At 35.2% G+C, this 127,677-nt stretch overlaps 10 protein-coding genes and 1 pseudogene across 14 annotated transcripts in view; 4 read left to right on the top strand and 7 right to left on the bottom strand.

The window, feature by feature from the left end:
- The window catches only part of LOC115973888 (metal transporter Nramp2-like), a 7,643-nt gene extending 5,012 nt beyond the window's left edge, over positions 1 to 2,631 (bottom strand). Inside the window, exon 1 of the mRNA XM_031094131.1 lies at positions 1,576 to 2,631. Within this exon, the coding sequence (XP_030949991.1) occupies positions 1,576 to 2,117 (542 nt within the window). The 5' untranslated portion in view covers positions 2,118 to 2,631. The remainder of the gene's footprint in view (positions 1 to 1,575) is intronic.
- Positions 2,632 to 14,465: 11,834 nt separating this feature from the next.
- LOC115973883 (serine--tRNA ligase, chloroplastic/mitochondrial) lies at positions 14,466 to 18,946 on the top strand. Of its 2 annotated transcripts, XM_031094124.1 has the most exons (10): positions 14,466 to 14,737; positions 14,841 to 14,989; positions 15,599 to 15,692; positions 15,779 to 15,927; positions 16,028 to 16,120; positions 16,442 to 16,621; positions 16,753 to 16,919; positions 17,867 to 18,001; positions 18,081 to 18,174; positions 18,372 to 18,946. In XM_031094124.1, the coding sequence occupies exons 1-10, from the start codon at positions 14,530 to 14,532 to the stop codon at positions 18,645 to 18,647; spliced, it is 1,545 nt and encodes a 514-aa protein (XP_030949984.1). In that variant the 5' UTR covers positions 14,466 to 14,529; the 3' UTR covers positions 18,648 to 18,946. The 2 variants fall into 2 exon arrangements, with proteins under 2 accessions (XP_030949984.1, XP_030949985.1); XM_031094125.1 differs by lacking the exon at positions 14,466 to 14,737 and having other exon boundaries at positions 15,592 to 15,692.
- A 7,156-nt stretch (positions 18,947 to 26,102) lies between these two features.
- On the bottom strand, positions 26,103 to 32,726 carry LOC115973880 (thylakoid lumenal 29 kDa protein, chloroplastic-like). 2 transcript variants are annotated; one of them, XM_031094121.1, is made up of 11 exons: positions 32,523 to 32,726; positions 32,188 to 32,301; positions 31,101 to 31,185; positions 30,994 to 31,028; positions 30,797 to 30,862; positions 30,657 to 30,697; positions 30,033 to 30,163; positions 29,713 to 29,819; positions 28,777 to 28,914; positions 26,611 to 26,745; positions 26,103 to 26,384 (listed from the first exon to the last, which is right to left on the bottom strand). In XM_031094121.1, the coding sequence occupies exons 1-11, from the start codon at positions 32,619 to 32,621 to the stop codon at positions 26,274 to 26,276; spliced, it is 1,062 nt and encodes a 353-aa protein (XP_030949981.1). In that variant the 5' UTR covers positions 32,622 to 32,726; the 3' UTR covers positions 26,103 to 26,273. The 2 variants fall into 2 exon arrangements, with proteins under 2 accessions (XP_030949981.1, XP_030949982.1); XM_031094122.1 differs by having other exon boundaries at positions 32,188 to 32,292.
- A 4,707-nt stretch (positions 32,727 to 37,433) lies between these two features.
- Positions 37,434 to 49,739, bottom strand: LOC115977916 (annotated as a pseudogene).
- Positions 49,740 to 59,836: 10,097 nt separating this feature from the next.
- LOC115977908 lies at positions 59,837 to 60,355 on the top strand. Its single transcript, XM_031099939.1, has one exon. It carries the CDS (start codon positions 59,837 to 59,839, stop codon positions 60,353 to 60,355), a length of 519 nt encoding a protein of 172 aa, XP_030955799.1.
- A 5,657-nt stretch (positions 60,356 to 66,012) lies between these two features.
- On the bottom strand, positions 66,013 to 71,294 carry LOC115973879 (thylakoid lumenal 29 kDa protein, chloroplastic-like). Of its 2 annotated transcripts, none has more exons than XM_031094119.1 (11): positions 71,011 to 71,294; positions 70,674 to 70,787; positions 69,561 to 69,645; positions 69,454 to 69,488; positions 69,255 to 69,320; positions 69,115 to 69,155; positions 68,497 to 68,627; positions 68,171 to 68,277; positions 67,236 to 67,373; positions 66,602 to 66,736; positions 66,013 to 66,376 (listed from the first exon to the last, which is right to left on the bottom strand). In XM_031094119.1, the coding sequence occupies exons 1-11, from the start codon at positions 71,107 to 71,109 to the stop codon at positions 66,266 to 66,268; spliced, it is 1,062 nt and encodes a 353-aa protein (XP_030949979.1). In that variant the 5' UTR covers positions 71,110 to 71,294; the 3' UTR covers positions 66,013 to 66,265. The 2 variants fall into 2 exon arrangements, with proteins under 2 accessions (XP_030949979.1, XP_030949980.1); XM_031094120.1 differs by having other exon boundaries at positions 70,674 to 70,778.
- Positions 71,295 to 72,782: 1,488 nt separating this feature from the next.
- Positions 72,783 to 80,371, bottom strand: LOC115973876 (O-fucosyltransferase 7). Of its 2 annotated transcripts, XM_031094114.1 has the most exons (12): positions 79,976 to 80,371; positions 79,575 to 79,667; positions 78,680 to 78,779; positions 78,507 to 78,574; positions 76,541 to 76,629; positions 76,260 to 76,440; positions 75,997 to 76,125; positions 75,757 to 75,890; positions 75,400 to 75,613; positions 74,269 to 74,453; positions 74,052 to 74,147; positions 72,783 to 73,363 (listed from the first exon to the last, which is right to left on the bottom strand). In XM_031094114.1, exons 1-12 carry the CDS (start codon positions 80,138 to 80,140, stop codon positions 73,210 to 73,212), a joined length of 1,608 nt encoding a protein of 535 aa, XP_030949974.1. In that variant the 5' UTR covers positions 80,141 to 80,371; the 3' UTR covers positions 72,783 to 73,209. The 2 variants fall into 2 exon arrangements, with proteins under 2 accessions (XP_030949974.1, XP_030949975.1); XM_031094115.1 differs by lacking the exon at positions 79,976 to 80,371 and having other exon boundaries at positions 78,680 to 78,788; positions 79,575 to 79,660.
- Positions 80,372 to 95,173: 14,802 nt separating this feature from the next.
- On the top strand, positions 95,174 to 99,056 carry LOC115973870 (exosome complex component RRP4 homolog). The gene is made up of 7 exons (XM_031094107.1): positions 95,174 to 95,366; positions 95,478 to 95,579; positions 95,706 to 95,751; positions 96,521 to 96,610; positions 97,627 to 97,692; positions 97,780 to 97,845; positions 98,318 to 99,056. Exons 1-7 carry the CDS (start codon positions 95,206 to 95,208, stop codon positions 98,768 to 98,770), a joined length of 984 nt encoding a protein of 327 aa, XP_030949967.1. The 5' UTR covers positions 95,174 to 95,205; the 3' UTR covers positions 98,771 to 99,056.
- A 2,759-nt stretch (positions 99,057 to 101,815) lies between these two features.
- On the bottom strand, positions 101,816 to 105,445 carry LOC115973865 (auxin-binding protein T85). The gene is made up of 5 exons (XM_031094103.1): positions 105,128 to 105,445; positions 104,559 to 104,665; positions 103,932 to 104,135; positions 103,365 to 103,432; positions 101,816 to 102,182 (listed from the first exon to the last, which is right to left on the bottom strand). Exons 1-5 carry the CDS (start codon positions 105,243 to 105,245, stop codon positions 102,077 to 102,079), a joined length of 603 nt encoding a protein of 200 aa, XP_030949963.1. The 5' UTR covers positions 105,246 to 105,445; the 3' UTR covers positions 101,816 to 102,076.
- Positions 105,446 to 109,736: 4,291 nt separating this feature from the next.
- LOC115977898 lies at positions 109,737 to 110,213 on the bottom strand. Its single transcript, XM_031099929.1, has one exon. The coding sequence runs from the start codon at positions 110,211 to 110,213 to the stop codon at positions 109,737 to 109,739; it is 477 nt and encodes a 158-aa protein (XP_030955789.1).
- A 5,368-nt stretch (positions 110,214 to 115,581) lies between these two features.
- Positions 115,582 to 118,070, top strand: LOC115977893. The gene is made up of 3 exons (XM_031099921.1): positions 115,582 to 116,760; positions 116,871 to 117,878; positions 117,969 to 118,070. Exons 1-3 carry the CDS (start codon positions 115,582 to 115,584, stop codon positions 118,068 to 118,070), a joined length of 2,289 nt encoding a protein of 762 aa, XP_030955781.1.
- Positions 118,071 to 127,677: the final 9,607 nt, after the last annotated feature.

Below are 127,677 nucleotides of genomic sequence, written 5' to 3'. Positions count from 1 at the left end.
ACTGCATAATAAGTGTTGTAACATTTTCTCAAAACATTTATTTTTAGTTGTAATTGGTCACAGTCTCATATTTTATTATTTTATTTCAACTAGTAAGAAATTGACACGTCAATAATTGTGAAAATATTGTGAAATTTGTTATGTCAGTATAACAATATATATATCAGCTTACATAAATATTTAAAAGAAAAAAAAAACCAATTACTAAAAAAAAATGTTGCTACTGTAGCTACAGTGCCACTTGGCACTATAGTTACTATTCGAAACTTGGAAAAAAAAGTGGCTAATGAAACCAAAGCACTGTAGCTATAGTGCTTTACCGCATTCACGCACGTCAATAATTGTGAAAGTATTATGAAATTTGTTGCGTCAGTATAACAAAATATATACCAGCTTACATAAATATTTAAAAGGAAAAAAAAAAAAAAACACAAACCGATTACTAAAAGGAAAAAAAAATGTAGCTATTGTAGCTACAATGCCACTTGGCACTGTAGTTACTATTCAAAATTTGGCGAAAAAAAGAAAAAGAAAAAAAAAAGTGGCTCACAAAATCACAAAACATTTATTTTCAGTTGTGCTTGGTCATAGTTTCATATTTTATTATTTTATTTTGACTTATAAAAAATTGACACGTCAATAATTGTGAAAATATTGTGAAATTCGTTATGTCAGTATAACAATATATATAAAAGAAAAAAAAGTACAGACATAAGACTAAAAAAAAAAAAAAAATGTAGCTACAGTGCCACTTGGTACTGTAGTTACTGTTCAAAACTTTAAAAAAAAAAAAAACAAAACAAAACAAAACAAAGTGCCTCACCAAAATGGCACTGCAGATAAACGGTGAAAAATCTGTATGAGCAGTGCAAAAACACTGTAGGGGCATTGGCGCTTTTAAATATAAGATAGTCAATAAATGCATGAAATTTCGTTTTTTAAATTGGTGATACATTAATCTACGATACTCCTAACATCACTAGATAATAAAGAACTCAAACTTACTTCACACTAATGTCTTGACACATGAAAAAACAAGTTGAATTAATTATCAATTAAGACACGAGATTCCAACTTGTCTACGAGAGAGAGTATACTTGTGGGGTCCATAAGTATACGATGGGATACATGTTTCTGTAACACAATGGATTTTCTCCTGGCCTAGGCCTTGAATGCATCTTGAGTAACACACAGCAAAAGCATCCTAGCTGAGACCTTTTAGTACAACCTAAGTGGCACACTTCAGCTCAAGTTATTTGTGCCTGCCGCTGCCTGACTAAAAAGCAAGGTGCAAAATATGGGCCAAAGCAACCAGTGCATTGGGCATCACAATTATCCATTTTTGGTCCTGTATCACTGTCCCGACAAGTCCAATGCATTGAAACACAGGATTAGGCCTTACCCAACTACACCCCTTTTACATTCCAAGAAACTTCATAGCTATTTCATTTTTTTTCTTAAAAAAATTAATTAATTAAACGTGGCAAACCCATATTCAGTATACCAATAACAACAACAACAGGAATTAAACCCAAAAAACAAAAACAAAAAAAAGAGAGAAAAAATAGTAAATACCAATCAGAGGCAGTAATAAGGACACCAGCCCAAATGGGCAAATACCCATTGCTTAAAATCTGAATAGCAATAGCACTCCCAATAACTTCTTGAATATCAGCTCCAATCAATGCCAGCTCAGCCATGACCCACAAAACATACCCGACCCAACCCGGATACTCTTCCCTACAAAGCACTGCCAGGTGTCGACCCGTGGCAACTCCAACTCGGGCCGACAAGAGCTGGATCATGAGGCCCATAATCGTGGCCCACAAAAGCAACCAAAGCAACGAGTACCCAGCAATAGCCCCAGCTTGCAAATCTCCCTCCAGATTTCCCGGATCCAAAAATGCTATGCTCATCAGAAACCCAGGCCCAGTAAACATCCACAGCTTCTTCCATGAGAATGGCGGCACCGTTAAATCCTCGCCGTCCGATTCTTCCGCCTCGGCGATCAGGATTTTCTCCTCGTATTCATCGGATTCATGAGACTCCGACAACAGCCGGTTTGTCTCTTCCTCGTTTTTAGAGTCTTCCTTGTCGTCTCGCATTTCGACGTTCATGTTTTGTCGTTATCGGAAGATTTTGTGTGTGTTTTTATTTATGTACAGAGGTTTTTGTTTGGGGGGAGCTAAGGCAAGGTACGAAGTTGTTTTTTTTTTTTTCAGAGGAAAGCTGTTTTGTTTGTTGATTTGAGGATGATGAGTCGTCGGATTCGGTGAGGTTTATGTTTTTTTTTGGCCTCTGAGAGGATGACACGTCAGGTTTGGGTGCGTGGCTTTACCGACATTTTCACGAGAAGGTATTACATGTTTCCGGTGCATGTTACTCCTCTCTCACAATTTCCGTGCATATTACTTCTTTCTCATAAGGGGTGGACCCACACTCATACAGGAGTTTTTCCATTTTCACGGTATAGAAATGGAGCACTTTTTTTTCTTTTTTGTTTTTGATAATAGAAATGGAACACTTCTATTTGCCGGAATTGGGCGATCTGAGATGGATTTGGTTAAAGTGGTATTCAACAGTCGACTTAGCAAAGACACATTAACAGCTGGAATTAGTGGGTCATTGGTTTGGTTTTTTCATTTTGATATTTGGGTCGGGTTTAGATTTAGGAATAAAACTGAATTGGTTGAGACGGTAACATATGTCTGTTTTTAGACATGTGTCATCATTTAATTGGGTATAGTGCACTATATCCACTCGACCTAAACCATTATTTTACTATTTCAGTCTCATACGTTTGTTTATCTTTTCATATTTGTTATGTCGTTGATTTCCATCAGTAATGTTTGCCCCTTCATTTTTTACTATTTCTTGAAATATTAGTTCTAAAAGGTTACGGAATGTAATAATTTCATATATATATATATATATATATATATAGTAAACAATCTTGTAAAAGCTTACAAACTGATTTGTCACTAATTATAAAAAGACAATTCAGATATTTAGTTATAATTTTTTTTTTTTTAACTCAGTTACAATGTGATTGAAATTTATTACTATATCATTAGGGCTGTCAATGCTCGACCCAACTCACGAACACGACACGAACCCAACATGAATTTTTTCAGGTTAGAGTTGGACCTTAATGGGTTTAGGACATAAACGGGTTGACCTGAAAGCGATACGATAAGAAATGTGTCATAAGCAGGTCAACCCGTGTAACCCGTAATAAACACGTTTGACACGCCAATTTATTTGTGTCAATCCAAAATGACCCACTTAACACAACCCGTTTAATTTGTATAACAAATAAATATTTATCTTATTTTAGATTTGTTAAATACCTTTTATATCCAACATGTATTTTAAATTTAAAAAGAAAAGTAAGTAATTACAAAAACTAACAAGGGATATTGTAGAGGCACAATTTGTAACAACTCCAGGATAAAATTGGACTCGTAAGTAAAAAGGCTCCCACAATATCATTTGTAGAGAGTGGGCTTGAAAGGTATGACCTGGGCATAAGTGAGTGGTTTTAGTCGTAGTTCCTACGGGAAACACTACATTGGCGGGCTTGGCCTTACTAGCCAAACCCTTGTTGTGGCCAGCCCCCTTTATCTTTGTTTGTTTCGCCTTTTATACTGGTGTTTCATTCCCCTTTTTTGTGTCCACGTGTTGATTTCTACTTTTGGGGTGCAGGCCTGTCCAGTCGACCTATACCTAGAGTGGTTGGGAGTTGCTGGAAAGGCGTATGGGCATGGGCATGGGTCTGTCAGACGCCGAATTCCGTATTACTGTGTTGGCTGTTTTTTTCCTGACCCTGCCCGCTACACTCAGCTTGCTCCTTTCTTTGGGCATTTAATGAAGTGCCAAGGAGGAGGTCGTCCTCGGCAATGGCTCTCCTCGGCTTGGGCTGCGGACCTTAAGATAAACTGGGTCTGGGCCGGGGCTACACTTTCTTTGGCCCCACAATAGCCCCTCAAAAGCTTGCTGCCCGACTTTTAGTTGGGGAGGAGGGTTTTGATAATGCTGGGCCTACATCATAGCCTGTTCTGATTCTACACTCCATTAATATTTGCATTTTTCCATTTACTCGGGAGTCGTGTCAAAACAAGGGACGCTCCTTTATTTTCCATTCGCGCGGAGTCTTTTGATATTTCGGTACTCGAGGCGCGCCTTCTCGAGGATCTTCAGATCCTACGGCTGAGGATGAGGTTGGAAATTGAGCCCAGTCCGCTTTGTCCGTAGCGTTCCTTGGAAATTTGCACAAGTTAAATGCCACCGGTCTGCTCCGTGTATAAATAGGGTAGGGGGTCGCTCCTCTTACACACGAACTCTCCTGTTCCCTTCAGAATCATACTTCTTCTTCCATATCCACGATCTCCAGTTCTAGTGCCCTTCTGCCTCAAAGTAAAATGTTTGAGGCTTGGATGGAGATGAAAGGTCTTCGCACGCTTCAGAAGCACCAAATCCTCAAGGTGATATGGTACGGACAAGGATGGCATAGATTCAAACTAGTCCCCCGTTTTGACAGGGGGAAGATGGTACTATTCCCTCTTTCAGTCAAAATCCGAAGCAGGTTCTGGTCATGCCAGATTTTTGGTATGTCAGAAGAAGGAATTTCCGCCATCAGCGCCGTCTGCCTTGTCGCAGGCAAATTTTTGCGGGGGCTCCTCAACTTCCGGCTTCCTGCACCTTTTCTTCAATGGTGTAAGCCCCAAGTTGGGTTCCCTGCACCTTTTCTTCAGCGGCGCTAGCCTGAAGCCAAGTGCTCTCTGCACCTTTTCTTCAAAGGTGCAGGCCCCTCGTCGGGTTCTTTTACTGCCTGAGTTATGGGCATGTAAAAGTATTGAGGAATGGTTCCCTTACACAACATCTCGGCACAGCAGCCAACCTCTCATCTGTGCTTCTCCTTCGGCTTTATCTTTACTCTCTTGTATTTTTTCTTTTTACTTACGTAGTTAACTTTAATGTAAGCTTATTTCAGCTTTTCATTGTACACTGTACTATTCCTTTGTCTTAATAAAAGATGAGTTTATTTCTTTCTAAATGCTTTCCTTTTCTACAACAACTACTTTGCGCATGAATATTAATTATAAGCTTGCCTTTAATGATACTCGGAGCAGAAAAATGCCTTAACACAGATTCCTACTAGTTCAAACTTACGGACATTATCAAGTATAATAATGGTAATCCTCAATAAATTAAACTCTTGGAACTAACCGGGGTAACGGCTGAGTGCTGCGCGATGCATGCTAGACCAATGTCCGAGAACGATAAACTCTAAATAATTCATCCGAGAGGATAGCCGAGCAGTGAGGGACCTCAATTGCGTTTTTTGGTAGCATATTGCTCTAAATTGCATCAATCCCTTTGGTACTGAGGGTCCGAGGGTAGACTGGGCAATCCATTCAGTGTAGGGATTAACCCAACCGTTAATGGGGGAATTCTCCTCGGATAAATCCTAAGGCCCATGTAACGTAGTTTTTCTTTTAAGTAGTTGGTTTCCCCATAGGCTTGAGTCCGAGGACCATACAAGGCCTTGGTTCTGTCAAAAACTTGTAATTTTTCTTCTAAGTAGTTGGTTTCCCCAGAGGCTTGGGTCCGAGGACCATACAAGGCCTTGGTTCTGTCCAAAACTTGTAATTTTTCTTCTAAGTAGTTGGTTTCCCCAGAGGCTTGGGTCCGAGGACCATACAAGGGCTTAGTTCTGTCCAAAACTTGTGTTTTTGCTTTTAAGTAGTTGGTTTCCCCAGAGGCTTGGGTCCGAGGACCATACAAGGCCTTGGTTCTGTCCAAAACTTGTGTTTTTGCTTTTAAGTAGTTGGTTTCCCCAGAGGCTTGGGTCCGAGGACCATACAAGGCTTTGGTTCTGTCCAAAACTTGTGTTTTTGCTTTTAAGTAGTTGGTTTCCCTAGAGGCTTGGGTCCGAGGACCATACAAGGCCTTGGTTCTGTCCAAAACTTGTAATTTTTCTTCTAAGTAGTTGGTTTCCCCAGAGGCTTGGGTCCGAGGACCATACAAGGCCTTGGTTCTGTCCAAAACTTGTAATTTTTCTTCTAAGTAGTTGGTTTCCCCAGAGGCTTGGGTCCGAGGACCATACAAGGCCTTGGTTCTGTCCAAAACTTGTAATTTTTCTTCTAAGTAGTTGGTTTCCCCAGAGGCTTGGGTCCAAGGACCATACAAGACCTTGGTTCTATCCAAAACTTGTGTTTTTGCTTTTAAGTAGTTGGTTTCCCCAGAGGCTTGGGTCCGAAGACCATACAAGGCCTTGGTTCTGTCCAAAACTTGTGTTTTTGCTTTTAAGTAGTTGGTTTCCCCAGAGGCTTGGGTCCGAGGACCATACAAGGCCTTGGTTCTATCTAAAACTTGTAATTTTTCTTCTAAGTAGTTGGTTTCCCCAGAGGCTTGGGTCCAAGGACCATACAAGGCCTTGGTTCTGTCCAAAACTTGTGTTTTTGCTTTTAAGTAGTTGGTTTCTCCAGAGGCTTAGGTCCGAGGACCATAGAAGGCCTTGGTTCTGTCCAAAACTTGTATTTTTGCTTTTAAGTAGTTGGTTTCCTCAGAGGCTTGGGTTCGAGGACCATACAAGGCCTTGGTTCTGTCCAAAACTTGTAATTTTTCTTCTAAGTAGTTGGTTTCCCCAGAGGCTTGGGTCCGAGGACCATACAAGGCCTTGGTTCTGTCCAAAACTTGTAATTTTTCTTCTAAGTAATTGGTTTCCCCAGAGGCTTGGGTCCGAGGACCATACAAGGCCTTGGTTCTGTCCAAAACTTGTGTTTTTGCTTTTAAGTAGTTGGTTTCCCCAGAGGCTTGGGTCCGAGGACCATACAAGGCCTTGGTTCTATCCAAAACTTGTGTTTTTGCTTTTAAGTAGTTGGTTTCCCCAGAGGCTTGGGTCCGAGGACCATATAAGGCCTTGATTCTGTCCAAAACTTGTAATTTTTCTTCTAAGTAGTTGGTTTCCCCAGAGGCTTGGGTCCGAGGACCATACAAGGCCTTGGTTCTGTCCAAAACTTGTAATTTTTCTTCTAAGTAATTGGTTTCCCCAGAGGCTTGGATCCGAGGACCATACAAGGCCTTGGTTCTGTCCAAAACTTGTAATTTTTCTTCTAAGTAGTTGGTTTCCCCAGAGGCTTGGGTCCGAGGACCATACAAGCCTTGGTTCTGTCCAAAACTTGTGTTTTTGCTTTTTAAGTTTAGGCTTGGGTTACAAGGGGTTCTGTCCAAAACTTGTGTTTTTGCTAAGTAGTTGGTTTCCCCAGAGGCTTGGGTCCGAGGACCATACAAGGCCTTGGTTCTGTCCAAAACTTGTGTTTTTGCTTTTAAGTAGTTGGTTTCCCCAGAGGCTTGGGTCCGAGGACATACAAGGCTTGGTTCTGTCCAAATTTTTGCTTTTAAGTAGTTGGTTTCCTAGAGGCTTGGGTAGGACCATACAAGGCCTTGGTTCTGTCCAAAACTTGTAATTTTTCTTTAAGTAGTTGGTTTCCCCAGAGGCTTGGGTCCGAGGACCATACAAGGCCTTGGTTCTGTCCAAAACTTGTAATTTTTCTTCTAAGTAGTTGGTTTCCCCAGAGGCTTGGGTCCGAGGACCATACAAGGCCTTGGTTCTGTCCAAAACTTGTAATTTTTCTTCTAAGTAGTTGGTTTCCCCAGAGGCTTGGGTCCAAGGACCATACAAGACCTTGGTTCTATCCAAAACTTGTGTTTTTGCTTTTAAGTAGTTGGTTTCCCCAGAGGCTTGGGTCCGAAGACCATACAAGGCCTTGGTTCTGTCCAAAACTTGTGTTTTTGCTTTTAAGTAGTTGGTTTCCCCAGAGGCTTGGGTCCGAGGACCATACAAGGCCTTGGTTCTATCTAAAACTTGTAATTTTTCTTCTAAGTAGTTGGTTTCCCCAGAGGCTTGGGTCCAAGGACCATACAAGGCCTTGGTTCTGTCCAAAACTTGTGTTTTTGCTTTTAAGTAGTTGGTTTCTCCAGAGGCTTAGGTCCGAGGACCATAGAAGGCCTTGGTTCTGTCCAAAACTTGTATTTTTGCTTTTAAGTAGTTGGTTTCCTCAGAGGCTTGGGTTCGAGGACCATACAAGGCCTTGGTTCTGTCCAAAACTTGTAATTTTTCTTCTAAGTAGTTGGTTTCCCCAGAGGCTTGGGTCCGAGGACCATACAAGGCCTTGGTTCTGTCCAAAACTTGTAATTTTTCTTCTAAGTAATTGGTTTCCCCAGAGGCTTGGGTCCGAGGACCATACAAGGCCTTGGTTCTGTCCAAAACTTGTGTTTTTGCTTTTAAGTAGTTGGTTTCCCCAGAGGCTTGGGTCCGAGGACCATACAAGGCCTTGGTTCTATCCAAAACTTGTGTTTTTGCTTTTAAGTAGTTGGTTTCCCCAGAGGCTTGGGTCCGAGGACCATATAAGGCCTTGATTCTGTCCAAAACTTGTAATTTTTCTTCTAAGTAGTTGGTTTCCCCAGAGGCTTGGGTCCGAGGACCATACAAGGCCTTGGTTCTGTCCAAAACTTGTAATTTTTCTTCTAAGTAATTGGTTTCCCCAGAGGCTTGGATCCGAGGACCATACAAGGCCTTGGTTCTGTCCAAAACTTGTAATTTTTCTTCTAAGTAGTTGGTTTCCCCAGAGGCTTGGGTCCGAGGACCATACAAGACCTTGGTTCTGTCCAAAACTTGTGTTTTTGCTTTTAAGTAATTGGTTTCCCCAGAGGCTTGGGTCCGAGGACCATACAAGGCCTTGGTTCTGTCCAAAACTTGTAATTTTTCTTCTATGGGGCTTTGGCTTTGGGGGAATTAGATCCTCGGCCGAGCCCCTTGACCCATCTGCGTGGCTGACGTTATAAAGTGTAGCCCCTAGTCAAGAATCATAGCCCCCAACGAAGCTCTACGTTAGCACGCTGTAACTGGCTGGTAGAAAATGACAAGGGTACTGTCCCACACCATCGCCTATGCCAAGATACAAACCTCCCCACAGACGGCGCCAATTGTAGAGGCACAATTTGTAACAACTCCAGGATAAAATTGGACTCGTAAGTAAAAATGTCTCCCACAATATCATTTGTAGAGAGTGGGCTTGAAAGGTATGACTTGGGCATAAGTGAGTGGTTTTAGTCGTAGTTCCTACGGGAAACACTACATTGGCGGGCTTGGCCTTACTAGCCAAACCCTTGTTGTGGCTAGCCCCCTTTATCTTTGTTTGTTTCGCCTTTTATACTGGTGTTCCATTCCCCTTTTTTGTGTCCACGTGTTGATTTCTACTTTTGGGGTGCAGGCCTGTCCAGTCGACCCATACCTAGAGTGGTTGGGAGTTGCTGGAAAGGCGTATGGACATAGGCATGGGTCTGTCAGACGCCGAATTCCGTATTACTGTGTTGGCTGTTTTTTTCCTGGCCCTGCCCGCTACACTCAGCTTGCTCCTTTCTTTGGGCATTTAATGAAATGCCGAGGAGGAGGTCGTCCTCGGCAATGGCTCTCCTCGGCTTGGGCTGCGGACCTTAAGATAAACTGGGCCTGGGCCGGGGCTACACTTTCTTTGGCCCCACAGATATAATTGAAAATTGAAACTTTACAAACCCTAGATCTCTAAACCCTAAAAACCTTAAATCTTTGAACCTTCTTATAAATATCTTTTTCTTTTTTTTAAATTTCAGCCATACTATTCACTTTACTATCTTATTGTTTCAGGCCGAATTCTTAAACTCAAAGTCTCAAACTAGTTATTCTCTCTCTCTCTCTCTCTCTCTCTCTCTCTCTCTCTCTCTCTCTCTCTCTCTCTCTCTCTCATATGTGTTTATTTTTTCTACATAATGCTTTTGTTCTATAAACTTTGAACCCATGTGTCGTTATTAATATATGAGATATATTAATTGTTGATTAAGGCCATGGTTGTAGCTTTTGTCTTGTGCCGTGTGTTTTTTTTCTTTTTCTTTTTTGTATTAGTGTTGGACACCATATGCATATCTTGCAAGTGGGTTTAATGAGATAGTTTATAAACTATATCTAATGGGTATTGCTTTTAAAAATTACAAGAATGTGGGTTGAAAACTTGAAGTGTATACATTGTTTTTGGGATGTAAAAAAAATTATTTCTAGATGAATGTTATATTTAATATTATACAGATTGAAATGGGTTGTGTTACATTCGTGTCAACCCAACACTACTCGTTTATTAAGTGTGTCAAATAGGTTGAGTCAGGTCAACTCGCCTTATTAACAGGTCGAGTTAGAGTTGAAGGATCATGACACGATTATTAAATGTGTTGGGTTAGGGTTAAGCCATTTAGTCGAATACCCCTACCACAACACGACACGACACAAACCCAACACGCTAATCCGAACTGACACCCCTATATATCATTTTATAAGTTTTATGTAGTAAAATTTGTAGTATTTTTAGCATTTTCTTATATATAATCACTAGTTTATATATGTAGGGTCATAATTTGGGATCCAAGTCCAAAATATATGGAGCCTTGGTCCAGTGAGTCCCATACAATTAATTTGTAGAGAATGGATTGGAAACTCGGGCCTTAGTGAATCAGACGAGCGACCAACATGTGTAAGTGATAAAGAGGGAAAAATAACATCAATTTACTAGGGAGAATTATTCTCAGATTTTGTCCGAGGAGGAGGTTGATTCTTCATCCTCTGTCCCCTCTCTCTTTGTTCCACTTCCTTCTATTTTATACTATCTTCCTCCCCATCTCTACCGTCCATGTGTAGATTTAGATTTATGGTGCTGATACTTGTCCCATCAACCCCTCCCCAAAGTCGTTGGGAGTGGTTGTAAAGGCTGGAAAATAGGGTTTAGTTAGTTGCAAAACACTTAATGCATTGGCAGTAACTTTCTCTTAGATATTTCCATGCCTCTCTTTGTCATTTTCCTTCTTAATACTTACCATCTTTTGCGGAGTGGTCTGATGCGTTCCCTTTCTCCTCGGCCTGACCTGTCCGAGGAGGAGTTCTTTCTTGAACTGGATCCCCTAGCCCAACATATACATCGGCATGGGCTTCTTGGTTTATCACCCCCACAATATATATATCAAATGGTAACTTTTTGTTAATTCCTCAATAATATAATGAATAAAGTTTGTCATTACATTTTTGTTCCATGTTTAAAAGTTTATGCATTGAATTTTAAATAAAATTTGCAATATTTTTAACATCACTAATACTGATTTGTCGAATTCTCATGAATTAAACTAACTTGAAGTTCACAAGACAAGAACTTTCATTATTGGTCTATATATATCTTTTTTAACTTACGGATTATATTTGTTAAAAGGTGAGGCAATCAATGGTTTTAAGAAAATAAATTGCCTTATTAAAAAAATTTATTGTTTATTTGTTAAAATGTGAGATAAAGCATGACTTTTTTTTTTTTAATAATTTTATGGCAGATAAAGCATGACTTTTAATTGGGAGCGATAAAGGGAATGATGTGGGATTTCCACTAGATAAAAAAGGTTTATTACTATAACACCATTTCCGCGGGAAAATAGTTAAATTTGAAAGAATTACAAACCTACTTCACAAATGAGTTTATCTAATAGAGAGAGAGAGAAAAAAAATTGCAAGTTTCAACAATATCTCAACTTCAATTAAAATGATTGTGGTACCCAGTGTCCACTATCTAGTATCAACTAATTCGATATATTAAAATTATAAAATAAAAAATAAAAAATTGCACAGTAATGAGAATAAGATCCACTAAAAAAGTAAAAATGCCAAACAAACTAATTTGGAATGGCTTTTGGCTTTGTATATTGACCATAAGAGAGCCCATGAGCACTTTATTTTTATTTTTATTTTATTTAAATAATGATGGGTGGCAATATGTGACACTTGCAAGCACAAACACTATTTTTTTTTTTAAGGAAAAAAAAAAAAAAAAAAACCTAGTAATAAAACAACAGCAAATTTTTGCATATGCCAAAAGGCAAAATGTACCAACATGGGCACATGGCTTTCAAATGAAAATTCGTTCCTATAACCTTTGTTTTTTTAAGTGCCATATGGCATTACATATTGATTTACAGTACAAACTTGCCTTATCTTGAACCATTGCCACTGTATTAAAAGGGAATTTGATGGAATACTACTTGTGGGGGCCATTTAATTAGGAGGTACTGTTAAAGTTGTACTAATTGGGCCTATGGCCCAATCCGAAGACATTGGATCATACAAGGATGTTCAGATGAAATTATAAAGAGAACAGAATAAAGAGAAGAGTAGAGATAATAAGAGATAAGTCTAACGAATGTCCGAGGAGAAAAGCCATCTCGGTATCTAGTGTTCGAGGTCAGTAAAAGTGTCATATCATCATGGACCTTCTTCAAAGTTACATCACAAATAAGGGTTGGACGTTGGACAAGGGGTAGGAAAAGGAAAATGGCAAACAAATATCTTCAAAGGCTACTACCTCCACATTAAATGCCTCTCAACCAACTTTCTGACCGCATTAATATGGAAGTGATGCCTGAACAGTGATCCAGTAGCCTTATAGCTACTGATTGATGGTTCTGGGGATTGCTGGATGGGACAGGAAGGAGATCCTCGAATCTAACCTACACGTGTGTGGTAGGGATGATACCAAGATTGTAATATATAACATGAGAAGATGTACTAAAAAGGGAGGATCGGAAAAAATCAAGGAATTTGAGAAGAAGACTGTGAACTCTTGTATAATATTTTTTTTTAACAAGTACAATATAATATAAACTCCTCGAGTCACTCCGAGGACAGATTTTCTCATCTTACGTGTGTCTAACAGTCTTAAATTACCAAATTTAATCTTTTTTCTTCTGGAGTAGATCTAGTTCTTTCATCCACGTTCTATAAATTTATTGTTTGGGCCGCTTGGGCTAGAACCCAATCCTATTTTGGGTCCAATCCTATTTCAGTCCTTACACTTATATTCTTTCTCGATTCTCTTTATGCCCTTAGCCTTTTAGAATTTGTCATTTCCAAATTTCAATTGAGTTTTAATACTCTGCAAATTGCAATTACTTATAAATTATTTTACAAATAAAGTTAAACGGTTTGGTTAACAAGTGTCCTGAGAGAATTTGTTAATGAATCAATATATGAAAGTTTTGATATTAATTTTATAAGAAATAAACATAAAAATTATCAAAAAAATTAATTACTTTTTTTGTTTTTCATAAAAATTTTCTATAAATATTTCACAAACTAATATTCTTAGAATATCCATTAACTTTTTACAAAACTAAAATGTTACCTGTGGATATGTTAACCCCTTTTTTTCAAGACAATTTATGTGATAAGCTCAAAACAAACCGGCCCAACAATACTATAGCATAATGTGCCTCAAGGCCTAAACAAAGAAAGTTGGACACCATGCCCTTTAAGATTGCGAACGGACCCAACCCATACGACAAATTCCGTTTGGAAAATTGGGGATTTGGTTTGGACTTTGGAGGACAAGGGGATTTTTCTTCATCTATTTTTTGGGATCAATGGTCATATCATAAGTGCAAGTGAGCTTGGGAGCGCTTGCAAAACCTATGAGCCCATGGATTGTGCTTTGTGCACCCCTTCATCAAAAGCTCAATGTGTCTCAAATGTCTGCTATTTCACCATTAATATCAACTCTCGTTATCTTACAAATTCAATAGTTTTGAAAAGGTGTTAATTCTTCCATTACAACAAACCAAACAGGATTAAGTTAACCAAATTACCGTGGCCATTATGAAAGCAAAGTATATTGTTTCCCCCAAATCCCATTGCTCAAAGCTTAAAATCCATTTATTAAAGCTAGCCCCCACTTCTTGTTAAAGGGTTCTTCCAAAAAAAAAAAAAAAAATTTGAAGCATTAATAAGTTTATCTCCTACCCTTCAAACAATAGTTAATCTCTCACAATATAATATATTTGCATGTCACATTTCATAAATGTTAGAATGAGTTTTCACTTTTTATTGTGTCTGGTAGCACGAAAGAATATTAATCTAAAACCTCTTGTTAGTCAAATACTGATAAATAAATTCAAGCTTGTTTAACAAGAAAGTGAACAAAATTTGAATATGTAATGAATTTTTTGAATTTCATTCATATTTGAAAATTAAATAAAATAAACTAATATTAAGCTTTTAATAATTGAGTTGTTACTATCATAAATTTGAAAGTAATTTTTAATAAAAGTATTTATTTAATATCACCAAAATTTAAAACTTAATAATATTTTTTTTATATAAATAAACAAAATCTAAAACTTAATATATTAGAGAATATATCAGAAGTTCATAAAATAACTAAAATTTTAAATTTCAACTAAAGAGTAATGTCAGTGTAAAAAAAAAAATTGCTAAACCAATAAAATTGACAATATATATACACATATATAGTGATTTTTTAACTTATAAATTATATCTTCTTCTCAAAAAAAAAAAAAAAAATAATAATAATACTACAAAATTTGTGAGGATAAATTGGCTGAAAATAGCTCTTTCTTTCTCTCCTCAAGACTCAAAGTCCAGTCCAACCCTGAACAGAGACAAAAACCATGGGTATGGGCGGGACGACCTTACAGACCCTGAAGCTCGCTTCAATCCCTTCGTTCTCTTCTTCGCGCTTCGTTTTCAAACCACTTCCCAAAACCCTAACCTTCTTAGCTCCTTCCCGCCATGGCCGTACACAGAGACCTCCATTTCCACTCCTCGCCAGAGCTCTCTCAGCCGCACCGGCAGTCCAAACCGCTCCAGATGAAACCGGTGATTCACATTTTGCGCTATTCTTTGAGTTCCAACTTTCTTTCTTTCTTTCTTTTTTTTAATTTAAATTTTTGGTTTTTGGTTTTGGTGATGATTGATGAAGCTGTGAAGCCTCAGTGGAAAGCAGCAATAGACTTCAAGTGGATAAGGGAGAACAAAGAAGCAGTAGCTTTAAACATAGAGAAGAGGAACTCCAATGCTAATTTGGAAACTGTGCTTCAACTGTATGACAAAATGACCCATCTTCAAAAGGTTGTAATTTTGTACTCTCTTATTTATGCTAATAACCACAATCAAACTTTGTGCATTGCTTTTCTGTTTGAGTTTCGGAAAATTCAATTTTATATTGACAATTCACTAGTTGTTAGTATGTGTGTCAATTTGTGTGTGTATGTATATGTAAGTCTTTTCATCGATTAAGTTACACGCGCACCCAATGGGTCTTGAATGAAGGCTATTGTATGAAGGCTGTTAGTAGAGAAAAAAAAAAACAAAAAAGCATGGGAGAGAATCTTATGATGAGAACTTTTTTGGGTAAAGTTTAGGTGTAGTTCATTTGGCATTGTATTGTGCATTCTAATCTAAGTATTTGAATCTAATTTGGGAACTTATGGTGAACCTATGGTACACATAAAGAACTGTACTTTAAGTTTTGCCTTATAAAAAAAAAAAATTCTCTGGCTTTAGAAGATGTCAGCTTGATGTGAAATATATTTTGAAGTACAAATGGGCGGTGCTTTGAGCAATAAAATGCAAAGGTTCTTTGTTTAGATTACATCTAAAAATAAAATATGGTATAAAAACAGAGAGCAAATTGTTTTCTTCTCAATTTTTGAGCTAATTGTCACTCACAGATAGCAGGAAGTTGAGCGGCTTCGTGGGGAAAGGAATGTGGTGGCAAACAAGATGAAAGGAAAATTGGAACCAGCTGAGCGTCAAAGACTCATAGAAGAAGGTATATGGTGGGAATATTATATTATGCATGTATAATCGCCCTGATTTTGAAATGTGTTTCTCATACTGCTTTATTTATATATTTAGGAAAGAATCTGAAGGAAGGGCTTGTCACCTTGGAAGAAGACCTTCTTAAACTTACTGATGAGCTTCAGCAGGAAGCTCAGTGTATACCGAATATGACTCATCCGGATGTTCCGATTGGCGGGGAGGAGTCTTCGGTGATAAGAAAGATGGTACCTTCTTTTTTTTGAGTCATTGTCTGTCTGACAAGGGATGCATGTTGTAGTCCAGGTTTATACAGCTTTCTTTTCAATTTTCTATCTGCTTTTGTAGATAGGTAGCCCGTGCAAATTCAGCTTCCCTGTCAAGGATCACCTTCAACTTGGAAAAGAACTTGATCTTTTAGATTTCGATGCTGCTGCAGAGGTACTCTTTCTGTTTAATCTAAGGTATTAAAAGCGTCCCTTAGTTTCTCCCTACAGGGTTTGTATCATAACTTTTAAGGGTTTTCTAGTAGTAGGGTAGAGGTCTACATATCTGGAAGTTGTGTTTGTTCTGTAATCTAACAGGTTGATAAATCTGCAATACTTGGATATTCAGAAGATTTTACTCATAATTTAGGTTTCTTCGGTCAAATCTAGAATTTTGAATTCCAAATAACTAGATTTGGTAACTTTTAACTTGAACTCAACAATTGACTGGTTTTCTTTCTAATGGGTATCCATTTTTTTCTGGTTGTGCATATAGGTCAGCGGATCAAAATTCTACTACCTGAAGAATGAAGCAGTTATGTTAGAGATGGGCCTCATTAACTGGACACTCTCGGAAGTCATGAAGAAAGGCTTCACACCTTTGACAACTCCAGAGATTGTAAGGTCATCTGTTGTTGAAAAATGCGGTTTTCAGCCTCGTGGAGCAAATACCCAGGTTTTTGAAATTCTTGCTTTTTATTTCTCTCCTCCAGATATGAAAATGCTGCCATAGTGTGTAGGAAAGGACATTATGTTCACTGTAATTGATGTATAGATTTGCTAATAATCTTGTTAAGCACGTATCAGGTTTATTCTATTGAGGGTAGTGACCAGTGCCTCATCGGCACTGCAGAGATTCCAGTGGGGGGAATTCATATGGATTCTATTGTTGCTGAGTCATTGTTACCATTGAAGTATGTGGCATTTTCCCATTGCTTCCGAACCGAAGCAGGTGCTGCAGGCACAGCAACAAGGTAAATTATTAGTGTCATCCTTTTTTCTTCTATGATTAGCTACCTTTCACCATTTCCAATACACTTAAATAATGGTTCTACCAAATCATATAACGCTAATTCCTCAATCAAATGCAACTTTCCTGGCAATGATATGATAATTTAGTTGTTTCATAAAATTTTGAGCACATGGCACTTGTACCATTTGAGATTGAAATATGATCTCATATTTTAGTTAATATTCCTTACTAATCGCATCACAGTGGTTTGTTCAACGTGCTGCTTCTATTATAGATCCTTGAGTATTCAAATATGCTGGCATGAAAAGTATGATTATGTTTTTACCTTTTCTTCCATCCAATGCTGAAGAGATAGGCTTTACATGAAACGTGAACATCAAATCATGTAAATAAGAATGCCTGGTTTTTCAACTGTATAATCGGGTGTCGTCTTGGTGTGGCAGCTACTGCCCTTCTGCATGACAAACATGCATTCTATGTCTGAATCTCTTGAGAAGGCATCAGGTTTGGGTGACCATGATAATTTCTTATGAAGGCATCAGGGTTTGTTTACTGTAGAACAAAATTTAACATTGGAAAACTTTGAATGACTAAACAAAAGATGTGTTCCACAATAAGTATATATGACATAGAGATTTGGCCTGTTAGTTTACTGTGTCATCAAATAAACTTGTAATTTTTAGTGAGTCTCGTGTAAGTCCAAAATCATTTATTATCCTGATTTGTGCTTGAAAATATACTACCTTGGCTCCTTACTGTGGTAAGTCATGTAACCATAAATGCATGCATGTGACCACTATAGTGCTTGGGAAACACTATTGGTGGTCTTTGCTCAGGTACAAGTTGTTCACGTTATGATTGCTATTAGTCTTGTTTGTCTAGTTTAAACCTGTGGCACTAAATAAACTTCATGCATATTATGATAAAATGGGTGGAAATACTGTGCAGGGGTCTTTATCGAGTCCACCAATTCAGCAAGGTGGAGATGTTTGTCTTATGCCAACCAGAACAAAGCGAATTCTACCATGAGGAGCTCATTAAAATTGAAGAAGACCTCTTCTCATCACTTGGATTGCATTATAAGTGAGGACTTTCCTCAGCCTTTTATTGAGTTGTGTGCTGGTTGTTGTTCTAGTAATGTTAATCTTGAGTTTCTTGGCAGAACCTTGGATATGGCTTCAGGGGATTTAGGTGCACCAGCGTATCGTAAATATGATGTGGAGGCGTGGATGCCTGGTTTAGAACGATTTGGCGAGGTATTTCTATGGGATTTACTCCCTCTCTCTCTCTCTCAAATGGGCTACTCTTGGTTATACATGGGCACAAATTTCGCTTTCAAAATGTCATTGCTTCTTGAGATATGCAAGAATGTAAAGTTGTCTATTCAAACAAGGGTACCATTATATTAGCCATTCATGAAATATTAAACCCCATTTGTAAATATTTTGAACAGATATCAAGTGCATCAAATTGTACAGACTATCAAAGTCGTCGACTGGGGATCCGATATCGTCCATCAGAACCATCATCAACTAATTCTAAAAAGGGTAAAGGAAGCCTTCCTCCACCAAAGTTTGTTCACACACTAAATGCGACTGCCTGTGCAATACCACGGATGATTGTTTGCTTGCTTGAGAATTACCAGCAAGAAGATGGCTCTGTTATTATTCCCGAGCCATTGAGGCCCTTCATGGGTGGGCTTCAGATTATAGCTCCTAAATCCAGATAGGCTGAGGGAACAGTTATTTTTTTATTATGATGTATTATAGTTGCGGCATCTCGCTTTACCGATAAATTTTATGAGTTAAACAAATGTAGGCAGTAAAAAAGGGGGAAAAAGAAAATGGTAAAGAAATGCTTCTTATCTGAGCTTGGCAACTTGGAGGCAACTAACTGCATTTGGTTTAGCTTTTTTAAGCATGTTTATTTTATTTGGTTATGTAGCCTCACTTTATTGGGCATAACTGTATGCCCCCCATTTTTTCATTTCCTCATTTTCGATTTTGGAAAGTTTGCTTCATACAAAAACTATTTGTTGCATAATGCATGTGTTTACTTGTAGTTGTAGTCATGAATTATTGGGAGACCTGCTTTATGAATGTATAGCTTATCATGACTAGTGCTTACAGAAATATCCATTATTATTGAAGGTGAGTTTTCAGGATATCTTGTTGGGCCCCAAATAGCAATCAAACCATGGGTGCTGGTTTGACGATGAGGCTATAGCAAACGAACTCGACCTGGCCTACGGCAGAAATATGTGTGATGGTTTAGTTTACTTGTCATGGTTGTTGTGAATCATTGGTAAATATGTTGTGCAAATTTTGAAATTTTAAGGGGTTGAAAAGTAATTTTGTGAAAGTTTTGGGATGTTGTGGGATTGACAATGTATTTTTGTGAAAGTTGGAGGGCATCTTGATAATTTTATGTAAATTTTGGAGTTAAAAAATGAAAATTTAGAAAGTTTAGGGTAAAAAGTAATTATGAAAAGTGGGCTGATGGGTTCTATAGGCCGAAAAAGAGGAATTGGGGGATTTGGAGTTGGGCTGCTGGGTTTAAAGGCATGGGGCTTTGGGTTTGGTTTAGTGTTAATTGGAGAAGTTGACTTGGGCCAAAATTTCATGCTTAAGTAAATTTCAGACTGGGCCTATTTTAAACACGCAAGAATTGGGCTTAGCTGGGGGAACCGTATTGGGCCCACGAGTTGACCGAATTTGGCATGGTGTACTCTAGACTCTCTAAAGACATCTCCCCCACCAATTAGAACTCAGGAAATCTCTAATAGAGCAATAAAATCCTGCCACCTCTCACGTTTTTTATTTTCTTGATTTTTTTTCAATCTTTTTAACTTCTATTCAAGTCTCTCTCTCTCTCTCTCTCTCTGTGACACGAGCCTCACCTAGCCTAGACCTCCATGGTCGAAAGCTTAAAGCCATGCCTCTTTTGCTCATTGCCACCAGCAACCACTGTTGGGGGTGGCTTCTCTATGTTCTCTCGTGTCTTCTCTTTCTCACTCTAGACTGTGCCTCCCCATTCCCATCTCAATTCTCTTTAGATCTCTTTGCTCAAAATATTTTTTCGTGTGACTAAAAAATAAACCTCTAAGATATACTGCTCCCATAATTATCTTTCTCCCTCGAAAAGAAATAAGGTAATTAGAATCATATGAACTCATCTAGAAATGATATAAATTACATTTTGCATGCAACTAACTGAAGGAAAGAAGTTAGAGAAAATTATAGGTAGAAAAAAAAAGTTAATAAAGATACAAATGAAATTTTTTTTATGGAAGTTCAGATAAATTATGATAAAACGGGAAAAAAGAAGAAGATAAATGTAGATCCCTATTTGTTAAAATTAAAACTTAGATTTGAATTGAATTATGATTCTACATTCAAACTTCAATCTATTATGGATGACAATTTTGTCCTACCTTGCTTGACCTGCCCTTCCCCGCTTCGCCCCGTGCGGATTTCTCCTGCTCCGCAAAGGTGGTGAGGAAGGGATAGAGCGAGATTTTAGCTTTTCACCACAAGGTGGGCAGGGATAAGTTTAGATTTTTTAGACCCACCCCGCATTGATAAGAGTTACAATTATAAATTTTTCATACCTTAAAACTCTACTATTTAAACAAACATATCAATATTAGTTTATTTTATCCTACCCAACGTGGATCTTTAGCTCTATTTTGTTATGTGTTATACTATGAGATTTTTGTTTTTGTTGTGATATTGTCTTATTAAACACTTGGATAATATTATTCAGTTTTTGCTAAAATTTAGTTTGATTTGATGAGATAAATTTAGTTGTAATTTCAAGAATATTTTTATTAATGAAGTAGGTTTTATTAAAAAAAATTGTTATAGTTGTGAGGCAAATTAATAAGAAGTAGAGTTTTACGGGGTAAGGCAGGGCTTTGCAGGGCCCCAAAGGGTGGGGATGGGGTAAGAAAATTTTCCTTGTTATGCTGGGCGGAGCAGGGATGGGGCAAGACAAAACCATGAGGGGCGGGGGTAAAGACCCATCTTTGGCTTCGCCCTGCCCCATTGCCATCCTTACAATCTATAGTTATTTAGCTGTATTTGGGAGATTATAAAATAAAAGCTATATACTTGTGAAGACCAAATAAGCCCCCACATGTGTAGAAATGCCAAACTTGCTCCAAACTCCAAAGGACCAAACCGTAGTTTGGAGCACAAATTAAAAAAAAAAAAAAAAAAATCCCAAAATGGTGAGTTTTGGCTAAAGAAATGACTTACTAGGGTTGAATTGAATCAAAGTTCCCTCATTTCCTAATTTTCCTTTTTAGTCTTCCCCAGAATCACCCCACTGGCAATCCTTATGAACTATCGAACACCCATCCAGCTAAGCAATCACAATATCGCATAAAATATTGATTCTAATTTCCCCATTTCCTTACTCCTCAAACCAATTTGGAGACCCATTCCATGGATCATTTGCAATTTATTCATAAAAATCTACGTTTGTTGTCGGACTTGCATATCATAGCTCATGCGCAGCCATTAGATGATTAGTCAATTAAAGCACAGTAGATGTATGTATACTTCTTAGATAAGTGAAGCAATAGTTTGTATGAGATCGACGTTCCGAATCTTCTATCTATTTGGTTTCCAACAAAAGAAACCCAAGAAACTAAAACTAGTGATTAAAGACTGCTCTCCCCTATCCTCCGACTTAAAATTGGACTAAATGGCGAGATATACCTTGAAGGTATGTCTTGTGTTCATTTGAGGTCCCATTTGTATTTAATTCAATCTTGATAACCCACCCTGAGAAGTCTATTCTTTTGATTTTCCCATGTTCAACAAATTTAGACTTTTAGATGAACAATTTGAGGAACTTTTGAGGCAGGCTAATCTGATGAAGTGCGGAAAACCTGAAACCCAGGCATTTGTGATTGATGACATGATTTATGTGCTTGGAAGCACTGTTAAGAATTTGGATGTCAAAAGCTCTGCATTATTTGAAGTTTACAATGTTATATGGGATATGCGGAGTGTCTTGCCAAATCCTTCTATTGGCAATGTGGAAACTAGATGAGTAGGGCATGTTGTTGTGGGAAGGAATGTTGTTTTTGTAGCTAGGAAGGAAACAACTCTATCATTTTGATCTTGACAAACTTTAATGGAATAACAGAGTTAGTATCCCTGACTATATTAATAGTTGCTACTCTAGCAATACTGATTGGTTCTTGAACAAGAGTAAGTTGGTAGATGATACCCCCTATGGATGTTGCCACCTTATAGTAAGGGCAATAACTCCACTGCCATTAGTGGAGGTAGAGGTAGAGGAAAAAGAAGGGGAAGAAGAGGAAGAGAAGGTTCAGTCGATAGAAAGATTGCTTGATAATCACAACTTTCATGAGATCTCAGGTAGAATGGAGGTGAGGGTGGAATAGAGTCTCTGTCTAAGGTTCCTATTCAGTTTCAATCCAATCAATGCTTACTTCACTTAGGGCACTAAACCCAGTCTTTGCCCTATCTCTTGAATGTGGGGATTGCTGACTTGATGTTTGGAATTTCGGTATTTTATTCCTATATAGCTATTGGGTTTCTTTATTTACCATTAAAGAATGATTGAATTGATTTGGATAGATACATGTAGGTAGCTATCTTAATCAAGATGTGGCAATCAAAGTTCTTAAGGATGAGCATATGAAGTTGGAATTTGCTTAAGAAGCCATTTTTTAATGGGGCTTGTTAATTATAGGTTTTTTATCTATTGGTTATTGTATGAATGCTATTAGTAGAGAAAAAAAAAAAAAAGCATGGGAGAGAATTTTATGACAATGTAAGAAAAAATGGTTATTGTAATAGAAGAAATTGTTGCAATGACATTAGAATCATTGCAATAGTTGATATAGGGTACTGCAATAAAATTTTAGGTAATAGATTTGTGCAATAAAAACTTTTGTTGCAATAAAGTCCAAATATTTTATTAATAATTTTGATGCAATGATACATATATTGTTGCAATAAACAATTTGCTATTTTGAATATGTTGTAAGTATAGGCTATTATTTCATAAATTTTATTACAATAAATTGTAAATAATGGACCAAAATAAGTCGGATTAAATTATTGCAATAATATTTTCATTGTAATAGATAATTATTTCATTTTGTCATTGCAATAGATTATGAAATAATTTATATCAAGTTATTGTAATGATATATTCATTGCAGTTTCATGTTTGTCATTGCAATAGATTGTAAAAGAATTAATATCAAATTTTTACAATGACAACTTCGTTGCAATAAGCTAAAACTAGTGATTAAAGAAACCCAAGAAGCTAAAACTAGTGCTACTAGTGATTAAAGACTACTCTTTCTTATCTTCCGACTTAAAACTGGACTAATTGGCGAGATATACCCCAAAGATATGTCTTGTGTTCATTTGAGGTCTCATTTGTATTTAATTCAATCTTGATAACCCACCCTGAGAAGTCTATTCTTTTGATTTTCTCATGTTCAAAAAATTTAGACTTTTAGATAAACAATTTGAGGAACTTCTAAGGCAGGCTAATTCGATGAAGTGCAGAAATTCCTAAAACCCAGGCATTTGTGATTGATGACATGATTTATGTGCTTGGAAGCACTGTTAAGAACTTGGATGTCAAAAGCTATGCATTATTTGAAGTTTACAATGTTATATGGGATATGTGGAGTGTCTTGCCAAATCCTTCTATTGGCAATGTGAAAACTAGATGAGTAGGACATGTTGTTGTGGGAAGGAAGGTTGTTTTTGTAGCTTTGTAGCTGGGAAAGGAAACGATTCTATCGTTTTGATCTTGACAAACTTTAATGGAATAACAGAGTTAGTATTCCTGACTATATTGATAGTCGCTACTCTAGCAACACTGATTGGTTCTTGAACAAGAGTGAGTTCGTAGATGATACTCCCTATGGATGTTGCCACCTTACAGTAGGGGCAATAACTCCACCGTCATTAGTAGAGGTAGAGGTAGAGGAAGAAGAAGGGGAAGAAGAGGAAGAGAAGGTTCAGCTGATAGAAAGATTGCTTGATAATCACAACTTTCATGAGATCTCAGGTAGAATGGAGGTGAGGGTGGAATAGAGTCTCTATCTATGGTTGCTATTCAGTTTCAATCCAACCAATGCTTACTTCACTTGGGGGCACTAAACCCAGTCTTTGCCCTATCTCTTGAATGTGGGGATTGGTGACTTGATTTTTGGAATTTCAATATTTTATTCCTATATAGCTACTGGTTTTCTTTATTTACCATAAAAGAATGATTGGATTGATGTGGATAGATACATGTATAAAGGTAGCTATCTTAATCAAGATGTGGCAATTAAAGTTCTTAAGGATGAGCATCAGGTTTTTTATCTATTGGTTATTGTATGAAGGCTATTAGTAGAGAAAAAAAGCATGAGAGATAATTTTAAGACAATACAAGAAAAAATGGTTATTGCAATGGAAAAAATCATTTCAATGACGTTAGAATCATTGCAATAGTTGATATAAGGTATTGCAATAAAATTTTAGGTAATAGGTTTGTGCAACAAAAAATTTTGTTGCAATAAATTCCAAATATTTTATTAATAATTTTGATGCAATGATACATATATTGTTACAATAAACAATTTGCTATTTTGAATATGTTGTAAGTATAGGCCATTATTTCATGAATTTTATTACAATAAATTGCAAATAATTGACCAAAATAAGTTGGATTAAATTATTGTAATAATATTTTCATTGTAATAGATAATTATTTCATTTTTTCATTACAATAGATTATGAAATAATTTATACCAAGTATTTGTAATGTTATATTCATTGCAGTTTCATGTTTGTCATTGCAATAGATTGTAAAAGAATTAATATCAAATTTTTACAATAACAACTTTGTTGCAATAAGCTAATAGTTTGAAATTTTCATTTCAATATATTGCAAAAATAATTGGTATCAATTTATTGCAACAATTTTTTTCATTTTAAGTTATTGCAATAATTTTTCCTAATATATTAAAGCTTCTATTGTAACTGAAAATTATAAATTTTTGCAACTTATTATTGTTGATGCAGTAATTTAAAAGTTACAGTTGCAACAATTTTTAACTTGTAGATGTGATATTTTGTCTAATACTACTATACATGTTTTGTTGAATTAACACTTAATATAATAGAATTTTTTTTGGTTTAGTTTGATGTGAACTTTTTTTTTTGTAAAGCTTAGGTGTCGTTCCTTTGGTATTGTATCTTATGTTCTCTGATAGATCCAAGCATGTGGTCTTGGATGATAATTATACATAAGGAAGTGCATTGGCTAATCCACATATTTGAATTCAAATAGGGAACCTATGGTCTGGGAAGCACAGGTTTGGCAATTTGGTCGGACATTAGGGACGCGGCGTGTAGCTTGGACGCGACTGTAGGTGCATCCCAAATGATTATTATTATTTTTTTAATCCTGTGACTCATCTCGTTCTTAGCCCACTTCTTCCTTTTTTTCTTCTTCTTTCTCTTTTTCCCTCTCTCTCTAAAATGGGCTACTGCTGGTTATAGACAACACATATTTCACTTTCAAATTGTCATTGCTTGTTGAGATATGCAAGAATATGTAATTGTTTGTTTAGACAAGGAATACCATTAAGAAGGAGGCTTGATTATGAACACCCACCTTTTAAACCGGTGATTCACATTTTGCATGGTGTAATAGCCTTAGAATTTTACCTTCCTAAGATAAAACTATTTTGATTATGAACTCCCCATCTTTTAAAAACTGTTCAATGTATTCTTTACCAAACAGAAATTAGCAAACCAATTGGAGCTCTAATTTTCTTTATGTCATATGTAAAACTTCAAATGGACAAAAGATGCTTATACTATCCATTCAATGATGATTACTATTTAGTATTTACCATCAGACAAATATACAAATGCGTTCCTTTTTTTGTGTAAGAGAAATTGATCCCAAGTCCCTTATTCAACGCAATTATGAATATATAGTGGCTGTTCTTGTCTATACTGTGTTTTTTGGTTTACACCAGCTTGTTTCAATAAAAAAGATCTCTTGATTATAAAAAATAATAAATAAAAAAGAAAAAAGAACTTTGTTATGCCATCCCTTTTCTTTGCTTTTGTTTATTTAAAAATGGAACATTTGGATTGAACAATTGATTCATTGATTTTTTTTATTTGTATAAAATACCTCATTATAAAGTGTCATTTATCTCAAAAACAACCATTCTGCAAAAGGGTCACCATAAAAACTGAAAGCTAGTAGTTGTTTTAGCATTAAATTGTTCCAAGAAATAAGCCCCCTCCCTGCAGTGCTACTGCTGCTTGGCAAAGGCTATTTACTTCCTCTATAATTTGAGTTTGCTCAAATCAACTCTTTGAACAGGATAAGTATATGCCTCGTAGTTGATTTGCTGACCCAAGCTACTTAATTTTGTGAGAGTGGTGATCAGATCAACCTGAAAGAGAAACAATTTGCATTCATGGGAAGTAAGAAGTTACATCAATCTTGCTCAATTTCAAACAAAAAGTTGATAGATCTATTTTGGCAATGGCACAATAAATATGGTATAAAATGTTTTGATTTTTCTTCCAAGTTATAATCAAGATAACTAAATTAACAGCATAAAGTTAAGTCCTTTATATTGCCCTTTTGGTAAGGGGTGTTAAGAAAATGTTACTAACCTCATAATCGGTCTCAGATACTGTTTCTTGACTACGTTGATATTTCTGAACCCATCGAGAAACATCTGGATCGGTGGCCAATAATGCCTCAGTGGCAGCCTGATCTGGACCCAGGAATGCCGACATCACAGCTAGCTGGATAGACAACAAAACAAACATTAGTGAATAATAATGACTATCAAATGGAACAGACTTACTCAAGGTTTCTTTAGCTTGAATAAAAAGATACCCCAAATTTTATTTTTGTTATATGTTTCATTTTCAGCCCTTGACTGCGCTTTGCCATTTGATTTGTTTATTGAAAGGAAAGGTTATATTAATGTCATCTATATCTATATATTACTAAAAGCTGAAACCTAACGTTTAATGCTGCTACTCTCACGTTGCGCCACATCAGCTGCCACGTCATTTAAAAAAAAAAAAAATTGTCCAACAATTTTAAAATGGTTTTTACAATTTTCAGCCTTATAAATGCAACCCACTACTTATTTATTTACTTCCACTATCACCCTATAATAAATCTATATAATTAATTTAGCCCACCTCTTAATTATTTAGTTCCAATATCAAGCTCAACCCGAAGCGTTTTCGTTCAGTTTTAGGGTTTTGTGTGAGCCTTTTCAGCTTAAAAAAAAAAAAAAAAAAAAAACGTCGTTGAAGCCTTTCAATCTTTAGGGTTTTTTTTCCTTTCCAATTTTCCTATAATTGTTTTAACATTTATTTTTTTTTAATATTTACACTTCTCCAACCTTTCTCTCTCCCTTACCATTTCATCTCCCCACTACTTCTACAATTTTTCTCGCTCCCTTACCTTTTCATCTCCCCCACTATCCTCTACATTAATATCATTCTTCCTCTTTCCCTTCATCTTCCTTTATTTTTGTCTCTTATTATTCACACCATTTTACTATAAATTTGTCATTATGCTTCTATTCTATGCATAGTTTTCTCTCTCTCTCTCTCTCTCTCTCTCTCTCTCTCTCTCTCTCTCTCTCTAAATTTTTTGGTGGATTTTTTTTTTTTAATTTTTCTCACATCTCTACTTTAGGTTGATAATTTTTTATATTCTTTAAAACTCTATTTTGGGTTAATGCGATTTAGTTTTGTTTTTTAAATTGTTGTTGTTGTTTTTTTTTTTTAATTATTTATTTATTCTCTTTGATTGTTAAATGTTATCCTATTGCATTCAAAAGAATTAAATATAGCATATAAAAATATAATATTATTCTATTATATAGCGTGATTTGGTATTTATTCTGTTACATATCATATTTTTTATAGTGCTCAATTTAGATGTTAGACTATGAGACTTTACTAATTTTTGTTTATTTTCTAATCCTTTGTGGTGGACAAAGTACTCTTAATAGTTGTATTAGAAGCACTCTATAATGCCATTCATTTAAAGAAAAGCAAAGGTTAGCCAAATGAAAATAATCGGATAGGTGACAAATTTTTAACTTTTGCAATTTTATTTTAATTATTATTATTTTATAACAATGCATGTATATAAATTTAATTCTTAGATTTTGCTAATAATTTTTTATTTTATAATATGTTTTGGGTGGCCGAAATTATAATTTCTACAAAGAAAATAACCTTAATAGATTATCAGAAACAAAATTTTATCCTAATATTGGTTCAATTAATCATTGTTAAGTTTTATTAATTTTTTTTAGTTTACGTTTTTTTGGTGTTTTGGATTGTTCCTATATTACATTTATGATTTTTCTTATAATAAATAAAAATATAATTACGAAATACATTACTCATTATTAGATTAGTTTAAATTGTAAAAAAAAATTTAATAAAACCACCATAAAAATAATTATCACGCGCAACGCGCGAGTTCACGGCTAGTTTGTATTAAAAAGAAAGTACAATGCATCCAAAATATGAGTCTTAACATGGAACGAGCAACAATTTGTTCCATAGAAGATAAAAATCCCTACAAGTAGTAGTAGTAGGTTTGGGTTCCAACATAGCTTACACCATGAAATCAGCAAAGCATCTTACTCTCAATTTGAATTTAACACATTTGGCTGTGGTTGCATTTTTGAGGTGCTATATTTTGGGTCACAAGTAATAAGTACAAATAATTATTTGGTAAAGAAATTAAAACCTGAAATACAATTGCAGCAACAAAAAGTAGTATAGTTGAAAAAATACCTGGCGAGGACCAAAGCCAATAGCTATGAACTTGTCTTTCATTTCCTTCACACTTGCGTTCACCCATAGGGGAACCCTACCTTCTGGATCTGGTTCTTGGGTGTCTGCCCTTCCAAATTGCTTGTCAAACAAGCCCCACTGTACCCAATAACATTTGTATAATTGCATCAAATACAGATCCAATATTTCTACTAAATGTCCGATTTGTCAATTATAATTGAGCCATGATGATTGCTTTTACCTAACCAATTAAAGCAATTACAACCAAGAACAAACATTTCAGAAAAAATATAAGATATTGAAAGAGTAGGAGAAAATTCCAACAAGCCCATTACCGACTTAGGGTTGAGAGAGAGAGAGAGAGAGAGAGTGTGGCAGTAAGTTAGCTTGATGTGTAATAATATGGCAAGTGAATCAGTGAACAAAGCCGTGGCTTGCATCCTAGCTGTGCAGACTTCTTAGTTATACTGAACAGACACTAAAAAATTGAACATTCTTTCATTCTAATTAATAAGTGCAAGTCAGATTGTGTCTTCCATCTTGAAAAAACAGAGTGATTGAAAAAGTACTGCTATTACACACTTACTGAAATAGAAACTTATAAGTCCATAAACCAAAAATAAAACACTTTCAAATTTACAAAAATTAAAAAGTAAACAGATTTTCATGAGTGTCACCACAGCTTTTTTTTTTTTTTGGCTGGAATATTAACCACTTCATAAGGCTGAAAATAGGCCATGAATGCATAGTATCTGGTTAAAGCTTAAAAAATGTCGTTAGTAATTGTTTGAGGACTTCAATCTGATGTTGAGGGTATCTGGAAAAAGCAACTGAATTTCAAGAGTGTCGCCACAGCTTTGAGCAATATGTAGTGCACAATGTTATGGATGACATTGAGTACACCAGCAATGACACAGCAAGAATTGAGAAACAGACCTGCCCACTTGAACCATATGCAGTGTATACCAATCTCCCTTTCTCCTCATTCCCACCACATTTACGAATGGCAGAAGCTAGAAATGTGGACTTGAGGACACCTTGTGCTACATCAAATGAAGGTATCTGAGTCAGGAGCATCCACACGCATGCAGACTGCATTCTTCATATTAGCTCATGCTAGACAGAAACAATGAATAAATGTTCAAAAACCTATTTTATTGTTCATTCTAGAGGACACTGTACAACTAATACATGGTACGTCGATCTTCACGACTATGGTTCATGGTTCAAACTTGTAGATAGTTAGAATGTAGAACCTGCATATTGGATGAGATCGGCATAGGAAATGGGTCCACCCTTGGAATATGAATCTATCTCTTTCTTTGCTTCATCTAACAAATTCAAAGCAGCAGAAATCCCCTTGTTTTCAGGCCTACTTAACTCTGAACTTCAGGCAAGAAAAAAGTGGAGAATAAAATTAATGCAATTTTTCAAGAAGCTAAACCAATAACACTTAAAGTGAATAAAAGGAAAATTTAGAATGGTAAAGTCATAAAATTAACAAAGAATCCAAAGTGTTTAAAATTTCCTTTAACAACTTACATCCACCTTTTAAAAATAAATAAATAAGACTTTCCATCCACATCACATCTCAACTCTAAAGGCCTTGAGACTTCAATAACTGGGTAAATCAGTGGATTGGCACTTAAGAGGCTCCAGAAATGACAAAGTGTAAGCAGTAAAAAACAGTGTATATTTTCAGCTAACAGGTAGGTTTCAAGAGACCATATATTTCCGACTCTTCAGTGGGAAATCATACTTATACTGGTTTAAGCTTGCATATAGGAAGTATCCACACCGCATTTTACTTTAAGATTACAGGAGGCCGAAGTCTAAAGGTTTGTACTTTGACATAAAATAGATAGTGCAGTAAGTTGTACCTGAAGCGTATGGATCCATTTGCACCCCCAGATTTTGTAGCCTACAAATTTATCAGAATTACATCAGTACTGTCCTTTCCTCTTTTATTTGTAAAGGACTTATCCAGCATCCATGTAAAGAACTAAGTATTTTTTCTGACCTTATCATAAGTCATTGCATCATTCAGTGCCAAAGTTAATAATGATGGAATAAGCTCAACATTTCCCTGATACAACAACAGATATAACAAGTGATAAAATTATAAAAAGGTATTATGAGAGTCATCTTCAATCTATAAATACATTCTAATTGTAAAGTATACCTAAATAAACATAACTACATCTTAGCAGGGCTTACATTTATAGCCGTAAAAAGTGTCCCCTTGAGATTTGCTGTAAAGAAGGAGATGTGAACATGGATCAGTAGCTCATTTCAGCATGAAAAGTAGTGTTTGATGAACTCACAAAGAAATTCAGAGCGCTGTCTCCGTTGTATCAAATCAGCGGCACTAGCTTTTTCAACAAACAATCCTGAGCTTGCCATTAGTTCCTAAAAGGAAATCACTTTTGTCAGAAACTCATCAAAACATCATTCTAGGTCAAAGTTTTGTATATCTACTTAAGTATGTGTTTTTGTGTTTGTGCAAATACATGATTCAACCAAGAGAAGAGTATTCAGACAGTTGAAAGCTATTAGAATCATCATTGTTTTGGGTAATGGCATTTTTTTTCAACTGCAATTCATTGAAGGGATAAGGCTTTATTGAATTGAGTGAAATTTCTAAAATATTATAGAGAAAGTTTCATTCTTCTTGTTAGAATTTAATAAATTAGCAGTGAAAGTAAGTGGCCTCAAGCCGGCTTTATGGAATAATTTACCAGAGTTTGCTGGCTTAGCACAACTAAACATCCTGTGAACTTGCCAAGAGCCTTGTGGTTTAGTGGCATTTTCCAGTCCCTCTATTTGGAGAACTTGGATTTGAATCCCCCCTCCCTCATGTGAAAAATAGAAGATCTTGTGAAGACACTAGTAACACCACGTCTTATAACATTTGAAAATGGTCAATTTAACCATTTTAGCAAGGTGGCATACTTCATGCAATCCACAATTTTTATTTTTTGTGATTAAAACCTCTTCAAATCAGGGGCACTTCGTATAACCACCCTTAAGTAAACTCCATATACACATATATTGGGTGATCCCGAGACTCAAACTGGAGACCTCATGGGGGTTTCCCCATGAGGCCAACTAATTGAACTAATCCGTGCAGGCTGCAATCCACAACCATGTAACTATGTAAGTATCATAGATAATTTTCATTCTCTTAATGCTCTCTTTTGTTAAGCTTTCATTCAATGAAAGATGAAAATTTTCACTCAACCAATAATTGGGTACATTAAATCAAAAAGCTTATATTTTTTGAGTGTTACTTGAAATGAGTAATCAAATAGACAAAGTTCATTCAATTACCACTATTTCAAAAACCAGAGCCAAAAAAGTGAAACTGGTAAAACAGAATTTATGATTTAAGTACAGAAGCAATGCTCTCACCATGCCAATGGTAACACCAGCACATTTAAGAATGTCCCTTCGACAAATCCGATCCTCATCCTCAGCAGTAGCATCAATTTCCATTTTATTACAACGAACTGTAACCTGATATTTCTTTACAATTAAGGTAAGCAAGCACAATTGTGGTATCGAACAATTTGACACACAAACACACACTTGACATAGCTATGTAACAACAATATATGATAAACTGTAACCCATTTCTCATATAAATGCAAATGATGGAATAATAAACTCAAACACACTGAAAAACAATGTGGTAATTACTTTCTGTTTTATAAACAATCACTTTCAGATAGGCATGGAAAACTCACTGCATAAGATGGGAATCTGTTGGTTGTAGTTGTGGTGAGAAATGGGACAGGAACAGGTGGAAGCAAAGGTGAGATAGTTGAGAGAAATGAGACCCCCATTTTGCCTTTATTTCTAATCTGATCTTCTGAGACAATTCTAGCTTCTAGGCACAGTTTTATAATATACGTGAATGGGTTTTTGGTTAGTTAAAGTTTGTTTGTGTGGATAGCGCAAGTGAGTTCATGATACGCGTTGTCCTATCTTTGTTGTCCAACTTAGCCGACAACATCTATGTAGGATCACGAAATTTTTTATCGTTTTCTCTTTATGACATTGCGGTAGAAACTAAAGAGCCGTTTGGTAGACTTGTTTAAACACATGTTTTCAGTTTTTAAACAACATTACACACATTTTTATACACTTTTTTACCCATACATATTTTCACACATGTTTTCAAATAACAAAACACATGTTTTCAAACACATGTACCAAATACCCCTTAAAACTTTACCTGTGAAATAGTGTTTTATAGCTATTAACTTATAAAATTCGGATTCTGAATTTTATAGAGCTTTTCTAAAAGTTTCAAATTTTAGTATTTCCTTGTAAAGCTCTTTTTAGCTTTAAAAACTCACAGGTTAAGTTCTGCTTTATGCAGAGTTTATATGTATTACTACTTCCGTCCCAGTTTGTTTGTCCTCTATTCCATTTTAGTAGGATGTCTCAAAATATTGTCCTGTTTCTAAAAATAAAAATTATTAGTATACTAATGTTCCTATTATACCTCTACTTTATTTTCAAAACTATTTGAAAAGAAAACTAACTAATATTTAAAAAAATCAATTTAATTGGGGCACCTTTTTAGTTGCCTCATTAAGAATAATTTTTTTTTAAAAAAGTAGATAAATTTAATTAAGGGTAGTTTTGTAAACTTATACATTTTTATAAAGCAGACAAGACAATAAATGATATTCCCTTAAAAAATTTGACTTTTCAAACATGACAAACAAATTGGGACGGAGGGAGTAATATTTTTTAAAACTTCAATTTGTCTAGGTATAATTGTATTTTTATCCACATTTATGACTGACCCGCTTTTCACCCAGAAATAATTTGGCTACAGACTCCAACGCCCTCCATGAATAACCGACAATGAACTATCTAAAATCTACATTTAATATATATATATATATGTATGTATAGAGAGAGAGAGAGAGAGAGAGAGAGAGAGAGAGAGAGAGAGAGAGATATGGGTTCAAGTTACACCTTTTTTAAACCATTGAATTTAAGTAGATCCAACAATTAAAAAAAAAACTCTCATTAATGCTAATATTCTAATTAATCTAATTTATTATCTTTTATTTAATACATTCCATACATATTTCTAAACCCAAAAAAATTTATACGGTTGATTTTCTCTCTCCACTGCATGTCTCTTTCTCTTTATCTTTGCATGTTTCTCTCTCTATCTCCTCCACGGCTTTTCCACCTCCACGGCCAAGTTGCCGACAGCAACCAAAAAAAAAGCACTTAACATGTTCTCCAGTTGAACTGAAGCAATGATTATTACTGAGATTTTATTTTTCTTTTCATTGTTTATTATGTTCTCTAGTTATGCTAGACTGACTTGAATCCCTAGTAATCGTCATAGAAAGAAGGCCCTTGAATTTTTTCAAAGAACTTAACATTAGCTTATATAAAATAAAATATATTAAAAAAAAAAAAAAAAACTATATAATCACATCAAAGTTATTACAGTCTCCAAATGAAAATTTTGTATTCTCTATTTCTTTAATTAGTACTAACCACAACACTTTTCTTCATCAATATCTTTTGTCTCCTGTGACATTTTCTTTTTATGATATCTTCGGCCAACCATGCCACTCTCTTATTGTCATCGGAGTTGTTGCCGACAATCCACTATTCGTCGTTGTTCATTGTTATTGTCAATGTTTGTCTTACATGCATATGCAATCCTTGAGCCACCCTTCTTTTGTTGGTATCCTCTAGTCACTGGTGCATTGTCCTCTAGCCACAATAGTCATCTTTTGGCCCCCATCCATCATTAATTAATAGTTGTCATTTACCATGAGCTTGACATGAATTGAAATGCCATGATCTTAGATTGGATATGCATGTAAGACAAACATTGACAATAACAATGGACAACGATGAATAGTGGATTGTCGACAGCAACTTTGATGACCATAAGAGAGTGGCATGGTTGGCCGAAGATATCATAAAAAGAAAATGTCACAGGAGACAAAAGATATTGATGAAGGAAAGTGTTGTGGTTAGTACTAATTAAAGAAATAGTGAATACAAAATTTTCATTTGGAGACTATATAGCAAAATTTTAATTTGAAGACTCTAATAACTTTGATGTGATTATATATATATATATATATATAATTTAGGCTAATGTTAAGTTCTTTGAAAAAATTCAAGGGCCATCTTTCTGTGAAGATTACTGGGGATTCAAGCTAGTCTAGCATAACTAGAGAACATATTAAACAATGAAAAGAAAAATAAAATCTCAGTAATAATCATTGTTTCAGTTCAACTGGAGAAAATGTTAAGTGTTTTTTTTTTTTGTTGCTACCGGCGACCTTGGAAAAGCCGTGGAGGAGATAGAGAGAGAAACGTGCAAAGATAAAGAGAAAGAGACATGTAGTAGAGAGAGAAAATCAACCATAATTTTTTTTTTTTTTTTTTTGGGTTTAGAAATATGTATGGAATGTATTAAATAAGGGATAATAAATGAGATTAATTAGAATATTAGCATTAATGAGGGTCTGTTTTTAACTGTTGAATCTACTTAAATCCAATGGTTTTAAAAATATGTAACTTAAACTCATCTCATATATATATCCAACCTAATCTTTCTGAGTCAATAAATTTCATAATTCAAAAATTTTTCCTCAACTAATTCAGAAAAACCTCTAACAGCACTGTCAAGACAATTCAAATATGTTCTAATCACATGATTTATTAAATCATCCATATATAATATTTAAAAGTTGAAGTCCTAACATTTATTGTTGCTAGGTTCCTTTTAAACTACATTAGCATAACATTTTGGTCAACTTAAGGTCCAATTCAATCTCATTCAGTCCACTGGGCTTGCCAAATTTTAAAAAAGAGATCATTCAATCCACTTAGGTGGTCCAATTTGGTCATTTCATCCATCTCGGCCCACTTCAGTCCATTTTGAACTAATTGGCCTTCAATCAATTTAAAAGATTACCGTAAAATTCAAGTTTCAATAATATAAACATTATACTTATATTTGGAAAGAAAAAAAAATACTACAAATCTAAACATATATAATGATTTAAACTTAATATTACATGTTAAATGTGTTCCTTAGAATGGAGGTGTACATTTAAAAAAAAAAATTATCCTTAAATAAGTTCAAATTAGTCAACCGATTATGATATATTAAAAAAAGTCTTTTTAATAACATATTTTCCATTTATATAAATAATATGTAATTTAAATTTTTTTATCAATTTTTTGAATCATCATATAAATGGTGAAAAAAAATGCAAAAACCTTTCAGGAGGCAGCGGCAGAGACCCACCCTAATCTAATCCTACATTTTCCCTTCAATTAGTCAAGTGATAAAACTTCTCACTTCTTTCTTTAATAAATATTGAGGAATCCTGTTGTGAATTCTGGTGAATATATGATAAAAATGTTTTAACAGTGAATCTATATAAAAATAATGTTATTTCAATCACAACTTTTCACTTTACCAAGTAGTGAAAAATAGCGTTATTAGCATTATTGTTTCCCTTTAGCCCCCGAAGTATTGCAGTAAAACTCAGGGATTTTTTAGAAAATAACAACAAAACCCAAACAATATCATTAGTTAGGAAACGTTTTAAACTATTTTGGTTTCTAGCAATTCGAGTGAAGAGGGGTTGATTTCTAGGTTTTGCTCTCAGTTAGTGGAGTGGCCACGTAGGCAGAAATCGAGTTCAAAACTGTCGGTTTGTAAGCTTAGAAAACGAGTTCAAAGGACTCGATTTCCAGGCTTGAAAAACGAGTTCAAACGACTCGGTTTACAGGCTTGAAAACCGAGTCCTTTGAACTTGTTTTTCAAGCCTGGAAACCGACAGCTGAACTCGGTTTCTTTGTGTGCAATGTCATTCCAACTCAATAAAAACAAGAAAAAATGAATGCAATTGGATCAGAAGGTGCAGGGAAAAGGACGGAGCTGCAGAGAGGCGACGGCGACGGAGAAGGACGGAGTTGTAGAGACGGAATGATTGAGAGAGACGGAACGACGACGGAGAAGGACGGAGCTGCAGAGACGGAACGGCGTCGGAGGTCCGCTCTTTGATCCGGTTCCTCTTTGCAACTCCGTCCTTCTCCGTCGCCGTCGCCCTCTCTGCAGCTCCGTCCTTCTCCGTCGCCGTTCCGTCTCTCTCACTCATTCCGTCTCTGCAACTCCGTCCTTCTCCGTCGCCGTCGCCTCTCTGCAGCTCCGTCCTTTTCCCTGCACCTTCTGATCCAATTGCATTCATTTTTTCTTGTTTTTATTGAGTTGGAACGACATTTGCACACAAAGAAACCGAGTTCAGCTGTCGGTTTCCAGGCTTGAAAAACGAGTTCAAAGGACTCGGTTTTCAAGCCTATAAATTGAGTCGTTTGAACTCGTTTTTCAAGCCTGGAAATCGAGTCCTTTGAACTCGTTTTCTAAGCTTACAAACCGACAGCTTTGAACTCGATTTCTGCCTACGTGGCCACTCCACTAATTGAGAGCAAAACCCAGAAATCGACCCCTCTTCACTCGAATTGCTAGAAATCAAAATAGTTTAAAACGTTTCCTAACTAATGATATTGTTTGGGTTTTGTTGTTATTTTCTAAAAAATCCCTAAAACTCAGGCTAAAATACAAACTATAATGAGTTGAGTGCCAGGAATGACTGCGAAGTAAAGAAAGGAAAAATCTAATTCTTTATTGTGTTCAATGCCTACGAATGAAATACTACATACATGAAAAGTGTACTTTATTCCTAACAAAGCAGAAACAAAGTATGGTATCTCAATGAATTCTCTATGCAACTCTTTTTTTTTTTTTTTAATAACCTGGCGAACTCCAAGCAAAAAAATGGTGCTTGGAAGGCCCTGTCTTTGGTGATCAGTCCCTGCTGTGCACCCTAATGCAATTGTTCTCTTCATCTGTATTTTACAATATCGCCCCCCAGCTTTCTTTACGCCCGAGATATACACGCCGGATCCCTATGCGTATAATGGAAGCACTACCACCAGCTTGTATTTCTCCAACAAATTATATGGATCGCAATGTGCCACCACTGCATCAGCATAGGAATCATTTTGAAGAAAAATTGTTCTGCACAATCTGATCTACCTGATAATGTGAGAGGTGTTCGCATTTGGTGTTTCCCTCTGACATAAACACTCTGGTTTAGGGTTTGTGTAAAAGGATTCTTCAGAACGGAATCTGTCCATGCCCCTTGTTCCATAAATGGGGTCTTTTCTCTTCCTCGGTGACCCTTGCTTGAGCAAGCAATGTAGAAAACAAAAAACACATCTATGTAAAGCCAGGTGCATATGATTTATCATGACATAAACTATCTAGAAAATGGAAAATATTTCTCCTCCATAGTGTCAAACATCAGAATAAAAGGGAAGAGGGGGCACCAAAGAAGAATTGCCCGGTTTCCTGTGGGCCAAAATATATTCTGGTAAACCGGGCAATTCTTCTTTGGTGCCCCCTCTTCCCTCTTATATTCTTCAAACAAATGAAAAAAAAAAATCCATCTAGTTCTCCACGTAAATCCAACGAATCTCCAAAATTATATTCTTCCATAATCACAGTAACAGCAGTTTAAAGAGGATGGGGGAAAAAGAATGGGAATGACTTGAATATGAGTGTCCCCAGGCTTCTGCTCTTAACCACTCCAGGTAATGACTTGCATATGCAAGTTCCACTTGAGAGAGGGGTAGGAAATTGCTAATGAAATATATGTAAGATGTATCAAAAGGGTTCTTAGACTGATCCCCAAAGGAGAACCATGGATTGGCAGTCAAGGATCAAGATATACTACCAAAAGAACAAATAGTAAATCCGTTGTCTAAAATGTAGCCACTGATAATTATAAAACCGAGTACATACCGCTTTTTATGTGCATCAATAATTTGACTTGAAATATTTTTCCTTTCTTACAGAGATGCATTCTCAAGTTTGTCAAACAGACGAACAATAGTTTTCCTGATGGACAAAGAGAAGAACAAGAACTACAATTAATTATATATAGAAATTGATGGAAGTATGCATAGTGGATAGAAAGTTATGTAATCCTAGAATAACTCCAAAAAAGAAACTGTCTTGCCAGAGAGGAACTATTGTTTTCCTATGTCCAAGAGAACGACGATGGCCTTCAACTGCTTTTGCCATGTTCCAAGAGTATGATGGAATAAATACATCGCTTTCAACAGATACAATGTAGTCAAGTGCAGCCAGCTGAGAGCCATGATTGATAAAAGGCTGAAGCTCCTCAACATAGCCATTCTTGAAAAATTAAGACACTGAAATGATGGAAATATGACAATTAATTAACTGATATAGATCTCTAGATATATTTTATTGATTTATAGGCATATTTTATGTTTATTTTTGTAGGTTCACAATTTGGAGCCCAGGCCCAACAGGTATGGGGTCCTGGACCAAAGAGCCCAGAAACAATGAATTTGTAGAGTGGGCTATAGAACTGGGTTTTAGCGAAGTGGACACTAGTTAAAGTCGGGCTACACAACAATTAAACATAAGCAAATCCTATTAATGTCCATAGATTCTCAGTTCGAGGAGATGGGATGAATGTATGCTGGTCCCTGTTCAAAGACGATGGTTACTTGTACTGTTCCTCTGTTCTACCTCCCTTTTCTCCCCCTTCCTCATGGGGACTCCCTTTCTTATATAGTCTTCTTGAAGCCATCGTGGCCTTACACTTGTTGATTATCTGGACCCTCACTTGAGTGTTTGTTCCATCGGACACCCCCTCCATCCTTCTGTGAGTTGTAGTAGCCAAAACAGTACTGTTCACAGGTCCTCTCCACATTAATGCGGCCAGAAAAGTAGCTGCAACGCATTTAATGTGGCAACTGCAGCCTCTCCTTGGACATCTTACGTTTCCTTCTTTGCCACGGGTCTGTGGGACTCATCTTTGTTACTAATGTCTGTTGGGATGGGTCTTTCTAGTAGGCAAAGTGCATGTTTAAGCCATACTCACCACGTCCGAGAAGACATTTCTCCTCGGACCGCCCTTTAAATGTCTTCATGCCCACGAGAACTGGGCTGGGAGCCCTTTTGGCACCCACGTCTTCTCCTCGGACGTGGTTGATCTTCCCATATGGGGCCCAAGGCCCATTGTATGATTTTGGGCCTTTGCCCCTACAATTTTCATTTTTAGAAATTAATAATGCCAATGAAAATCTTTAAAAAAAAAAAATCAAAGGATTTTTTATTTATTTATTTTATATATAGAATCAAAGAAATTTTTTTAATTGGATAAAAAAAAATCCTCCAACACAATGAGGACAAGCATGCAAGAGTGTCCTCGACTTGTCCAACACATACACGTGTTAGACTTGCCGGGGGTTTTGAAGTGTTCTTGCTTCTCACTTAGTGATTCAAGTAAGTTAGGCCAATAGTATTATAGCAGTATTCTATTTTCTATGTGTCCTCTGATATTTTGTGAGGGTTACTTCAGTCCCTCCAACAAATTTGAGATACCATTAACATAAGAAAGTGAACCATGGATCCAGCTAATATAGTGTATAAAACTAATCTGCGTGGTTTATTTAGTAACAGGACAATTGACATTATTCCTTAATATGAGAATATCAAGCAAAGAATCAAGTTTAACAATGCAGCTTCATACCTTGCTCATTATATAGGGATAGCGGGATAGCAGATAAGCCATATGAGAATCACCCCCATATGTCTCTCCAGCAGCAATGTATATAGGAGTGTTTGATGGGTACCCAAGAGCAGAGAAAAAATCCAACCTCTTTAGGAGTTAAGGGGCATTCGCCTTTGGATCTTTGTTCCTTAGAATCAATGTCCTTTACTTTCCAGTTATCATTGTTATTTCTACAAGGACAGAATAACATGAATATATATATTAGAAAATATATATGTTGGCATTGTAAAGGATGATGGTGACTCTGTCAACAGAGATATAAAACAGAGCACAAACGACTTGTAGTTTAGCAATACTATTGTAATACTGTATGTAGTTTAGCACCACAGGTTTAAGTATAAGATTAGTTGTAATACAGTCCACGTGTATGTATTCTGTTAGAATAGTTAGTTCCAAATCTGTTATGGTTAGTTCCAAATCTGTTATGGTTATTGACCCTATATATTGGGCATCTGATGTAATCTATTCAGATAATGAAATTCAGTTTCTCTACTCTTTCTTCTTCTAGAATTTCTCTCTAAAGAATCTCAGAACTCTTTCATGGTATCAGAGCCAACAATGGCGTCTTCTACAAATTCTTCATCGTCTTCATCCTCTGCAACAACAGGATCAACCACGAGTTCTTCAATCACTCATGGTGTCAATCCTTCGTTGCTGCTACTGTCAAATATGGCAAGTATGGCTACTGTGAAGCTTGATTACAACAACTACATGGTGTGGAGACATCAGATTGAAGTGATCTTGGTAGCATATTCAATGATCAATTTCATCAATGATGATGATCAAGCTCCGGATCCATTTCTCAAGGATAGCTCAGGTAATTTTACAACTGTGGCTAATCTAGAGTACTTCCAATGGAGGAGTCGTGAGCAAGCTTTGTTCACCTTTCTTAATTCAACTCTTTCTCCGTCAGTTTTGGCTCTTACTGTGGGTCAAAAGTCTGGAAGAGGTGTCTGGAAGGTGCTTGAGAAAAGGTTTGCATCAGTATCACGATCTCATGTGCTCAGTTTGAGGGATGAGCTAATGAGTATCAAGAAGGGTTCAGAGTCAATGGATTCTTTCTTTCAAAGAATCAAGGAGGTTAGAGATAAACTTGGAGCTGTAGCAGTCTGTGTTGATGAGGAAGAGTTAATTCATCTAGCTCTTGAAGCTCTGCCTCCAGAGTATGATGCATTTTGTTCTGCAATCAGAACCAGAAATGATGTTCTCACTATTGAAGAGTTGAATACACTCTTAAATGCTGAAGAGAGGTCAATTAAGAAAAGGTCTAATCATTCGGTTTTTAGAGATTCTGCATCATTTGCTATGGCAGTCAATCAATTCAATCAAAACTTTGCAAGAGGAAGAGGCAAGGTTGGGAATAACAGAGGCCGTGGAAATGGAAGAGGTGGTGGAAATCACTTTTCTGGTGGTGGTCAATTCTATCACAATCAGTTTCAGTTTCCTGGTAGTGGTAGTGGTCAATTTCAGAACACTAATAATCCGGTGGAACCTCAATTATTTACACAGAACAAGCCTTCTTTTCAAGGTCAGAAAGTTGCTTGTCAGATTTGTGGCAAGAATGGCCATTCTGCTTTGGACTGTTATCACAGAATGAATTTTGCTTATCAAGGTAGGCATGCTCCAGCTAAGCTTGCTTCCATGGCTGCAAGATCAATGGCTGCCACTTCAGGTGCTACTCAGAATCAAAATTGGTTGACTGACACTGGTGCCTCTGATCACATCACACCAGATTTATCTCAACTTTCTCTTGCTCAGCAACCTGCAACTGGTGAGTCTGTAACAGTTGGCAATGGGCAAGATTTACCAGTAACACACATTGGCAATGGTAAGCTCATCACTTCCTCTCATAATTTCTACTTACATAATATTCTTAGAGTTCCTAGAATTGCTTCCAACTTACTATCTGTTCACAAACTATGTCTTCAAAATAATGCATTTTGTTATTTTGATGCATATCAGTTCTCAATTCAGGATTTACCTACGGGGAAGGTTCTTTACAAAGGGCTGAGTAAGGATGGAGTTTATCCTATACCCTCTTCCACTCTGCCTTCCTCATCTCCTTCTCATTCAACTTCCAGTGGTTTTGCTGCACAGTCTCCACAGTCTTTACTCTGGCATAATAGGCTTGGTCACCCTTGTGCTAAGGTTTTACATTCTGCTATGTCTTCTTTTCCTTCAGTCAAAGTGTCCTGTGTTAGTGACATTTGTTCTAAGTGTACTTCTTGTATAAGTGCTAAAATGCACAAAACTCCTTTTCCTACTCATGTATCAAATACTGACTATCCTTTTCAATTAGTGCACTCTGATGTATGGGGTCCTGCCCCTGTGACTTCTGTTCTTGATCATAGATTTTATGTGATTTTTGTTGATGATTTTACTCGTTTCACTTGGCTTTTCTTGTTGGAAAGAAAGTCTGATGTGTTTCAAGTTTTCCTACATTTCTATTCATTGGTTGAGACCCAATTTTCTGCCAAAATCAAAACACTAAGATCAGATGGTGGGAGTGAGTTTGTTAATGCCAAATTTAAGTCTTTTTGCTTAGAACATGGTATTCTCCATCAATTTTCCTGTCCTTACTCTCCTCAGCAGAATGGTGTTGCTGAGAGGAAGCACAGACACATTGTGGAGAGTGCTTTATCCATGCTTCACCATTCCAATCTCTCTACTTCTTATTGGTCTTATGCATTTAGTACTGCTGTGTACATAATTAATAGACTTCCAACTTCTGTTTTGCAATTTGTCTCTCCTTGGGAGAAATTGTATGGTCACACACCTTCCCTTCATGCTTTAAGAACCTTTGGTTGTGCATGTTACCCTTTGTTGAGACCCTATGCCTCTCATAAGTTTGATCCTAAATCTAAGCAATGTATTTTTCTTGGTTATCCTCCTCAGTACAAAGGTTATATCTGCTTGGATGTTATTACTGGCAAAATTTACATTTCCTGTCATTGTGTCTTTGATGAATCCATTTTTCCTAGTTTTCCTATCTCTAGTGCTGATTCCCCTGCCTCTTCACCTACTTCTTTTTCCTCTGATGTGTGGTTTTCTTTCATTCCACTTTCTTCCTTGAGTATTACTCAGTCCAGTCCCATTTCTTCTGCTGCTTCTGGTTTAGCTGAGTCTACTTCTTGTTCTGAGCCTTCTTCTTCTATTCCATCTCCAACTCCTTGTCCTGTTTCTGTATTACCTGTGTCTTCCTCTGCTGTTTCTCTTGAGTCTAGTCTACCTGTTTCCCCTACTGCTCCTAGTCTTTCTATTTCTGTCCCTACCCTTGTCCCTGTGAATACAAATGCCCATCCTATGCTTACCAGGTCCAAAAATGGTATTTCCAAGCCTAAGGTGTTTGCTGTTCAAACTGATTACAGTTGCACTGAGCCCCCTTCCTATTCTATTGCTTCTAAGTATCCTCATTGGATTACAGCTATGGATTCTGAGTTTACTAGTTTGCAACAGCAGCATACATGGTCCTTGGTTTCTTTACCACCTGATAAAAACGTTGTGGGGTGTAAGTGGGTGTACAAAGTTAAGAGGAATAGTGATGGTTCTATTGCTAGGTTCAAGGCTAGGCTTGTTGCTAAGGGTTACTTACAACAATATGGTCTAGATTATGCAGAAACTTTTAGTCCAGTGGTTAAGCCTACAACCGTGAGGATTATACTTGCCTTGGCTGTTCAATTTGGTTGGTCTCTAAGGCAATTAGATGTCTCTAATGCTTTTCTTCATGGGGTGTTGCAAGAGGAGGTTTATATGAGTCAGCCCCCTGGTTACAAGGATATCTCCAAGCCTCATCATGTTTGTCTCTTGCACAAAGCAATCTATGGTCTGAAGCAGGCCCCTAGAGCTTGGTTTGACAGCTTTACAACTCAGCTCTTCCATTTGGGTTTTCATGCTTCTTGTGCAGACAGTAACTTGTTCATTCTCATCCATTCACAGCAGGTTGTTTACTTACTTTTGTATGTAGATGACATCATCATTACTGGCAGTGATAAGGTGCTTGTTGCTGATATTATTACTCAGCTTGGGGTTTCCTTTGCTCTCAAGGATTTAGGTCCTTTGCACTATTTCTTGGGGCTGCAAATTGAATATTCTGGTGATGGTATTTTTGTACATCAATCCAAATATGCCAAAGATTTGCTGTCTAGATTTCATATGATGGATTGTAAGCCTTGTTCTAATCCGTGTGCCTCTTCTCAATCTTCTACTCTTGCTGTTAGTCCTCTTCTCTCTGATCCAACAGCCTATAGGAGTCTTGTTGGTGCTTTACAATACTTGACATTCACTAGGCCTGACTTGTGTTATGCTGTCCAGAAGGTCTGTCAATTCATGAGCAAGCCTTCTCAACTTCATCTTGTTGCTGCTAAACGGATCTTGAGATACTTGATGGGTACATTGCACAAAGGGATTTACTTTAGGCCTGGTTCTCTCACCCTTTCAGCTTATTGTGATGCTGATTGGGCAGGAGATCCTATTGATAGGAGGTCCATTACGGGTATGGTTGTCTTCTTAGGCAATTCTCCTATCACTTGGTCCGCTAAGAAGCAGACTGTTGTGTCTCGGTCTTCCACTGAAGCTGAGTATAGGTCTCTTGCTCATACAACAGCTGAGTTATATTGGTTGCGTATGCTTCTTAAGGACTTAGGAGTTTATTTGCATCATCCTCCTATTTTATGGTGTGATAACGTTTCAGCTCTTGCCTTGGCCTCAAATCCTATCTTTCATGCTCGCACCAAACATATAGAGGTTGATTATCATTTTGTTCGAGAAAAGGTGTTGAATAGGGATATGGTTCTCAAGTACATCTCTACCTTGGATCAACTGGCTGATTTATTCACTAAAGGCTTGCCATCTCCTCGGTTTCATGCTTTGTCCTACAAACTCATAGGGACTCCTCCCCTTCGTTTGAGGGGGGATGTAAAGGATGATGGTGACTCTGTCAACAGAGATATAAAACAGAGCACAAACGACTTGTAGTTTAGCAATACTATTGTAATACTGTATGTAGTTTAGCACCACAGGTTTAAGTATAAGATTAGTTGTAATACAGTCCACGTGTATGTATTCTGTTAGAATAGTTAGTTCCAAATCTGTTATGGTTACTGACCCTATATATTGGGCATCTGATGTAATCTATTCAGATAATGAAATTCAGTTTCTCTACTCTTTCTTCTTCTAGAATTTCTCTCTAAAGAATCTCAGAACTCTTTCAGGCATCATGTAGATAAAGGATTGTTCTATATATGAATTCAGAAAAATTAACTGATTGTTCAGGACAGCAAGAGTAAGCATTTCATTCCTTAATATCCGTAGTTCCTCAGCTTCAGCTGGAGACAGCTCCTGTGTGCAGCCACTAAAGGCAAGCATGTCCTTCTCAAACCGTAAATGCAGAGCAATGTAAGGGCCATAGGATCTCATCCGATCAACCAACAACTACATCATAGATAAAAATATATATAAAAAATGGTCACTGCATAGGACACAGTGGAGATAAAGCCACACCACACCAAAAATCAAATGAGCATTTCGGAGAGATTACTTTTCCCATTGCTTCAATTCGAGGTGCAAAACGAAGGGCTTCATAACAGGCACGGCAGCGCAGTTTCTGAATGTCTAGATGTAAATAGTTATTTGCTAATCGAGAATCAGATTTGGAAGCTTGGATAATCTGAAAAGAAATATAATAAAATAAGATAGCATTAAAGTGGAAAAAAACTGAAGAGATAGGTAAATAATAAGATGCTGAATTTAGAAAAAGAAAACTAACAAATGCATGGACCAGAAGCAGTCAAATAAACATACCTGATGATTTAACCAGGAGTTAGTAATCTCCTCCTCATAGTATTCTACGCCAGACCAGCTTCTGAACTCTTTCTTTGATTTAGAAGCAGTAGCCAATTCCTTAGGAAGCTTTTTTACAACTCTTACATCATTAGCCAGAACATTAATAAAATGATCTTCATCAAAAACATCTGAGAAGTGACTGCAAATTGAACAAATAAAAAGTATTGCATCATTAGTATAAAATATGACTTAGAAAGAAAGAAAAGAAAAAAAAAAAAAAATTTTGGGGGGAAAGGGTTTGGAGGGAATTTCCTACCTATTGTCCTTCCAAAATGACTACTTATCAAGTTCAGGAATTACAAGAGTGGCATTTATGATACGAGCTACAGCCACCATGTCACATATCTGCAATTTCAGAATGAGTAACTTAGCTCCAATAAGTAGCCATATAAATTATTCACCACATTCTATAACTATCAATGTTTGGATAGAATGTTTTAGAATTAATACAAAGAATAGAAAGAGAACAAGTGAAAGAAGGACCACAACAAGTGGATTTCTCATAATTAAATGAAGTGTGTTTTTAGTCCCAGAGCAGGTAAAAAGCACAGAAGTTTGATGCATTATATCAACATGACAGGTTTATAGTTGACAAACATTGCAGCAGCATATTTACAACATTGCATTCGAGAAGCATATAGGTAATCTAGGTCCATGTCATTTCTCACATAAGATATATCATTATTTTTTAATGTCACGTTTAGTTTGAAAACACTAAAAGCTTCGACACTTATTAATGCATTAAATGCATAAGTATGTTTGAATGTGCTTGTGTGTGTCTTTTAATTAGAGACATGTTTGCGAGTATAGTCCCTGTGAATGTATAAGAGAATGGGAGGAGAAGAACAAAAAAGGGTTGGGGGGGGGGGGGCGACATTCAGAACCATATGTCTGTGGAAAAGGATAAATCCAAATGATTATGAGATATACTAGTAAAACTCAACTCAACTCAATAAAACCAACCTATTGACACCATATATATATATATAAATATATATATATATATATATATATATATTTTGTCTCCTTGTCCAACTCCATCAAAAGCATCTTATGTTAACTCAGGCAAAATCATGTTATGGTCACAGCCCTAAGACAAGTTTTCTTGACTATATGACTACATTACAGATTTTTAACATATTAGAAGGCATAAGGCTCATTTTTCATTCACTTCTAATCTAAGCACTGAATAAGCATCACCACAGAAGGCCCTATCACCTAAGTTTCAGCCTAAATGCTTGGCAGCCATTTCCCATCAACGTTAGATTGCTTTTTGAGAGGAATTTGATGTCTGTGCTGCACAACATCATGACTTAGTGCAACATAAAAAAGTTGATTCGGTTCTTGAACAAGTATAAAAATCAGTATCTCTATAGAATTTGGTGTTAAATTGGCCTCATTGAGCTTAGGGACACAACCCCGCAACGTTGAAAGTTGCATGAATTGGTTAGCACGAATAAGCCCAACCTGTTTAAAAAATTGAAGCTCGGTTGACCGATAAATAGCAAGTCAGGTCAGTCTGATAATGTGCAATCGTGACACCATGAGATTTTGAACTACTGTGTGTTTCCTATTTGCTAATGTTGAAATCATAAAAACTAGAAAACACAATAAAGTCAAGGCTGAACCAGACCAGGCTTTTTATATCCCTAAACTCCCTATATTTGTAAATCTACTACATAACAGAAGCTCTCTGCAGTGCAGCAAAAAAACAATGATGGCACGGGACACATCTCCACATATTAATTAAGGGAGAGGAACACCCAAAGCCTTATTAAAATACATAGTAGAGAGTGCCCCCAGTTTGGAAAGGAAGAAAGTTGAGGTTGATACTCATAGAATAAGCAACTAGCAATCAACAATCACGTTTATCCAACATATTAATTGGAAATAGTACAAAAGGATTTCATGCACCGTCATTTCATTGCCTGCAAAAGACGTAAAAGCAAATGGGAACTTAGAACGACATTACAATAAATTAGACCGGGACTGTTTGTTGTATCCCAATTTCACCCACTTCCACAACTTTGCCAATCAAAGACGGAAACCCACATTACAAGAACACATGCAATTTAAAAAGATGATATAATAACCAATAACAAACATGATACATATACACACATATTACTATCGAGCTTATCACACGAGACAGAGAGAGCGTAATACACACCCCAAAACGCATCTGGTTAAGCCCACCATTTGTATGCACTAGAAGGTAACCTCGCGATCGACTCTCCTTGAGCTGGATAAACAATAATAGTCATAAATGAAAAAAAGTTTAAGTACACATTGATATAAGCCTTATCGACTTACATCCACGGTGGAATCCTTAAGGGCTACATCTTTATTATGTAAGAGTGTAATACAATAACCTGTGTTACAATGAACCCTAATATGAGTATATATAGGTGACTAAACCCTAGACTACTAGTACAAGCAGGAATGGGCTTAGGCCTATTACATTGGGCTAATATGTCTAATATATCTCTAACACCCTTTCTCGAACTCAAGGCGGAAGCTCGATAAAGGTTTGAGGTTGGATAAGTATGAGAAGATCACTTGGAGATGCCTTGAAGAATGCCTTTGAAGAAACCACAATGAAGAATGTGCCAATTGACCAATTTCGAAGCTTCGAATGAAGAAATGGAGTCCAAGATTGGAATTTACGCAAAAAACTGACCAAGATAGGCCCTTTCGAAAATTTTGACTTTTGGTCAAAGGTCAACGCAAAAAATCAAAGTCAACTGGTCCAGGATCAAAGTCAACAGAAACATGGTCCGGGTTGGTTTCGAGTTTCCGGGTCAGGCAGCAGAGCCGCTGATGTCATCCTATGATGTGTACTAAGGCTTGCGTGGCTGATGACGTGGCATGCTGGCATGGAGTGATGACGTCATCTAGTGACGTAAAATGATATCAGCAGGAGTTCTTCAGCGTGTGGCAGGAGCGTGCAATGACCACCGGCGCATGAAGAAACCACAATGAAGAATGTGCCAATTGACCAATTTCAAAACTTCAAATGAAGAAACGGAGTCCAAAATTGGAATCTACATGAAAAATTAAGTAAGATAGGCCCTTTCGGAAATTTTGACTTTTGGTCAAAGGTCAACTCAAAAAGTCAAAGTCAACTGGTCCAGGGTCAAAGTCAACAGATACATGGTCCAAGTCGGTTTCGGGTTTCCGGGTCGGGCAGTAGAGCCGCTGATGTCATCCTATGATGTGTACTAGGGCTTGCGTGGTGGATGACATTGCATGCTGACGTGGAGTGATGATGTCATCCAGTGACATCATATGACATTAGCAGGAGTTCTTTAGCATGTGGCAGGAGTGTGCAATGACCACTGGCGTGTGGAGGAGAAGCCAGAAAACCAAGTAGCGCATGGAGGCGCGTGCTTCAGTGGTTGAAAGCCAGATTTCTTCCGTAGGCAAATCGACGGTCGACATGGTCGATAGGGCGGTGCGTGTGGCCGATGGATGAATTGCACATGAGGAAATCATGGCGGCGCGTGGGGAGGTTCTGGAGCTGTTAGCAACGCATGGTGGCGTGTGAGGCTGCCATTAGGGGCTGAGTTCCTGGGTTTTTGTTGCAGGAGGTCATGGAGCACGTCTATGGTGTTGGTTTCATCAAGCAAAGCTTGGATTTGCACAGATCTGAAAAGTTAAGTCACAACTTGCTTGGTTGTTGGATTTTGACACAGCACAGAGCCATGGTGGCTACGAGATGCCTTGGAGTCTAGATCCAGTCGTCAAGCATGTGTGACTTAACTCTTCAGATGGTGGTGTGCACGTGATCATCTTTTTTTGCTTGCTAGAGATGTTTTGTTTGATGCCAAGAACGAAGTTTGGCTCTGATACCATGTTAAAATATATTATCATTAACGCGATGTGTTATACCATGTTGTATATGCTAGAGTAGATGCGGAAAGGGAAGCATAGAACAAGAACATCAATAACACGAGGGTTATGTGGTTCAGCCTTATCGACCTACATCCACGGAGGAATCCCTTAATGGCTACATCTTTATTATATAAGAGTGTAGTACAATAACCTGTGTTACAATGAACCTTAAGATGACTATATATAGGTGATTAAACCCTAGACTACTAGTACAAGCAGGAATGAGCTTGAACCTATTATATTGGGCTAATATGTCTAATATATCTTTAACAAGATCAAATGATTTTTCTTACATGTATAATTAGCACTAGGCTCTATGCAGGGCTCAAATTTGCTATTCGATGAACACTTCCATAGCTTGTCGTAATCCGAAATCTCTCTAGCACCAACCAACTGTCAAATCTAAAGGAGTGAAAAACACGAAAGATGCATGACTGCTTTGTATCAATATGTACACCTAATAACTAACTCTACCAAACTCAATACACCATTAACAAGTATTACAGCAGACTCAAACACCAAACACCAAATCCCCCCAAAAAAAAAAAAAATCTAGCAATAAATCATCAACTGGTTGCTTAAAAATAGAGGTAAATGTGTCTTTTTCATTATATTTTATGTCTCTTTCCTCTTTTCTCTCCTTCTTCTTCTTCTTCACATAAAACATAAAAGAAAAATATCAAAAAGCAAGTCAAGGTAAAATTTGTTTCATCGTTTTTCACATACATAATTAGCACAAAGTTTTACGAAAGAGGGTAGACAAAGCAATTTTTCAACCCATAAAGTAATTTTACAAATTTGAGTTAGTAATCTCCATTACAAAGTGGGGTGCTCATTTTCTGGGTTAAATGAGCTAAAATCAAAACCCAGAAATGTATATGGAATGATGCGTTTAACGTTCTTACCCAATGCCCACTGCAATTGCCAAACATACTTTTACAATGATAAGAAAACAAATACACCTACAGTCACAAAGAAAGCCACAAATCCATGTGAACATACACCCACAAATTCACTAGTCTTCCACTACTAAATCCAAAAACTAACTACTTAATTCTTCATAGAACAATCACAAAATAAAATTAATTGAATACAAAAATTAAGGATAAAAGGTATCCAGCAGTTTGCTAGATTCTATCTTTACCCTAGGCTTTCTCTCTCTAAAACTCTAACCCTCTCTCTTTTGCTGGGTTCTCTAAAAGAAACCTAGATTTTCAAGTAAAAAAAAATCTGCAAAAAAAAAAAAAAAAAAAAAAAAACCCTAGCAATCTAGCAAATCCAACACCACAACCAACTCACTGAACCATCAAATCATTGCCTCACCAAACTATCACCTCCAACACCACCACCGCTATTAGCCACCACCCAAAACCCCAGACCGGGAAGCAAAAACAAAGAAACAAGAAAAACGAAATCGTGAGATCGATTGAGCAGCAGAGCAACCTAATTGTCTAGATCGGCTGAGATTGAAGCAGTGGAGAGCGATGGATCGGTGGATTCAAATTTTCTAGAATTAATGGATTTGTGGGTTCGAATTTTTTGGGTTGGTTTAAATTTCCTTGTGGTTGGTGGGTTCAAATTTTTTGGGTTTAATGGATTTGTGGGTTAATGGATTTGCAAGTGAAATGGATTTCTAGGTTGGTTTAATTTTTCCTACTATGAGTTTTTAGGATTTGGTATATTTGTTCTATCTATGGCTTCAAAAGAAGATGGAGAATCTTCTGGGTTCCTTCCAGTTAAACCAAAAAAAAAAAAAAACATGGGTTCCTTTTTGTTTTCCCTTGCTATCTGGGTTTGTACCTAAACTGATTTTTTTTTTTTTTTTTTTTTTTTTACGGCAAGATTTGATGTATATTTTGGTAGTATATATACATCAAGAGGGAACCAATTATTTTATCAAAAAAAAAAAAAAAAAAGGAACCAATTATTGTGTTGATTGAATAAGATTCGGGTCACGATATGGGATTTGGGTTTGAAGATTTGATTTCTAAGATGGTGAGAGAGAAGTCGTTCTTCAATATGTTGCTTCTAATTCTGTTTCTATTGTGGCTTATATAGTAAAGGGGATTTTTTAACGGAAAGGGCAGAGGTGGGTAATGGATGTCTAACAGAAGTCCCCTAAAGTGGGTTAAGTGATAACTTTTAAACCACGGGTGGGCACTTTCAAAACAGGCCAAATCACAGGTGGGTAAAATGTAATTTTCCCTAAAAACAATGATATTCTGAGGAATTTGATTAAACTAAGCCTCATTATTTGATAAGAGTTATAATTGTAAATTTTTCATACCTTAAAACTTTACAATTTAAACAAACATATCAATATTAGTTTACTTTATCCTACCTAACATGGATTTCTAGCTCTATTTTGTTATGTGTTTTATGAGATTTTTTGATTTTGTTGTGATATTGTCTTATTAAACACTTGGATGATATTATTCAGTTTTTGATAAAATTTAGTTTGATTTGATGAAATAAATTTAGTTGTAATTTCAAGAATAATTTTATTAATGAAACAAATTTTATTAAAAAAATTGTAATAGTTGTGAGGCAAATTAATAAGAAGTAGAGTTTTACGGTGTAAGGCGGGCTTCGCGGGGCCCCAAGGAGTGAGGATGAGACTAGAAAATTTTTCCCGTTATGCGGGGCAGAGCAGGGATGGGGCAAGACAAAACCATGAAGGGCGGGAGCAAAGACCCCATCTTTGACTCCACCCTGCCTCATTGTCATCCCTACAATCTATAGTTATTTAGCTGTATATCTAGAACTTTCTTAAAAAAAAAAAACACACACACACACACACACACACCTTGCGAAGACTAAATAAGCCCCCACATGTGTAGAAATGCCAAACTTGCTCCAAACTCCAAAGTACCAAACCGTAGTTTCGAGCACAAATAAAAAAAAAAAATCCCAAAAGCCCAAAACGGTGAGTTTTGGCTAAAGAAACGACTTACTGGGGTTGAATTGAATCAAATTTCCCCCTATTTCCTAATTTTCCATTTTAGGCTTCCCCTAAATCACCCCACTAATTCTTATTAGCTATCGAACAACCATCCAGTTAAGCAATCGCAATATCGCATAAAATATTGATTCTAATTTCACCTAAGCCATTTCCTTACTCCTCAAACCAATTTGGAGACCCATTTCCATGGATCATTTGCAATTTATTCATGAAAATCCATGTTCATTGTCGAACTTGCATATCATAGCTCATGCGCCCAACCATTAGATGATCAATCATTTGAAGCACGGTAGATGTATGTATACTTCTCAGATAAGTGAAGCAGTAATTTGTATGAGATTGATGTTCCGAATCTTCTATCTATTTGGTCTCCAACAAAAGAAACCCAATGAGCTAAAAGTAGTTATTAAAGACTGCTCTCCCCTATCCTCCGACTTAAAACTGGACTAATTGGCAAGATATACCCCAACGGTATGTCTTGTAATCATTTGAGGTCGCATTTGTATTTAATTCAATCTTGATAACCCACCTTGAGAAGTCTATTCTTTTGATTTTCCCATGTTCAATAAATTTAGACTTTTAGATGAACAATTTGAAGAACTTCTGAGGCAAGCTAATCCGATGATGTGCGGAAAACCTAAAACCCAAGCATTTGTGATTGATGACATGATTTATGTTCTTTGAAGCATTGTTAAGAACTTGGATGTCAAAACGTCTACATTATTTGAAGTTTGCAATGTTATATGGGATATATGGAGTGTCTTGCAAATCCTTCTATTGGCAATGTGGAAACTAGATGAGTAGGGCATGTTGTTGTGGGAAGGAAGGCTATTTTTGTAGCTTTGTAGCTGGGAAGAAAGCGAATCTATCCTTTTGATCTTGACACACTTTAATGGAATAACAGAGTTAGTATCCCTGATTATATTGATAGTCGCTACCCTAGCAATACTAATTGGTTCTTGAACAAGAGTGAGTTCGTAGATTATATTCTCTATGGATGTTGCCACCTTACAGTAGGGGCAATAACTCCTCTGCCATTAGTGGAGGTACAGGTAGGGTAGTAGAGGAAGAGAAGGTTCAGCCAGTAGAAAGATTGCTTGATAATCACAACTTTCATGAGATCTTAGGTAGAATGGAGGTGAGGGTGGAATAGAGTCTCTGTCTAAGGTTCCTATTTAGTTTCAATCCAACCAATGCTTACTTCACTTGGGGCACTAGATCCAGTCTTTACCCTATCTCTTGAATGTGGAGATTGGTGACTTGATGTTTGGAATTTTAGTATTTTATTCCTATATAGCTATTGGTTTTCTGTATTTACCATTAAAGAATGATTGGATTGATGTAGATAGATACACGTATAAAGGTAGCTATCTTAATCAAGATGTGGCAATCAAAGTTTTTAAAGATGAGCATATGAAGTTGGAATTTGCTTAAAAAGCCATTTTTTATGGGGTTTGTTAATTACAAGTTTTTCATCTATTGGTTATTGTATAAAGGCTATTAGTAGAGGGAAAAAAAAAGCATGGGAGAGAATTTCATGACAATGCAAGAAAAAATGGTTATTGCAATGGAAAAAATCGTTGCAATGACATTAAAATCATTTCAATAGTTGATATAAGGTACCGCAATAAAATTTTAGGTAATAGGTTTGTGCAACAAAAACTTTTGTTGTAATAAATTTCAAATATTTTATTGATAATTTTGATGCAATGATACATATATTGTTGCAATAAACAATTTGCTATTTTAAATATGTTGTAGTTATAGGCTATTATTTCATGAATTTTATTACAATAAATTGCAAATAAATGACCAAAATAAGTCGGATTAAATTATTGCAGTAATATTTTCATTGTAATAGATAATTTTTCATTTTGTCATTGCAATAAATTATGAAATAATTTATACCAAGTTATTGTAATGATATATTCATTGCAATTTCATATTTGTCATTGCAATAGCTTGTAAAAGAATATATATCAATTTTTTACAATAACAATTTCGTTGTAATAAGCTAAAACTAGTGATTAAAGAAACTCAAGAAGCTAAAACTAGTGATTAAAGACTATTCTCCCCTATCCTTCGACTTAAAACTGGACTAACTGGCGAGATATACCCCGAATGTATGTCTTGTGTTCATTTGAGGTCTCATTTGTATTTAATTCAATCTTGATAACCCACCCTGAGAAGTCTATTCTTTTGATTTTCCATGTTCAAAAAATTTATACTTTTAGATGGACAATTTGATAAACTTCTGAGGCAGGCTAATCCAATGAAGGGCGGAAAACCTGAAATCCAGGCATTTGTGATTGATGACATGATTTATGTGCTTGGAAGCATTGTTAAGAACTTCGATGTCAAAAGCTTTGCATTATTTGAAGTTTACAATGTTATAAGGGATATGTGGAGTGTCTTGCCAAATCCTTCTATTGGCAATGTGGAAACTAGATGAGTAAGGCATGCTATTGTGGGAAGGAAGGCTGTTTTTGTAGCTTTGTAGCTGGGAAGGAAACGACTCTATCATTTTGATCTTGACACACTTTAATGGAATAACAGAGTTAATGTCCCTGACTATATTGATAGTTGCTACTCTAGCAATACTGATTGGTTTTTGAACAAGAGTGAGTTCGTAGATGATACTCCCTATGAATGTTGCCACCTTACAGTAGAGGCAATAACTCCACTGCTATTAGTGGAGGTGGAGGTAGAGGTAGAAGAAGAAAGAGGGGAAGAAGAGAAGGTTCAACCAATAGAAAGATTGCTTGATAATCACAACTTTCATGAGATCTCATGTAGAATGGAGGTGAGGGTGGAATAGAGTCTTTGTCTAAGGTTCCTATTCAGTTTCAATCCAACCAATGCTTACTTCACTTGGGGCATTAGACCCAATCTTTGCCCTATCTCTTAAATGGTGACTTGATGTTTGGAATTTCAATATTTTATTCCTATATAGCTATTGGTTTTCTTTATTTACCATTAAAGAATGATTGGATTGATGTGAATAGATACATGTATAAAGGTAGCTATCTTAATCAAGATCTGGCAATTAGAGTTCTTAATGATGAGCATATGAAGTTGGAATTTGCTTAAAAAGCCATTTTTTATGGAGTTTGTTAATTACAGGTTTTTCATCTATTGGTTATTGTATGAAGGCTATTAGTAGAGAAAAAAAAAGCATGGGAGGGAATTTTATGATAATGCAAGAAAAAATGGTTATTGGAATGGAAAAAATCGTTACAATGACATTAGAATCATTGCAATAGTTGATATAAAGCACTACAATAAAATTTTAGGTAATAGGTTTGTGCAACAAAAACTTTTGTTGCAATAGATTCTAAATATTTTATTGATAATTTTGATACAATGATACATATATTTTTGCAATAAACAATTTGCTATTTTGAATATGTTGTAGGTATAGGCATAGGCTATTATTTCATGAATTTTATTACAAAAAATTGCAAAAAATTGACCAAAATAAGTTGGATTAAATTATTGCAATAATATTTTCATTATAATAGATAATTATTTCATTTTGTCATTGTAATAGATTATGAAATAATGTATACCAAGTTATTGTAATGATATATTCATTACAGTTTCATGCTTGTCATTGAAATAAATTGTAAAAGAATTAATATCAATTGGTAATATTGTATCTTATGTTCTCTGATAGATCTAACCATGTGGCCTTAGAAGGTAATTATACATAAGGAAGTGCATTGGCTAATCCAAATATTTGAATTTAAATTCGGGAACTTATGGTGAACTTATCGTCTAGATAGCATGGGTCCGGCAATTTGGTCGGACATTAGGGGACACAGCATGCGGCCTGGACGCGACTGCAGGCGCGTGCAATCGCGTCCTAAATGATTATTATTATTATTATTATTATTATTATTATCTATATATATATATATATATAACCGAAGCTTTTGAAGCTCCCACAATTTTCCACGCCAGCACAGTATTAAAAAAAAAAAAAAACGTAATAAAACTTTTTTTAAACCCGACTCTGCCTTTCCCTTTCACGAAGACTTTGCCTTTCCCTTTCACGATGTTATGCCTTCTCTTCCTTGCCTTCCTCTACTAGCTCCTCCTCCATCAGACCCACGACAAACCAATAGCAAAGCATCTAAAGACACCTACCCACCATACCCGATAGATTCCTCAATCAAAACCCACCATACCCACAAACCAACAGACCAACTCCATCAATCCCGTTTCCCATTTTTCAACTTTCAGGCATTTGATAGAAGAAGAAGAGAAGAAACGCAGTGGATCTTATTGTGGGCAAAAGAAAATAAAAATAAAGAGAAGATGAAAGAGATGACAGAGAGCTACAGAGGGCACTGTGAAAAAAAATAAGAGACTTACAGTAAAGATTTGGGGCATTCAAACGAAGAAGAAGAAGACGAAGACTATAAGAAGAGAAGAGTCAGAAGACAAACCAACAGTCTAGACTCTAGACTCCTTCTTAGAAGAGATGAATCTTAAAAAAATAAAAAATGAAAATCATAAGATCACCAAACGTGTTACTAAGCCTAAATAGTTTCAAGTTTCATTGTATTGGTTTCCAGCTTTTTCTAGAGTAGAAAGCTAAACAGTGAAACATTGTCAGTGAGAGGTTGCATTTATTTATGTTAATTTCCACTTAAACCATTGATAGCTAGAGCCGGAAGAAAGAAAAATGGAAATGGAACGCTCTCTCTCTCTCTCGAGGAACAAGCGGAACTTGCCCGCAGCAATAAAAAAGTAAAAAATGTGAATCATGCGGGTTTTTGTAAAGGCCAAAGCTCGGGGTCTTCATCTCCTAGCTACGCTGGGAGCCATGGCAGCCAAAATGCTTCATTCAGAGATAAGCTTATGGGTGAAATACCAGGTGCATACACGCAGGCATTTTGTTTTGAAGAGTTCATGGATGACGATCCCGAGTCGGATGACGAAGTGGAAACTCTTAGGCAAGGTATGGTAGCTGTGAAGTTCTCGAAGGAGCTTAAATAAGAGATCCGAAGACCTTGGGCGAGAGCTTTGATTGTGAAAGTATACGGTAGAGCTATTGGATTAAATTTTCTCCAAGCTAGATTATTATCTTTGTGGAAGCCAGCAGGGCGTATGGATGTTGTAGACCTTGAACATGGCTTCTTTCTCATAAGGTTGTCATTGAAAGAGGATGTTGAGACTGTGTTGAAGAAAGGTCCTTGGTTTTTAGGAGACCACTTCCTTTCGGTTAGACCATGGGAACCAGATTTCAAGCTCGAGTTAGCTAAGGTGTCTTCTATTGTAGTTTGGATAAGACTCAGTGGGTTACCTATTGAATACTACAATGCTAAGGCTCTCCAACAAATCGGGAAGGCTATTGGCAATGTGTTAAGGATTGATACTTTTACGGCGACTGAATCAAGAGGTAAGTTTGCAAGGCTGTGTATCCAAGTTGATGTGGATAAGCTGCTTATCACTACGATGATGATAGGTAAAATCCAGCAAACCGTTACTTATGAGGGTATCCATAACTTATGCTTTGAGTTTGGAAGAATGGGCCATAAAAGAGAGGCTTGTCCTTTTGTTATTAGGCCGGTGGCGCCGTGTGAGGAAGCGGAGAAGGGAGGTGCAGGTGATACAAGGGCAAGCACACACGTTGTGCATGATGCTGACAGTGCTGAGGTAAATTTGGGACCACATGGAAAGGACGATGCCATGCGAGAGGACGTGCATGAGCGATCGTATGGACCTTGGGTGGTCGTGGCACGTAGAAAGAAAGAGACAAAATTCCAAAGGAGTGGTGGGTCCTTACCTGGCCACGGTCTTGCTTTGGAGCAGAGAAGTAACGGTCATCAGATAGCTAATAGGAGGAATTGGGTTGGTGTGGAGAAGTCTGAGGATTCCAACGGGCTTAACAGGGAGGCAAAAAGGAAGCTGGCCCCTTTAAGGATTCTGGAGAAAGCCCAAGTGGAGCAAGTCTTACATAGAATTGGGAAAAAAGCCCAAGATGTTTCGGCCCATATTGTAGGTATGAAAGCTATTATTCCAAAAAATGTTAAAGCCCGTAAGGCTGGATCAGTCAAAGCAATGAAGGTGGAGGCACGTACAAGGGCTGGAAGCATGAGTTTGATCGGTGCTATTGGGGAAGAAAACTCAAGGGACTGCTCGCTGGCACACAGGATGAGCCAAGCCAATGCCATCACCGTCGCAGGGGCGGAGCTGAGGCAGATCGATGTGGTGTACCTCAATGCGCCGTCGCCTGATGGACAGTTCCAGTTCGCTGCCTTCGACAAGTCCGAGATGGGTTTGGTTCGAAGAGGTGGTTCCGGGAAAAATTATGGTGATCGAAGTGGCTGTGAGGCGAGGAATATGAACTGGGAACATGGGTTTGGTTTACGTGAAGATCAAGGCTTGGACGGAGGGCTGACTGGCGGCAACGACGGCATGTTGGATTGTCCTGGTGATTGTTCCAACAATGGAGAGGGTTTTCAGGTAGCTCGATCTGATCATGGCTCCTTAAGTGATAAGAGTGGGGGTTGTATAGCACATGGTGCAGATCTGATGGTTTTGGAAGGAAGATGTGATGGTGGGTCTTCCCATTGAGTTTTTTCATGTCCCAGCTCTAAATGTCCTTATGAATAGCATTATTTGGAATTATAGAGGTGCTTCAAAGCCCTCTTTTTAGAAGCGTGTTAAGGAGATGGTGCAGAAGTATAATCCGGCTATTTTGGTGGTAATGGAAACTCGAGTTGGGGTTAACAGAGTAAGGGAAATCACTGAGAGACTCCCTTTTGATGGAGCTATTCGCTCTGATGCAGTTGGGTTTGCTGGTGGAATATGGGTGCTGTGGAATTCTGAAAGAGTTGACGTTGCCCATTTGGCCAGTACTGAACAAGAAATTCACTTTACGGTTAAGGTACGCAGTTCAAATGTTATTTGGCTTTTCTCTACTGTGTATGCTAGTCCTAGGTGTGCTGGAAGACACATTTTATGGAATAACCTTATGAAAGTAGCAGACCTTCACAATATGCCTTGGGTTATAGCAGGGGATTTTAATGAACCTTTGGTTAATGATGATAAATTTGGTAGTAGAGCGGTTAGTGTGAACAACTCTCTTTTGTTTAAGGAGTGTTTAGATAAATGTAATATGATGGACATCAGCTTTGCGGGACCTCGTTACACTTGGACCAATAGAAGGGAAATTCAAGCTTTGATTTAGGAGAGAATAGACAGGTTCTTTGTGAACCCTCAGTGGTGTTTGCTTTATCTGGATGCTAAAGTCACCCATCTTCCTAGGTACCACTCTGATCACTGCCCTATTCTATTAGAGATGTAACCAGGTGTAAGTAGGGGGAAGAAGAGGCCGTTTAGGTTTCAAACGTGCTGGTTGCTTGACCCTACCTTCCCTGCTATTGTTTCTCAAGCTTGGGGAGGTGCAGATAATCTTGTTGAGGCCGTTGATAGCTTCAATAGGAATGTTGTGGATTGGAATAAAAATCAGTTTGGGAATATTTTTACAAGGAAGAAAATTATGATGGCTAGGATCAATGGTATTTAGAAGGCTATTGCTTTTAAACCTTCTAGTTTTCTTCTTAAGTTGGAAGTGGATCTCCTTAGGGATCTTGATCTTGTTCTCAATTAAGAAGAGGAGTTATGGGCTCTGAAGTCTCGGGTTAATTGGTTGGTTCAAGGGAATCGTAATATAGCTTTCTTCCATGTTTCAACTTTGGTTAGGAGGAAAAGGAATCAAATCATGGCTATTAAGAATTTAGTGGGGGAGTGGATCCTTGAGGAGAATGATATCAAAGAGTTTATTAGAAGCGGTTTTAATGGGATATACGCAACATCTCATGAGGCTGTTTCAAGGGATGAACCTAGTTTTGTCCAGTGTCAGGCCAGCCTCTCGGATGGGGAGAGGGAGAGCATCGGTGGAGAGGTTACTGAAACAGTAATCAAAGCTGCCTTGTGGTCTTTAAAACCATTTAAAGCCCCGGGTTCGGATGGACTTCATGCGGGCTTCTTCCAAAAATTTTGGCCAGTAGTGGGGGACTCTATGATTGAGGAAGTTAAGCAGATTTTTAGGAGTGGGAAAGTGCCTGAGCATCTGAATAAGACTCTTATTGCTTTGATTCCTAAGATCCAAGGTCCTGAGACTTTAGGTAATTACAGACCTATTAGTCTGTGTAATACGGTGTATAAAGTGGTGACCAAAATTATTGTGGCAAGGTTGAGACCTTTTCTGGATAAGCTTATTTCTCCCCTACAGACGGCTTTTGTCCCGGGTAGAAAGGGTATTGACAATGTCATCATTGTCCAAGAGATAATTTATTCCCTTGGGAAAAAGAAAGGGAAGACGGGGTATATGGCCTTAAAGATTGATTTGGAGAAGGCTTATGACAAGCTTGAGTGGGGATTTATTCGAAACATGCTTATTAGGATTAACCTTCCCACACAGCTCATAGATGTTATAATGAGTTGTGTGTCGACGGTCTCCACCTCCATATTGTTTAATGGGGAAGTTTTGGATCCGATTCTTCCTTCTAGAGGGATAAGGCAGGGTGACCTGCTCTCCCCGTATCTTTTCATCATTTGCATGGATTTTCTTGGTCAGTTAATAGAAGAGAAGTGCAATATGAAGACTTGGCAGCCAGTTAAAGCCTCTCAAAGTGGTCATGAATTCTCTCATCTCTTCTTTGCGGATGACCTCATCCTTTTTGCTAAGGCAGATTGGGTTCATTGCGCCGCCATTAGAGATGTTCTTGATGATTTTTGTGAGTTATCTAGGCAATCAGTGAGTGAAGCTAAGTCGAGGGTGTATTTCTCCCCAAATGTAGACCGTGACACAAGGGAATCTCTTTGTGACATTCTGGGGTTTGCTTCCACTCCTTTCTTGGGGAAGTATCTTGGCTTCCCTCTCAAGCATCCTGGCTCTTCTTCTCAGGAGTACAACTTCATCCTTGATAGAGCAAAACAAAAGCTTTCGGATTGGAAGGCTAACATGCTCTCTTTGGCGGGGTGAAATGTTCTCATTCAAGCCTCTTTAGCTACTGTTCCTTCGTATGTTAAGCAATGTAACTTGTTGCCTAGTAGAATTTTGAATGGGTTAGATAGATTGAATCGAAATTTCCTGTTGGGTTCTTCTGAGGTTGCCAAGAAGATTCATTGGGTTGGTTGGGATAAGTTGATAAAGTCTAAGGAGGAAGGGGGGCTTGGGCTGCAATCTACAAAGGGGAAGAATATAGCTCTCCTTTCTAAGCTTAATTGGAGGTTCCATATTGAAAAGGAGGCCCCTTGGGCTAGAGTTTTGAATCTGAAATATTGTAATCCGAGAAGAAGAGTTGCTACCAATGTTAATAGGCTTCCTTGTTCTCACATTTGGGCTGCAATGAAAAAAGGTATGGACACTTTCAATAAGGGTAGCAGGTGGATGGTTGGTAGAGATAGTGGGCTTAATGTGTGGCAAAGAAATTGGACTAATGGAGATTCTCTTAGAGGTTTGATTCAGGGTCCTATCACGAGGGAGGCTAGCCAGCTAGAAGTTAAAGACTTTATGATAGACACTGGTTGGGATTGGGGGAAGATTCCCTTTGAACTTCCTATTGAGGTTAGAAGGTTGATTCAAGCAACCCCAATGACTTTGTTGAGTAGAGGTGTTGATAAGTTGGCTTGGTCGGGATCTCCTAAAGGCACCTTTGACTTGAAGAGTGCTTATAGGATTGCCATGGGGGATGAAGGGATAGATCCTTTCCCAGCTCGTTGGATTTGGAAAGTGAATACTCTTCCAAGGATTAGAACTTTTCTTTGGAAGTGCGCCCATAACAGCACTGGAGTTAAGGTTTACCTTGAGAGGAGGGGTGTTAGTTATGATACTACTTGCCCTTTATGTTAAGAAGGAGCTGAAAGCATTTTACATGCCCTAAGAGATTGCCCTCTTTTAAGAGGCCTGTGGAATCAGTTAGGGGTTTTACCCTCTAATCAAGCCTTTTGGAGTAGCAACCTTCAAGATTGGCTGATGTTAAATAGTAAATTTAAGCACAGTTTAGGTGCTACTCATCCTCCATGGAATGTTGTTTTTCATTTTGCTGTGTGGAATGTCTGGAAGAGTAGAAACAATGCGGTCTTCAATGGCAAAAGTAGGAACCCGAAGCTTGATTTGGTGATTATAAACCAAGCAGTGAAATTTTTTCATTGCCTTTCCTCTCCAAGGCTGATGACCCGAAAAGTTTTAAGGAGGATTAGATGGGAGAAGCCGGCTCAAGGATGGTGGAAGCTTAACACAGATGACTCTTATTGTGATAACACTGGTTTGGCAGGTTGTGGAGGGGTGATTAGAGATGATGCAGGTAGGTGGGTTATTGGTTTTAGTAGGAGTATTGGCATGACCAACAGTTTTGCTGCCGAACTATGGGGTTTAAGGGAGGGTCTTCTTTTATGCAGCAACCTTAACATTAATGCTCTTGAAGTTGAACTTGATGCCAAGTCTATTGTGGATGCCTTAGATAATCCTTCTTATGTGAATAATGTCATATCGCCTCTGTTGGATGATTGCAAGCTATTGATTTCTCGCATTCCGCAGTTTTGTATTAAACATTGCTTCCGTTAGGCGAATAGGTGTGCGGATAGTCTTGCTAGATTGAGCTATTGTCTAGATGCTAATTTCTCTACCTTTGTTAGTCTGCCTGTGGACCTGATAGATGTTTTTGAGGATGACCTCAATGGGTTGTTTTGTAATAGGGTCTGTTCTGATTGTATTGTTGCTGCTTAGTTTGTAATGAAGCATTTTTTCACCAAAAAAAAGTAGAAAGCTAAAGGCTGTTTTTTTATTATTTAAAAATAAATAAAAATAGTGTGTGGTTAATAAGGTGTTGGTAACTTAACAATACTTATGCAAGAGTAATATTTCTACTGTTTCTAGAATTTATATATATATATATATATAAATATATATGAAGTAAATGATTCTTTTTGTACATACAAGGGGTGCTTTGACTTTCATATTTATTGTACATTTGTACTGTTTACAACTATCCAAAATGTGAATTTTGTTTATAGAAAAATTATAAATAAATATTTTAATAACATTGCTATAACTATAGGAGAAGTTACGGTGAAGAAAAGAAAAAAGGAGAAAAAAGAAGAAGAAAGAGATGAAAAAGAGTTATAGTGAGAGGAGATAATCATGTAGGGAGGGGTAGATTTTAGCTTCATAGAATATGCGTCTATATTTACTAAATTACAAAAATACCAATTTGGTTTTTTTTTTTGTTTTTATTTTTTATTTTTTTTTTCCTTTAAAACTTCCAATTTACATCGCTTTTAAGATTTTCTTTTACTATGCATTAGATTATTATTATTATTATTATAGAACTAATTTATATATATTAGCAATAATCCAAAATAATTCAGCGCTAAAATATTCTATTATTATTATTATTATTATTCTAGAATTTTGCAAAAATAAATAAATTTTTGCAAAATCCAAAATAAAATTATATCTTGCAGTTCAATTTTAGAATTTTGCATGTGTTGCAAATCTATATTTAAAGTGAGAAAATTTTACATAGAAATATTTTTAGAATGATGATTAATTTTCTATGGTTAAAATGAATCTTTGTATATAGAAGTTTGATAAATTCTTTTGTTTTAATGGTTGCTTAAAATGGTTTAATTGATCTATTACTTCGTTGACCATTGCTACAAAGTACAAACATATACAAAATAAACAGTTTTAGATCTAAAATTATTTGCTAACCAATAATGTTGGCTTGTTATAGTTTATTATTTGCATATGTGTAGAGTTTAAATATAGTAATTGCCATTGTATATTTAAAACTTTTATGATTGACCTCTTATAGTATGGTTTTCATGTTAAATTATGTATGATTCCTGTACAAACAATCATAATGTTTATCCACATGTCTCTTATATTTTAACTTCTTTGTGCTCATGTAGAATATGAGTATCATCTAATATTCTAGATTACAGAGTATAAGAAATATGTTTATTAAATATAAAATGATATATTTGCCTAAAATGATTTGTATAGAGGAAGCATTCATTTATTACATCTTTTTTTCATCTAAATATTTTGCAATAATTGTATACAATTGTTTAATTTTCCTTTAATGTTTGATTATATTTCAAATATAATTATACTTTTGTGGCATGCTTAAAGTAAATATATATAATTTTTGAAAAACTATCCCGTGCATCGCACGGGTTAGCGACTAGTTATTATTAATCCTGTGACTCATCTCGTTCTTAGCCCACTTCTTCCTTTTTTTTCTTCTTCTTTCTCTTTTTCCCTCTCTCTCTAAAATGGGCTATTGCTGGTTATATACGGCACATATTTCACTTTCAAATTGTCATTGCTTGTTGAAATATGCAAGAATATGTAATTGTCTATTCAGACAAGGAATACCATTAAGAAGGAGGTTTGATTATGAACACTCACCTTTTAAACCGGTGATTCACATTTTGCATGGTGTAATAGCCCTAGAATTTTACCTTCCTAAGATAAAACCATTTTGATTATGAACCCCCATCTTTTAAAAACTGTTCAATATATTCTTTACCAAACAGAAATTAGCAAACCAATTGGAACTTTAATTTTCTTAATGCCATATGTAAGACTTCGAACAGACAAAAGATGCTTGTACTGTCCATTCAATGATGATTACTATTTAGTATTTACCATCAAACAAATATATGTATGCATTCCTTTTTTGTGTAAAAGAAATTGATCCCAAGTCCCCTATTTGATGCAATTATGAACATATAGTGGATGTTCATGCCTATACGGTGTTTTTTGGTTTACACCGACTTGTTTCAATAAAAAAGATCTCTTGATTATAAAAAATAATAAATAAAAAAGAATGTTATGCCATCCTTTTTCCCTGCTTTTGTTTATTTAAAATGTCACGTTCGGATTGAACAATTGATTCACTGATTTTTTTTTATTTGCATAAAATACCTCATTATAAAGTGTCATTTATCTCAAAAACAACCATCCTGCAAAGGGTCACCATAAAAACTAAAAACTAGCAGATGTTTCAGTATTAAATTGTTCCAAGAAATAAGTCCCCTCCTTGCAGTACTGCTGCTACTTGGGAAAGGCTATTTACTTCCTCTATAATTTGAGTTTGCTCAAATCAACTCTTTGAACAGGATATGTATATGCCTCGTAGTTGATTTGCTGACCCAAGCTACTTAATTTTGTGAGAGTGGTGATCAGATCAACCTGAAAGAGAAACAGTTTGCATTCATGGGAAGTAAGAAGTTACATCAATCTTGCTCAATTTCAAACAAAAAGCTACAGGTCTATTTTGGCATTGGCACTATCAATATGGTATAAAATGTCTTGATTTTTCTTCCAAGTTATAATCAGGATAACTAAATTAACAGCATAAAGTTAAGTCCTTTATATTGCCCTTTTGGTAAGGCGTGTTAAGAAAATGTTACTAACCTCATAATCTGTCTCCGATACTGTTTCTCGGCTACGTTGATATTTCTGAACCCACGGAGAAACATCTGGATCGGTGGCCAATAATGCCTCAGTGGCAGCCTGATCTGGACCCAAGAATGCAGACATCACAGCTAGCTGGACAAACAACAAAAGAGACATCAATGAATGCTAATGACTATCAAATGGAACAGACTTACTCAAGGTTGCTTTAGCTTGAATAAAAAGATACCCCAAATATTATTTTTGTTATATGTTTCATTTCAGCCCTTGACTGCGCTTTGCCATTTGATTTGTTTATTGAAAGGAAAGGTTATATTAATGTCATTTGTATTAAAAAGAAAGTACAATGCATCCAAAATATGAGTCTTAACATGGAACGAACAACAATTCATTCCATAGAAGATGAAAATCCCTACAAGTAGTAGGTTTGGGTTCCAACATAGCTTACACCATGAAATCAGCAAAGAATCTTACTCTCAATTTGAATTTAACACATTTGGCTGTGGTTGCATTTTTTAGGTGCTATATTTTGGGTCACAAGTAATAACTAATAAGTACAAATAATTATTTGGTAAAGAAATTAAAACCTGAAATACAATTGCAGCAGCAAAAAGTAGTATAGTTGAAAAAATACCTGGCGAGGACCAAAGCCAATAGCTACAAACTTGTCTTTCATTTCCTTCACATTTGAGTTCTCCCATCGGGGAACCCTCCCTTCTGGATCTGGTTCTTGGGTGTCTGCCCTTCCAAATTGCTTGTCAAACAAGCCCCACTGTACCCAATAACATTTGTATAATAGCATCAAATACAGATCCAATATTTTCTACTAAATGTCCAATTTGTCAATTATAGTTGAGCCATGATGATTGGTTTTACCTAACCAATTAAAGCAATTACAACCAAGAACAAACTTTTCAGAAAAAATTTAAGATATTGAAAGAGTAGGAGAAAATTCCAACAAACCCATTACCGCTTAGGGTTGAGAGAGAGAGAGAGTGGCAGTAGGTTAGCTTGATGTGTAATAATATGGAAAGTCAATCAGTGAACAAAGCCTTGACTTGTATCCTAGCTGTGCAGGCTTCTTAGTTATACTGAACAGACACTAAAAAATTGAACATTCTTTCATTCTAATTAATAAGTGCAAGTCAGATTGTGTCTTCCATCTTGAAAAAATTAGAGTGATTGAAAAAGTATTGCTATTACACACTTACTGAAATAGAAACTTAAGTCCATAAACCAAAAAGAATAGAGTGTTTCAAATTTACAAAAATTTAAAAAGTAAACAGATTTTCAAGAGTGTCACCACAGCCTTTTTTTCTTTTTATTTTTTTGGCTGGAATATTAACCACTTCATAAGGCTGAAAATAGGCCATGAATGCAAGTATCTGGTTAAAGCTTAAAAAATGTCGTTAGTAATTGTTTGAGGACTTCAATCTGATGATGAGGGTATCCGGAAAAAGAAACTGAATTTCAAGAATGTCACCACAGCTTTGAGCAATATGTAGTGCACGATGTTATGGATGACATTGAGTACACCAGCAATGACACAGCAAGAATTGAGAAACAGACCTGTCCATTTGAACCATATGCAGTGTATAACAATCTCCCTTTCTCCACATTCCCACCACATTTACGAATGGCAGAAGTTAGAAATGTGGACTTGAGGACACCTTGTGCTACATCAAATCAAGGTATCTGAGTCAGGAGCATCCACACACTTATACACACAGACTGCATTCTTCATATTAGCTCATGCTAGACAGAAACAATGAATAGATGTTCAAAAACCTATTTTATTGGTCATTCTACAGGACACTGTACAACTAATACATGGTATGTTGATCTTTACGTCTATGGTTCATAGTTCAAACTTGTAGATATTTAGAATGTAGAACCTGCATATTGGATGAGATCTGCATAGGAAATGGGTCCACCCTTGGAAAATGAATCTATCTCTTTCTTTGCTTCCTCTAACAAATTTAAAGCAGCAGAAAGCCCCTTGTTTTCAGGCCTACTTAACTCTGAACTTAAGGCAAGAAAAAAGTGGAGAAGAAAATTAATGTAATTTTTCAAGAAGCTAAATGAACAACACTTTAAAGTGAATAAAAGGAAAATTTAGAATGGTAAAGCCATAAAGATACAAAATATCCAAAAGTTTTTAAAATGTCCTTTAACAACTTATATCCACCTTTTAAAAATAAATAAGACTTTCCATCCACATCACATCTCAACTCTAAGAGGCCATAGAAATGACAAGAGTAAGCAGTAAAAAACAGTGTATATTTTCAGCTAACAGATAGGTTTCAAGAGACCGTATATTTCCAACTCTTCAGTAGGAAATCATACTTACACTGATTTAAGCTTGCGTATAGGAAATATTCACACCACATTTTACTTATACTAGTTTAAGCTTTCATATAGCAAGTATCCGCACTGCATTTTACTTAAAGATTACAGGGGGCAGAAGTCTACAGGTTTATATGACATAAAATAGATAGTGCAGTAACTTGTACCTGAAGCGTATGGATCCATTTGCACCGCCGGATTTTGTAGCCTACAAATTCATCAGAATTACATCAGTACTGTCCTTTCCTCTCTTACTTTTAAAGGACTTATCCAGCATCCATGTAAAGAACTAAGGATTTTGTCTGACCTTATCATAAGTCATTGCATCATTCAGTGCCAAAGTTAATAAGGATGGAAGAAGCTCTACATTTCCCTGATACAACAACAGAAATAACAAGTGACAACATTCTAAAATGGTATTATGATAGCGTCATCTTCAATCTAAAAATACATTCTAATTGTAAAGTATACCTAAATAAACATAACTACATCTTAGCAGGGCTTACATTTATAGCCGTATAAAGTGTCTCCTTGACACTTGCTGTAAAGAAGGAGATGTGAACATGGATCAGTAGCTCATTTCAGCATGAAAAGTAGTGTTTGATGAACTCACAAAGAAATTCAGAACGCTGTCTCCGTTGTATCAAATCAGCAGCACTAGCTTTTTCAACAAACAATCCTGAGCTTGCCATTAGTTCCTAAAAGGAAATCACTACAGTCAGAAACTCATTACAACATCATTCTAGGTCAAAGTATTGTATATCTACTTAAGTATATGTTTTTGTGTTTGTGCAAATACATAATTCAACCAGGAGAAGAGTATTCAGATAGTTGAAAGCTATTAGAATTACCATTGTTTTGGATAATGTCATTTTTTTTCAACAGCAATTCATTGAAGGGATAAGGATTTATTGAATTGAGTGAATTTTCTAAAATATTATAGAAAAAGTTTCATTCTTGTTGTTAGAATTTAATAAATTAGCTGTGAAAGTAAGTGGCCTCAAGCCAGGTTTATGGAAAAAATTTACCAGAGTTTGTTGGCTTAGCACAACTAAACATCCTGTGAACCAGCCAAGAGCCTTGTGTCTTACTGACATTGTCCAGTTCTCTCTATTTGGAGAACTCCGATTCGAATCCCCCCTCCCCCACGTGAAAAATAAAAAATCTTGTAAAGCCACTAGTAACACCACATCTCTTTAACATTTGAAAATGGTCAAGTTAACCATTTTAGCAAGGTGGCATACTTCATACAATCCACAATTTTTATTTTTTATGATGAATAACCTCTTCAAATCAGGGCCACTTCATATACCCACCCTTGCTGAGTAAACCCCAGATACACAACCTTGCCCATAAAAACCATATATAGGGTGGTCCCGAGACTCAAACTGGAGACCTCATGGGGGTTTCCCATGAGGCCAACCAATTGAACTAACCCGTGCAGGCTGCAATCCACAAGCATGTAAGCATCACAGATAATTTTCATTCTTTTAATGCTCTCTTCTTATTTTAAGCTAATATTCAATGAAAGATGAAAACTTTCACATAATCAATAATTGGGTACATTAAATGCAAAAGGCTTATATTTTTTTAGTGTTACTTGAAATGAGTAATCGAATAGACTGCTAAGTTCACTCAATTACTACTATTTCAAAAACCAGAGCCAAAAAAGTGAAATCGGTAAAGACACAATTTATGATTCTAAGTACAAAAGCAATGCTCTCACCATGCCAATGGTAACACCGGCACATTTAAGAATGTCCCTTCGACAAAACCGATCCTCATCCTCAGCAGTAGCATCAATTTCCATTTTATTACAACGAACTGTAACCTGATATTTCTTTACAATTAAGGAAAGCAAAAACAATTGTAGTATCAAACAATATGTCACACACACACACACTTGACATAGCTATCTAACAACAATATGTGATATAACTGTAACCCATTCTTCATATAAATGCAAATGATGGAATAATAAACCCAAAAACACGCTAAAAAACAATGTGGTAAGTACTTTCTTTTTTCAAACAATCACTTTCAGATAGGCATGGAAAACTCACTGCATAAGATGGATATCTGTTGGTTGTAGTTGTGGTGAGAGATGGGACAGGAACAAGTGGAAGCAAAGGAGGGATGGTTGAGAGAAATGAAACCCCCATTTTGCCTTTATTTCTAATCTGATCTTCTGAGACAATTCTAGCTTCTAGGGACAGTTTTTATGATATACGTGAATGGGTTTTTGGTTAGTGAAAATTAGTTTGTGTGGAGAGCGCAAGTGAGTTCATGATATGCGTTATCCTATCTTTGTTGTCCAACTTAGCTGTCAATATCTATGTAGGATCACGAAATTTCTTATCGTTTTCTCTTTATGATATTATGGTAGAAACTAAAACTTCACCTGTGAAATAGTGTTTTATAGCTATTAGCTTATAAAATTCGAACTCTGAATTTTATAGAGCTTTTCTAGAAGTTTCAAATTTCAGTATTTCCTTGTAAAGCTCTTTTTAGCCTTAAAAACTCACAGGTTAAGCTCTGCTTTATGCAGAGTTTATATGTATTAGTATTTTTTAAAACTTCAATAATTTGTCTAGGTACAATTGTATTTTTATCCACATTTATGACTGACCCGTTTTTCACCCAGAAATAATTTGGCTGCAAACTCCAACGCCCTCCATGAATAACCGACCATGAACAATCTAAAACCTATATGTTACATGCGTTCCTTTGAATGGAGGTGTACATTTAAAAAAAGTCTTTTAATAACATCCTCTTCATTTATGTAAAGATAAAGTTTAGCTACAAAATTATATTGAATTGCATGTTCTTTATACTTTTAATATACTTGTCATATTTTGGAAAACTAACCGTTGAATAAAATATACATTACTACATATTTTGAAAATCTAACTGTTGAATTGTATGTTCTTTACGCTCTTGATACACGTATCAAATTTTGTGTCAATTAGATATTATTTACTATATGATCTATAAGCTCATACTTTATGCATAATTTTAAACTACAAAACTTGCAAATTAAACAATTTATTAATGACATAGCTATTAATCTTTAATTTTCTAGAAATTTTGCAAGCATGAAGAATATAAGAAAAAGATGTGATCCAATAGTAGATTTATTAAAATTCACTTTCAATAAAAAGATATTGAATAAGCTTATATTTTATGCATAATTTTAAATTACAAAACTTGCAATTTAAACAATTTATTGATGACATAATTATTGATCTTTAATTTTCAAGAAATTTTGTATGCATGAAGAATGTAAGGAGAAGATGTGATTCAATAGTGGATTTGACAAATTTTACCTACAATAAAAAGATATTGAGTAAGGTTATAATCTTAGGTCACAACTAATTTTATAGCTAAATTTTATCCTTTATATAAGACAATATTATAATTATATTTTTAAATTTTTTATCAATTTTTTGAATCGTCATATAAGTGGGGAGAAAAATGCAACCTTTCGGGATGCAGGGACGGTAGACCCACCCTAATCTAATCCTAATTTTTCCATTCAATAAGTTGAGTGATACAACTTTTCACTTCTATTTTTAATAAATATTGAGGTATCCTGTTGTGAATTGTGATGGGCATATGAGAAGAATGTTTTTATGGTGAATCTTTGTAAAAATGATATTATTTCAATCACAACTTTCCACTTGAGCAAGTAGTGAAAAAGATTGTTTTATTAGCATTGTTGTTTCCCTTTAGCCCCGGAAGTATTGTAGCTAAACTCAGGCTAGAATAATACAGCACCATCTAAACCATAATGAGTTGAGCGCCAGGAAAGAAGAAAAGAATGGTGACTGCGAAGTAAAGAAACGAAAATCTAATTCTTTATTGCGCTCAATGCCTACGAATGAAATACTACATACATGAAAAGTGTACTTTATTCCTAACAAAGCAGAAACAAAGTATGGTATCCCAATGAATTCTCTATGCAACTCTTTTTTTTTAATAACCTGGCGAACTCCAAACAAAAAAATGGTGCTTGGAAGGCCCTATCTTTGGTGATCAGTCCCTACTGTGCACCCTAATGCAATTGTTCTCTTCATCTGTATTTTACAATATCGCCCCCCAGCTTTCTTTACGCCCGGGAAATACACGCCGGATCCCTATGTGTATAATGGAAGCACTACCACCAGCTTGTATTGCTCCAACAAATTATATGGAACGCAATGTGCCACCACTGCATCAGCATAGGAATCATTTTGAAGAAAAATTGTTCTGCACAATCTGATCTACCTGATAATGTGAGAGGTGTTTACATTTGGTGTTTCCCTCTGACATAAACACTCTGGTTTAGGGTTTGTGTAAAAGGATTCTTCAGAACGGAATCTGTCCATGCCCCTTGTTCCAGAAATGGGGCCTTTTCTCTTCCTCGGTGACCCTTGCCTGAGCAACCAATGTAACAAACAAAAAACACATCTATGTAAAGCCGGTGCATATGATTTATCAGAACATAAACTATTTAGAAAATGGAAAATATTTCTCCACCATAGTGTCAAACATCAGAAGAAAAGGGAAAAGGGGGCACCAAAGAAGAATTCCCAGTTTCCTGTGGGCCAAAATGTATTCTGGTAGCCCCCCTACCAAAGGTGAATGCTGCTCTTCAGTTGGGAGTGCAAGATCTATAGTCTTATCCCTCCAGCAGGCTTATAGGAATGGTGTGACACTGTAGCCTATTAATCACACTAATCACTCAACCAAACATATGAAAAAAAAAATCCATCTAGTTCTCCACATAAATCCAACGAATCTCCAAAATTATATTCTTCCATAATCACAGTAATAGCAGTTTAAAGAGGATGGGGGAAAAAAAATGGGAATGACTTGAATATGAGTGTCCCCAGGCTTCTGCTCTAAACCACACCAGGTAATGACTTGCATATGCAAGTTCCACTTGAGAGGGGTAGGAAATTTCTAATGAAATACATGTAAGATGTATCAAAAGGGTTCTTAGACTGACCCTAAGGAGAACCATGGATTGGCAGTCAAGGATCAAGATATACAACCAAAAGAACAAATAGTAAATCCATTGTCTAAAATGTAGCCACTGATTATTATAAAACCTAGTACATACCGCTTTTTATGTGCATCAATAATTTGACTTGAAATTTTATTTCTTTCTTTCAGAGTTGCATTCTCAAGTTTGTCAAACAGACGAACAATGATTTTCCTGATAGACAAAAAGAAGAACAAGAACCACAATTAATTATATGTAGCAATTGATGGAAGTATGCAAAGTGGATAGAAAGTTATGTAATCCTAGACTAACTCCAAAAAAGAAACTGTCTTACCTGAAAGGAACTATTGTTTTCCTATGTCCAAGAAAACGACGATGGCCTTCAACTGCTTTTGCCATGTTCCCAGAGTATGATGGAATAAATACATTGCTTTCAACAGATACAATGTAGTCAAGTGCAGCAAGCTGAGAGCCATGATTGATAAAAGGCTGAAGCTCCTCAACAGTTGCCAACTTTTCCTGCAAAGTGATCACAAGATGTTAATCTTTCTTTCTTTCTTTTTTGTTTGCTTTTTTCCCTGGGGTCCTTAGCACCCCCAACCATTCCCCACACCCCCCCCCCCCCAAAAAAAAAAAAAAAAAAAAAAAAAAAGATATACAAAAATAAGAAAAGCAATCAAAATTCAACAATAATATATATTTTTAAAAAATTTACTAGCTGTGTATGAGAGAGAGGGAGAGAATTATTAATAATTGTAGATAAAGAGCATGATTTTGAACTTCAACTCTCCATAGGTTGAGTTTGGTTCATTAGTGATCTAAGAAGTACAAACATAGACACTGACATGACACAACAAGGAACAAGGTGACATAGCCATTCTTGAAAAATTAAGACACTGAAATGATGGAAATATGACAATTAATTAACTGATATAAATCTCTAGGTATATTTTATTGATTTATAGGCATATTTTATGTTTATGTTCATTTTTAGAAATTAATAATGCCAATGAAAATCTTTAAAAACATAAAAAATCCTTGATTTTTTATTTATTTATTTATATATAGAATCAAAGAAATTTTTTTAATTGGATAAAAAAAATCCTCCAACACAATGAGGACAAGCATGCAAGAGTGTCCTCGACTTGTCCAACACATACACGTGTCAAGACTTGCCGGGGGTTTTGAGGTGTTCGTGCTTCTCACTTAATGATTCAAGTAAGCTAGGCCAAAAGTATTATAGCAGTAGTTTATTTTCTATGTATTCTCTGATATTTTGTGAGGGTTACTTCAGTCCCTCCAACAAATTTGAGATACCATTAACATAAGAAAGTGAACCATGGATCCAGCTAATATAGTGTATAAAACTAATCTGCGTGGTTTATTTAGTAACAGGACAATTGACATTATTCCTTAATATGAGAATATCAAGCAAAGAATCAAGTTTAACAATGCAGCTTCATACCTTGCTCATTATATAGGGATAGCGGGATAGCAGATAAGCCATATGAGAATCACCCCCATATGTCTCTCCAGCAGCAATGTATATAGGAGTGTTTGATGGGTACCCAAGAGCAGAGAGAAAAAATCCAACCTCTTTAGGAGTTAAGGGGCATTCGCCTTTGGATCTTTGTTCCTTAGAATCAATGTCCTTTATTTTCCAGTTATCAGTGTTATTTCTACAAGGACAGAATAACATGAATATATATATATTAAAAAAAAAATATGCTGGCATCGCATCATGTAGATAAAGGATTGTTCTATATATGAATTCAGAAAAATTAACTGATTGTTCAGGACAGCAAGAGTAAGAATTTCATACCTTAACATCCTTAGTTCCTCAGCTTCAGCTGGAGACAGCTCCTGTGTGCAGCCACTAAAGGCAAGCATGTCCTTCTCAAACCGTAAATGCAGAGCAATGTAGGGGCCATAGGATCTCATCCGATCAACCAACAACTACATCATAGATAAAAATATATATAAATAATGGTCACTGCATAGGACACGGTTGAGATAAAGCCACACCACACCAAAAATCAGATGAGCATTTCGGAGAAATTACTTTTCCCATTGCTTCAATTCGAGGTGCAAAACGAAGGGCTTCATAACAGGCACGGCAGCGCAGTTTCTGAATGTCTAGAGGTAAATAGTTATTTGCTAAGCGAGAATCAGATTTGGAAGCTTGAATAATCTGAAAAGAAATATTATATAATAAGATAGCATTAAAGGGGGAAAAAACTGAAGAGATAGGTAAATAATAAGATGCTGAATTTAGAAAAAGAAAACCAACAAATGCATGGACCAGAAGCAGTCAAATAAACATACCTGATGATTTAACCAGGAGTTAGTAATCTCGTCCTCATAGTATTCTACACCAGACCAGCTTCTGAACTCTTTCTTTGATTTAGACGCAGTAGCCAATTCCTTAGGAAGCTTTTTTACAACTCTTACATCATTAGCCAGAACATTAATAAAATGATCTTCATCAAAAACATCTGAGAAGTGACTGCAAATTGAACAAATAAAAAGTATTGCATCATTAGTATAAAACATGACTTAGAAAGAAAAAAAAATGGGGGGGAAGGGGTTTGGGGTGAATTTCCTACCTATTGTCCTGCCAAAATGACTTCTTATCAAGTTCAGGAATTACAAGAGTGGCATTTATGATACGGGCTACAGCCACCATGTCACATATCTGCAATTTCAGAATGAGTAACTTAGCTCCAATAAGCAGCCAAATAAATTATTGACCACATTCTATAACTATCAATGTTTGGGTAGAATGTTTTAGAATTAATACAAAGAATAGAAAGAGAACAGGTGAAATGAGGACCACAACAAGTGGATTTCTCATAATTAAATGAAGTGTGTTTTTAGTCCCAGAGCAGGTAAAAAGCACAGAAATTTGATGCATTATATCAACATGACAGGTTTATAGATGACAAACATTGCAGCAGCATATTTACAACATTGCATTTGAGAAGCATATAGGTAATCTAGGTCCATGTCATCTCTCATATAAGATATATCATTATTTCTGAATGTCATGTTTAGTTTGAAAACACTAAAAGCTTCGACACTAATTAATGCATGAACTGCATAAGTATGTTTGAATGTCCTTGTGTGTGTCTTTTAATTAGAGTCATGTTTGTAAGTATAGTCCCTGTGAATGTATAAGAGAATGGGAGGAGAAGAACAAAAAAGGGTGGGGGAATGGGAGGAGAAGAACAAAAAAGGGTGGGGGGGGGGGGGGGGGGGCGACATTCAGGACCATATATCTGTGGAAAAGGATAAATCCAAATGATTATGAGATACTCAACTCAAAAAAACCAACCTATTGACACCATATATATATTATGTCTCCTTGTCCAACCCCATCAAAAGCATCTTATGCTAACTGAGGCAAAATCATGTTATGGTCACAGCCCTAAAACAAGTTTTCTTGACTATATGACTACATTACAGATTTTTAACATATTAAAAAGCATAAGGCTCATATTTCATTCACATCTAAGCACTGAATAAGCATCATCACAGAAGGTCCAATCACCTAAGTTTCAGCCTAAATGCTTGACAGCCATTTCCCATTGACGTTAGATTGCTTTTTGAGAGGAATTTGATGTCTGTGCTGCACAACATTTATGACTTAGTGCAACTGCCAGGGGTAGTTATTTCCGATCAGTTATTCAGATCAAGAAGTAGAATGAGTCAGGCCACATAAAAAAGTTGATTCGGTTTTTGAACAAGAAAAGTATAAAAATCAGTATCTCTATTGAATTTGGTGTTAAATTGGCCTCATTGAGCTTAGGGAAACAACCCCAAAACGTTGAAAGTTGCATGAATTGGTTAGCACGAATAAGCCCAACCTGTTTAAAAAATTGAAGCTTGGTTGACCAAAAAATAGCAGGTCAGGTCAGTCTGATAATGTGCAATCGTGACACCATGAGATTTTGAACTACTGTGTGTTTCCTATTTGCTAATGTTGAAATCATAAAAACTAGAAAACACAATAAAGTCAAGGCAGAACCAGACCAGGCTTTTTGTATCCCTAAACTCCCTATATTTGTAAATCTACTACATAACAGAAGCTCTCTGAGGTGCAGCAAGAAAACAATGATGGCACGGGACACATCTCCACATATTAATTAAGGGAGAGGAACACCCAAAGCCTTATTAAAATACATTGTAGAGATTGCCCCCAGTTTGGAAAGGAAGAAAGTTGAGGTTGATAATCATAGAATAAGCAACTAGCAATCAAAAATCACGTTTATCCAACATATTAATTGGAAATAGTACAAAAGGATTTCATGCACTGTCATTTCATTGCCTGCAAAAGATGTACAAGCATATGGGAACTTAGAACGACATTACAATAAATTAGACCGGGACTGTTTGTTGTATCCCAATTTTACCCACTTCCACAACTTTGCACCAATCAAAGACAGAAACCCAAAATTACTAGAACACATGCAATTCAAAAAGATGATATAATAACCAATAACAAGCAAGATACATATACAAACATATTACTATCGAGCTTATCACATGAGACAGAGAAAGCATAATACACACCCCAAAACGCATCTGGTTAAGCCCACCATTTGCATGCACTAGAAGGTAACCTCGCGACTCTCCCGGAGCTGGATAAACAATAATTGTAATAAATGAAAAAAAAGTTTAAGTACATATTGATATCAAACACTCCCAAATTATAAAAACCCTTGAGATCAGACAATTTTTCTTACGTGTATAATTAGCACTAGGCTCTATGCAAGGCTCAAATTTGCTATTCGATGATCGCTTCCATAGCTTGTCGTAATCCGAAATCTCTCTAGCACCAACCAACTGTCAAATCTAAAGGAGTGAAAAACACGAAAGACGCATGACTGCTTTGTATCAATATGTACACCTAATAACTAACTCTACCAGACTCAATCCACCATTAACTAGTATTACAGCAAACTCAAACACCAAATCCCCAAAAACAACAAAAAAACTAGCAATAAATCATTAACTGGTTGCTTAAAATTTTGGATTAAAATTTTTTATTAAAGTGATATTATGAGAAATTTCATTGAACTAAACCACATAGCTTAATCCATCAGCATCTAAATCAAACTCAGTACAAAAACAAATCAAGAAATTAAAAAATAAATAAATAAAGAGAGAAACAGACTCAATCCACTAACAAATAACAAGTATTACAGCAAACTTAAACACCAAATCCCCTAAAAAAAATTAGCAATAAATCATCATCTGATTGCTTAAAAAATTGGATTTAAATTTTTTTTTTTTTTTTTTTAAGTTTTATTATGAGAAATTTCATTGAACTAAACCGCATTGCTTAATCCATCAGCATCTAAATCAAACTCTGTACAACAAAAAAATCAAGAAATTAAAAATAAATATATTAAAGAGAGAAACAAACTCAATCCAACAAGTATTACAGCAAACTCAAGCACTAAATCCATATATATATATATATATAAAGTTCAGAAATTATAAAATTATAAAATAAAATAAAAACAATGATATTCTGAGGAATTTGATTAAACTAAGCCACATTATTTGAATACAAAATCAAACTGAATACCAAAAAAATTATAAAAATAAATAAAAATAAAGAAAGTAACAGAAAACCTGGCGAGAATGAGAAGAGAGAGGATCTTTTCCTTTTGACAAATGTGGCGGAGTGAGCTCTCGAGTCCAGCTTTGATGCTTCAATTCATGTTGCTAAAAAACCAAACCAAACCAAACAAATATGAACAGTAATTTATATTAGATCAGCAAAAATACCTAATCTCCATAACCTACCAACAACAACAAATAATAATTCACATAAAAAAATAATAATAAAAATAAAAAATCCAGAAAATTAAATTCTCCTTTTCCATTTCGATTCTACCTAATCTCAAAAAAAAAAAAAATCCAGTAACAGTGTATTCCAAAATATCTGTAGCTGAAACTTTAACAGAATGATCGAAACGGTTAAGAGATCACAGAGAAGGTTTTAGAATCCCTAATTTGAGAGAAGCGGTTACCGTGGGGAGCTTGAAAGCGTCAGAGAAGTTAGGGACTTTGATGGAGGAAGAAGAAGGGAAAAGGTGAACGGAGAACAAAGCCACCAGCGCTATCACGCACACGGCGTACATTAGCAACTTGCGAAGCAAATTTAACGATATCCATCTCCACCTCCGTTTCTGCATCGCTCTCTCTCTCTCTCTCTCTCTCTCTCTCTCTCTTCGTTTCTAGAAAAAACTAGCAGTGGCTATTGCAATGGTGAAAGAGGTGTATAATGTGGATTTTGAGAGTGAGAGAAAGAAAGCTGTGTGCGTTGGTGTTTTTTGTTCGGGGGTGTGATTGTATTTTGGAGTAGAGTAGTGGTACTATTACTACTGCTGCCACTGCAGCTTTCGACAGTTTCGCTTTGGGCGGTGTTTATAGTTGGCACAATGATTCTAGAGAGAGATTAGAGAGATATCAGATTTTTTTTGTTAATTGTGAAATTAGAAAAAAAGTTCAGTGAATTTGGGAATGGAGGCTTTTTTTTTTTTTTTGGAGTGGGTATTAGTTTTTTCTTAACTTATTTATCTAACTAGTTAAAGGCCCCTGCTTTATACGGTTTTATTATAAACTTATATAATATATATTTTATTTAATAAACAATAACCAAATAAATAATTATTATAATAACAAAAGGAATATCTGCTATCTTCTAAACTAATTTGTTTGGTGTTGCTATCTTCTAAACTAATCTAATTTGTTTGGTGTTGTTGGAATGATTAGGGGAAAAAAAAGAAATTTTAATGTTGGTTTTCTATTTATCTTTGTTTGGGTATTGAAGAAGTTGTAGTAAACTGAGATTAATACATGTATCTGGCTTAGTCGAGAATTTTCTGGAAATTGAATTTTACCAAACCATGAAGCACAAACTATGATACTCTTAGCAAGTATTTTGAAGAATTGATAATAGTAAGAAATAATGAAACAACTAACTATTATAATAATAATAATAAAAGGTAATAAAATGTATTGGCATAATAACTATCAAATATAAAATAATAACAACTAAAAAAAAAAATTATTCTAATGAGTATTTTGTATTTTTGGGAGATTGTTGAACACCTCTTTGTACACTATATTTTTAGTGTATCCTTGTTCTTGTTTGTCATTATTCTTTATTAAAATCTTTATCTAATTTACTTATTTAGTATTTTTTTTACTAATTTTAAATAAATAAATAAAACTAGAAGTGGTATAATAAGTGGGTTTAGTTGGCGTATTGTGGTGCTATAAGAAGACTAAGAGCATGAAATTTCTCACAGCTTAGCATTTTTGTGATGGATGCGATAAATTCTGTTTATATTAAAAATCAATTAATATCTTAAGTTTTAATATAAAAATAAGACTAATAATTATGAAGTAAATGTCATATGTTTAAATTTTACTATATTTATAAAATAAAATAACTTAAACACCTTAGTAAGTTAGTGAAAAATATTGTTAAAAAAAAAATTGTTATTTTAGTATTACTAAAATGCTATTTTTTTGGAACTTTTAAAAATATTACCAAAAAAAAAAAAAAAAACTAATTGAAAATGTTTGTTATTATCCATTTATGTGAATCTATAGGAATCTAAATTATCTAACGAATTCATTCTAGAATAGAAAGAGAGGTTACCGAAAATATTTGGACTTCAAATATTTTTGGAAAATTTTTGGATGATGTGTGTTAATATTTTGATGATAAAATTTGGAAAATTTTTCGATGATGTGTGTTAATATTTTGATGATAAAAATAGCAAAATACTAATCTACATTTTTTTTTTTTATGAGAATCTTTTTTTTAATGAATGACATGTGTAAATTTAAACCCAGCCTGTTGGGTGTCTACAAATGTCTTTCATTCCAATAATAAAAAAGCAGCATGTCCTTCATGAGACTTGATCCCTTATTCACCGATGGGGGAGCATAAAGAATAAGATGTTGTAAGGTCAAATGTCATTTACTATTTGGCATGCACTAAGAGCTGATTAGGTTCTCTTATCTTATTCTCCAAAAAAAAAAACAATAATAGTAAAATAAAATAAACATAGTTCAAGGGATTAAAAAAAAAAAGTAGCTAAAGCCTAAAATGTGGCATTAATATGTCATTTACTAGTTGGCATACTCTAAGAGCTATAATTGTGTTTCTCTTATCTTATTCTGATGAAGTAAACATAGTTCTAGGTATAAAAATATAAAATGGCAACAAATGTGGCTAAAAATCCTCAAATGTGGCATTAATAAAGGTGCTAATTAACTGCTAATCCAGTAAAAAAGGTACTAAGGCCCTTTAATTTTGTGATGATTACGTTACTCGTTGTTTACAGTATTTAGCCAACAGAGTAATTCAACAATGCACTTAAAAGGTGCCGACTCTTCACATTTCAATTAAAAAGAACAGTGATTAGTCTTCAACAAATTATATGGTAATAGTTCTCACAATTTTTTTTTTTTTTCTCAAAACTAGAAGCGGATGTTTTTGATATGGACTCATCAACCCTATGCTACATGTCGACAATATATAATACTACGGGAATCATTGAGACTTTGATGGGCTATCATCATTGATGCAACATATTTATTAAAGCACCACAACTCAAACAATACCACAAGTACCATTGAGACATTGATGGACCATCATTGTTAACACAATATATTCATTGAAAATATCATGTGAAGTGATTCAAGAACCATGCTCAAAGTTGGTTTTCTTTTTGAGTATTAGTTGGCATAATTGGTAAAGTTTTTAATGGTTTAATAAGAGATCTTGGATTTAATTATCGCCTACACTAAAAATCGATTGGTGTTTTGATCTGATGATAAAAAATTATCCACATGAGTAAATGCGCTGAAACTCTCTTAAAAAAAATTGGTTTTCTTTTTTTCTTGGACAATAGGTCTCAAATATAAAATATTACGATGAGACCACCCAATCTTTAATTCTTTACTGTGCATTTATAGCTGAAACCTTATTAGACTTCGATTTTTTCTTTTTTTCTATTTTGCTGAACCCTAGACTTCGATTTGGGTGAAATAAAAAAAGGATAAAAGTATAAAACTAATACAGTAGTACAAATTTACTAAGAATTTTGGCTAATAAAAAGAATCTCAGAATGTAATCCTACTCGTTTAGAAATGATACTGTTTTGCCCAACAAAGCTCAGCCATCTCATTCTCATGCCTAAAATATAAAATTATATTGGGTTGTCAGTTCTTAAGGCTGACTGGTTGAGTAAATAGTCCAACGAAATCCTTAAAGGTTGACAAAGTCTCATACCCTGAGGGTGAAAAAGCTGTACAACAGTACAAGTCGTGGGCTGCATTGAGCAAAAAAAATATATATATTTTTTGAAATAAAATATATATATAGTTGTGGACTACATGTACATGGAGTGGTGTTTACCAAAAAAAAAAAAAAAAAAAAAAAAGAAGACTTCATGGTGTGGATCTCAAGAACACTCATTGATTAAGAATGTGTACGAGATTTCTATCAAAGAGCCGTGTTCACACCTACTCAAAAAAAAAAAAAAAAAAAAAGAGTCGTGTTCACACTAGAACTGGATTTTCTCTTCCTCTTCTTTTATTTTATTTTATTTTATGTTTTATTTGTCCATTACTTTTCCTAAGTAGTCATTTTAATTAAGAGAAAGTTTATAGATTAAAAATAAAAAAATAAAAAATTTTGTTATAATGGCTAAAGGTGATATGGGCATAAATAAAAATCAATAAAAACTTGTTAATTTAACTATTTTAAACAATTTTTTTGAAATCTTGCGTCCGTAACATTTCTCTTTAATTATTTGTACACTCCTAATTCAAATTTTCAAAAAGTCTGCATTTTTGAAGTTAATTTACATATACCAAGAATTTAGATATCAAGAAAAACAGTGTATTTAAATAAGTTGCGATTGTGACCATCCCTCCCCTTCAATGTGGTTGAACTTCCAATGTCAAATATTATGTAATTAAATAAGTTGTGATTGTATTTCTTCTTTGAATAAAATTGCCAAAGATATTAAAAATAAAAAAACTTGCGTGGTGATGATCAATATGTGAAAAGACCCCACTTAAACCTAACCATGGCGATAATGAGAGATGGCATAATTTAACTACAATCCCAATAACATTAGTCGGTCCCAAAGAATCAACTTTGAATTTATCAAATGAAGAATTAATTTTGATTCCTCAACCAACACGTTGATTGGCCTAGTGGTAAGGCTTAGGCCAACATGCCTTAGGGCATGGGTTTGAGGCTCCCTTACTTGCAATATGTTGTTGTTCTTTATATCTTATCTACAGACTATTCACCTAACTCATTAACGTTTGTGGTATGGAGTCTTAATTTGAGATCTCCCCTCTAATCATTTTTTACCAAAAAATGTATAGGCTCATTATACCCTACTTGCAAACTGTTTACCTAATGTATTAATGATTGTGGTGTAGAGTCTTAACTTAGGAGCCCCCTAACTATTTTTTATTTACCAGTATATATATTTAATTCAATACTCAGGGGAAGAGAGTGTTAAACTCAGGATGTTTTTTGTTGAAAATACTAAGAAGTATCAACTAGTTGAGCTACAATACTTTTGACAATCGAACTAAAACTAGCAAATACCTCTAAAATAAAATAAAAGTGTAAACCTAAAAAATAAAAATAAAAAACAATATTATCATTAGATTTTTTTTTTTTTTTTCTTTTGCTGAGGATAAAAAATAAAATCTAAGTGGGTGGAGATCAATTAGTGTATATAGATGGTAAGAATTTTGAAAAGCATGGTTGATGGATAAGTCTAGTGACAGCCTCATTCTTTCTCCAATTTGTATCATACTACTTGCTTAAACTGCACTCAAATGATGAGCCCCGATGTCCCAAGTAGACTAAAAAAAATGGTGGAAACTGGAAAGAGAACAAAAATTTAAGAAAAAGTTGTTGGGTACATCTTAACCTGTCATGTCTATACTATATACTCTCTGTCTGAACAAAATAAAGACAAGGTGCCACTGTCACATTAGCTGGCGATGCAAGAGATGGAGAACATCCTTGTATTTTTTTGGATGAATGATTTTTTGTGCTTGGGCATGAAAAACATGGACATGCATCCATAAGAACTATTTTTTCTTACATTAAATGTGCATTTGTTTTGGTTTATTTGTGTATCTATTCATATAAAACTTTTTAAAATCTCTCACTTTTTCTTTTTAGATATAATTGTTTTATTTTTTATTTTTTATAAATAATTCGATAGTTGCAATAATGAAAAGTAGGATCTGAAACATAAACAAAGATTGGTAATGTCATTGACTTACAAGACTATTACCAATTTACCATACCAATGTCACTTCATTAGATATATATAACTGTAATTAGTTATGCATTCTTTAAGCAAATCCAAATTGACAATGTGAGTTTGGATTAACTTTATGTTGAACTTATTTATTAAAAGTTAACAAAGTTATAACTCTGCCTACAAAATATATGGCTTAAAAATGCTGCATAAACAAATAGATTAATAAGTTAAAAAAAAAAATACAATTGCAAGTTAGTATCCAAGGTTAAACCCTAAATAAATTAATGAACTAACAGGAAAACAAAAAAAAAAAAAAAACAAAACAAAAAACCTCTATATCTGTCTTGGTATTGTTCTTTCTTTGTCACATTCACTAAATTCGAGAGGTTATGTGAATTGTGAACTAGTATACTGTCCCCACCAGCGAATCACTTGTACACTAATGGTGACATTTTATTTTTTGTTTTTGCTGAGAATGGTGACGTGTTATATGTTTGGTCAGGATGCAATGTTATCAGATTGGTGAGCTGGAGAAATTGCTTTTCCTAGTGGTGAAGCTAACATGTTTATCATTATGATGTGGATAACTCTGTAATAAGCAGCACATAGCTATTTAAGGCCATCCTTTCCTTCTCCCAGTATATCGGTTTATCCAAACAATGTGCTATAGGTATGCTCATAATTTAGGGATTGATATTTTTCATGAAGATTCCTTTTTAGTTAATAGTTTTTTAACGTGAAATTCCACCCAATACTAAATATGTAAATACTAGATACTAAATGGGATATATTATTTCAAAGTGATAATAATTGATAGTGAAAGTATAACCGATTACACACCCAACTTCAATTTAAGATAACTTTCTCACCTATTTATAGAAAAAAACGAATAACTCAAATAACATTAGTTTGATGTTGACCTAAACTTATTCAATGCTTATATTAGCAGTTTCTCAAAAAAAAAAAATGTTTACATTAGCACTCGCAAATTTTTTTTTTTTTTTGATAATAGGAGTGTTTTTGAATTGTTTTTCTTATACTTAGGGGGGTCAAGATTAATAGCATATATAAAACCTCATGCCTCCTTGATATGTAATGTGATTTTAACAACTTCCATAATTTATTAATTTGTGCTCTTTAAGAGTTATATCCCCTTTAACTTGAAGGTTATTTATCCTTACATTTATCATGTTTAAGCAAGGTCGTTCGTTCATTGTGATTTTTTAAAATGATAATAATTGCGAGTTCATCCCACCAATAATACGTTCAACCAATTTCAAATTTATATCTTTATAAACTATCAACATGATTTTCACTCTATTATATTCAAAACGTGACATTAGTATGATTTTACTCAATAAGTAATTTCAATCTCATACTTTGAATGCTTTGATAGTTTTTATCAAACTACACTATATATATTTGAGTCTAATTACAAAGCACTTAAATATATCAAATGTCGTTGACATGTTGATTTTGGTAAATCTTACAAATTTTATATGCCAAAAAAGGTTTTTTTTTTTTTTTTAAGAATATATTTATTTATTTATTTATTTATGCATTGAGCTTAGGTTTATTTATTTATTTTCGAAGAAAGCTTAGGTTTTTTTTTTTTTTTTTTGGCAACAAAGAAAGCTTAGGTTTATAAATGCCTATAGAAGCTAATGATGCATATATATCGCATTATTATGGTATAAAGTATTACTAATAACTAAGTGTCATTTAAGAGTTAAAGTTGTTTTCTTTTTTCTTCCAAAAGCAAACAAGTTGTTTTCTTTTTTTTGGTAGCATTTATGAGATAAAGTTGGAAGTGATATATCCAATTCCAAAATTAACAACAAACCAATTTTTATATTTTTCTAAGCAATGTATACAAACGGGATTCTCCTACCTACGTTCTTAGAAACTTTTAACAGCCACGAAAATCCAAGACTACTTGTAGTAACTTTATAGTACTCCCGTGACAAATGGGTCCATATGACACAGCAACAAAACAAATATTTTTATTCCTATCCAATGTATGTACTTTAAGATATTATAAAATCTTATATTTTGGACGCTTTGAATAGTAGAGTATATATATATATATATATATATTTTTTTTTTTTTTTATAAGTAGAGTATAATTTTGTATATTCTAAAATATTTTATAATCTAATTACATTAACCTTGAAATATGCAATTTCACTGCAAATTTCTGACCCAAAAAATAAATAAATATTTATTGCTGTCCTTGTAGAATACTTTAGCCAAACTTTTTATAAAGATAACACGTGATGTCTACATGTTCATACTCATAGAACTTAGAACCACTCGTCCTTGCTTTTTTTTTTTCATCATATGGTATTAGTCTTTATATCCTTTTGTTGTTTTCTTTTTAAAATGACAACTTTTTGACGTGTTTCTTAGGTAAAGCATCACATCTTATATAAGCTACGTGTCTTCCATATAATAGCTGAGAAAAAAAAAGTGATTTAATTTTTCAATGGAATCTATGATTATGCTTCTTTGTTTCTATGTCAATTGACAAATAATAAGATTAGAAGTTAGAACTAATTAATGGGTCAATCGTGCGGCGGTGATTTGTTGTTGTTACACGTGGCTGCTGATCCTTCCATGTTGCAATCAACATAATTAAGACTCATCGGGTCCCTTGTCCTTTCACAGTTCACACTTATTTCTCTGCTCTTTTTAAGGGAAACAGTTCTTATCAAGAAAAGCACCATGCATATGCATTTGCAACTAAAACATGCGGTATTATTGAACTTGATTAATCAATACCACGAATGAATTCTACATGTGAAGGCCTCTCGATAAGTGATTACAGTTACAAAATCGAGAAATCTAAGCATGCATTTGAGGATAAATAAAATAAATAAATAAATAAAAACACCTAGAGTATTATTAATATTTAAAGATAAAAAATAAAAGTTAAAACTAAAATATTTTTGTTCAAAAAAAATTTCCCTAAGAATTACAAATGCAATTTTATTAGGTAATTGTGGAGGATAGAACCCAATACAAGAGGTTATACACTACAAGCCATTGGCAAAACTATTACAATATATTGTACAAGTTTTATTTATTTGTTTTTTATCTCTAAAAATTAAGAGGATTTAGAAAGTTAATTATGATTTAAAAAAATGTCAAAAATACTCTAATCTAATTAGATTATCCTTATTCTTATAAAAAAATTTGAGGATAAAATTGTAATTTAACAAAATTCAAAAACAAAAAAACTATCAAAGAAATTTTTTTTCTCCCTAAAAAGTAGCATATTCTCTATTTAAATATATCTCACGCATGTTTGATGCATTTTTTTCTTAAAAACTAGCACACACTAAACCTAATTGTTTACTCTATTTCATATCATAAATTTTAGTTTTTTAAAAATTCCTTCTTGTATATTCTCACTAACAATAAATAAATTTAAATTGAAAAATTACATTAAACACTAATCACGTGCAGAGCGCCTGTGATGAGGCTAGTTATTATTATTTGGATTTTGGAGATAAGTACCAAGTATTTTTTTTTTAACACTATAATGACATTTGGAAATGTTATTCAACATCTTGATTTGATATTGCAGCTCACTATATGATTTCGGTGTTATGATTTTGTTTCCTTAATTGAAAAATGTAAGAATATTTGTATTTCTCTCATTACATGAGTTTTGCCTTTCTCCATACTTTCATTACAAACTCCCTTACCGATTGCACTAGTCATAGTGGAAGCTATGGCCGCCGCAAGAGCGATAACCTTCGCACAGGAACTTGGCCTTCACGAGTTTATGCTTGAAGGAGATTCGGAAGCAGTAATCAACACCCTCCAAAGCACCGAACCCTCACTGACAACTTATGGTCATCTCCTAGAATCTGCCAAATCCACTCTTGTTACCAGTAAATGTATTGCTCTTACACATATTCGTAGAATTTGTGATAGAGTAGCATACAATCTAGCTAAACATGTGAGACATGTTAGAGATTTGTCGGTGTGGGTGGAGGATATTTCACCTCACCTCCGTGATGTATTCTTTGCTGATCCGACTGAATTTTAATAAAATAATAGTCTTCATTCTCAAAAAAAGAAAAAGTAAATCATCTCTCTCTCTCTCTCTCTCTCTCTCTCTCTCTGAATTGTGTCTCAATTTCACATATTTTTTGTACTTGATAAGTGAAGAAAAAGCTTGAGAGGAATTTCAGGGTCAACTTTATTTTAATTTTTTTTATAAAATGTTTAATTTGTGTATTTATTGTCATTTGTGATGTCCATTACTTGCAAGTCACCGAAGTGGTTGCTTAGCCAAAGAGGAAAAAACAAACGTGGTGGCTCCTTTTCTGGTGCCATGATTATATGTCACCTGTATTCTTTACTATTTTTTTTGTTAATGTAATAAATGGATAGGGATCCACGCTAAACCACCTACCCATGCTAAGTGGCTCTCCTTTCAAGTGGGAAAATAAAGAAAAGAAAAGAAAAAAAAAAAAGAAAAAAAAAAAAAAACGAAGTTTCTGAATATGAGGAAATCATCTATGCAGTTTTTATAAACCGATTCAATATTTTGATTTTTTTTTTTTTCAGGAAACAAATGGTGTTGCAATTTGCATTTCTTGAAAATGAGAAAAAACTGCTACAAAAGCGATGCCTTTTTCTTAACACGAAATTCCACTTTCATCCAAATCGGTCTTGGTTTAGTATAACTTTATTTCTTTTTCATTTACTAACTCTATTTAAAAAATTAAATCAAATAAATTAAAGTACGTTACATAAATAAATAAAGAACTGAAATTTCAAAACGTTATACAGAAACAAATAAATTTCTTCTAAAAAAAATAAACAAATAAATAAAGTAAACCCAGAAATTGTCAAGTCAAACTTAATAGTATTACGTACCAAGACGAGAACGCATCAATGTTGGACAATCGACTAAACAATTTCTTCCAAACTTGGAAAATTGTCAAGTCAAACAAATCCACGATACATTACATGCATTAGTAGTAGTATTACCATTACCAAGACAAGAACGCGTCATTGTTGAACAATTGAGTAAACAATTTCTTCCAAACTTGATGTAAAAGTTTGTGTTACAAATTGTGATATGAAAGTGGCATTATTTTATTTTATTTTAGAAACGTGAAAATGGGTTTGTGTCTTTGAAGGTCTATCCCACGTCGAAAGTTTGCAGAGCCTTTTGTGAGTTAAAAAAATTAATACAATAGTCAATAGTTAAATACCAATTAACAAAGTAATCGGTGAACCATGTGTGATTTTAAGACACTCCTTAAGATTCTTTATTTTTTTTTAGAGATAGGTACGGTTTATGGTGTCATTTCTTGATAATTGCTTTTTATTATATTCTTTTTTCGAAGATAATTTTAATTTATGACATTTGTTATTGATAATTGTTTTTTATCATCAGATCAAGACATCAATCGTTTTTTTTATATACATCAGAATCGAATCTCAGATCTTTTATTCGATCATAAGAAACTTTACCTGTTGAAGTAACTCGAACCCACAACACACTTTAACACTCATATGTAAAACTTCATATTTATTATCTCGCATTAATTTTCTTACCATTCTCAATTTCATCAACGCTTGAGGTATACGGACGCAATATATAAGAACTCATTGAGGGAACACTACGTATCCTAAAGCTCAAGCAAGTCTCAATTGGATTCTCTCATATCAATGTTTCTAAAATTCATTCGAGCATAAAAACCAGGCAGTGCAAACTTTGACAGTTTCCTTGCTCCCTATGACACATGAGATTGATTACTTTGGATACTAACGATCGACACCATCACAGTATCACACACCATTGTTTTTTTACATTTTCTCGTGGGTTGTAATTACCATGAAGACGGTTTTAGTTTTAAAAGAATTGAATAAGGCCAAGACTTTTTGGGTCCAAATCCAAATCATATCCCCACTAAAACCAGAAATCAATAAGACTTGGAAATTTAAGCCTACCAGTCACGTAGTGCGCACGTTAAGACTAGGTCAACTTTTCCATTCATCACATTGTCGTACTTTTGTGAAAACAAAAAAACCTATAAAAAATTGCGTTCATGAGAGTGTCTATAATCATAATGAGGTGTGCTCTGGAAATGTTTAATGAAGAAAACTGGCATGCAAGATTACCGCGTTGGCAAAGTCCAAACCAACCCATTTTGGTTTTCTCACTTTTAGACCTCTCTATTGTATTGTGTGCGAGTCCTTGGCTCCTAGGGATCAACGAGGACCACTCTCATAAATCATAGTTAAAAAAAGAAATAATATAGTATACATATACGGCCAAAAGAAATGAAGAAAGGAAAGTGACACGATTTGCATGCCATGGTGCTTGAGAGTTTCCTCTACTCCATTCTAGACTCCTTTCGTGCTACATTTTAGTTTGTATTTTTTTTTTAACTTAAAACAAGTATCATCACATTTAAAATTTTAAAGAATGTGACATTTGATACACTTTAAAATAATTAATATTTAATTTAAACTAGTTATAATTAAAAAAACAAAAAAAAACTAAACACACCTCCCAAAATGGAATAGGAAATTAAAAATAAGTGCTCTTTTGTTTATTTATTTATAAGTATAATCATGAATTGTCACAAAAGTATTAACGTGTAATGAATATATATATATATATATATATATATGATTTAAGAGAGTGAACTTATGATACCGTTTCATAAAATATCACATCGGGAAATGGATTAACTAGTTTATTTACCACTCAAAAGTCAATGTGGGAATTCCTAGACAGTAAGTTAACAAATACAAAAATTCCCATAATACTACTCAGAGTATGTATGTGTGTGTGTATATATATATATATTAACTAGTTTATTTACCACTCAAAAGTCACGGTTGGAATTCCTAGACAGTAAGTTAACAAACACAAAAATTCCCATAATACTACTCAGAGTATGTATGTGTGTGTGTATATATATTAACTAGTTTATTTACCACTCAAAAGTCACGGTTGGAATTCCTAGACAGTAAGTTAACAAACAAAAAAATTTCCGTAATCCTATTCATAGTAAGTATGTATGTGTGTGTGTATATATATATATATGTTCAAACTTAGAAAAAATTCAATTAGATTTCAATTAAATTTTCAATTTTGTGTCACGTGTTCCATCTAATTTTAATTTATGTACCAAGTGGAGCATAAAAATCAAAGAGTCCGAATCCAATTAAATTATATATATATATGAGTGTATGGATATTGGGGCCAGAAGTTCGTTTTCTGTTTATATATTGGGCTTGTGGCCCAATCCAAGGACGAGAGTTTGTTCGAGGAAGGGATATTTTTGTCAGAAGAGACTGCGTTAGTAAGTAGAGAGATTAGTTTTGGTCATAACAATTCAAGGGGTGGGCCGAGGATAAGCACATCCTTAGCTAACCAATGCCGAGGTCTGAAAAGATTGTCTAACGTCTCGGGTAACGTTCCAGGAAGTTCCGTTGGCGCGGATATGTATTGCAGTGACATCAGACAGGGAGAAATCCTAAAAATATCTTAGAAGAAAGCTGTTGCCTCTGCATTAAATGCACTGCAGCTAACTCTCTGACCGCATTAATGTGGAGGTGATGTCTGAACAGTGGATTTCAGCCTTACAACTACTGCATGAGGACTTATAGGGATTGTTGATAGGACAAGTATCAACACCAACCGTCTGGCATGCACATGGAAGGTGGACATGAAAATGAGAGACTATAAAAGAAGAAGGAGGCAATGAGATAGGGGGATTGAAAAAGAAAGAGAAAAATACTGTAGTATCAAAAACTGACTTTGTAATCAAATTTGAAAGAAATATATAAGAAACAGATCTCCTTAGACTTTGCCGAGGACGATTTTCTTCATTATAAACCTGTTCATTTACATCTTCTTGTCATTTAAACCTACTTTTGTGTAAGTATAATTCATTAGAGCTCAGTTTTCCAATCCATTCTCTACAAATTCATTATTTTGGGTTTTTTGGGCCTTAGTCCATCTATTTGTTGGGCTAAGAAGTTAAATCTGGTCCTTACAATGAGAAATTATTATATATTTTAGAAATTTATGGTTCAAAAAGGTATAAGTTAATACCCTGTATAATTTAAACATCTTCTAAAAAAATATATATAATTTAAACCATGAAATTGTGATTGTTTTTAATTGTGTTACACACTAGTAAAAATAATGTCAGTATTAGACTCATGTAAAAATGATGTTACCAAAGCATAATTTGTCATGCCAGTAATTAAAAAGAAAAATTATTAAAAAATTGGTGCCCCTAAAATTACTCTTATTTAGAAATATTAATGAACTACATGCAGTTTTAGACACCTCTACCTACCCAATAATCATCACATGCATTGGATTGGATGTATACATTCTTTCTTTCGTGAACCCAAAATCATGAGACCCACGCGCCGATATTAAAAAAGAAGAGTTCAATCTGCAAGCTAAGTTGGGGGCCATTTTGGTTTCATATTAAGAATACTATATTGGCTTATTAGACGTTAATTAATTTTGATTAAAAGTACAAGTTACAACAAACACCGACGTGTTGAAACGTTTATACTTTCTTCGTCGTCGGCATCAATCACAAATAATGGCTGTTCTTTGAGTGATAGTCCAAATAAGCTTTAAGTGGTGTGGACCGAACCCAATTTCTAGAATTTTGATAGTGTTGCCTTTGTCTTATACTGTACATTGCTTTTGTATGTGTTTGATTGGGCCATTTGTACACATTACCTTGTTCTGGGACCAAAGAAATGGAATAATGCAGCTTTAAGCCTTTAACGTAACATTACTATAAATAAAAACAGAGCTAGTCCACTTAATTGTTGTGAAGTGTAGTCACGTCACGTCGTTGTTGTATTTATGTGATTACCATTATTATTATGATACGGTCCCTGTACTAGTAGTTTGTAACAGTGTGGTACGCCGTACGTGAGCTTCACTTATTGTATACGTGCAATGGTTAAAATTATCGAAAAGTCTAGAACACATAAAAATTAATCAAAAAAAGTTATTTGTCTTTTGCTGTTTGCATTAGGTGGAATTTAATTTATTTGTCTCTTTCTACTTTTTTTTTATTTATTTAAAATTTTTGTCTTGGGGCTGCAGTACGTGTCTACACCCAGCCTTATAGCATAAGCTTTACATGCCCCCTTGAACCGTGTTGGGCTTTTCTTTATTTGGTTTCAGCCCATGTACTCAATGTTTGCAAAATCTTTTTTGCACAAGAATTGAAAGAAGAGTGGCACAGCTTCCTAGCAGGCCCACTTAGGAGATCAAATCATCAAATGGATCCATGATCGAATTTATAAGTTCTCAAAATTCCTAACCCAAATTTTGAATGGACTCCTTCAAACCGTTTTGTAAGAATCTTTTTCCAATTTATTATGTGGCAATTTATATTTATTAAATCATAGTATGTATTAAATTATTTAAACAACTTATTTGACTTATTAAATAAATTATGTGACCAAAAATATATATGAATGATTGTTTGAATTTTTATTTAGTGGGTTTGAGGAATTCTCGTTATGCTTCTAAAAAAAAAAATGGAAATCTTGGTATCTTTTAAAATCTAAGCTTATTTGAGATATTGGAGGGAACCAAAAATTTCTTCTCTAAAATTATTAAGATACCATCTATTGAGATTATCTCTACCAAAGCAAATTTCCACACCAAAATATAAATCCTATTTTTTAATTTTTAATTTTAATTTTTGCTAAAATATAGTAATATCCTTACGATCAACTGGATTTGCTATTGGGTCAAGTCTTTATGTTTGGGCCAAAAAGAGTAGTCAACATCACCAAAAGCCCAAAAATATAAGCCCCTAACACGGCCCATGAAAAATATGTTTTCAGAAACACACTCTAGAGCTAGGGTTTAGGGTTTTGCAGAGAAAGAGAGAGAGAGCACGAAGAGAGAGATGAGAGAAATAGAGCTATCGTTGAACCAAACCCAGAAAATAAGGTTGAAGAGAGCACTCGAAAAGCTCGAGTCTTTTTCTTCAAAAGCCAATTCCAATTCCAATGCCTCTGTCTCCATTTCTGACTCCATCCCTGTCAACCTCGAAGATGGCGTTCTCAAGTACCTCTCTATCTCTCTACGCTTTACTCTCAATTTTCATGTGTGTGTGTATATATATGTATGTATTTTCTATTTATGTAGCTAATTTTATATTTTGTTGAATTTTTTAAGGGGACATGGAACTTTGGACCTCAATGGGGAATTGGTTGCTACGCTCTGCGGAGTGGTGGAGCGTGTGAACAAGCTCGTATATGTCCGCGCGTTGCGGGCTAGGTAGTTACTCACTCACTCACATTCACATTGCCCTGCAGTTCAATTTGATAGAATTGTACTTTTTTTTTTTGTGTTTTGGTAATTTATTGGGGTTAGTTATGATTGGGAATTTTGAATGATGATTAGGTACAAGCCAGAGGTTGGAGATATCGTAGTAGGGCGTGTTAGTGAGGTAAAACAGAACTAATTCCCAGCTCCATTTTGTTTTCCTGAGTAGTTGTACTTGATGACATTGTGCTTATTTTAATGATGTGTGGCTGAGGGGGCATGTAAGCATGCAATATACTGCAATGTGATTGTAGGTTTTGGTTAGTTCAATTGGTAAAGTCTTTTGTTGTAGAATAGGCACTTGGGTTTGAATCCCGCCTACTCTATAAGCTAATTAGTGTCTTGGCCTGATGAAAAAGAATAATCATCATAGAGCAGGCATCATAAGTACAAATCTAGTGTATCTATCCAAAAAAAAAGTGAGTAGATGCGAATTTGCTTTTGCCTTGGAATTAAAAGTTAGACGCATTGCACGACTTTTTCTCCCCTTACTTTTAGTTAGAAGTCCCAGATTTGTATGGCAGGCCATTTTGTGACTATTTCTTGTCACCAGCAGTGGCTTATTGCTACAAAAGTTTTGTCCAAAAACTTGTTGTAATATGATTTTCATGTCTGATGAAGTTCTTTTTTCCCTCGGTGAGCAGTCTATAAAATTAGTTGAAAAAAAAAAAAAAAAACCATATTCATCAATATAAGTAATGATCTTATTGTTTTTACTTTGCTATGATCATTAACGAAAATTATTTTATGTTCTTAAAATAAAATATATAGATGCAACATAAAATTCTACTCATTTCAGTTAATACATAATAGTGGTAAAACTATATATATATATATATATAGCTTTGTTAAAGGATATTTCTTTTCGTTCTCTCTAACATATACTTGTTCAGGTTGCTCAAAAGCGTTGGAGACTGGATATACATTATAGCCAGGATGCAGTTTTGATGCTTTCTTCGATGAACTTACCTGATGGTATCCAGGTATCCTTTTAGTAAAGTGCATAACATGGATTTGTGGCAATGGTTGCAGTTATAAAATGTGAAATCATCCAATACTGATATATTGTCTCCAGAACAAAATTTGACAGCATATAAAGATATTAACTAGTTATTTTTTTAGTTCAATTTAGGTGAACTTGTTACTCTTACCACATTTTTTTTTTCTGTTTGTGTTTTTGTGTGCACATGTTTTAAAGTTCTGTTATTTTTCCTCACCATTCATAAAATGGCAGTGCGGTGAGCTTGACTGAATGATTTCCATGGGTTAAAGCTACATTTATGTGAAGAGAATCAGTTTTCAGAAGCAGTGGATATTTTTGTTTGCACCTTATGGTACTGTAGAAATTATCTGTTAAGCTGTCTGATATTTTGAGTTGGATAACAACAGTTCTCAGTGCCTGGTTTATTGAAATCAGACAGCTTTCTTATGGATTCTTAGTAGAATTTTTTTTTTTTCATGTCTACTTATTTAAAAAAATTGAAATTGTGTACTTAACGTTATTAGGTAGAATTTCACCAACTGTGTTTTGTGTGGGGTGATAAATTGGTATGGTACCATACAAGTGTTTAGTGCAGGCTATGTGAGGGCATTATATGCTATGAATTATATTCAATGGCTTGTATGAAGGCATATCAAGTCCGCGAGTCCTTGTACCCATTAGGGTGTAGCCTAGTGGGGGGAGGCTTGTGTAGACCCAATCATCCTGGTCGAATCCCCACTAAGAATTCCTTGGATTATTTGATACATGATTCTGGCGGGTGGGGTCATGTATCCAAGGTTTACTCCCTAGGTATAGGTCCAAAGGGCCTTGCCTTGGTGAGGTTCCATGTCATCAAGTCAGTGAGTCCTTTTGACCCTGAAATGTTTACATGTGGATGAAGGATGGTGTATGTCTTGACTGTATATGTTCATAAACTTAAGCGACATTGGTTGATCTGTTTTTGTTCCCTGGATAAACTTGCCAGCCTCACTCAGATTTTACTACTATGATTGGCAGAGGCGGCGAACAGCTTTGGATGAACTCAACATGCGCAGTATTTTTGAAGAGAATGATGTTATTTGCGTAAGTCCTGTATACTTATCATTGACCTATTCCAGCAAGCATGAATTAATGATCAATCTTTTTTGACAAATTTTACTTTTTTCCTAGGCTGAAGTCCGTGGTATCCAGCATGATGGCTTACACCTCCAAGCAAGAAGTCAAAAGTATGGCAAGGTTTGTCTTCTTCATAATTTAATAACTTCTACGTTCAGATGTAGAAACTAGAAAGTGAAGAATGAAACAATTGTTTGACTAGCCCGTTTTACATAGAAGAAGCAAGAGCAGTTGAAACTAACGAAAAAAGTTCCAGATAGGTTCCTTCTATTAAGTATCTTAATAGTTGAAATTTGTAGTGCAAGGAAATAAAGTTTTTGTTTTATAAGATCTTCCTAAAATTTAAAAAGCAAGTGCATTCCATCCCACTCTTATTTCTAGAGCTAGAGGTTTTGCTTCTAGAGCAACTCTAGGTGTGTGGCGCATCAATTTATTCACATGATGAATTGAAGCAGCTAAAGGTTCTCTAGCAGTAATTTACTTTTCCATTGATCAAGTCAATAGCTCCTAGTGTCTTTTTCTTTGTTGTGTCTGTTGTTAGTTCAGTTTCATAGCGTTTTATATGTTAATGATTGTAATTTTTCCATGACAGCTTGAGAGGGGTCAATTGCTCACAGTTCCTCCTTATCTAGTTAGGAGACGCAAGCAGCATTTTCACCATCTAGAACAGTACGGAGTTGACTTAATACTTGGGTGTAATGGATTCATTTGGGTTGGTGAACATGTTGAAGCCAAAGATGATATGGTAGAGGATCAAGTGAGTAAACCTGAGCAACAGAAATTTAATAAAAATTCCATTAGTCTTGAAGACCAAGAACAAACATACACTCCGATAGAGACAAGGCAGAACATATGTCGGATTGCAAATGCTGTCCGGGTATTATCTATTTTAGGCTTCAATATAACCATTGAAGTGATCATGGATACCATGAACCTGAGTAGCTCTCTGAATCTTGATATACATGAGATGCTTGGTTCAGAGTTCTGTGTTCTGGTTGCAGAGGGAGAGGCTGAACGGCGAAGCTTGACTAAAAGGAAAGGATGATTCTAGCATCCTTGTTATGTGCCAAGTGCTAACTGTTTAGAGAAGCATCTACCTTCATATCCTCTCTTTTTATTGTTTTTTTTTTTTTTTTGGGTGGTTTTGTACACTTAATTTGGTTAGCTACTTAGACCATGAATATTAGGGAGCGTTTTTTGTCAATTGTAAAGGACAATTATGTATCGTGAGCAGAATTGTATTTGTCCAACAGTACTTTTCCTATTGTGGGGGAAAAATGTATTTGTCCAGATCTTGGTAGTATAATTAAGCCCTTCTATTTCATATTGAAGATTTAATTTTTCATGAATATAAAAGTTAATACAATGTCATGTCATTTAAATAAACTATCATTCATCATTTGATTTAATGAAATTCAAATGACATGGCACTAAGATTCATCTTTAGATTAATGAAAAATAAAATCTTCATCATGAAGTGGATCCTCTCCATTCCAAAACAAATGGAGAGGATTCTAATCCCACTCCGTGGATTGAATCGCTTAAGCATGTTACTCAATTAACTTGGCTTAATGCATGGAATGGAGGGTGAGCTCATAGACCTTTTGTGAGTTCATATTACATTAATGCTTCTTTTTATTATTTATTTATTTTTAAGAAGCCACTCTCGATGATTTTCGCTTTAAAGAAATATGGTTAGGTGACATGTATAAACACACAAGAAAAAAAAGTTCTCAAATAATGGTCTTCGGCTAGAATGGCAGGACTCCAGTGGAATTGAAAATATAAGACAAGCTGCCAGAGGAGAAATGTTGGAACAGGACTACAAAATCATGGGGCTGGACAAAATTTGAGTTAATGTCCATGCATGCATAGAACTTCAAATAACTGGAAAAACCACCACATTCCACATTCATCAAGAACCTTCTTTCTGGCTCAGTGATACTATCTCACCTATTTTGAATCCTTTAAAGTATATAATAAATTTTACACTTTATGGCCAAGAAGAACCAGACTTATAGACCTCCATGATTTTACACTTCATATACGAATGACGTGTTCCAAGCATCCTGCAGTCAAATTAGCATTATATAAGAGTTAAGACGAGCACGAAAGACTGAGTGCGCTAAAAAAATAATGAAACGACTGCGTTTTGGTATTACACGGTACTTTACCTTTCAGATATCAATTTTTTTTTTTTTGGGTTATAATTATCATATGGGGCTGTGGAACCCAATTGGCAATAAATCTAATATGGGCTGGACTAACCCAATTACAAACAAATTAAGCTAGCCAGCATTTGGATTCATGATTCATCAATTTGAACCTAAACCATAGGTTCATTGTTTGTTAATTTATGTTTCAATTGTTTAATTAGCTAAATTTTAATCTCTAAAATAAAACTAATTTTTTATTTTGTATTTTATTTTCTTAATCAGATCTTAATCTGAAATTTTTTTTTTCCCCATTGAAATTGTAAGGACACAATTCCTTTGCGGCTCAATAATGATGTTGGGCTCGTACATGAAAGATCCCTCACAATATGATTTGTAGAGAGTGGGTTTGAAAAGCTAGCCGTTGGTCACGGGGCGATGCCCGGTCTTGGTTTTAGAGGAATTCGTGTAGAAAAAGGATTTGGGCTTAAACATTTAAGCTCTACGGCGTCGCATCCTATGGGATGGGACTCCTCGGACTTGATCCGAGGACCATTAAGGTCTTACCCCGGTTACCCAACGATGGGTTTTTTCTGTGATCTCAGGTGTTGTTGAGGTGTTCTCACCCATGTAGTCTTTCTTTTTTGGAGGTGGGATGGGAGTTCCCCTACCAGGTTCACTTACTTCTTCTTTTGTACCAGCCTGCGTTCGCTGTCCTTCGTTCACGTGTAGGGTCAACCTTTACAAGACTGACATTTGTCCCATCAGTCCAATCCCAGAATTGTTGGGGATGGTTGATAAAGCTGCAGAATACGGCTCTGTTAGGTGCAGAGTCTTATCTGGGAAGGGTAGTAAGGATAACTTCCCCCAAGATATTTTAGATCTCCTTACAAATTTGTTCATATATCTCTTTTTTACCCCTTTTCTCAATGGAGCTTTGGGTCTGCCGAGGACTAGACTGTCCTCGGCTGCGTCTCCGGGCCATTTTTGCCTTATATTTTTGAGCTCGGGTCATCACCTTTTTCGGCTTAGGCCTTTGGACTCCCCATGAGCAAGTGGGCCTGGCCCATAAATTATTGGGCCCCACAGAAATCAACATATATTCCCCACTTTCAAATTTCTAGTTGATTTGTTAAAAAATAATTGGTAGATTTTTTATTTTTTATTTTATAAGAAATAACTAATCTATTCCTATGTAAAATAGATGTAAATTTATAATAGCTATTTCTTAGTAGGTATAACAACTTTTGAAATTTATATACTTTAAAAAAAATGAAAGCTTCCATTTTAATCATCTTTTCAAAAAATTTAATATGTAACAACAACTAATTTACAACCAAAACTAGGACTAAACATTCCGTTAAGTTTTTTTATTTTTTATTTTAAGAATCTTCTGTCCCAAAGATCGGGTAAAGTAAATCTAATTCTACGTCTTTTATGGTATATCTAGTATATGATGTCCACTATGATGAGAAGAGGCAGAACATAATTGTATTTGTTTAGATTTGGCTATTTTATATATATATATATATATATATAACTTTCTTTAAACAAATACATCTTAGTGTTTGCCTTATTCCAATAGATTGGAAAACAATTATTGTTTTTAGGGTGCCTTACTCTTCTTTCTTATTATCCAAGAAAATTATTAAGGAACACAAAATGCATTACAATTACATTTGGTAATTAGCATTCTTACAATTTTCCACCTTTAAATATTCTCTCGTGGAAAGGAAAAAGGGAATATACTGAAGCCAGATAAGATAGTAGTAACATTTATAATTTTGGCAAACTGATTAAAGAATGCCGTCAATGCATTACAGTTACATTAAAAAAAAAAGTTTTAGATATGATAGATCTGAATCTATAGCTTACGCTTTAGAATAATTGTCCCATATAATATGTTTTAGAACTAGCATTTTTTTTCCTTTTCATAATAATGTACAGAATTTCTTGTTGCATTACATCGAATAAGTTCCCAAAGACAGAAAGGTAAACAAGAAATATTGTTAATAATACTAATATCTATCATACACCAATGTTGATTCTTGAATGTAAACTCCGAGCATTACATCAAAACTTTAATAAGTGAAACTCCTATTGTCTATTTTCTCAGGAATATTGAAGTATCATTTATTTTTAGCAAATGAAAGGCTAATTTGGTGTGTTAGCACTATGCACAAGTCATTGCTTAAAAACTACAATTCATCTTTAGGAGGTGATTGGAAGCAGTGTTCATCCCAATAGTACGGGTACTTCAATTTTGCTGCAGTGTGCGGCATGCTCCAATCCTCATATATAAACCTGAAAGCAAGTGCCAGAGTGCAAATTTTTTCTTAGAAAATAACAATGAAAAAAGAAAGAAAGAACCAAGAATGAGACACAGAAAGCCAATCTACATTTTGTAAACAAACAGGTTCTTTGCAAAACAGAGAACTTTCAAAGTAGTGCTTTATAAAAAATAAACACAAATGCAAATACATACGTAGTTATGCATGAATTTAAGGGTGAAAAATGTAAGTACATAGGCATGAAATTTGTAGATTTAAATATTCATAAACTTGAGAAACTTGTATCCATCCCTCTGATTTAATACAGGTCCTAATTTAATGTTTTTATTATTTTTTAACTGGTGAGTAACACACGCACCCAACCCACCACATTACCCATCATCTTGTACTTAGTACTTACAGGGTGTCATTTGAGCTAAAACTTATTGACTACATTATGTTACTAAAAACTACACAGATTAGATTGTGCAGGAACCATAAGAAGCTTTGTAGATGGTCTCAATACCATCATATTGGTCACAATTAAATGACCCTAGTTCAAATAACTTTCAAAGCTGATATTTTTTCAGTATTAGGCATTCCAGAGAAACTAGTTACTTCTATCCTCCCGCCAGATTTTACATGGTTTCCAACATAATGTTATTAAACATGTTCAGAGGTGTCATAGATGATTCTCAATTATAATGGTCATGATGACATGATTCTAGGTCATAGGTCATATAAACGGAAATAAATTTTGAAGGGGATTATGAGGATTTTTTATTTCTTAGTTGATTGGTAAGTTACACACCCACTAGGTCTTGGACCCATGACCTCACGCTCCCCCTAGAACTCATAAGAGAAGGAGGTATTAGTTGAGGAATCTACTATGAGAGCCTAGATTACAGTGAGTATTTATGGGGCTACTGGATATCAGAGACAAGGATGCACTTGCAAGGATTATAAAACACTAGAGGCTCCATGGCATGTAATATGCTGAAGAATTGGCAAGACTCCAACCAGGTATCTCAAAGCATAGCTAATTTGAGAGATGCAACAGTTTCAAGTCTCGACCAACACTTAATTTCTAAATATTTAGGCCAGATCTACTCACCTTTGGTCCTCTTCATATTAGAAAAGCAAAGCAAATATGAAAAGTAACTTATCACTGATAAATATGCAGTCAGCAAGATATATAGGAATAGAGATTACATACACTTTGATCGGTGGACGGGATATAATAACAAGCATTTGCAAATCTTCATCTTCATTTGAATTCCATACCTGCAATGATGATTGTAAATAAAGTAGTAGTAGTAACAGTGATAACATGCATGATCTTCAAAAAATGTCAATTGCTATCAACAAAAAGTAAATGGGAGCCATTTCAATATATTTAAAAGTAGATTTCATTCATCAAGCCAGAACTATGAATCTATGACCTATCCCGGTATCCACAACAGCACTCATCAAATTGCAGTTTAGTAGCTGCACAGAGGCATCCCACAAGCACTGAAGCACAATAGAGCAATCTCTCTGTATCGGCTATATATAATTTATCAAGCATGGATTACCTGACTAAACTGTATCTATGTAACAAGACACGACGAGAAGTGTGTGTAAGACGTATATAAGCTATTATAGAATTATTGAAATTCTAGAGGGATTCAGAACATCCTCCAAATTGTTCTTTAAACCGCACATTAACTAACATCTTCTGAATTCCATCATTAGATAGCATCTTCTAATGCCACTAGAAAACATAAAACATAGAATTGTATACCTGGTGGGCATCGTTAACAGGGATGTGAAATGTGCTATTAGAATATATTTTAAACTCTTGAGGCTTTCCAGGGTACTTCTCATGTGAGCCTGATGCAAGATACAGAGTGCCACTTCCCTTTAGGACAACAAAAACTTCTTCGCAGGAATGCCTGTGAATCGGTGTACGTGATCCTGGTGCAAATGTCTGAAGCCATACCTCAACCTGCAAAAACCCAAAACTTGCATTAGATAATGCAGGAAAACAGATGTGTGACGTCTTTACCTTGGTTTTTACAGAGATTATTGCCAAAGTTAATTCAAGCCAATGCAAGAAATGCACAGAATCTAGAAAATGATATATTTTTTTTTTTGTAGTTAAACTACAAACAAGACAGGCAATATTATTATTTTAAGATAATCAGGACGCAAAGCACATTATGTCAGTCCACCAATATAAAAAGATTTCATGCATCTTGTACTTGAATCAACTATACCGAACCTCTATGGTTGGTGCATGGTTTTTGTTTATTATCCCCTTGTTGTCTTGTTGAAGCTCCAAGCACAATTTTCACATTCATATATGAAAATATGAACTAGAAACCAGCAGTAAAAGTATATTCTCACAATTACTTTGTTAGTCAGATACCTCTTTCATCCCATGCAAGACTGAACCTGCAACAGTTATATGGGACAAACCTTCCCTTCCATAGTTATCCTGTGGAAGCTCACCGATATTTCTTACTAGTGGCAATCCTGCATCAAAAGGAAGAAGAAAAAAAACATAAAGGGGCAATCATCAATTCCTGTAGAATTGAAAAAAGGTGGAATTTTTGAATAATCAATTCCTGTAGAATTGAATAAATTCACAACATTTCTGACACTTTAAACCAAATTCATATCATATAAGTATATGAAAGATTAGCTAGCTATATACCCAGCATTCAATCTCAGAAGAAAGGGGAAAAAAATCCCAAATGCCCAATACCCAGATGCATAAACCGAACATCAATATCTCAATATTTATCAACCAAAAAAAAAAAAAATCAAAAAATCAAAACCATGAATTTCCATTCCAACAGTTATGGTAAAACTAAGAATACCAAGAATTGTTGAAAAAAAAAGTAAATTCAGGTTTCTGGGTATGAGTGATTGGTGACCCCAGAAGATAAACCAATGAAAAATGACAGTGCAAAAGAGTTAGAGCTACTCACTCACCCTTGATTGAGCACTGTGAAGCCTCAACTATTGCAGAGAGAGCGATGAAGCCAAAGAAGAAAGTGAGGCAAGGCTTAGCCATTTTTCTGGTTATGGTTCTAGAACTTGCGAATTGCATATTCGAAGGACTGTATCTGTATGGTGAATATGGCCTCGTTGCGTTGCGTTGCGTTGCTTGTGCTTTGCCAAAATTTCATAAGGTCGTTTACCTTTTGTGGCAAAATTTTAAAGTTATTATGTCATATCAATAAATTATTTAAAGTTTTTCAGGATACAAGGTGTAACATAGTGAAAATTATATGAAATTATTTTATTAGACAAACCAAATATGTATGGCAAGGCGGGCAAGCTTATATAACACTTAATAAAAAATGTGGATGAAAGAACTGTTAATGCAAAGGGAATATAGCTTCAAGGATAAAGTCATGTTCAAATCCCTGTTGTTGTCATTATAATTATCGAAAAAACAAAATCTTATACAATACATGTGAATATGGTACTTCTATAGCAAACAGCCCATTCTAGAAAGAAAGAAAGAAAAAACTTTGGGCTGATTGGGCCATGGACGGACTGCCCATTATCAGCCACAGTATTTAATTGGTTGGTTAGTTAGAGACTGGGCTTAAAATAATAGAAGCTGTGTGATTATTAACAAGTGCTAAATGTTGTTAACAATGTATTTTGATGCCAAATCCAACATTAATGCTTTTCACACTAATCAAAACCAGTGCCCCCGAATCCAAGAATGATAAGAGTGCGGTTACTGCGGTAATTGAATGACCAAATAAGGCAACAATCAACAAAAAGTAGAACATAATATAAATAAGACAATTTCTTGATTATTAATTAATTATTATTGATATATAAAGCCATATATTACTTGTTGCAATATAAAGTAATCATTATAAATTTATCCATCATAATGGGTGATGAATATGTTAAGTGTTAACATCTTAAGTGATTAGAAGAGAATTAGATACAATCATACAACAGACAATATCTTTTATAGATAGAACATGGAATTTTGGTTTTAAATTGTATATTTGTTTGTTTTTGAATGAATAATTGTACAACAACACATTGTTACTCATAGGAATTTATTATATGATCAGGGACTTTAACTAATTGTTTGGAGATTAATTCCTTTGAGTGTTCCTAACAGTGAATATCTTGATATATATATATATATATATTTTTTTTTTTTTTTTAATCTTGAAAATGATGTTTTATATATATATATCATCATTTTCAAGAAATTCTATTTGGATACTTTGCTAATGGTTGTTGCCTAGGACCCAACAAGAATAACTAAAGAATCATATGGATCAAACCCTTGATAGCTTCACTAATCTATTGTTTATATCTCCATTTCCACCTTCTCAAAAAAAAAAAAAAAAAAAAAAAAAAATCTCCATTTCCAAGAAGTATTATATATACACCTGGGAATTTTACTTAGTTATGTATCTATTTGATTTGGTACAAGAAAAAGATTTGACCTTACTAACAATTTAGAGATTGGCAATCTGTCTTGCAAGTCATATTTTTGCTGAAATTAGAGAACTGGTTACTGGTTTTAGTAAGATTGATGACATCGAGAAGAACAAATACATCTGTAAATTAATTTAGTGATTTTAATTTAATTTTATATGCTAAAAAGATTATAGATATTGGTATAACATATATAACTCGTTTAATTAATTGGTTATGTTAATTTGCTGTTTGTCTTTGTATTAAGTTGTTAGATTCTGTACTTATAGCTACGGGCTAGAGATAATGAGGTTGCTTAGTGAGGAGGAGTGTGGTTATCCTGTCATGTCGTAAGCCTTTTCTGATAATCTATAATATATATATATATATATATATATATTGTGGGGCCCGAAATCTGAAGTCCTAGCCCACTTTGTATTAAAAGCCCAAAGCCCAGGTCGAGGAGCCCTACTGTCAAGGACGCGGAATGGAAACTCCTTGAAGGCCCAAGAATGTGGCCAAGGACGACTTTACGTCCAACATCCCCCAGAAACACTTGAAGAAAAAGACAGATTTAGCGCAGGAACAGCACAAGGGAGAAGGCTGCCAGCACCTTAATGTGGAACCCAGCGCCTGACAAACCCATACTCATACCCTGCTATCCAGCTTTCCCCAACCACTCTGATGTGAGGATTGATAAGACAAGTAACCACCCTGAACAAGGGGAAACGGACACGTAGATGAAGATTGGGAAGGAAATACTAGTATAAAAGGGAAGCTCGTTGCACAGAAAAGGGGATCTCTCTCTCTATCTCTCTCTCTGGAGGAACCAGAGAAAAAGGGTGAGAACGAACTCACAAAGAAGGAGGATGGCAAGGACGAGACTCTCCTCGGACTAATTCCGAGGAGATAGATCTTCACACCACTTCCGTATAAGGCTTAGCTATATGGGCTTCCATGAAAATCCCGACCTAACCGTCGCCTAACGACCAAGGTCCAGCCTTTCCAAGCCCACTCTCTACAAATCGTATTGTTCGGGCCCTTTTACACACGAGCCCATCCTTGGGTCGTTAAAAAATCGTGTCCTTACATATATATATATATATATATATAATGAAATTTTTAATGTTTTGTTAAGTTCTTTTGAAAGTTCATATATTTCATCATGTTATTATAAAATATATATTTTTAAAGTTGTGGATTTTAGAGTTAGAATTAGTTTTAGAATTCACCGTCTTTTTATATAAATCAACTCAAGACTGAGTCCAAATTTTATGTTCCACTTTTCCTGCTCCACTCTATACTCTACCAATAAAAACTTACTACATGTTCACTTGATAAATTAAATACTACTATTAATTATTAATGGTAGTATTAATAAGTCAATAATGATAGTATTTAATTAATCAGGTAAACATGTGATAAGTTTTTATTAATAGAGTATAAAGTGGAGTACGAAAAGTGGGATAGAAGATTTGGACTCAGACTGAGTCCAAATCTTCTCCTCAAGACTAAATAAAATCATATTAAATTAAGTTTCACATTCTCTAAATAAATTCTAATTAAATTAGACAAATCTATTTTGATTTTTTATTTGTTAATACTTATTATCATTTTTTTTTAGAAGAATTATTTATTTATTTGATGGTTAGGGAAGAGAAGATCAATATTGAATGTCTCAATTGAAAACACTAAAAAATGTTAGTTAAATTATAAAACTTTTAATAATACTTATTACTAATTGTACAAATTTGTATCATATATAAATTTCTTAATTAAATTTTCTCGTGTATTATACGAATTTATGACTACTTTAATTTGATCAGTACTTGTATCAACATTTATTGACTTAAAAAAAAAAAAAAAACACATCAAAGAAAGTGTCCAGCACTCCGGGATATATGTTTGTGGCCTAAAAAAGACTGGAACAACCATTAATACTTGTATCATTATGTGCCACATGTAAACAGACAATGTGAACTTTAATACAATTTTTTTTCTTAATTTTAAAGCCAGCACTCTGAGTACTTTGAAATCCACGGGAAGTTGCTTCCCGGAAATTATAAAAATCTCTACCTGTCAAAAGATATATCTTCTCGAGACACAGTTTGAACTTTACAACTCATAGATAGGAATTAGGAAATTGCTAGGAATTTGGAACTTTATTTACCCAGCTGTCACGTAGGTTTTCCATTGCGATTAATTTAATAATATAAGGAACTCCAAAATTCTAACATAAAAACTCGTGGACTGACCAGTGACCATAGAAGAATATGAATTTATGAACCTCAAGAAATTTCTTGGATCAAGACTTGGGCTAGGCACTTTATAATGGCCAAGTCATTCCAGTACATATTTGTCTCTTGGTTGTTGTATTGGACTTTGGTCTTATCACTATTCCTAGACAAAATTTGACAACCATAGTTTGACGCAGAAAACTCAAAAACAACAAGAGAATGCATAATCAAATCTGAAAGGAACCTAAATTAAACAACTATATTTTGAAGTGAAAAACAAACAAAAGAATGAAGAATCAAATCTAAAAGGAACATAAATTAAACAACCATAATTTGAAGTGAAAAACGAACAAAAAATGAAGAATCAAATCTAAAAGGAACATATATAAATTAGACAACCATAATTTGAAGTAAAAAACAACAAATGAATGAAGAAACAAATAAAAAATGAACATAAATTGGACAACCACAATTTGAAGTGAAAAAACAACATAAGATCGAAGAATCAAATCAAAACTGAAATGCCAATTATCTTTAAATTAAATGGTATTTTATAGATTTTTCAAAAAAATGTTTTAAGTTCAAATCTTCCTCTCATTTTTTATGAACAAATTTTTACATTACAAATATATAATTTTAATCAAGAACAATTGAACAACATGAAAGAGGAACTCTAGCAGAGCCGCTTCTCCGTCATTATCCAAACAACAATACATATATAAATGTATACAATTAAATTCTCTTTTTTTATTCTTTCTCTTTACTATTACATTCTCTTTCTTTCTTTCTGTTTTGTAATTAAAAACCTAAAAGATACACATTTTTTTTTCCATCTATCAACGAAAAAGAAAAAGAAAAAAAAAGAAACACATGAAAAAACAAATCAAGAATCAACCTCCATATTATTAAGCATTCACCATCTCTCTCATGGTCCTAGAGTGCATCAAACTCTCCTCCTTCCGCTTAGTTCTTGGCCGAAGCAAATTGGACCAAAACCCACCTTTCTTCTTCTTATTATTATCATTATCAACCCCACTTTTCAATCTTGGAACAAAAGCCAAAGATCTACTCTTGGTGAGCACATTCTTGCCGCTTAACAAGAAAGATATCGAAGTAGTAGAACGATGCATTGTTGGAGATGAACAAGAAGAGGCCGAAGAAGAAGAATAATATGATGAGACAGAGCTAAGAGAAGAAGAACAGCAAGAAGAACCCGTAATTGTAGAGGTTCTACGTGAACTACCAGTTGATAATTGAGAGAGTCTTTCACTGAGACAAAGTGCACAAACACCTGGTGCTTGTTTGTGTTTAGGGTGCTTCTTGCACTTATCATTACGCTTAGGGCGAGACATCACCTCCTTTGATTTCCATAGGCTTGCCATTTTTGAGTCTTTGAACATTGTCAAACTATGCGGGTGTGCTTGTGAATATATAGATGTACATGTTGGAGGTTTCCATGATAGTTCATGTGGGTTTCTTTGGTTGTTCTTTAAAATTGCTTTCTTGACGGGATGTGAGGGCAGATTTGAAAGGTTGAAAGGAAGGACTAAATGAACGGCTGTGATGGGAGGAGAGTTGGTGTGGGGTCCATCGTAGAATGGACTTTGAGTCGGTGGATGTGCTGTGTGGGCCTGAATGTGCGGAAGGGCCAAGCTTTCTGTGGGGGCGGCGTAGAAAATCTCTGGTAAAGTCATACTTGGAAAAGGTATTGGCGCTGACAATTTCAAACGATTTAAAAACGATCCGTTTCGTGTAGGGAATGTGAAAACATACCTTTTTTTTGGTTGAGAAAAGTGAAAACATTGTGTAAGACTTTAATTTGAAAGTGACTCACAATATTTTTCATAATAAATTTTAAATAATATATTATTATTGGTTATTTTTTATGGATAAAAAAGTAATTTTAATAATAGATTTAAATTAAAATAAATAATAATTTATAAGATTTATTATGAAAATATTAATAGGAAAATGTTATCAAGTTATCAACATCCCCTACTGCGCACAACTTTTGCGCGATATTTACTCTATAAATATAAGTACTTTTAGAATGTAGGGAGTAAGGGTTAAAGTAGTATTTCTATTTTGTATTAAAATTAAAAATAGAAAAAAGTTATCAACATCACACTTCTTTAATTTTTATCTAAGTCCAAGTCTTTCTCCTTTTCCTTCTAAAAAAGAAGAAGAGTCTTTCTCCTTTTTCTATGCCATGTTTTTCTGCCGTGTATGAGTTTCCAGGTTGGCTGGTAAATTTCTCAGTTGCTGTATAAAGAAAATTGAAGGTTTATTTATTTAAATTTTTAGTTGTTATAACTCAAGAAATTGAGTTTGAGATCTTACTTATTTTTTAAAAGGCAAAAGGAACTATTATTTACGTCTTCAAAAAAAAAAAAAAAAAAACTATTATTTACAGGGTGATGGCTCCCAAAGGTTTTCTGATTTATTTTTTTGAGTAAAATACAAAAAGACTTTTTGGTACTTGAATCAATTTTAAACAAACCCAATGTAATCTTATTCAGTGTTATTTAACTCATAATCATAATATCTATTTATCTTATTTTTGAAAATTGTGAGTGACGGAAAGTAATCACATACTATTTATATTTATAGAGGAAAATTTGAATTTGACATGAGTAGTTGAATGCTAAATCCAACTAACCCCATTACCCGGTCCTTGAACCAGAGTAGTTTTAGGGTAAAAAGATCTTACTTCCACGAAGTTACTTCCGATACTGAAGATTTGTTTTTGTTTTAAATACACAATGATAAGTGATACTGAATTTAAACTTTACATTTTTATTTAGTTAATGACTAATGTAACAATTTCTCACTAAAAGAAAAAGATATGCCATTTAAAAATGTACGCCTAGAGATAAGTCAAACAGATAAAACTACTTGGCAACATGACGTGTTAGTTGGTAGGTTTCTTTCAATACAACCAATTATTCATCGCCACGCATCAGACCGAAAAGATTTACTTAAGTGATAAAGAGCCATGCAATATTGGGCCGTAGGGCCAAAACAATTTTTGGTGCCTTTGCCAACATACAAAGAAAAAGAAAAAAGGTCTAGTAGTTGAGTACAATTTGTCGACTAATAGCTTCTTCAGCTTCATCTTAACTTCCCAGTGATTTTCACGTAACTTCCTTCTTGTAATTAAGCAAATAACGAAAAAAAAAACCCTCCCTGTTGTAAGTTAAAAATAAATTTGTCACCATGATGAATAGGGTCATAATTGATATTAAAATAGGTGATTTCGTGGAAGTTTTCATGGTGGCTGTAATTCCAATTTTCCATAGCTGCCAGGAATTATAACTCTAAATCTTATCCAAGTTTTCCACTCCACTACATTGATTCCTAATGGAAACTGGACCCCTTAAGATAAATATAAAAGGACTTTTTAATTAAGTATCTTAGGGAATATAGGTAAGTCAAAGAATAATCCACTCTGGTTTATGAAGTAAAACCAGGAAAAAAAAAAGGATTATGAGTTGAAAACTTGATGTAGAGTCCTGATTTGTGGCCCAAGCTCAAAGTGTATGGGTTCTTGGCCCAACGAGTCTAATACAATAAATTTGTAGAGAGTAGGTCAAAAAATTAGGCCCTAATGAGTTGAACAACGGCTAGTATTGAATTAAATGACAATCAAGCACAAATAAGAGGTATTGATATCAATGGACTTTCAGTCCAAGGAGGTTACAATTATATATATTGACCACAGTTGGATACAGAGACAATTTAGATTGCTACAGTGTTCTTTCTTTATTTTTCCGATCCCCCCATTTACTTAAGAGTCCTTCACATTATATATCATCCTCTGGACCATTTTTATCCTACACCTGTTGATCATCCGAGTCTTTACTTGAGTACCTGTCCTATCAGGCATCCTTTCTGGTTCTCTATGAGTTGTGTTAGCCAAGGTAGCATTGTTCAGAGGTCCGCTTCACATAAATGCGGTAAAAAAAGTAGCTGCAATGCATTTACTGCAGCGGTAGCAGCTTTCCCTTAGATATATTTAGTCTCCTTCCTTCTCGTATGTTCATGAGGCATGTCCCTATCATTGGAGATTCTTGGAAAATCACTCTATTTGCTGAAGTACATACTTTGAACTATATTCATCAAGTCTGAGGAGAAGTTACTCCTCAGACAACCTTTCATTTGCTCTTTACTTATGGGATCTGAACTGGGAACATCTAATAATTATTTGTTCCTCCTCGGATCTATCTATATGCTCGGATAAAACCCAAGCCCCAATATACGATCTTGGACCCTTACCCCTACACTTGATATAACACTTTTTTCACATAAAACTATAATTTATGATTATGAATTTATTTTGGATATTTGTAGGACGTTAATTAAACTCTAAACTAATTATATAATATTTAATTGTTTTTAAAATGAAACTAATCATTTATATTATTAAATCATAGACTTATAATACAAGTGGAATACGTTGCTAATATTATCGAATATAATTGATCTTGCACATACAAATTTCGCTTGTACTAAAAATTAATTAATATCTTAGTCTTATAACAAGAGTAATCATTATAGAATAAAACACTATAAATTTAAATTCTACTTTATTTTAAAAAAACCAATAAATTAGGTATGCTATTCTGAAATATTGTTGAAAAATATACAAAAATTAGGAGTAATATAGACGTACTTTTTTTTTTTTTTTGAGAAAGGTAATATAGACGTACTTGGATGTTGGAATTAGGGTACTATGTTGAAGAAGTGGGCCAAGAATTTATCACATCCTTAACTATCGATTTCGAAGTGCAACCTGTCACTGCTAGGGACTAGAGCCCAAGGTTGGTAGAAACATACAACTACTATTTGGTCTGCAGATCAAACTGGGACACTGATTTTAATATTATACGCGGAAAATCAGGTTCATGACAGTGAGATTGATTCCTTCCAGCCAGGAATGTCTCTTTTTCTTAAGATAAAAATTAAAAGAAGAATGTGACACAAACCCATAACGTATAAAATTCATAAAGGTAGGTACAGACGTAGAGTACATTTGCTTCTCTAATAAAAATTGGTTATTTTGAATTTAATTTTTCTTAAAAAATATATATATATATTATTTGGGGAAAAATGCCCATACACCCCTTAAACTTTTAACTACTGGCCAAAAGACCCCCTTAACTTTTTTATTGGCCAATTTACTTCTTAAACTATTTACAACTGCCAAATTAATACTTTAGTTAGTCACACGTTAAAACACTAACGGAATAAGCACATGCCACTCACGTGGCTTTTAAAAACAAACTAAAAAAAACCCAAACATCCAAAACCCAACGGAAGAGAAGAGAACCAGTCCAGGTCCGGCAGAGAGAGAGAGAGAGAGAGAGAGACTGCATGCCGTTCATAGCCACTGCCAAGCTTCTCTCCGCCGTCTCGCCGCCCTTGTCCCGGCGGCGCCTTGGTGGTTCCGCCGCACTGTTCAATCTGGGTATGTCTTTTTTTTTTTTTTTTCTTCTTCTTCTTCTTACGTCTTGCTATTTAAATCTTCTAAGAACTTTTATTTTTTTTTAATCTCCATGTGCGAATTTTTATTGTAGAAATTCTTGTTTTGGTTTAATTTCTGGGTTGGGTCTCTATGAAATTCTTGGTTTTTTACTTTCTCCATGTGCCTTTCACCAACTGTTGCATTTGAGTATGCCATAGAGCTGTTTGATTAAATGCTTGAGAGAGATATGGCTACTGCTAAGGGGGTTTGGTTGCTTGGTTATCCAATTTTCCAAATATGCTGGCCTTCCAAGTTTCCCTTGCAACCCATTTGCTACAAAAAAATATCAAACACAATAATTGGTTCTGTAATGATCCAGAAGCCAATAACTAAATCTTCAATTAGAGAAATTTCATTAATTTTGTCACTTGCAAATATGCCTTGTATCCATCCAAGAAATAATGCAAAGCTACATAAGGATTGATCATGAACATCCAAAATCCTGTTTATGAATCCCTTGGTATTTTTAGTGTGTTCCAGTTTGGTCCAAACTTGCCATGTCTAATTACACTATAGAATTAGTGTAGCACTTTTCTTTTTTATTATGAGAAGATAATGTAGTTTTTCCATATGTTCAGGCAAGGTCACTTTGTAAGTAAGCCTTACGGTCTTAGTGTCTTAACAACCATCTTATGCAACATTTGCAATGACGAAGTAGTTGATACTGAAAAATCATAAACATAGTTTCAAAATTTGCATTAAGTCACTAAAGATTTTACCTAGTTTGATCCAAATAAGTTTATTTTTTATGATAATTCATTAGTTGGGATAAAGGGAATTTGATCGCCGAATGTCTTTGTAACTCAACTGATTTAAGGTTTCTAAATACTTTGGAATATGGATCCATTAAAAAGAATATTATTAATTTTTACATTTTTCTACTGTTGCTGGGTGCATCTTTTTTTTTTTCCCCCCTAAAGATACTGGGTGCAGCTAAGTAATATTAATATGTAATATATAGTTTACTGTTAAAGATATGGCTTTTGGTTAGTGTTAAAGATACTGGGTCTCGGTGTAATGATTCCAGCCATATGGTCTACTGACTAAGCCAGCATGTTGTAATATTTTGAATTATGTGAATTGAACTAGCAGCAATCATGCACATGTGCATGAGCAAATTGTTATATTTTTTTTCTCACTATTCTCTATATTGTTTTTTTTTTTTTTTTTAATTATGTTTTCTCCAGCTCTTCTATTAATGTTCTTGTTAATTTTGTATTGTAGCCATGGATGAATGTCCACTGTCACTCCCTGGAAATTCACCTTCTATGCCAAATGTACAAGCTCCTCAATCCCAATATGATTCTATTGAGGCTGATGGCCAATCTGAAATTGTTAATGTTCCAATTGATGTGGAGGATGACGAGGATGATGAAGATTACAATTTGAGTGATTTTTCTGAATCTGATGATGATATAATTGAAGATTTTGGTATGGAGGATGATGGAATCAATAGAGCAATTGGAGGCAAGCAGCTTGAGGGAGTTTGGAATGGTGAAGGAGATTCAGATCATGGGGATAGTGATGAGTTAAGGAGTGCAGAAGGGTCATCTGATGATGAAGGGAATTCAAGGCCTAGGTTCCCTGAGTTTAACCAGCGCATTGGCATGGAGAATGTACAGCTAGTGAAGGATCAAAAATTTGCATCACATGTCATCTTCAAGGAGGCACTAAAGGAGTGGTGTATTAAAGAAAAACATGATTTTGAGTATAAGCACAATGATAAGTGGAGAGTAACAGCTATATGTAAAAAAAAATGTGGTTGGAAGATACATGCATCCCAAACACAAATGGGAGATGCCTTTCAAATCAAAAGTTTTAAAAGCATTCATACGTGTGGCAAGGATCATAAGAATAGTAAGATTTCTTCAAGGTGGCTAGCCAATAAATATTTGCCATTCTTTAGAGATGATCATACTTGGACAGCAAATGCATTGAAGGGTGCAGTGTTTAGGGACCATGAAGTTAATGTGACTTTGGACCAATGTTATAAGGCTAAGAGAATGGCATTCAAGATGATACATGGTGCTGAGGAGAAGCAGTATGAGAGACTTTGGGACTATGCAGCTGCTATTAGGAAGTGGAATGTGGGTAGCACAGTGAAGATACAAACTGCGAATGATGTGTTTGAGAGAATGTATATTTGTCTTGATGCTTGCAAAAGGGGATTTTTAGCAGGTTGTAGGCCACTTATTGGGATAGATGGTTGTCATTTGAAGGGGACAACAGGTGGACAGTTGCTGGTTGCTGTTGGAAAGGATGGGAATGATAATATCTTCCCAATCGCTTTTGCTATCGTTGAAATTGAGAATAAAAGCTCTTGGACCTGGTTTCTACAATGCCTGTTGGATGACATTGGACATGTGGATGAAAATGAATGGGTCTTTATCTCAGACCGACAGAAGGCAAGAAACAATTAATGTGCATGTGAATTATTTATTTATTTTTTTAAAATATCATGATCTATAACCTGAATTTGAATTACTAATGTATATTTACGTATTTTTTATGGCAGGGATTAGTAGAGACTTTTAAAGATTTGATGCCTAATGCAGAGCACAGATTTTGTGTTAGGCATTTACATGCAAATTTTAAGAAGGATTTTCCTGGGAAGGTACTCAAAGATGCAATGTGGAGTGCTGCTAGGGCAGCAACAAAGAATTCTTTTGACTTCCACATGGATGAGTTGAAGAAGCTAGATGTGAAGGCATATGAGTGGCTTATGAAGTTAGATGTGAGAACATGGAGCAGACATGCTTTTAATCCAAGAAGCAAGAGTGACACTCTAGTAAACAATATAGCAGAGTCTTTCAATGCTTGGATTTTGGAGGCTAGGGATAAACCAGTGTTGACAATGATGGAGATCATAAGAGTGATGTTGATGCAAAGGTTGCAAACCAAAAGAGATCATATGAGAAGGTATGAAGGGAGGGTTTGTCCAAGAATCTATAAGAAGCTTGAGAGGATAAAAAGCGAGGTTGGACATTGCATTTCTCGTTGGAATGGAGAGTCCAAATATGAGGTGGAGTATATTTATGGTGGAAGATATGTGGTGGACTTGAATGAGAGGACTTGTGGTTGTGGGAGATGGGGATTGAGTGGAATCCCATGTTTTCATGCTGCTGCTGCAATAATTGAGCATGGAGAGCAACTTGAGACTTACGTAGACATTGCTTACACTAAGGAGACATTCCTAAGTTGTTACCAATGGATGGTAAGCCCACTTCCAAGCCATGAACAGTGGCCAAAAACACCCTATGACCCAATCAAGCCCCCAAAATTTACAAAGAAAGTAGGCAAGCGTAAGAAGGTAAGAAAGAGGGAGGCAGGAGAACCTATTAATGCATTTAGGGTGAGCAAGAAAGGAACTGCCATGAAATGTGGGAATTGTTTCCAGTGGGGCCATAATCAAAGAACTTGTAAAGCTCCTGATAACCCCAACAAGAAGGCTTATAAAAAGAAAAAGAAAGGGCAATTAGGACAATCATCTACATCTGGAGCTAAAGGGAGTAAAAAATTATTGGTAAATTTCAAGTACTACTTTGTTGAACTTTTCATCCAAATTTCAAGTACTACTTTGTTAAACTTTTCCAACTTTTTTGGCTTTTTATAGGGTACTCAACAATCAAATATAGGTACTCAACAGTCAAGTCAAAGTCGTACAAAGGACAACACTAGTGGAAGCAAGAAGAATAAGGGAAAGGCTAAGGTTTAGTGGCAGCAAGAAGATAAATAATTTTTTAGTTCAATAATTTGTTTAGTGATACACAACCTTCTAAAAATACTGATGGAGCCAGTATACTTTTGTTTTTCAATATTGCTTGGAAAGTGTAATTATTGATTCATTGAGTGTTATTTTTTTGGCAAACAATATACCATTTGTAAACACTTATTTGATATTTCAATTCATGGCATATTGAGATCCTTTTAAGAATACTGATGGAGCCAGTATACTTTTGTTTTTCAATATTGCTGGAAAAGTGTAATTATTGATTTATTTTCTTAGAGTTATTGCATAAAGTTCAATTCATGGCAGATTGGGACACATTCATTTTTGGTGGTTATTGCATAAAGAGAAGAAGTACGCATCAACCAAATCACTCATACAAATTGAATCAAAATAAAGAGAAGAAGTAAGATCATCCCAAGATTGTTTACTTTCCTTGTTGACTACTTGAATTATTACAGTGTCAAATCTACATCATACAACTCAAACCCTCCATAGCAGCCTTTCAATTTAATGGCTATAAGAGAACCTATAACAGAAGGGGAACATATCCCATTGGCTTCTATTTTTCATTGCTCCTATATGACTTGAAACCTTTACAAGTATCAATGGAAGAAGAAAAAAAAAATGTAACTATACATTTCTTCCATCTAAAGAATAGAAACAGATTTCATATTTCTTGCAGTCACAAGGTTCCTAAAAATCTGGTAGTGTTATCTTCCCAAAGTTGTTGCGATCAAGCTTACTGAAGTAATCGCAGATCAGCAATATATCTTTCTCCCCAATCTTTCCCATCTCTTTGAGCTTGTAAATTACATTCTCTGATTTGCTGAAACAAATAAGGGAAATATTTAGGGTTGATTTCTACATGAAGAAGGAGAAAATTAAGAAATAATAATTGAAGTGCTATATAAACAGACAAGCTTTTAGTAGTCTTGATTCCAATTAGGTTAGTAACAAGGCCTCGATTCCAAATAAGTAAGTAGAATCATCAAATTGATAAACTATTATCACACATGGGACAAATGTCTAGCACCATTATATTGGCAATATACTAAACATAATTGATTAAAAGGTTATAGATAAGGTTATAGATTAAAAGGTTAAAATGTCTAGCACCATTATCAACATGATTTGCTTAAGTAATATCAGACAAATCCATAATTATAGCCATCATTTGCTACATTCTTAATGAAAACATGTAACACATACAGGCACGCACAAAGGAAACCAAGTAGCAGCTGCATAGTCCAAAAGATTGTTGACCAAAAGATGATCTAATAAAGGAGGCCTGGCCTTAAATAAAATGATGTGCATAAAATTGCTACCAAAACACCGGACTGAGTCTATATGAAACATCTTTCAAGAACATATAAATTTTCATTCTTTGCTTATGCCTATCCAATTATACAGAACTTAATGGCCTAAGTAACCTAAGCAGAAATAAGATATTAAACATCTGTGACAACCTTTATGTGGAAGTACAGACCCAAGGTTAACTCAAGTAAGGAGGTGCTTGAAATTATCGTGTTTGATATTTTTTTGTTGCAAATGGGTTGCAAGGGAAACTTGGAAGGCCAGCATATTTGGAAAATTGGATAACCAAGCAACCAAACCCCCTTAGCAGTAGCCATATCTCTCTCAGGCATTTAATCAAACAGCTTTATGGCATACTCAAATGCAACAGTTGGTGAAAGGCACATGGAGAAAGTAAAAAACCAAGAATTTCATAGAGACCCAACCCAGAAATTAAACCAAAACAAGAATTTCTATAATAAAAATTCGCACATGGAGATTAAAAAAAAAATAAAAGTTCTTAGAAGATTTAAATAGCAAGACGTAAGAAGAAAAAAAAAAAGAAAGACATACCCAGATTGAACAGTGCGGCGGAACCACCAAGGAGCCGCCGGGACAAGGGCGGCGATACGGCGGAGAGAAGCTTGGCAGTGGCTATGAACGGTGTGCAGTCTCTCTCTCTCTCTCTCTCTCTCTCTGTGCCGAACCTGGACTGGTTCTCTTCTCTTCCGTTGGGTTTTGGATGTTTGGGTTTTTTTCAGTTTGTATTTAAAAGCCACGTGAGTGGCGTGTGTTTATTCCGTTAGTGTTTTAACGGGTGACTAACTGAAGTATTAATTTGGCAGTTGTGAATAGTTTAAGGAGTAAATTGGCTAATAAAAAAGTTAAGGGGGTCTTTTGGCCAGTAATTAAAAGTTTAAGGGGTGTATGAGCATTTTTCCCTATTATTTGTGTTTTATATTTATCAATGTAATTAAAAATTTGCCCATTTGGATTGAGGGGGGAGGGAGGGGGAGTGGAGGAGAGTAGAGTAGAGTTAGCTAAAAATATGTTAATTTTGAATTTTTCTAATTTAGTCTACTCTCCCTCAATCCAAATAGACTATAAGTGCTTGTAAGAGTAAGGGTCAAGGTTCAAGTCTCTGGAAGTGAACTTTACACACGTATACACTTAAATTAGGTTAAACTTAGATTAGATTAAAGTAGAAATTCTATCATACATAAAAGAATTAAATTTAATTTAATTAAAAAATATGTTTCTATTAATTGTCATAGTCATACCAATAACATAAGAACTTTAATGAAGAATTCTAATAACCGACAATTCTGTGCAACTACTAAGTACGACTTCTAACTAGCTGGCAATCCAAAAAAAAAAAAAAAAACTTCTACCTAGACCTAGTCCTCCTCTAAACCTCTTCACTGAAGAATGAAATTCATGCCTCGTTGTTGTTGTTGGTCTTCTGGTTGTTGTCATCTATTATTGTTGAAGTACCATCAATGGAATTGGCACTTAAAAACGATGCAAGTCGCTCATAATGTTGCTCTTTAGAACGTTGAAGCAGTTGTTGATATTGTTGCATGAGTCCAGCATAATATTCGTACGCTGGTTGGTTCATGTTGTAGATTCGACCAATCTTATTACCGGACCCTGCTAACTCATGCTTACTCTTCTTCTCAGTATTTCTAGGATCATCATCACCCTTCATCTTTCCTATTTCATTAAAGCTTTTCTCAGACTCTGCCATATTCAACACTTTCTCTCTCGCACAGAAATTACTAATATGTCAAATTAACACACAACGAACCCACGTGTATATATATATATATATATATATATATATATTTTTTTTTTTTTTCTCTCTCCTAAATTTGACAAGACTAGGAAAACTTGTTCATCCAGGTTAAGAGTCCGAAAAGATAAAAAAAATGTAGTTTTTTTTTTTTTTTGGTATTTTAATTTCCAGGAAGATGCCTAATTATTAAAGTTCTTGCTATTGCCTTGCTCTTTTTGCTGTATATTTTGATTGTTGCGGGTTTCTTCGTAAATTCCACAAATTCGATTCCTTTTCCTTTTTCTTTTCTATTTATTTTTATGGCAAAAAAGGGAATTATTTTTAATAACCTTATCTGAACAATGGATTTTCAAATTTTCTATTTTATGTATTTTTTTAATTCTCTAGTGGGCAAGAGTCTTGTAATTTATAGTGACAATAATAACCCCTCTAATTAGTATTTACCAAATGATGTCATCACCTTTATTTCTGAATATCAAGTGTTGGGCCAGAGAGTTTATGACCCTAGCCCATTTCATGTTAAGGCCCAAGGCTTGCGCCGAGGAGATACAAGGCCGAGGACTCACCATGAGAATCAGGGACGGTCTAAGGAAATGGCCGAGAACGAGCTCCTGCTCAACATGCCATAAATGCCCCTAAAAGGAAGAGTGATCACAGTGTGGAAACAGCACAAGTAAAAGGCTGCCAGTACTGCAATAAAGCATTCTGCATTTGACAGGACCATACTCTTCAGCTTTTACAACCTACCCCCAACCACTCTAGGTATGGGCTGACGGGACAAGTCTTAAGTCCTAGGAAATTGAGCTTACACGTGGACGCTGGTAAGAGGGTAAATGCCTGTATAAAAGGATAAGAGAAGCAGTGTGAGAAAGGGGGGGGGGGGGAGGACAACCCGTCCTCCTAGCCATGGCGTCCTAGAAACAAGGAGAGTAAGAAGAGCATAGAGCTCCCCAGACTCCTCAGACAAGATTCACTGACCGGAGCCAATCCGAACTACCGTCCGGTGACCAAGACCTAACCTTTCAAGCCCACGCTTTATAAGTGATATTGTTTGGGCATTTTTACGGGCGAACCCAACATCATTTTGGGTCGTTACAAATTGAGTCCTTACAATTGGCGCCGTCTGTGGGGAAGGCTTGTGTGTTGGCACAGGCGGTGGGTTGAGACAGTTCCCCCGTCATTTCCAACAGTCGGTTGTAGTACTCTAACGTAAAGTTCCACTAAGGGCTACGTTTCTTCACTAGGGGCTGCGCTTCGTAGTGTCAGCAGCACGGATGGTTCTAGGGGCTTGGTCGATGAGCTAATCCCCCTAAACCAAGGTCCCACGCCATAGTCGAGGGGTTAACTCTCCCAACTACTTAAAAAATCAAGTTTTGGACAGAACCAAGATATTGCATGGTCCTCGGACTCAAACCTATAGGGAAACCAACTACTTAAAAAATCAAGTTTTGGACAGAACCAAGATATTGCATGGTCCTCGGACTCAAACCTATGGGGAAACCAACTACTTAAAAAATCGAGTTTTGGACAAAACCAAGGTATTGCATGGTCCTCGGACTCAAACCTATGGGGAAACCAACTACTTAAAAACTGAGTTTTGGACAGAACCAAAGTATTGCATGGTCCTCGGACTCAAACCTATGGGGAAATCAACTACTTAAAAAATCGAGTTTTGGACAAAACCAAGATATTGCATGGTCCTCGGACTCAAACCTATGGGGAAACCAACTACTTAAAAACTGAGTTTTGGACAGAACCAAAGTATTGCATGGTCCTCGGACTCAAAACTATGGGGAAACCAACTACTTAAAAAATCGAGTTTTGGACAAAACCAAGATATTGCATGGTCCTCGGACTCAAACCTATGGGGAAACCAACTACTTAAAAACTGAGTTTTTGGACAGAACCAAAGTATTGCATGGTTCTCGGACTCAAACCTATGGGGAAACCAACTACGTAAAAACTGAGTTTTGGACAGAACCAAGGTATTGCATGGTCTTCGGACTCAAACTTATGGGGAAACCAACTACTTAAAAAATCGAGTTTTGGATAGAACCAAGGTATTGCATGGTTCTCGGACTCAAACCTATGAGGAAACCAACTACTTAAAAACTGAGTTTTTGACAGAACTAAGGTATTGCATGGTCCTCGGATTCAAACCTATGGGGAAACCAACTACTTAAAAAATCGAGTTTTGGACAGAACCAAGGTATTGCATGGTCCTCGGACTCAAACCTATGGGGAAACCAACTACTTAAAAACTAAGTTTTGGACAAAACCAAGGTATTGCATGATCTTCAGACTCAAACTTATGGGGAAACCAACTACTTAAAAACTGAGTTTTGGACAGAACCAAGGTATTGCATGGTCCTCGGATTCAAACCTATGGGGAAACCAACTACTTAAAAAATCAAGTTTTGGACAGAACTAAGGTATTGCATAGTCCTCGGACTCAAACTTATGGAAAAGTCAGCTACTTAAGGAGAATTCTAAGTCGCTCCATCCTCGGACCAAGTACCAGTAAAGGCTAAGGCTATGAAGGTCATTAGGAAGATGGTGAAATGCCTTATTACTCAGCGACCCGCAGGGACTGTTCATTTTGGGTTATATATTTTCGGATGATTACTTCCTACACGGCACCAAGCATTCAGCCATCATCTCGTTCAAGTTTGGGATATACAACCCATTTTCAGGTCGGTCTTATTGTACACGATAGCTCTAATAAGTTCATAATAATATCTTTTTTCTTGGTAAGGGATTTCGGCCCTAAGTATTGTTTTCTCAGGTCAGCGTTATTATGCCAGACAGCTCTAATAAGCTCATCATAATATCTTTTTCTTTTTTCTTAGTAAGGGTTTCTGTCCTAAGTATCATTTATTCAAATCAGCATTATTATGCCGGATAGTTTTAATAAGCACAGAGTAAGGTCTTTTTATTAACTGGGATTTCGGCCCTAAGCATCGTTCAGAATATAAAAATAAAAAAGAAGTCATATGGTAGTACGTCTATTCATGGCATAACCATTTCAGAAAGAAGAGGTAGAATATACCAAATAAAACAATCTTGACTTTTATTAATATAAAGAGATATTACAGCGTACAATGAAGGGGCTTAAACAAGCCTATACAGAAAATGAATTGCAAAAAAAATATAAAAAAAAAAAAAAAAAAAAAAAAAAAAAAAAAAAAAACAAACGAATAGCCAGAAGTCTTTTTAAGCTCTGCTCCGAAGTCTTTCCAAATTCTGCCCCAGTAGCACCCATATTGAGAGGAGGACCTCCCTTGGTGGAAGAGGAGAAGAAGAGGAAGAAGGAAAAACATCAGGATGGATCTGATGATGGGAAAGAAGAAGAAGGGGAAGCAAAAAGAGGCAACAGTGAAAGAAGAGAGGAAGAAGCAGGGATACTTTGTCCCTGCGTCAGTCCTGACTCCTAACACGCTAGTGCCATGTTAGCTATACTCATAAGAGAGTGGCTGGTACTGATAATGGGTGACCCCAGCTCAGTCGCACAAAAAATTTGACGCGACGAGCCACTGCTTCGGATTTTGGCTGAAGGAAGGGTGAGAGGTATCTTGAGTCTCTGCCATCCCTGCCCTGACCGAGCCATTTTGAGTTTCGGAAGAACATGGCGTTTCTGGGAAGGGTATGGTCTCTTCATTCCCGCACCTATCTCAGACATATCACAATTCAAGGTGTAAGCGAGCGGATAAGGGAAACTCTGGGGGAGGCTAAGAGTTTCGGACTTTAAAAGGATTAAAAGGGCAAAACTCTGTGTAAGAGAAGTAACCTCTTGCCTTTCTTCTTATATGAAGGGCAAAATGGGAGGTATTTAATCTATCCAAATTTCTAAGAAAATCTGTAAACGAGAATATACCCACTCCATTTCCCCACACCGTTAATAACCGTCGGATTTAAATGGTCTCGTAAAGGGAAATCATTAAAGACGCGTCTCGAACACTGAAACGGCAGGAGCGCATCGTGAATGAATTCAAAGGAATGTTTCGTAGTCCGGCTTGTTTCCTAGATAGATGAAGAGACACCCGCATTGATGAAGGGCAGAGCTAAGCAGACCGCAATAAAGACGTGGCATCACCAAAACCCTCCTCTCCGACCAAGAGGTCGAACAGCAGGATTTTGAGGGGCTATTGTGGGGCCAGAGAGTTTATGACCCCAGCCCATTTCATGTTAAGGCCCAAGGCCTGCGCCGAGGAGATATAGGGCCGAGGACTCACCATGAGAGTCAGGGACGGTCTAAGGAAATGGCCGAGGACGAGCTCCTGCTCGGCATGCCATAAATGCCTCTAAAAGGAAGAGTGATCACAGTGCAGAAACAGCACAAGTAAAAGGCTGCCAGTATTGCAATAAAACATTCTGCACCTGACAGGACCATACTCTTCAGTTTTTGCAACCTACCCCCAACCACTCTAGGTATGGGTTGACGGGACAAGTCTTAAGTCCTAGGAAATTGAGTTTACACGTGGACGCTGGTAAGAGGGTAAATGCCCGTATAAAAGGATAAGAGAGGCAGTGTGAGAAAGGGGGGAGGGGGGAGACAACCCGTCCTCCCAGCCATGGTGTCCTAGAAACAAGGAGAGTAAGAAGAGCATAGAGCTCCCCAGACTCCTCGGACGAGATTCACTGACCGGAGCTAATCCGAACTACCGTCCGGTAACCAAGACCTAGCCTTTCAAACCCACGCTCTATAAGTGATATTGTTTGGGCCTTTTTACGGGCGAATCCAACACCATTTTGGGTCGTTACGAATTGAGTCCTTACATTAAGAAATTACAATTTTCTCCCCAAACATTTAAAAGGCATTCAAGCATTTTTTTGGCTACAACAAAATCTCATAACATTTTTATAAAAATATTGTAGACATATCATTTCTCATAAGCTAATACATCAGCTAAACAAAAGTCAAAAAAAAAAAAAAAAATTACACTAGGACTAATATTCACAGCTAAAAATAATATTGTTGTGAAATTTTGTTGTATTTATATTTCATAAAATTTTTATATATCAAATGGTTTCACTGGCACATATTATTTATACCTGATTTTAAAAAAAAATGACAAAAAATAAATCTAAACTCCAAACTACCTGATTTTAAAAAATGACAAAAAAACAACACTAAATTCCAAATTATCAAAATAATATACACTTTTACGTTGGAAAATGATTCCTACTACTTGAGATGTCATAGTTATTAAAGAAACAATATGAATTTACTTCTCAGACATATAAAATTATCAATACTATTATTCAAAATTTCCAATAACTTGCATTCATATTTAGGCCCCAAAATGCAAACTTTTGTAAATAGGAGTGTACATCCAACCCACCAATCCAACAAAATTGGTCTAACTTGACGTAACTTTGGAATATGATTTGAGAATATTAGGATAATTGTATTAATTTATTGAAGAAGGGGACTCAACCCACCTACCTAATTATTCCAACTTGACCTGAGTTGTGTTGTTCTCTACAAATTTGATGGGTTTGGTTGGGTTAATTTGAAGAACTCTCCAGCTTGATACATGCAAACCCCCTTGTTTGTGAGTATGTAATTTGATTTACTTGCAATTATTTACCAAATAGTAATCTTGTGGGCCATGTTTAGATGATAGGATGGGCTTGGTGGCCTAGGCCTGTGACCCCGAAACAGCACCCTTGAGTCTTTAGTAGGATTCATAGAATTGCTGTCATTGTTATTGTGGTGGGGTTTGGGTTGGACGTCTGCGTTTCGTGCATTTTTTTTCCCTTTTTTATATTTTAAGTCGTAGTTATTGACTTTTAGAAACAAAATTCACTGTTTATGAACAGTGCATACACTGTTCACGCATTTAAAAATATTAAAAATGGGTCTCACAGTACTATTCATACATTTAAAAATTATTTTACTACAGTATTTTCAGTTTTCAGTTTTCAGTTTCAGCAACAATAAGTTCAATCCAAACGGACCCGTATCTTCTTTCTCTCTATTTTTTTTTTTTTAATTTTTAAAAATAACTAAAATTTTTTGAGATTAGATTAGATTCTAATTAGCTAAAATGAAAAAAAAAAAAAAAAAGTCTTTTATTGACAAATAAGTAATCAAGGTTCGAATCCCACTATATCATATCTATTAAAAAAATTGGTTGAGATCCAAGATAGTTAAGTTTATATTGAAAAATTTTCACAACATAATCAGTGATGAAAGATAAATTAGAACAATTTTCTAGCCGCTTACATGATGGATATTCGGTCAAGAACTCGTTCATCCTATGTTTTCTCAAGATCAAGATATGTCGGGTTCCAAACTGCCTCAATTAATAAGAAGATTTTGGAAAAATAAAGGAATTGAAATGTAAGCAAAATGTACAGAAAAGATAATTGAATGACAGATAAAAAACTTTTGAATGAAGTCAATCAACTTATTTGCATTAATTGAGCTGTTGTGACAATTGATTTTGGGCCCCAAGCCTCATGAATAACTTGGAGATAGTTTTACACTAAAGATTACAA

The sequence above is a fragment of the Quercus lobata genome, chromosome 2 (genome assembly GCF_001633185.2).
Source record: "Quercus lobata isolate SW786 chromosome 2, ValleyOak3.0 Primary Assembly, whole genome shotgun sequence".
Taxonomy (NCBI): Eukaryota; Viridiplantae; Streptophyta; class Magnoliopsida; order Fagales; family Fagaceae; genus Quercus; species Quercus lobata.
This window is presented reverse-complemented; position numbering and strand designations above follow the sequence as displayed.

Excerpts from the sequence above, each read along its gene's own strand:
- LOC115973879 (XM_031094119.1), bottom strand. The coding sequence starts at position 71,109 with ATGGGGGTTTCATTTCTCTCAACCATCCCTCCTTTGCTTCCACTTGTT. Across the intron at positions 69,489-69,560 it reads ACAGCGTTCTGAATTTCTTT|CAAGTGTCAAGGAGACACTT; the intron begins GTGAGTTCATCA and ends CCTTCTTTACAG. Across the intron at positions 67,374-68,170 it reads CATATGGTTCAAATGGACAG|TGGGGCTTGTTTGACAAGCA; the intron begins GTCTGTTTCTCA and ends TATTGGGTACAG.
- LOC115977898 (XM_031099929.1), bottom strand. The coding sequence starts at position 110,213 with ATGGCAAGCCTATGGAAATCAAAGGAGGTGATGTCTCGCCCTAAGCGT.
- LOC115977893 (XM_031099921.1), top strand. The coding sequence starts at position 115,582 with ATGGATGAATGTCCACTGTCACTCCCTGGAAATTCACCTTCTATGCCA. Across the intron at positions 116,761-116,870 it reads TTATCTCAGACCGACAGAAG|GGATTAGTAGAGACTTTTAA; the intron begins GCAAGAAACAAT and ends TTTTTATGGCAG. Across the intron at positions 117,879-117,968 it reads AAGGGAGTAAAAAATTATTG|GGTACTCAACAATCAAATAT; the intron begins GTAAATTTCAAG and ends GGCTTTTTATAG.
- LOC115977908 (XM_031099939.1), top strand. The coding sequence starts at position 59,837 with ATGGTGCAGAAGTATAATCCGGCTATTTTGGTGGTAATGGAAACTCGA.
- LOC115973876 (XM_031094114.1), bottom strand. The coding sequence starts at position 80,140 with ATGCAGAAACGGAGGTGGAGATGGATATCGTTAAATTTGCTTCGCAAG. Across the intron at positions 78,780-79,574 it reads TCTCTTCTCATTCTCGCCAG|TTGGTTGGTGCTAGAGAGAT; the intron begins GTTTTCTGTTAC and ends TAGATTTGACAG. Across the intron at positions 74,148-74,268 it reads AAAACAATAGTTCCTTTCAG|GAAAATCATTGTTCGTCTGT; the intron begins GTAAGACAGTTT and ends TTTGTCTATCAG.
- LOC115973880 (XM_031094121.1), bottom strand. The coding sequence starts at position 32,621 with ATGGGGGTCTCATTTCTCTCAACTATCTCACCTTTGCTTCCACCTGTT. Across the intron at positions 31,186-32,187 it reads CTGGTGTTACCATTGGCATG|GAACTAATGGCAAGCTCAGG; the intron begins GTGAGAGCATTG and ends ATTTCCTTTTAG. Across the intron at positions 26,746-28,776 it reads TTGGCTTTGGTCCTCGCCAG|CTAGCTGTGATGTCGGCATT; the intron begins GTATTTTTTCAA and ends TTGTCTATCCAG.
- LOC115973870 (XM_031094107.1), top strand. The coding sequence starts at position 95,206 with ATGAGAGAAATAGAGCTATCGTTGAACCAAACCCAGAAAATAAGGTTG. Across the intron at positions 95,367-95,477 it reads CTCGAAGATGGCGTTCTCAA|GGGACATGGAACTTTGGACC; the intron begins GTACCTCTCTAT and ends GAATTTTTTAAG. Across the intron at positions 96,611-97,626 it reads ACTTACCTGATGGTATCCAG|AGGCGGCGAACAGCTTTGGA; the intron begins GTATCCTTTTAG and ends TATGATTGGCAG.
- LOC115973883 (XM_031094124.1), top strand. The coding sequence starts at position 14,530 with ATGGGTATGGGCGGGACGACCTTACAGACCCTGAAGCTCGCTTCAATC. Across the intron at positions 14,990-15,598 it reads AAATGACCCATCTTCAAAAG|GAAGTTGAGCGGCTTCGTGG; the intron begins GTTGTAATTTTG and ends CACAGATAGCAG. Across the intron at positions 16,121-16,441 it reads ATTTCGATGCTGCTGCAGAG|GTCAGCGGATCAAAATTCTA; the intron begins GTACTCTTTCTG and ends TTGTGCATATAG.
- LOC115973865 (XM_031094103.1), bottom strand. The coding sequence starts at position 105,245 with ATGCAATTCGCAAGTTCTAGAACCATAACCAGAAAAATGGCTAAGCCT. Across the intron at positions 104,136-104,558 it reads TCTTGCATGGGATGAAAGAG|GTTGAGGTATGGCTTCAGAC; the intron begins GTATCTGACTAA and ends GGGTTTTTGCAG. Across the intron at positions 102,183-103,364 it reads TCCCGTCCACCGATCAAAGT|GTTTATATATGAGGATTGGA; the intron begins GTATGTAATCTC and ends ACTTGCTTTCAG.